The 144,179-nt window shown below is 49.1% G+C and overlaps 1 protein-coding gene across 2 annotated transcripts; it reads right to left on the bottom strand.

Annotated features, from left to right (window-relative positions):
• Positions 1–50,152: 50,152 nt before the first annotated feature.
• On the bottom strand, positions 50,153–134,932 carry PHF2 (PHD finger protein 2). Of its 2 annotated transcripts, none has more exons than XM_087822538.1 (22): positions 134,808–134,932; positions 90,589–90,674; positions 85,240–85,354; positions 78,957–79,117; positions 76,316–76,457; positions 73,577–73,763; positions 72,438–72,600; positions 71,403–71,490; positions 70,873–70,979; positions 69,329–69,420; positions 67,869–67,958; positions 66,602–66,970; positions 65,333–65,452; positions 64,717–64,835; positions 62,911–63,089; positions 62,713–62,783; positions 61,721–61,884; positions 56,163–56,437; positions 54,591–54,686; positions 54,032–54,141; positions 52,856–53,255; positions 50,153–50,815 (listed from the first exon to the last, which is right to left on the bottom strand). In XM_087822538.1, the coding sequence occupies exons 1-22, from the start codon at positions 134,903–134,905 to the stop codon at positions 50,628–50,630; spliced, it is 3,420 nt and encodes a 1,139-aa protein (XP_087678664.1). In that variant the 5' UTR covers positions 134,906–134,932; the 3' UTR covers positions 50,153–50,627. The 2 variants fall into 2 exon arrangements, with proteins under 2 accessions (XP_087678664.1, XP_087678663.1); XM_087822537.1 differs by lacking the exon at positions 50,153–50,815 and adding an exon at positions 50,855–52,091.
• Positions 134,933–144,179: the final 9,247 nt, after the last annotated feature.

Raw genomic sequence — 144,179 nt, 5'->3', positions numbered from 1 at the left:
CAGGTGTGGGAAAAACAAGATCTGGCCCACATGCTCAAGGTGGCAAGTGACCTGATGCCTTGCAAGAATTGTGGAAAACACTTCTCTGCTTTCATTGCTCTTGGAGAACATAACCATCCAATTCCCCTGCCAATCCCAGGCTTTGGGATTTGACAGTCCTCACCTGTGTCCTGACCCCACTCCTCAGCAGAGGTGCATCCCTGGGCACCTTCCTTGACCTCCCTGGGCTGCAGTGTGCCACCTGGGACATGATTCTGCAGCATGGGGATTTGAAGGCAACTGGACAGTGCCTGGCAGGCCCTGCATTAAGAGGAGATTCTAATCAAGGATCTGATGATGCAGAACCATGTTTATATTTCATGCTGCCCTGTGGTGTGCTTGTCTCTTTGCTGTTTGCTTTGACACATTTCCATTATGACTCATCTGACTTTAGATTAAGATTTAGAGGTTCATAACAGAGTGGTTATGTGTACTATTGAGCCCTCTTTGTTTGAACCCTGGCTGATACAGATGCCCACACTGTAAATGGCTCCAGAGAAACAGACTCTTAAGGATGAACTCTCTGCATTGGCTCTCAGTCTCTGAAGTTGCTAGATTTAAAGGCACTGATAACCCTGCTTTTAGTGCTAAAGAAGATAAAGGAAGTCCATGTCAAGATGTAGGCAACAGGTTACTTAGATGATTGTTATTGGGCATTTGTAATCAAATACCTACAGAAGGCAAGTGTTTCAGCAGCCAAATATTTGCTACTTTAGAAATTTTTAGTTAAAATAAGGAGTATAATACCATTGAGTGGTTGCTCCTAAGTGAGCTGAAGAAAGTGGAGAAATTAGAGGATGTGTTCAGGGCTTCAAATCCCAGCTCAAACGCTGCATTAATGACCCAAAATTTTCTACATCTGCCCTGAAACACACCAGAGCTCCACAGCTGTGGTCTCTTGGTTCAAACTCTGGCTCCACCACATATCAGCAGAATGGCCTTGAGCAAATCACTTGGCATCCCTGGGCTTCAGGTGTCTCCTGTGCAAATGAGAATATGTGTAATGTCAGCCTCAAATGGTCACCAATGAGTACAAAAAGTATGTCCCACACAAATAACAAAATAAAAAAATAGGTAAATTGAATCAAAATTATAAACTCTTTTGCATCTAAAGACACTATCAAGAAAGTGAAAAGACAACCAACAAAAATGGGGGAAAATATTTGCAAATCATATATCTAGTAAGGGTCTAGTATCCATAATAATCAAAGAACTCTTACAACTCAACAACAAAAGAGCAAACAACCCAATTTAAAAATGGGCATGGACACAGGAGAAAATGCTCAACATCGCTAATCATCAGAGAGATGCAAATTAAAACCACAATGAGGTATCACTTCACACCTGTCAGAATGGCTCCATCAACAAATCAACAAATGACATGTGCTGGTGAGGGTGTGGAGAAAGGGGAGCCTGGTGCACTGCTGGCGGAAATGCAGACTGGTGCAGCCACTGTGGAAAAACAGTATGGAGGTTCCTCAAAAATTTAAAAATGGAGCTGCTGTTCGACCCAGTGACTCCACTCCTAGGAATGTATCCTAAGAATCCTGAAACACTAATCAGAAAGAATATATGCAGCCCTATGTTCCTAGCAGCACAGTTTACAATAGCTAAGATCTGGAAACAGCCCAAGTGCCCATCAGTAGATGAGTGGATAAAAAGCTGTGGGACATTCACACCATGGAATACTACGCAGCTGTAAAGAAGAAGAATCTCGTACCCTTTGGGACAGTATGGATGGACCTGGAGAAAATTATGCTAAGTGAAATAAGCCAGGCAGAGAAAGACAAACATCACATGATCTCGCCTATATGTGGAATCTAAAGAACTTAATAAACAGATGAACAGACTAGAGTCAATGACATGGAGGCATGGATCAGACTGATGAATGTTAGAGGGATGGAGGAGGGGGGTGGGTGGAGGGGGAGAGAGTAACCAAAGAATTTATGTGCATCTATGCACAACCCAAGGACACAGACAATGGTGGGGAGAGGGACTGGGGAAGGGGATGGGACAGGGTGGAATGGGTCATTGGGGAGAAAAAGGGACATCTGTAATATTTTAAACAAAAATAAAATTTTTTAAAAATGGGCAAAAGGCTTGAATAGATGTGTCTCTGAGGAAGACATTCAAATGGCCAACAAGCACATGAAAAGATAATATTATTAATCATATGAAGAATGCAAATCAAAACCACAATGAGATACTACTGCACACCCACCTGTGTGGCCAGATTTGAAAAAAAGAAACAGAAAATACAAGTGTTGGTAAGGATGTAGATAAATTAGAACTCTTGCATTGTTGGGTGGAATGTAAAATGATGTAGTCAATGTGGAAAACAGTTTGGTGTTTCCTCAATAAATTAAACACATGACCCAGCAATTTCACTCCTGGGCATGTAATCCCCCAAATTGAAAAGAGGTGTTAACTAAAACTTGTAGACAAATATTTATAGCATCATTTTTCTTGAAAGCCAAAAAGTGGAAACAACCCAAATGTACATCAGCAGATGACTGGATCAGCAAAGTGTGGTCTGTCTATACACTGCAATATTATTCAGCCATAAAAAGGACTGAAGCATAGAAATGACACATGCTGCCCAGCCGGGTGTGGCTCAGCGGTTGATCGTCAACCTAGGATCCAGGAGATCAGGGTTCGATTCCCGGTCAGGGAACATGCCCGGGTTGCGGGCTGCAGCCGATTGATGACTCTCTCATCATTGAGGTTTCTATCTCTCTCCCTCCCTCTCCTTTCCTCTCTCTGAAATCAATAAAAGATATATTTAAAAAAAGAAAAAAAAGAAATGACACATGCTACAATGTAGATAAACCTCAAAAACACTATGCTGAGTAAAAGAAGCCAGACATGAAATCCCACATATTGTAGGATTCCATTTATGTAAAATGTCCAGAAAAGGCAAAGAGGCTGACTAGTAGTTGCCAGAGCTGAGGGAAGGGGGGACTGTGGGAGCCACAATTTAATGGGTACTGGGTTTCTTTTGGGGGTGATGAAAATATTCTAGAACTTGGTAGTTGTGATGGTTGCACAACATTGTGAATGTACTAAATGTCACCAATGGTAAACTTTATGTTATGTGTACTTTACCACAAACTAAAAATGAAATAAAAAATTTTAAAGGCTTTTCCTCAGCCACCCTCCCTACCCCAAATTAGGTGACCTTTGTGACAACACCTACCCTACTCCAGCCAAAGAGGAAGGAAAGCCTGAACCCACCCCACCTCTGCGACTTCAGGGGGAACTGATCAGGAAAGTGACCTTCCGTTGTCCACTTCAGTGGAAGCAGAAAGCAGTGATTCCATGCTCTCAGCAGGGTGGTTTAGGTAGGGTTGAGCGGCTGCTCACCTTCCACCCCTCAGCCAGCAGAAGCAGGTGGTGCTCAGGTTCTCCTTCCAGGTCCAACAGCAAGCTGAGCCTCAGTCACCTCCAGGAGACTGAACAGAGCGATATAAGTCAGAACTAATAAATGCTTTCCTTCCTACTCCCTGTAACCAGTGGGCCTAGCAGGGAGCTGATCCTACAGCCCTACTCACAGATGATGAGGTGGCTTGTATCAGCAGGGCCAAAGAGGGAGCTGAACATACACGCCCACCTGGCCCTGTGCTACACCTGATAGGGAGGCGCCCTTATTAGGAGAAGAAGAGGAGGAGGAGGGGGAGAAGAAATAAAATCCAGAGTTTTATGATATAACATCAAAAATGTCCATGATACAATAAAAATCAGCTTGTCACATGAATGAGAAAAGACAATCAACATACATCAGCACTGAGATAAGTCAGATGTTGAAATTTCCTGATGAGGTGAATAGTGAGGCCAGCATTGCCCGGATACCAAAACCGGACAAAGACGCCACAAAAAAAGAAATCACAAACCAGTATCTCTCATAAACTCAGGTGCAAAAATCCCCAAGAAAATATGAACAAAATGAATCCAATAGTCTAAAAAAATTATACACCAAACCAGGTAGGATTTATTCCAGAAGTGCAAGGCTAGTTCAATGTCTTGAGATCGATCAGGATAATCTACGGTACCAACAAGTTAAAGGAGAAAAATCATATAGTCATATGAATCGATGCAAAAAGCATTTGACAAATTCCAAAACCCATTCAAGATAAAAACATTAGCAAACTAAGTAGGATCAGAAGAACTCCCTCAACTTTATAGTGTCTACAAAATTCCTACAGCTAACATCACACTTACTGGGGAAGGACTCAGTGCTTCTCCTCTGTATGTCCACTCTCACCACTCTTATTCCTCATAGGAATGGATGTTCTAGCCACTGCAGCAAGGCAGGTGGAAGGTGAGGAAAACACAGATTACAAAGGAAGAAATTTAACTGCCTCTATTTACAGATGAAATGATTGTCTATGTAGAAAGTCCAAAGGAATCTACTAAAAAACAACAAACTCCTAGAGTTCAACAAGGTTACAAATATACAACAATTAATCGCATGTCTATATATTAATAATAGAGATGTAAAAATTGAAATTCCAAACAATACTATTTACACTCTCTCCAAAGAAAATAAAATACTTAGGTATAAATATAACAGCATATATAGGATCTGAAATGCTGACAATTACAAAACCATTGTATGAAAAAAATCAAAGAAAACCTAAATAAATACCATGTTTATGAACTGCAAGACTCAATATAACGTGGTAAAGAAGTCAGTTCTCCTCAAATTGATTTACAGGTTCAATGCAACTCCTACCCCAGTCCAAGAGGGTTTTTGTTAGCCTTATATAAGCTCATTCTAAATTCTATATGGGAAAGCATGGGCCAGAGTAGCTAAAACAATTTTGACAAAAAATGGATGAAGAGGGAGGAGTGACTCTCATGATATTAAGGCTTCCTCTGTAGCCACAGCAAAAAAGACAGTGTGGTGCTGGTGGGAAAGAAACACCAAGATCAATGGGACAGAACAGAGAACCCAGAAGACCCACCAAGCACAGCCAACTGGTTTTCAACAAAGGTGCAGAAGCAGTTCAAGGGAGGAAGGACAGACAGCCTTTCAACAAATGGTGGTGGAGCAATAGGACATTCATAGACAAAATGATGAACCTTGATCTAAACCTCACAACTTACAAAAAATTAATTCCAATGATCACTGACTTAAATATAAAATGTAAAAGAAACAAGAAACACTTTTAAAAAGATAGAAAATCTTTAGGATTTAGTACTAGGCAAAGAATACTTAGGCTTGACAACAAAAAAGACTCATGAAAGCTACATTGATATATTGGACCCCATCAGATTAAAATATTTTGCTCTGTGTAAGAGTCAATTAAGAGAATGAAAAGACAAAGGCTGGAAGAAAATATTTACAAACTACATGTCCAAAAAAGGACTACTATCTAGAATATATAAAGAGCTCTCAAAACTCAATAAAAAATTCCCAACAAACTAATTATAAAATGGGCAAAATCTACAAACAGACATTTCACTGAAGAAACTGACTGGCAAATAAGCACATACAAAGATATTTGACATCTTTAGCCATTAGGGAAAAGCAAAATAAAATAATTGGCTACATCAGCACCAAATGCAGAGAGGCTGTGGAGAAACTGGATCTCTCACACATTCCTGGTAGGGATGTGAAATGGTACAGTTTCTCTGCAAAATACTTTGACAGTTCTTTTTAACCTAGAAATGGAATTACCAGGAGATCCAGCAATTGCATTCTTGTGCCCTTATCTCAGAGAAATGGCAATAACATTCACACAAAAACTGGTACATGAATGTCCATATTGGCTTTAATTGTAATAGCTAAAAGCTGGAAATGGCCCAGATATTCTTTGATGAATGTATGGATAAACTGTGGTACATCTCTACCACTGAATATTACTTATTAGTAAAAAGAAATGAATGGCTGATGTACACAAAACCGTGATGAACCTCCAGGGAATTATGCTGAGTGGGGAGAAAAGCTGATCACAAAAGGTTCCATACTGTATGATTCCATTTAAGTAGCATTTTTGAAATGAGAGAAGTATTGAAATGAAGAGACCAGTTGCTAGGCTCAGGGGCCGGCGAAGGAGGGAAGAAGATGGGTGAGGCTGTGAGTGTTTCACATTCCTGTGGTGATGGATGTTCTGTGGACCATACTCACATTATTATCCCGGCTGTGAAACTGTGCTACAGTTTTGCAAGATATTACCACTGGGGGAAAGGGGGAAAGGACACACAGGACTTCCTTGTGTTGTCTCTCATAATTGCTTGTGAACCTACAATTATCTCAAAGTAAAAATTTAATTTAAAATATCCAACAATATAGCAATATGATGCTTCTCCCTGGCCAATCCGTTCCAGGTCCTTCCCTCAGCCTGGAGCCTGGGCTCCACTCTTGTGCTGGTGGTCTTGCTCCCTGCAGGTCTGCTCTGCTCTTGCTCCAGTGGTTCAGCTGCAGCCTGAAAACGGTCTTCAGTCTCCAGTGGAAAGGGGAAGAGTGCTCCCAGAGCCAGGGGTAGCTGACATGTAACCGTAGTCTCTGCTCCTGGTCCCTGATTGGTTCCTCTTCATCCAAATGATGACTGCAAGTCTTTACAGTTTGACTGGTCAAACTGGCACTGTCCTGATTGGTCAGCTTAACCTCACTCTGATTGGCCAGTGATGACAGGGATATAGTGTGCAGCTTGATGGGATGGGGAGAGCCTCAGTCCTACTGGTTGAGTAGGATTCCAGGAGCTCCTTTCTAAGGGCTGGCTCAGATGGCAGGACACAGTGCAGGCAGGCAGGCAGTTCAGGCAGGCTTTTCCCTGAAGTGCAGTTTGCACGAAAAGCCCTTGTATAGAAATGGCTGCTATGTTCTGTGTGTTGTTTTTATTGTTGTTTTTGTTTTATTTTAGTCCAGTTAGCCACCAGGAGCCCTTCTTAGTCGGTGTCTTCTTTCTCAGGGTCCACAGAAAGATAACAGTGCACCATGAGGAAGGGGACCAGAGGAGATAATATACAGTGAAACCAGAGAGCAACAGAGACCACAATTCAAAAAGCAAGCCCCTGACAAGCCCAGCTCCCTGTCACAGAGCAGGGTTTCCATCTTTGCTGGTAGCCTCCTCCATGGTCCCAGTCCTGAGCCCTAAGGCCCAGAGACAACAACAGGCATAGACGCTTCTGGTCCTGTTCTTGTTGGAGCCTAAACCGTCTTCCTGGATGCTCCTTGATTTTCCATCAGAAGGAGTATGCAAGGCTGTGGCTGAGAGGTAGGCCTGGGCAGGGGGAGAGTGACAATCACACACTGTGTTCTGGCCTCTGTCCCGTTCCGGTCTGTTGGGTGTAGTCAGGAGGTTCCTGGTTGTGATTGTATCCAGTTTCAAGGCTGCTGCAACTAAGCCTGGCTGGATTCTATCCTTAGACTCCCCAGTAAGCCTCATTGGGAGGGACACAGAGTGAAACTCCAAAATGACCACCCAGCACTGTCCCAGAGGCTGGCAGAGGCACTGGGGGGGGGGGGGAGTGGTGGGGGTAGGGGCAGTATCTGATTTATGACTGGAAGGCACATGAAAACCGCTAATTTCCAGGTTCACAGAGCAGGGGCAGTGTTGACTCCTCTCCCAGCAGTTCCCCAAGATCCAGAAGCAACTTGGTCATAGGCAGCCAGAGTTGGTCGGGCCACTTGAGGGCCAACAGCCAGGGCAACTGAGGCCTCAGAAAGGAGCCAGAGAAAGCCAGATCTGGTAATCACAACAACTGGTCCACTGGCCCACAAGAATTGATGCAGTGGCCTTAATGCGGTCACAAGCAGTAGGATGGTGGGAACATGGCACTCCCCAAACTTCTGGGACCACAGCCTTTGTTTTCTCTCTTCGGAAGACATTTATAAGGAAAAGCAATTCCTTGGGAAACATGAAGAAAGAACGGTAATACCACTAATAATGATCACTTCTGTATCCCAGACTCTGTCCTGCTCCTGTTATATATACCATGATGCCCTCCAGGCTTGCTATAATGTGTTTGGCACATAGTATGTGCTTAATATCTAAGAGTTTCATCTCCTTTCCTCATGGTGATGGTTTTCTCAGAAGAACTTCACAAGCCCTGGCTCAGAGTCACTAGTTCTGTGATTATCTCTTAGGAGGATGTTGCCAGCATAGGGCAGGCAGAACAGTGTCCCAAAGCACAGAGTGGGACCACTGAACACTTTTCTGTCTGGTAGCTGGGTAGCCCCATCAAGAAGCTGGTACCAGTGCAAAGAATGCAACTTCTGTTTTAAAATATGGCTGCATACTCTCTGACACTCCCACATCAAGAGGTGGGCCTGTGCCCCTCTTTGAGTCTGGGTGGTCAGTGGTTGCTTTGACCAAGGAAAAGGGGAAGTGACACTGTGTGACTTCTGAGACTGGGCCACAGAAGCCAGTGCTGATTCATCTTGATTGTTGGAATGCTCATCCTTGGGGACCTGGCCTGCCATGTAAGAAGTCCCATTATTCTGAGGCCACCATGCCGGGAGGAAACCCAAGCCATGAATGAGCTCTCCAGTTGACAGTCTCCACTGGGCCTGGGCCCTAGGCATCCAAGCACTGTTGACAGAGCAAAAATGCCCTCTTTAAGTGGACCCTCCTGCCCCAGCTATTACAGCTTCTAGCCATTTGATTCACATAAAACCTTTTGAATCTTCTTAGCTGAAGCACTAGGCACTGCAAAAGAGAGATGCACTATCTCTACTGTGCCCTTTTGAATTTCTGACACACAGAAACTGTGAGAATCATAAAACTGTTGTTGATTTAAACCACAAAGTTTTGGGGTGTTTTTCTATATGGCAATAGATAATCAGAATATAGGATCATTGGGCATTGGGTTCTGGGTCCAAGGTTTAACTCTGCCATGAGTAAGATATGTGAATCTCTTAGTTTTATTTCCCTACACACTAAAGAATCTAAGTTGGTCATAAAACAGATACAAATATAAGGCCCATGCCCCTTCCCCAGCCCTTTATGGGCACACATTAGAAATCGTTAGAGTACAGCATTGCTACCCACACTCATCCTCTGTATCCTCAAGGCAGCCCTTTGGAAAACACAGAAATCACTTGGACTTGCCCAGTGGGTAGCCATAACACTCATCCCCAGAGTTTCTATAGTGACCAAATGCACTTAGAATACTTCCTGAGCCTGGTACATAGGTGCTCTGTAGAGAGGGTCCCATTCTGTCTCACTGTTGAACTGGAACATCCCACCTCATGTTCTCTAGTCCTCAGACTGGGATTACACCATTGCCTCCCTTGGTTCTCAGGCCTCACACTCAAACTAAATTATACCAATTGCTTTCTTGGGTTTACAGCTTACAAAGGGTAGATTATGGGACTTCTCAGCCTCCATAATCACATAAACCAATTCCTCATATTCTCCCCCCACCCTGAACTGGAATTTAAAAAAAAAAAATTCATTAGAGGGGTTCAACACCAGATCTGAGCAGGGAGAACAAAAAATCAGTGAACTTGAAGATAGGGCAATTGAAACTATTGTTTCTGATAAACCAGAAGAAAATTCACTAACAAAAATGAACAGAGCCTAAAGGAGCTATGGGACATCATCAAGTAGACCAATATATGCATTGTGGGTATCCCAGTGTTTTGTGGGAAGACTTAAAGACATCCACAATGAAGCATTTAAATTAAACTGTCAAAAGCTAAAGGCAAAGAGAAAATTTGGAAATTTGCTGGAAGGCAGCAAGAGAGAAGTAACTTGTCATGTACAGGGATTTAAAATAAAATTATCAACTGATTGCTCATAAGAAAACTTGGAGGCCAGAAGATAGTGGGATAATATATTTTAAATACTGAATGAAAGAAAATTGTCAGCTGAGGTTTCCATATTCAGCAAAATTGTCCTTCCTAATGAGAAAGAAATTAAGACATTCTCAGGTAAACAAAAGCCGAAGGAGTTTGTTGCCTCTAGGCTAGCTCTTCAAGAAATTTTAAAAGGAGCCCTCCAGGTTGAAGTGCAAAGCAATAAATCAAAGCCATATAAACAAAGATCTCTGGTAAAGGAAAATACAAGAAAATATATAAATGTCAGTATTATTTTACTTTTAGTTTGCCACTAGACTTTTAATTTTCTAGAAGATTTAAAACAAAAATACATAAAATTATGAATCTGTGCTATTGGGCACACAATGTGTAAATAAAGATGTAATTTGTGGAATCAATAACATAAAAGGGGTGACAAAGTTGTACAGAAGCAGAGATTTATATACTATGGAAGTTAAGTTTGGTATCAATTAAAATTATATTGTTATAAATTTAGGATGTTAAGTGTAAAGTTCATAGTAACCACAAAGACAATATGTGTAGAATATGCACAGAAGGAAATAATAAGGAATTAAAATGTTTCACTTTAAAAAAATCAACTAAACCCAAAGAAGGCACTAATGAGAGCATGAAGATAAAAAGCTATAAGACAGACAGAAAACAAGTAGAAAAATGGCAAAAGTAAGTCCTTTCTTAAACAAGTAATCACTTTAAATGTAAGTATATTAAACTCTCCAACCATGGGCAAATTGACAATACATTTTTAAAAACATGATCCAACTATATATTGTCTATAAGAGACTCACCTTAGACCTAAAGACACAAATATGTCAAAATTAGAATGAAAGTATATTCCATGCAAATGATAAACAAAAGAGTTGGGTTAGCTATACTAATATAAAAATAGACTAAGTTAAAAACTGTTACAAGGGACAAGGACATTGTATATTGATGAAATGGTCAATTCATCAAGAATATATAACAATTGCCCTGGCCAGTGTGGCTCAATGGTTAGAGTATTGGCCCTCACACCAAAGGATTGTGGGTTTGAGTCCTGGCCAAGGGCACGTACTTGGGTTGCAGGTTTGATTCCTGGCCCCGGTCAGGGTAGAGCCAGGAGGTAACCAATCGATGTGTCTTTCTCATATTAGTGTTTCTCTCTCTCTCTCTTTCTCCCTCCCTCCCTTTCACTCTCTCTAAAAACTCAATGGAAAAAATATCTTCAGGTGAGGATTAACCAAAAAACCCCACACACAAAAAAATATATATTCTATAACAATTATAAATAGATGCACCAAATGACAGCCCCTTCCCCCAAATATGAAGCAAACATTGACAGACTAAAGGGAAAAGTAAACAGTTTGACAATAATAGTTGGAGACTTCAATACCCAACTTTCAATAATGAATAAAACAATAAAGCAAATCAATAAGGAAACAGAGAACTTGAACAACATTAAAAACCCATTTGAACTAAAAGACATACATAGAACACTTCACCCAACAACAGCGGAATATATTTCTTCTCAAGTACTCATGGAACATTCTCCAGGATAGAGCATTTTTTAGGCCACAAGACAAGTCTTAATACATTTAAAAAGATTGACATCATACAAAGTTTCTTTTCCAACACAAGAAATGAAACTAGAAATCAATATTACAAAAGAAAAACCGGAAAATTCACAAATATGTGAAAAATAAACAACACTCCTAAATCAATCAATGCATCAAGTAAAAAATACCTAGGAAGTTGAGAAAACATCTTGAGATAAACAAAAACAAAAAAACAACATACCAAAACTTATGGGACAGAGAGAAAGCAGTCTTAAGAGGAAAGTTTATAGTAGTAAACACATACATTAAAAAAACCCCTCAAATTAATAACCTAATTGTATACCTTAAGAACTAGAAAAAAAAGCACAAATTAAACCCAAATGCTAACAATAGCTATAGAAAAACAATAGATAAAAATTAATGAAACCAAATGTTGGCCCTTTGAAAAGACCAACAATATTGACAAACTTTTAGCTAGACTGACAAAGAAAATAAGAGTAAAGATGCAAATTATAAATTCAGAAAGAACACTATGAACAATCACATATGAGTGATTAAATAAAAGTGAGGACATAACTACAGATTTTTAAAAATATGTTTTTATTGATTTTTGGAGAGAGAGGAAGGGAAAGGGAGAGAGAGAGAGAGAAACATGAGCCCACAATCTGGGCATGTGCCCTGATCTGGGAATTGAACTATTGGCCTCTTGGTTCATAGGTCAATGCTTAACCACTGAGACACACTGGCCAGGCCATAACTACAGATTTTACAGAAATAAAAAAGATTATGAAAGAACACTATGAACAATCACATATGAGTTAGTAGTCATAACTAACCATTGCATGAGCTTCCTCCCATTGTAACTAATTCTCCCATGTCATGAATGGGGGGTGGGGCTTGCCCCCTGTTATGAACGAAGAACCCCTGGCTCACAGAGGCACTGGATTTGCCCCAGGTCTCATGGTTATGATACATAGAAGAGTCTACAGTGGAATCCAGGTCTGCTTGAATATTTCCTCCCAATTTCTAGGAATACAAAGGTTTAGGCTTCATCTGGCCAGAGGCAGAAGAAATGCTGTCTTTGGAAGCAGAAGTTTAGTTCCAGTCTTTGCCCCTGGACAACTGTATATCTTGGTCCAGTAATGCCATCTCTTTGAGCCTTGTTTTCCTTGCCAGGAAAAGGAGTATCCAGATCCCTGCCTCCCAGGGGGTTGAGATCTGCTCCAGACGAGTGCTTGAGTTTTCATGATGTACAGCCTACATGACTGTCTGGGGGGCAGTTTTGGTGGCTGGCCTGATTTCTTCTGTGTGCTTGAGGTGGATACCCTGAAAAAGGTGTGTTCTCTTAGTCTGATTTTTTTTTTTTTTTTTCCCAGAAATGTTAAGATGAACGTCTAATGAAGTAGGATCCTCAAAGTGGAGTGAACACCCGCAAAGGTGTGGAACTTGAAGCTGAACAAGCAGCCACTTGGTGGCAGTGTACAAAGGTGATTTCTCTTCTGGAGAGGAGTAAGACTTAACTATTCTTTGAAGACCTTAGGAAGCCTGAAGACTTTTGAGGAAAGGAGCAGAGAAGCAGGAGAGCTTGATTTCCCTCCGAGAAGCCACATGAGAAAATCCTGTGAGCAAATGTAGGCACTGGCTTTGGGCCAGCCACATCCTCCCTGCACTAGCTGTGTGACTGTGATCAGGTTACCTCCCCTCTCTGAGCTTCACTGGCTTCTTACTCCAGGTCCCTACCACCTTATTCTGAGCCCTTTGGATAAAATCCTCCCAGTCTGGCAGACAGAAGCAGAGTAGATGGCCCTGAGTGTGGTCAGACTTTCATGTGGGGCAGCTCCCACTCACTGATAATGTCATTCCTTGAATGCAGGGGTTTGTTAGCAAATGCATTATGAACGCCTACCATACCTAAGCTTGATGCCTCGTGTTGGATACAAAGGTCCCTAGTGGGCAGCAGAGCCTCATACAGCAGGTGGCTGAGTCTTAGAGCCTCTCCTTGGGGCAGGAGTTCACAGTAATGGCGAGACTCAGAGACAGAGACCTTGAGAGGTCTCTGGGGACAGCAACTGCTAATGCCAGAGTGGTTTCATGAGTGAGTGAATGCACAAGGGCAAACTGAGGCAAAGTGGAGAGGCCCTGCCCCCAAACAAAGCTGCCACTCAGCCCATCCACTGGCTGCCATGTAGGATTTTGGGCCTCATGTGGCTGGAGCCCCTAATTTTTTCTAGAAAACCAAAGATCCAGATTCTTGTGTGCAATACCTCTAGCAGTCAGGATCGTCTAAGTTCTGCTATAGTAGAAGCAGCCCCAGCTCACAGTGGCTGGAAATAGCAAAGATTACTGATTGTTCATTCATACTCTGTGTCCCACATAGTCTGTAGGAGCCCCTCGTCACTGGTGTCATTTACTGTGATTTATGTCCTATGTGACTCATGGGGAGGACTTATGGGAACTGGCCTGATTCAATGTCAGCTGATTCAATCCCAGATGCCTCCATGCCAAGGAAAGAGATCTGGAGGGCCTCCCCGTCACAGTCGAATGCTCAGTACCGAAGGGACATGGCACCTCTGTTCATCTCAATGGTCAGAGCTGTGCACAAGGCCCACGTGGCCCCATGAAATCCTAGGTGTGAGCTAACCATGGCCTTGAGAGGAAATACATCCACACAGCCAGCCACCCCACCTCCTGATTAGTGAATGCTGGGAACTGATGTTAAACCACTTTCATCAGTGTGCGGGCCACACAGAAACTGTCTGCTGGTAGGATGTGGCCCAGGTGCCAGGGTCCTGGCCTAGGACTATGAGCTGGATAGCAAGAAATGCTGGAGACCAGATGTGACAGAAACAAGCTAGCTTGTGTGCGGGGACTGGCAACGCCATCACCCACACTGCCCACCCCTTCCTGGAGGTGGTGCCTCTGCTGAAGCCTCAGCCCCCTTGCTTGGCCCCTGTGTGCTCTCTGCCACCTCATTTCTGCCCTTTGGCCTTTGTGTCTACAATGTCTCATTGCTGCTGTTCCCCCACCCAACCTGCAGCCCCCAGGAATCTCTGGGCCCATCCCAAGTCTAGGCCCACAAGATAGGTACTCAGATTATCTTAGAAGAAACAAACAAGTGAAGACACTGGACTCCCACTTTTCAGATAAAAATGATTTCAGCCATCACTGCTGCCCAGTTGCGTGTCAGGCACGGCAGCAGGCACTGGCCTAATGAACAGTGGCAGGTGCGGGGAGCTTCCTGTATAGCAAAGACTTCTCTCACTCAGCTCCCGTGGCAGCCTCTGAGGCTGGCACTCAGGAGTCATTGCCCTGTCTACAGAAACGGAGGCATGGGAGAGTCTGAAGCTTGCCTATGTCCACCCTGGGGGCCGTGTCCCTCCCAGCTCCAGGCTCAGAATTCCACCTGGGTATCAGACTCCCTCATCTCCTCTTGAGAGCGCCTGATGCCCTGGGTTCCTACAGGAAGAACCTTGCTCCTGGAAGTCAGGCTGGTCAAGAGAGGGTGTCTACCCAGCTTGGCCCCTTGCTGTCCCTATCAATTTCCCTAATGGCCACCATGCCCTGGATACCTGTTGGAGGACACATTTGCCTCATGCTGGGGAGAGCCAGCATCCCCTTCTGTGGATGAGAAACCAAGGCCACATGGACAGGAGACGTGGTTTGTCTGGGTCACAGCTCCCAGGGGAGACCTTTGAGTAGGGCCAGTGCACCAGAGAGGACAACTGATTTAGCAAGGAGGGGACAAGTATCTGTTAGTTTTTTTTTAATTGTGGTAAAATATACAAAACATAAAATTGATCATTTTAACCATTTTTCAGTGTACAGCTCAGTGGCATTAAGTACATTCACATTGTGTGTAACCATCACCACCATCCATCTCCAGAGTTCTTTTCATCTCACAAAACTGAAACCACACCCATTAAACACTAACTGCCCACCTCCTCCCCCAGCCCCTGGTACCCACCACTCCACCCTCTGCCTCTCTCAGTAACTACTCCAGGGACCTCACGTAAGTGGAACCATACAGTATTTGTCCTTTGTGACTGGCTTACTTCATTTAGCATCATGTCCTCAAGGTTCATCCATGCTGTAGGCTGTGTCAGAATTGCCTTTGCAAAGGCTGAGTTATGTTCCATTGTATGAATTTACCACATTTTGTTTATCCATTCATCCATCGACGGACACGTGGGCTGCGTTCCCATTTTAGCTATTGCGAGTAATGCTGCTGTGAACATGGGTGTACAGATATCTCTTCAAGTCCCTGCTTTCAATTCTTTGGATATATATCAGAAATAAAACTTTAGGCCATATGGTAATTCTACTTTGAAATTTTTGAGGAAGAGAGAGATATATGTTTTAAAATGACATTTTCAGTAACTTATGTCGATTGGAGGAAAGTGGAGTAAGGACAGTCAAGAAAAAAAGAAAACCAAAAATTACTGTTTTCAGCACCGCAGAAGAACCCTACTATTAACACATGTGTGTGGTTCCAGCCTGAGGTGTGAACATGCTTCCTCCCCACCCCTCAGGTTCGTGTTCCTGCCCACTGTCCTGCTCCCAAGTTAGGCACCCCAGACTCGGCTGGACTCTGGGATGGATCCGCCCCATGAGCGGACATTGGGAAGAGCACTCCCTGGCTGCAAGGTGCCAAACCAGGCCCCCGCTAGGCAGAGGCCAGAGCCCACTGGCATGCCCGCAGGCCCAGGCCCCAGGGCCCAGCAGCTTTCTCCTCCCCCTTCACCGCCCCCTCAGTGAGGCGCCAGGCCCGGTGCCTCACAGGTGCTGGGGGGCCCAGCAGCTCGGCCTCCCAGTGGCTCCAGAGTCATCTAGAGAATGTATTTGAGCTTCGTGTGGAGTTGAGTTTCTTTTGGCAAACACTGGAGACTGACAAAAATACTCACGTCAAAACATTTCTGGGGCAAAATTTATGAAAGCATTTGAATTTGGCCTGGGCATTTTTTTCCTTTTTCCCTCTCCCCCTCCCCTTTGTCCCGAGTGGGAGGCAGGGGGAAGAGATAGAGTCCAGATGTTGGTGGGAATTACTTTCTCTCTCCCTCCCCCAAGCCCCTCTGGCCAGAGGGACGTCGGAATCAATGGCCGCTGTGTGTCCACCAAGCACAGAGGCCATTCGCCGAGCCCAGGGCTCTCCCGTGTGAGCACCGAGGAAGTGCCCCGGCCTGGAGTTTGCCCCCTAACCTCAGGGTCTGGGGTAATTGTCTGCAGAGGCAGCCTGGGGCTGGGCGGGCCATAATGATTTAGGCAGGATCTATTTCACTTCAAGCCTTTTCTACTCCGAAGAGGCCTAATCGAAAGTAATCTGAAAATTAGAGAAAATAAAAACCATGCCCACCGTTACATAAATACCCATTTCCTTGCATCGGCTGCTCGAAATCACCTCATTCCAGAGCAATGTGATGTTTCCCTGATGGCAAGGCCGAGCCCTGGGGGCCTTTTGATCCACACCGCTGGCCCACTGCTCCCTGACAGGACTGGAGCAGAAGGTGGGGGACCCAGAGCAAAGAGTGGGAGCAGCAGGGGGAGAAGAGCACTGCCACAGGGCTGGCCTTGGCACTAACTAGGCGAGAACTTGCACACCTTGAATGTGCCCTGGTGGTGGGTAGGGAGGGACAGCTGGGTCTGAGATGGCCTCATGGGACTTTCGTTTACTCTTTAGCTCCATTTCCTTTTCCTGACACAACAGGCCATCATGGCAACTCCAGGTGACCTCTCCATCACACCCTTTCCCTCTCCTCCCTAGTCGCTCCTTTCAGCCTCCAGACACTCCCAGCTCAGTCCCACCCCAGGGCCTTTGCATTGCTGTTCCTGCTGCCAGGAGAGCCCTTGCCCAGGTCTGCACTCATCTTAGGTCTTCTTACCACTGCCACCTCAGACGGAAAGTCACTTTCTCAGAGGGGCCTTCTCTGATTCTCCTTGTCATAGAACCCCCTCCTCGCCACACCTTCACTTCAGCTCACCCAAGCCTGGCAGGTCTTTACTGGTTCTTGTCTCTTGGGCCCCATCCTGTAGCTCCAGGAAACAAGGTTACATCCAGCTTGGTCACCTTGACTCAATAAGCATTTGTTGACAGAGTGAAGTTTTTATGCAACAAGGAAGTTCAGTGGTTTACAAAAGAGGAAGCTATGGAGCCAGGAAGGAAACCAGGTCGAATTCTGCCTGCACCACCCTCGTGCCTCCTCATGGGCCAGGGGTAGCAGTGTCGTGAGAAAGTTTAGGGATGGGTAATGGGGGGAAGGTGGCTGGGTAAAGCTCCCAGGCCACTGTTTAGCACAGTAAAAGGTGGTGTTCAGCATGGCTGCAAATCCTCGGGAGTTCCATCAAGAGGTAGAGTCTCCACTTGGATGTTCTGGGCCTATGATGAAAAAAGCTTCCGGATGGTCCTGAAAATCCCCTGCCATTAGAGCCTCCAAGTCAGGCTCCACTTAGAATGTATGGACACCCTCCGTAGGCCAAGCCAAATGCCGGTAGCAGATATGTGCCAGAGATCCAGATTCTGTATCCTCAAAAGACTGACTGTCTCTGTTTCCTGCCTGTGTGAGCCACTCTATCCAGCCTGGGACCCTTTGGCGAGCCTCTGCCTTTACCAAGAACATGGGACTTGCTGGGATGAAGTGCCCTTGGGAGCAGTCCCTAACCAGCTGCTGACAGGAGCGGTGAGTAGAGGCCTCGGCTCACTCAGGCCGGGAAACCAAGGTTTAAGTCCTACACAGGTGCCTCCAAGGGTGGCCGGCCCTGTAATATTCGCTTCACCTAGCTCCTTCCTTCCAAGCCTCACTTCCTGCCGCTACCCCTCAGCATGTCCTGGGGCTCCTCCCAAACACACTGCTGCATTTGAGCTCTTGTCCTGGGTCTGCTTATGGGAGAGCCAGCCTCTCTGGACTCCTCATTGGAGCAAGGGACAACTGTTGATGGTGACAGATGATGGGACCTTCACTGAAAGGTGAAGGACAGGGACTGCCACAGCCACTCTCCTCCATGTGGCCGGGCGATCAGCTATTTGTCTTCAGCATTTTCTCTCAGCAACATTTATAACAAGAATGGGGTGAATGAGACTCCCCATGGTGTGGTCAAGGCTGCTCTGCAAGCTTCATGGGCCCCAGGCTGCAGAGACCCCAGGGGCTCCAACCCCCAGGGCCTCCAGGCAGGCCAGTCTCTGCATGCAGAGTGGAGGTGAGCTCCCACACCTCAGACGGGGTGCTGCTGGAACAATGCACACTGCTGGCGGTGTCCATGGCTTTCAGGCTATGTCCAGGGCTGACTGACCTGGGGGCAGCACCTTGGCTAAAGAGTACAGAGCGCATTCTGGATCCATAACTGTGCCAATCACTCATGTCCAACAGAGGAGTTAAGAGTTTCTCAGACATTGCTATATTTAACACACCACCCATCTGCGGGTTCCAGAACACCCCCCGAGTTTGTACAGTCGAGGACACTGAAACACAAAGAGGTCCAGTGGCTGTCGGGAGCTAACAACTGGCTGAGTGTGCTTGCATGAAGCTCGGTGCTGGCAGCTTCTTTTCTGCCCCACAAGGACCTGTCTCTGCACCACCATCCCCTGCTGCCTGACCAGTCCAGACCCCTGGTGACACAGTGTGAGGCCGTCCTCATGGTGGGTGCTCAGCTGGATGGAAGGAGATGCCCGGGAGGCGGGAGGCCTCATCACAGGCGTGTGTGCAGGGAGAGGCAAAAGCTTCCAGTTTTGGGTGGAGGCTGGACCAGGCGGCCGTCAAGCCCCTGAGCCCAGGGTCCCTGGGCCTGTGTGCCACATGGGGGATGGAACTGGTTCAGAGGCCCCTGCCTGGGCCACTCAGTCACCAGCCCCACTGCTGTCATACCCAGGCTTTCGTGTTGGCCCCACCAGGAGCACATTGTCGCCCAGGAACATATCCACCATCTCCCACCTGGCCAGCCCCTGGCGGCCTGTGTGGTGCTATGCTCCTCCCTGTTAGCTCTCCCCGCCAGCCCACGGCCCCTAAGGACTCACCATCAGCTCAGAGTGATGCTCAGCACTGGGCTTGGGACCAGCAGATGCTGGGGAAGTGCCAAGTGAATGAATGAATGAAATGAAGGAGGACATGGCATGGGCTGCACACACCCTCCTCTGGGTCTTGGCCTCCAGCTCTTCATGGCATGTAGGGGACATGAACGCATGGCTCCTGGGAGGCCATTCAGCCCATGCACACTTGCCCTGCTCTGCCCGTTTTCATGTGCTCAGTGGTCCCTGTGCCTGCCTGTGATGGACGCCAACTCACCCATGCTTCCCCACATCCATCCTATAGTCACTCACGTGTGATCTCGGGAAAATGATGCCTGTGTTCAGTTCCAAGCGTGGGATCTGTGGCAGGGTGTCATGGGCTCCGGGACACTGAGTGTGGCGCCTGCGCCAGTCGCTGCCCTGGGCCTAGAGATGAATGAGGCTTTGTCCAGAGGTTCCTGGTGGTGCTGCCTCTGCTCCTCCAGGCCAGGGACCGCTCAGCAGCAGAGAATAGCCCCTGAGGGTCCCACAGAAGTCCCAAGCCCTCTCCCTGGACCTCGCTGGGCTGAGTTACATGGTTTGGAATCCACCTCCGGAACGCTCTATCTACTGTGTCTGGGGGTGTGGGCTAAAATGTCCATGTCAACACCCTGCCCCAAGCCAGTGCTCCCCAGAATGGCATGGACCCCAACCCAGAGCCAAGGCACAGTCCAGTCTGGTGAGGGCAGGGGGTATACACACCCCCCTCTGAGGATCCAGAAGCTTGTGAAGCCAGAGAAAATGACCCTGCTGGGAGCTTTGGGAAGGCTCCTGTCACTTGTCCAGTAGCACCAAATAGGAAGGCCCAGGTAAAAGCCTCCTAGGAGAGGGGTCAGGTATGCTGAGCAGGCTGGGGGTATCATAGTAAAGGCTGGCCCATGTGGCAGGAGGAGCAGGTCCATCTGGGTGGACCAACAGGAGTGGGGGTGGAGGATGGGCACCACTGGGGAGCCAGGAGGGACAGGGGCTGCTGCTCATACCTGACTGGGGAGTCTGGGAAGGCTCCCCAGGACTAGACCTCAAGGATCAGAGCTAAACAGGAGAGACAGTGAACCCGAAAGCCAGAAGCCCCAGGAAGCTGGGAGCTCTGTTTCCCCACAGAGAAAACCCTGACAGAAGCCCCACCTCTCTGTCTGGAATGAGGGCCCAACCAGCATGTTTTAGTAGTCCCTTGGAGCTTTGGGGGGTGGGTGCTGCGGGGCAGGCAGGGGCTCCCAGGGGCAATGTGTGTTTACCCGCAGTAGTCGGGGAGGGAGGGCCATGTGAAGGCTCCCCAAGCAGGGCTGGTGTTCTGTTGCAATTACCCCTAAGCCTGGTGTTTACACGGGGGTTTTACAGAGAATTCAAAGCATATCTTCCTGTTGCTTTGGCAGTGAAGGCATATCAAGTGAGTGTTCAAAAGGGCCGAACCACGTTTGCAAAAATAAAAACCAAATGGCTGAGTAATTTCCACCAGAGAAGGACTTACTCTTGCAATTGCACGGTCTATTTAGCATGTTTTCATAAAACCTTTAACGAATCAGCCCTGAACCCTGAGCCAGGCCCACCCCACCTGTCAGGCTTGCATTTCCTGATGTGTCCAGGTATGGTTACTGGGGAGACTGGATGCAATGTTCTGTCCTGCGCTGAGCAGAAGTCCCGTGTCCTTCAGGACAGCCCTGGGGAGGTGAGGAGTCCCCTGTGCACAGCAGCCGTGATGCCATGCTAGCCGCCGATGGAGGTCTCCCCAGAAGAAATCCCCAGGGAGCAAGGGACAAAACAACAGGTCAGCTCTGTGACACCATGGGAATACCAAAGGACGCACAGAGACTCAGTTCAGTCTGGGAATCAGGGAAAGCTTCCTGGAGAAGCAAGTGCCTAAACCAGAGACTGGAAGGAAAAAGTAGAGGTGGACAGAGCAGGGTGAAGGAAGGCCTGTGGGAGAGTGCCCTGCAAGAAGCCGCACGTGGTCTGAGGAGATTCTGTGGGTTGAAAGTAGCTGCCCAAAGGAGACAAGGGGAACAATTCTTTCACATGGAACATTCCATTCCAGAAGCCAATGGGGAGCCATTCAGCCAAGCAGAGCCATTGGTGGGTATTAAAGGGGCAGGACTTCAACCTCAGATGAAGTGGAGACATGGAAGATGTTTTTAAGTCAACCTTATTGATTTCCATACTATAACACACACCCATTTTTCATGTAGAGCTGGATGCATTTTGAACCTCACCTAAGGGGAGCATCTCCATCACCCTGGAAAGATCCCTCCTGCCCCTTGGTCCCCACCCCACCCACACTGGCCTCAGGCAGCCAAGCCTCTGGGCACTGTTAGGCTGGCTTTGCCTGCTGGAGAACTACACACACCGCGTACTGAAGATGTTGGGTTTCCATTCAGGAGAGTGGCTTTGAGATCCTTGCCTGGGACTGCGTGTGTCCTGCTTCACTCCTCTTATTGCTGAGAGGGATTCCATGGTGTGGGTGCACCAGAGTTCACGTGCTCATTCACCTGGTGCAAGATACTTGAAGCTTTTCCAGGTTCAGAAAATCATACCTAAAGCTACTGTGGCCAGGTCTGTGGCCATAAGCTTTCATTGCTCCTGGACAAGTACTAAGACTAGGAACCTTGGTTGGGTGCTATGTAACTGTGTTTGGCTTAATAAGAAAGTACCGAAACATGTGACCCAGGAGGCCCAATTTATTTTCTTTTTTATTTTACAATTACAATTTACAATCATATTATTTGGTATCAAATGGCATAATGGTTACATTGCAAAGTGGTCCCCCTGATACTTCAAGTAACCACCTGACACCATATATAGTAATTACAATATTATTGACTATATTCCTTGTGCTGTACTTTACGTCCCTATGACTATTTTGTGACTACCAATTTGTACTTCTTAATTCATTCACCTTTTGCACCCAGACCTCCAAGTCCCCTCCCCTGTGTATTGATGAGCCTCTTTCTATTTTGTTTGCTCATTTATTTTGCTCTTTAGATTCCACATATAAGTGAAATCATATGGTATTTGTCTTTCTCTGACTGACTTATTTTACTTAGCATAATACCCTCTAGGTGCATCCATGCTGTGGCAAATGGTAAGTATTCATTTTTTATGACCGAGTAATATTCCATGATATATATGTACCCCAGCTTTTTCATTCACTCATCTATTGATGGGCACTTGGGTTGCTTCCACTTTTGGGGGATTGTAAATAATGCTGTAATGGATATAGGAGTACATATACTCTTTCAAATTAATGTTTTGGGTTTCTTCAGATATATACCCAGAAGTGGAATTGCTGGGTCATAAGGCAGTTTAATTTTTAAGTTTTTAAGGAACCTCCATACTGTTTTTCATAGTGGCTGCGCCAGTCTGCATTCCCACTAGTACACTAGGGTCCCCTTTTCTCCACACCCTCGCCAGCACTTCTTGTTTGTTGATTTATTGATGGAGTGATTCTAACAGATGTGAAATATCTCATTGTGGTTTTAATTTGCATTTCTCTGATGATTAATGATGTTGAGCATCTTTTCATGTCTATTGGCCATCTATATGCCCTCTTTGGAGAAGTGTCTATTCAGGTCTTCTGCCCATTTTTAAATTGGAGTGTTTGGGTTTTTTTGGTGTTGAGTAAGAAGAGTCATTTATACATTTTAGATAGTAACCCCATATCAGACTTATCATTGGCAAATATCTTCTTCCATTCAGTAGGTTGTCTTTTCATTGTATTGATGGTTTTCTTTGCTGTGCAAAAACTTTTTAGTTTGATATAGTCCCATTTGTTTATTTTTCCTTTTGTTTTCCTTGCCCAAGGAAATATATTAGAAAAAAATATTGCTAAGAGAAATGTCTGAGATTTTACCCCTATATTTTCTTCTAAGAGATTTATGGTTTCTGGTCTTATATTAAAGTCTTTAATACATTTTGAGTTTATTCTTGTATAAGGTGTAAGAAGGTGGTATAGTTTCTTTTTTGTTTGTTTTTTGTTTTTTTTTGCATGTATCTGTCCAATTTTTCCAATGCTATTTATTGAATAGAATGTCTTTACGCCATTGTATGCTTTTGCCTTCTTTGTCATATGTTAACTGACCATATAGTGTGGGTTTATTTCTGGTCTCTCTGTTGTGTTCCATTGATCTATGTGTCTGTTTTTATGGTAGTACAATGCGGTTTTCCTTACTTTGGCCTTGTAGTACAGTTTGATATCAGGTGGCATAATACCCCCAACTTTGTTCTTCTTTCTCAAGGTTGCTATGGCTATTCAGGGTTTTTTTTGTGGTTCAGTATAAATTTTAGGATTATTTGTTCTAGTTCTGTGAAATACACCATTGATATATTGATAGAAATTGCTGTGAATCTACAGATTGCTATGGCTGGAATGGTCATTTTAATTATGTTAATTTTTACCACCCATGAGCATGGTATATGCTTCCCTTTATTTGTGTCTTCTTCAGTTTCTTTCTTCAGTGTCTTGTAATTTTTCAAGTATAGATCTTATACTTCCTTGGTTAAATTTATTTCTAGATATTTTATTTTTTGAATGCAATTATAAATGAGATTATTTTCTTATATATCCTTTCTGATAGTTTATTATTGGTTTATAAAAATGCAAACAATTTCTGAATATTTATTTTGTGTCCTGCTACTTTACTGAATTCATTTATCAGTTCTAGTAGTTTTTGTGGAATCTTTAGGACTTTCTATATATAGTGTCATGTCATCTTCAAATAACAGTTTTATTTCTTCCTTTCCAATTTCAATGCCTTTTGTCTCTTCTTCTTGTCTGATTGTTGAGGCTAACTCTTCCAGTACTGTGTTGAATAAGACTGTTGAACATCCCTGTCTTGTTCCTGATCTTAAGGAAACCACTTTTGATTTTTCGCTGTTGAGTATGATGTTAGCTGTGTATTTGTCACACATGGCCTTTGTTATATTGAGGTATGTTCCCTCTATTCCCACTTTCTTGAGACGTTGATTTGATCACATAATTTTTATCCTTCATTTTGTTTATGTGGTGTTATCACGTTTGTTGATTTACAAACATTGTAACAACACTGTATCCCTGGAATAAATCATACTTGATCATGCTGTGTTATTTTTTTAATGTTTTGCTGAATTTTCTTTGCTAATATTTTGTTGAAGATTTAAGCATCTATGTTCATCATGGATATAGGCCTATAATTTTCTTTCTTTGTAGTATTTTTTATCTAGTTTTGGAATTAGGATAATGCTGTCCTTGTAAAATCAGCTTAGGAGTCTTCCCTCCTCTTTAATTTTGTGGAATAGTTTGTGATAGGATAAGCATTAGCTCTTCTTTGAACTTTTGATAAAATTCACCTGTGAAGCTATCTAGTCAGGACTTTTATTTGCTGGGAGTTTGTTATTATTGCTTTAATTTCATTAGTTGTAATTGGTCTGTTCAGATTTTCTGTTTCTTTTTTATTAAGTCTTGGAAGATTGCATATTTCCAAAAATTTATTGATTTCCCCCAGATTGTCCAATTTATTGGGATATAGTTTTTATATTTTCTTTTAAAAAAATTTATCTTTATTGTTGAAAGTATTACAGATATCCCCTTTTTCCCCCCTCTCTCCACCCTGCACCCCACCCCCTGGCCTTCACCACACTATTGTCTGTGTCCATGGGCTATGCATATATGCATATAAGTTGTTAGGTTAATCTCTCCCCACCCACCCACTAACTCGTGCCTTCCCTCTGAGATTCATGGTCTGTTCCATGCTTCTATGTCTCTGGATCTATTTTCTTCATTGGTTTATTTTGTTCATTAGATTTCACATATGAGTAAGATCATATGAAACTTATCTTTCTCTAACTGGTTTATTTCACTTAGCATAATATTCTCCAGGTCCCACCATGCTGTCTCAAAGGATAAGGTATCTTTTTTTCCCCCTTTTTTTGCATTGTATTCCATGGTGTAAATGTCCGAGAAGATGCTTGATATAATTTCAATCTTCTTAAACTTGTAGAGACTTGTGTTGTGTGGTAATATGTGGTCTATCTTTGAGAATGTCCCCTGTGCACTTGAACAGAATGCATATTCTGCAGCTTTGGGGTGAAATGTTCTGTAAATGTCAATTAAGTCCATCTGATCTAGTGTTATTTAGAATCACTGTTTCCTTGTTGATTTTTTGTCTGGAAGATCTATCCAGTAAGGTCAGTGGGGTGTTAAAGTCCCTTACTACGACTGTGACTGTATTGCTGTCAATTTCTCCTTTAAAATCATCCAGAAGATTTTTTTGTTGTTTGTTTTTGTTTTTGCTTTTTTTGCCTATGTGAGTCTTTTGTTCTGAGGTGGGTCTCTTGTAGACAGCATATATTTGGGTCATGTTTTCTTATCAATTCAACTATCCTATGTCTTTTGATTGGAGCATTTAATCCATTTACATTTAAGGTAATTATTGATAGGTACTTATCTATTGCCAATTTAATTCTTTATGCCTATGTTTCTATATATCTATTTCCACTTCTTATTACAGCAGTCCCTTTAACATTTCTTGCAATGCTGGTTTGGTTGTGATAAATTCCTTTAGCCCCCCACCTTTTTTTTTTTTTTTTTCTTTTGGTCTGGGAAGCTTGCTATTTCACCATCTATTTTGAATGATAGCCTTGCTGGATAGAGTAGTCTTGGTTTCAGATCCTTGTTTTGCATTACCTTGAATACTTCATGTCATTCCCTTCTGGCCTGTAGAGCGTCTGGTAAGAAATCAGCTGACAGCCTTATGGGAGCTCCTTTGTAGATAACAGCTTGCTTTTCTCTTCCTGCCTTTAAGATTCTGTATGTGTCTTGGATTATTGGCATTTTAATTATGATGTGTCTGGGCATGGTCTTCTTTGGATTCTTCTTGCTTGGGACTCTCTGTGCCTCCTGAATTTGTGTGATTTTTTTCCTTCACCAGGTTAGGGAGCTTTTCTGACATTATTTCATCAAACAGGTTCTCTAACCATTGCTTACTTTCATCATCTTTTGGCACTCCTATGATGTGAATATTGTTATGTTTCCTGTTGTCTCACAACTCCCATAAACCGTCCTCCTGTTTTTTAATTGTTTTTTGTTTTTCAGTCTCTGGTTGAGTGATTTTTTCTATCCTGTCTTATAATTCACTGATCCAATTCTCAGCTTCCCGTAATCTGCAGTTTATTCCTTCCAATGTTTTTTTATTTTTATTTCTACTATGTCATTCTTACTTTCCTTCATAGTTTCCAATTCTTTTCTCATACTGTTGAGCATCCTTATGATCAGTATTCTAAACTCTATAACCGATAGACTGCTTATCTCCATTTCATTTATTTCTTCTTCTGGAGAATTATTTTGTTCTTTCATTTGGGACTTGTTTTTTGGGTTTTGTTTTGTGTTTTTTTTGTCTCCTCATTTTGGCTGGCTATTTGGATTTGTTTCTTTGTGTTAGGTAGATCTGCTAGGACTCCCTGTCTTTTGGATGGTCTCTGGTGCAGGCCAATGTCAGAGGCTGTTTGTTAGTGGCCTTGTGAACCCTGTTTGAAGCTTTCTGTACTCCACAGCTTGTGGTTCCCTCTGCTGGGGCTGGATGTGTTTGGACAAGACCCAGATGCTCACCAAGGTCTGCTTTTCCAAGCCTGGGTCCAGAAGCAAATCAGGCAAAGACTGAAAGGACTCAGAGGCTGGTTCTTATTCAATTTTTTAATGAGCCTCAGGCTGTAGACACTCCACCAGGTGGGGCAGCTGATTGCTCTCAGTCTCTTAATGAGTCTCAGGCTGTAGAAACTCCACAGGGTGGGGCCAGAGGTTTTCCAGCGGGGTGGGCAATTGCTTCCCCCCAAGGCAAAAAGTGCTTGGAAGGTAAATGTCTGCCTGAGAAACATGCCCTCTGCCCTTTGGGGGAATGACTCTGCACCAGGGTCCAGATGGATGTCCTCTGAGATCTATTTCCCCAGCCAGCCCTTCTGGAGTCTCCTCACACTGCTCTAGTCCACTCCGCCTTCCCTCTGCCAGAGCCCAAGTTGAGTGGCTGCACATAACACTTTGTGTGTTGGCCCTTTAAGAAGTACATGCATTTCCAGCCACCTCTCCCTGGCAGACAGAAACCTGGCTTCTTTTCACAGCCAAATATTATGTGGGTACCTTTCTCAGTTCTGGTGCTCTGGGCTGAGAAGCCCAGCTTGGGGTTTAGACCCCAGAGTTCTCAGTGGGAACCTCCCACAGCTGAGATATTCCTCCAGACCTTCGGCTACTGCATTTGGGTGCCCAGCCAGCCCTCTCTCACCTCCGCACCTCCTACCAGTCTCTATGCAGTCTCCACTTTAGGTCCTTGGTTATGAGGGTGCTCCCCAGCTAGTCTTCTGTTGCAGTTGATTATTCAGGGTGGTTTTCCTATATTTTAGTTGTAATTCCAGTTTGGTCCTTTAGAGAGTGTCAGTATAGCTTCCATTCAATATACTGCCACCTTGGAGTCTCCTGGTTTTCTTTTTTTAGCAGCACAGGGTCCTAAGGCAGGTCAGCAAACATTCAGACTTCAAGGAAGATGGTGGGTGTATTCCCAAATTATTTCCCTGTCCTTGCCCAGCTGAGTCCCTCTTAAGCAGGCTGGTGGGGTCTACCAGAAGCCAGGAGTTTCTATCAGCCCTCCCATGAGAGGGAAGCACCAGCCCGGTTCCCAGGGATGTGGGGAACATGTCCCTGCCCCAAAGCCAGCTGCTGCCGCCCCCTGAGACTGCTGCCTCCTCCTTATTCCATTGTAATTGGCTGTAGAATCTCTTGTAATACCTCCTGTTTCATTCTTGATATGGGTAATTTGGGTTTTCTCTCTGTTTACTTCAGTCTTAATAATCAACTTTACTGATTTTTTGTTAATTTTCTGTATTATTTTCCTCTTTTCAATGTCATAGATTTCTGCTCTTTATTATTTTCTTCAGATTCTTTTGGTTATATTTTGCTCTTCTCTTTCTAATTTCTTGAGGTATAGATGTAAAAATTATTATTTTGAGAACTTTTCTGATTCTTAATATAAACATTTAATGCTATACATTTCCCACTCAGTATGGCTTTCACTGTATCCCACAAATTTTGATATGGCATGTTTTTTTGTTTTTTGTTTTTGTTTCTTGTGGGGTTTTTTGTTGTTAATACTCACTAGAGGGTTTTTTTTCTATTGATTTTTAGAGTAGAAAGAAGAAAGTGAGGAGAGGAGGAGAAAGAGATCAGTGTGAGAGAGAAACATTGGTTGCCTTGCGCACAACATGCCACCACCGGTCCGGGAATATAACCTGCAACCCAAGTACATGCGTTTCACCAGGAACCAAACTAGCAACCCTTTGGTGTGTGGGCCAATACTCTAACCACTAAGCAACACTGGCCAGGGCTTGAAATGCCATGTTTTGATATTTATCTAGTTCTATTTATTATTATATTTTCTCAGAGACTTCTTTTCTATCCCATAGATTATTTAGAAATGTGTTTATTGTTTCCCTAGCATTTGAAGATTTGTCTTTACCCTATTGATTTCTAAGGTAAGTCAATTATGGTCAGACACATTCTATGTACGATTTTAATTATTTTAAATTTGTTAGGATTTGTTTTATGGCCCAGAATATAGCCTATCTTGGTAAATGCCCCATGGCTGTTTGAAAAGAATGTTTATTCTGCTGTTGTCTGGTGGAGCATTCTGTGTTCTCTCAGTTGCTAAAAGTAAGGTGTTGAAGTCCCAATCATAACTGTGGCTTTTTCTGTTTCTCCTTTCAGCTCTATCAGTTTTTGCTTTATGGACTTGGAGGAGTTGTTGTTTAGTACTTAAACATTTAGGATTAGGATTGCTATATCTTCTTGGTGAACTGATGCTTCTATCATTATGTAATCTCTTTCCTTTTCTCTAGAAATTTTTTTTGCACTAAATTCTGCTTTATGTGATATTAACATAGTCACTTCTTTTAAAAAGTAATTCCTGAAATGTATATATCTTTTTCCATTCTTTGACTTTCAAGCTATGTCATTATGTTTGCAGTGAATTTCTTGATGACAGCCTTTAATTGGAATATTTTTAAATCCACCAATCTCTGTCTTCTTATTCATGTATTTATATAATTTACATTTAAAATAATTATTGAGATTTTAGGGCTTACACCTGCAATTTTATTATTATTTTCTGTTTGTCCCTTTTGTGTCTATCCTCCTGTTTCTTTTTTCTTGCTTTTTTGTGGATCACCTGAACATTTTTGAGGTTCCACTTAGATTTCTTATAATTTTATAACTAGATATAATAATTTTAAATTTAAATATAAATAAAGTCTCTCACTTTGAGTGGTTGCTCTAGGTGTCATCATACACCAACATTACTTTTTACAGCTGAGTGTATAGTTGTTTTACCAGTTTGTGTAATGGGTAGCGTAAACTGATGGTCACTGGCACCAATTCAACGCCAACAGGAATCCCCAACTTAGGGTGTGGTGAAAATGAAACTTTATTCATTGCAAAAATATCTCAATTGTAATATAACATAGTTGTAAAGACAGCACAGCTGTGGAAGAGTTCAATTTTGATACAGCACAGCTGTGAAAACAGCACAGCTGTGAGGCAGCCCTGGGGCTAGACCCCTCTGGCTAAACAGCTCTGCTCTGCTCCATGCCATTCTGCTTTGTGCTGCATTGGTCTGCTCTGCTGAGACATCTTCAGTGTTTCAGCTCAGCCAGGAAGATGCAGGCTTAGGTTTTCAGTGCAAAGGGAATTGTGCTCCCCAAGCCAGGGAACTGGCTTATATGGACAGCTGTCTTCACCCTTTGTCCCTGATTGGTCTGTCCTCATACAAATGAGGACTCCAAATCCTCACAGTTTAATTGGTCCAAAAGGCACTGCCCTGGTTGGTCAGAATAGAGCTCCTTTAATTGGCTGAAGCTGCACAGCTCCAATTGGATGGGGAAAGCCTTAGCCCAGTTGATTGAAATAGGATTGCAGGAACTCCTTTATAAAGGCTCAGATGGCAGGACACAGTGCAGGCAGGTAGTTCAGCGCAGAGGCAAGCAATTTAGTGCCAAGGCAGCTAGTCCAACACAGGCTTCTGCATGAAGTGCAGTTTCCATGAGTGGCTCCTGTGCAGAAATGGCTGCTAGGCTCTGTTTTTAAAAATTTGAGGCCAGTTAGCCACCAGGAGCTCTTCTTAGTAGGTGTCTTTTTTTCTCAGGGTTCACAGTAGAAACTTTACTTCCATCTAGATATTTTTTACCCTCCCAACTTTTAAAGTATAATTTTATTAATTATTTTATCTACATATGTTGAGCATTACATTTGTTTCAACTACAAAATATGATTAGAGAAACTCAAGATAAAGAGATTACTTCTGTTTTACCTCTATATTTACCTATCCTGTTTGCTTTTATTTTTACTTATTGCTTCCTCTTTTTTTTTTCATCTATTCTGTTGTTCTTGCCTTTCTTCTGTTGTCATTTTATTTATGCTGGAGAGCTTCCTTTAGCTATTTTTAAGATTAGGTGTGCTAGAAACAAGTTATTTTAGTGTTCAATTGTCTGAAAGTATGTTTATTTCCCCTTTAGTTATGAATGGTAGTTTTGCTGAATATAGGATGTGAGGTTGACAGTTTTTTTCTTTCCTCACTTAAAAATCATTCTACTACTTCCTTGTAAATACAACAGTTTCAGATGAAGAATCTGCTGTCACTTGAATTGGTGTTTTTTTGTAGATGAAGTGCCATTTGTCTTTGAATTTTTTATTAAAAGATTTTTTTCGTTGTCTTTATCTGATTTTTATTTTGATGTGTCATGGTTCCTGTGGATTTCTTTGGGTTTATTTTACTTGGAATTTGCTTAGCTTCTTGAATTGGTAGGTTCACATCTTTCATGTGGCTTGCTTTTTTATCATTTATCAGAAATTTACTAAAAACAAAGCATTTTTATTTTGATGACTTTCAATATGTCAATTTTTAAGTTTGTTTTGTTCTATTTTTTTTTAATCTTCACCCAGATATATTTTTCCATTGCTTTTCAGAGAGAGTGGAAGGAGGAGAGAGAGAGAGAGACATCGATGTGAGAGAGAGACATTGATTGGTTGCCTCACACCTGCACCCCACCCAGGACTGAGGGTTGAGCCTGCAACCAAGGTACATGCCCTCGGCTGGAATTGAACCCCCAACCCTTCAGTCTGTGGGCTGACACTCTAACCACTGAGCAATACTGGTTAGGATAGTTTTGGGGGGTTTTGTGTATTCTAAGAAATATTTGCCTACACAATTTCATGAAATTTTCTCCTATTTCCCCCCTCAGAAGATGTATAGTTTTAGCTTTTAAGTTAAGGTCTCTGATCCCTTTAACCTTAAGTTTTGTTTATGAATGAAGTAAAAGCCAAGGCTCTTTTTTTCCCTAGCCAGATATCTAATTTTCCCAGCACCATTTGTTGAAAAGATTTTTCTTTCCATATTGAATTACCTTGGTACCTTTGTTGAAAATCAGTTGAACATATACATGTGGATTCATTTCTGGACATTCCACTCAGTTCCATGTTTCTGTATCTACTACATTGTTTTGTTTTTTAGCTTATTAACTTTGTGTCAAATCTTGAAACCAACCAATGTAGGTCCAACTTTGTTCTTCTTTTTATAATATTGTTTGTCTTGGTTGTTCTAGGTCCTTTTCATTTCCATGTCAATTTCTACCAAAAAGCTTGCTAAGATTGGAATTACAATAAATGTATAATTTTAGTTGGGGAATATTGACATCTCAATATCAATCCTCTCAATCAGTAAACACTGTTTATCTCTCCATTTATTTAAGTATTTAATTTCTCTCAGAAATTTTTATAGTTTTTAGTGTATAATTCTTGCAAATAGTTTTGTTGAATTTACCTGTTTCATATTTTTATGCTATTTTGCAAAGTATTGCTTTATAATTTCACTTTTCAGTTATTCATTGCTAGAATATAGAAACACAATTGATTTTTTAATACTGATCCTGTATCCTGTGACCTTGATAAACTGGCCTTTGCCAATATGTCCAGTCTTACCATTTTTCCCTACTACTACTCTTCTTTGGTCACTATACATAAAACTCATATGTGCTCTGGATCTTTGCTCAAATCAGTTCCAGTATCTTTTAAAATCTTTAGAAGTTGTTATGTGCCCAATAATGCCATTTGTGAATGTCGTCTTATTTATAGGCCTTTTGTTTCTCTTTCTTTACGGCACTGGCTAAGTATACTATTGTATTGAAGTGCTAAGAGTGGGTATCCTTACCTCAATTCTGTTCTTGAGGTAAAATACCCAGTTTTCTCACTATAAATAGATGCTTTTGATGAGATATCAGATTGAATATATTACCTTCTATATCCAGTTTCTTGAAAGTTTTTGTTTTAAATATGTGCTCAATTTTATCAAGTGATTGGTTCATTTATTTATTTTTAGTGTATTGAAATTGTCATACGCTGTCCTTCTTTGCTTAATATGGTGAATTACATTGATTGATTGATTTGAGAATGTTAAACCAACCTTGCCTTTCTGAGCTAAACCCCACTTAAACATGATCTTTCTTTATATTGCTGGATTTGATTGTCAATTTTTTTATGGAGAATCTTATGTTTTTATTCATAAGAAATAAAGATTTACAGTTTTATTTGTAATTTCTTTATAATATCTCTAGTTTTCATATCAAGGTTATGCTGGCCTCATAAAATGAGATAAGAAACATTGTCTCATCCTGTATTTTCTGAAAGAGCTTATATATTACATCTTTATAAAATGTTGGCCAGAATTAACCAGTAAAGCAAACTGGTCCTGGAATTTTTGTGTGTGGGGAAAGGTTTTTTCATTATGAATTTTTAAAAATGCTTTGTTAATACAGAAAGAGGGCTAATCAGATTTCTTATTTCTTCTTGCATCAGTTTGGTTATTTATGTCTTTCAAAGAATTTGTACATATTATCAAAGTGGTAACACCTATTTGCATAAAATTGATCATAATATTTTTGTTAGTCTTTTAATGTCAGCAGGATCTATAGTAATGACCACTCTTCTATTTGTGATATTGGGAATTTGTATCATCTCCATTTTTTTCTTAGTCTGTCTAGATAGAGGTTTATCAATGTTATTGATCTTTTCAAAGGACCAATTTTTGTGTTCATTGATTTTCTCTATTGTTTCCCTACTTCATTGATTTTTTATGTGACTTTTTAAATTAAAATTAATTTTTTAAAATATATCTTTTTTGATTTTAAAGAGAGGAAGGGAGAGGGAGAGAGAGTTGAAACATCAATGATGAGAGAACCGTCATTGTTTGGCTGCCTCCTGCATGCCCCCAACTGGGGATTGAGCCCGCAATCCCGGCATGTGCCCTGACCCGGAATCGAACCTCGATCTGGATCCTAGGTCGATGCTCAACCACTGAGCCATGCCCAGCTGGGCTAAAATTAAAGTAATTAAAATTATATAAAATTAAGAATTCAGAACTCAGTCACACTAGCCACATTTCAAATGTTAATTGCATTATATGAACATTACCATCTTTGCAAATGATTCTGTTAGATGTCTTTGTTCTTGGAGGTCGGAGGTCTTTTTCTCAGTTGGTCCCATTTCTCTTAGCTAGCCATTTTCTCTAAGCTTCAAAGGAGGGCCAAGAGGCTCTCAACTCCATCCTGTCCTCTTGAAGACCCTGGTCTTGGATCCAGCTCGGAAATTATGGCTGCCTGCCTCCCTTCTTCCTGGTCCCTCTGCTTCCTTTCAGTCTGGGCTGCTTTTTCCCCACCTCTGCTTCCAGAGGGAGAGTTCACCACAGCTATTTTCCCCTGCACCACCTGCTCAAATCGAAATGCTCCTGTTACCTCGAGTCCCATGAGATGTCCCAGTAGGACATAATTTGTCTCCCCCACAATCCTGATCCATGGTTTTATTGATTTTTTCTTTTTTATTGAATTTGTTGAGGTTACATTGGTCAATAAAATTATATAGGTTTCAAGAGTACAATTACATAATACATCATCTGCATATTGCACTGTGTGCTCACAATCCAAAGTTTAGTCTCCTTCCATCACCATTTATCCCTCATTTACTCTCTTCCACCCTCCCCCACACCCCTTCCCTTTGGCAACCACCGTACTGTTCTCTGTGTCCAGGAAGGTTTTTTGTTTTTTTGTTTGCTTAATCCCTTCAACTGTTTCACCCAGCCCGCCAGCCCCATCCCCTCTGACAGCTATCAGTCTGTCCTCTGTATCTATGAGTCTGTTTCTATTTTGTTTGTTTATTTTGTACATTAGATTCTACATGTAAATGAAATCATATGGTATTTGTCTTTCTCTGACTGGCTTATTTCATTTAGCATAATATACCATCTAGGTCTATCCATGCTGTCTTGAAATGTAAGATTTACTTACTTACAGATGAGTAATCTTCCATTGTATAAATGCACCACAGCTTTTTTATCCACTCCTCTCCTGATGGGTCCTTCCACTTCCAAATCTGGGCTATTGTAAATAGCGCTGCAATGAACATAGGGGTGCATATATTCTTTTGAATCAGTATTTCAGGTTTTCTCAGATATATTCCCAAAAGTGGAATTGTTGGGTCATAAGGCAGTTCCATTTTTAATTTTTTGAGGAAACTATATAATGTTTTCCATAGTGGCTGCACCAGTCTGCATTTCCACCAACAGTGCATAAGGGATCCCTTTTCTCTGCATTTTTACTCCCACTTGTCATTTGTGGATTTATTAATGACAGCCATTCTGACAGGTGTTAGGTGATGTCTCATTGTGGTTTTAATTTGCATTTCTCTGATGATTAGTAATGTTTCGAATCTTTTCATATCTATTGGCCATCTGTATGACCTTTTTGGAGAAGTATTTATTCAGGTCCTTTGCTCATTTTTTAACTGGATTTTTTTTTTTTTGGTGTTGAGTTGTATAAGTTCTTTATAGATTTTGGATATTAACCCCTTATCAGCTGTTTCATTGGTGATTATGTTCTCTCATTCAGTGGGTTGTCTTTTCATTTTTTTGATAGTTTGCTGTGCAAGAAATTTTTAGTTTGATGTAGTCCCATTTGTTTATTTTTTCTTTTGTTTCCCTTGCCTGAGGAGACACATCAGAAAAAAATATTGCTCTGAGAAATGCCTAAGATTTTATGGCCTATTTTCTCCTAGGGTTTTTATGTTTCAAGTTTACATTTAAGTGTTTAATCCATTTTGAGTTTATTCTTGTGTATGGTGTAAGGATGTGGTCTAGTTTTATATTTTTGCATGTATCTGTCCAATTTTCCCAACACCATTCCTTTTTTAAAAAAATATGTTTTTATTGATTTTAGAGAGAGAGTAAGGGAGAGGGAGAGAGAGATAGAAACATCAATGAGAGAAAAACATTGATTGGTTGCCTCCTGCACCCTCCCCACTGAGGATCGAGCCTGCAACCTGTGCATGTGCCATGACTGGGAACCAAATGGTGACCTCTTGGTGCATGAGATGATACTCAATTCACTGAGCCACGCTGGCTGGGCCCAACACCATTTATTAATTAGACTGTCTTCACACCATTGTATGTTCTTGCCACCTTTGTCAAATACTAATTGACCATAAAAGAGTGGGTTTATTTCTGGGCTCTCTATTCTGTTCCATTGATCTATATGTCTGTTTTTATGCCAGTTCCATGCTGTTTTGATTACTGTGGCCTTGTAGTATAGTTTGATATCAAGTACCATGATTCCTCCAACTTTATTCTGCTTTCTCAAAATTACTTTCACTATTCGAGGTCTTTTGTAGTTCCATATAAATTTTTGGCATATTTGTTCTAGTTCCTTGAAATATGCCATTGGTATTTTATAAGAATTGCATGGAATCTATAGATTGCTTTGGGTAGTATGGACATTTTAATGATGTTAATGCTTCCTATTCATGAACACATTGTATGCCTCCATTTGTTTGTATCTTCCTCAATTTCCTCTTCAGTATCCTATAATTTTCCGAGTATAGGTCTTTTGCCACCTTGGTTAAATGTACTCTTAGGTACCTTATTTTTTTAATGCAATTGTAAATGGAATTGTTTTATTAGTTTTCTATTTCTAATAGTTCATTATTGATGTATAAAAATGCCACAAATTTCTGCCTTGGCCATTCTGCCTGTGGCTTAGTTGGTTGAGCGTCATCCTGTGCACCGAAAGGTTATCAGTTTGTTTCCCAGTCAGGGCATATGACCAGTTTGTGGATTTGATCACAAGTCAGGGTATGTGTGGAAGGCAACCCATTGATAGTTCTCTCACACATTTTAGAGAGAGAGATGTGTATGTGTGTGTGTGTGTCTCTCTCTCCCTTCCTTGCTATCTAAAATCAATAAAAACATATTTTTTAAAATGCCACTGATTTCTGAATATTAATTTTGTATCCTGCTACTTTGCGGCATTAATTTATCAGTTCTAGTAGTTTTATGGTGGAATCTTCAGGGTTTTTAATATAAAGTAACATGTCATCTGAAAATAATGACAGTTTTACTTCTTCCTTTCCAATTTGGATGCCTTTTATTTCTTTTTCTTGTCTGATTGCTGTGGCTAGAACTTACAATACTGCGTTGAATCAGAGTGATGAAAGTGGACATCCCCTGTCTTGTTCCTGATCTTAAGGGAAACTCTTTTGGTTTTTGCCCATTGAGTTTGATGTTGGCTGAGTGTTTGTCATATATGGCCTTTATTATGTTGAGATATGAAGACTCTATTCCCACTTTGCTAAGAATTTTATTATATAATGGGTGCTAGATTTTATCAATTGCTTTTTCTGCATCTATTGATATGACTATGTGATTTTTATCCTTCATTTTGTTTATGTGGTGTATTATGTTTATTGATTTGTGAATATTGTACCAACCTTTGCATCCCCAGAATAAATCCCACTTGATCATGGTATATGATCTCAATGTATTGCTGGATCTGCTATTACTAATATTTTGTTGAGGAATTTTGTATCTATGCTCATCAGGGATAGTGGCTTATAATTTTCTTTCTATGTAGTGTCTTTATCTGGTTTTGGAATTAAGATAATGCTGGTATTGTAAAATGAGCTTGGGAGTCTTCCCTTCTCTTGAATTTTTTGGAAGAGCTTGAGAAGGATAGGTGCTCATTCTTCTCTGCATGTTTGTTAAAATTCACCTGTGAAGCCATCTGGTCCAGGACTTTTGTTTGCTGGGAGTTTTTTTTTAATTACTGCTTTGATTTCATTAGTTGCACTCAGTCTATTCAGATTTTCTGGCCCTGGCTGGCATGGCTCAGTGAGTGGAGCATCAGCCCATGCACCAAAGGGTTGTGAGTTCGATTCCCAGCTAAGAGCACTTACCTGAGTTGTGGTTCATTCCCTGCCCCTGGTTGGGGCGCATGCAGGAGGTGACCAGTTGATGTGTTTCTCTCACATTGATGTTTCTCTCTCTCTCCCCCCACCCTCCCTACCTCCTTCCACTCTCTCTGAAAAGCAATGGGGGGAAAATCCTCAGGTGAGGCTTAAGAACAACAACAATATACATATACATATACATATACATATACATATACATATACATATACATATACATATACATATACATATACATATACACATTTCTGATTCTTCCTGATTCCATTTTGGGAGGTTGTATGTTTATAAGAATTTATCTATTTCTTCCAGGTTGTCCTATTTGTTGTCCTAAAGTTGTTCATAATATTTTCTTATAATTCTTTGTATTTCTCTGGTGTCACTTCTGACTTCTCTTTCATTTCTGATGTTACTTATTTGGGTCCTCGCTCTGTTTCTTGATGAGTCTGGCTAAAAGTTCATCAATCTTGCTTATCTTTTCAAAGAACCAACTCTTGGTTTCATTGATATTTTGTATTGTTGTTGTTTTTAGTTTCTATGACATTTATTTCCACTCTAATCTTTATTATTTCCTTCCTTCTACTTACTTTGGGCTTTGTTTGTTGTTCTTTTTTTAGTTCTTTTAGGTGTGAGGTTAGATTGTTTATTTGAGATATTTCTTGTTTCTTGAGGTAGGCCTGTAATGCTATCAATTTCTCTCTTAAAACCACTTTCACTGCATCCCTTAGACTTGTGGTTGTTGTGTGTGTTTTTTCACTTGTCTGAAAGTAACTTCTGATTTTTTTCCTTGGTCTCATTGTTGATCCATTCATTGTTCAGTAGTGTGTCATTTAGCCTTCATGTGTTCGTCTTTCTTTCAGGTGTTTGTTTTTTTCTTATGATTTTTAGTTTCATACCATTCTGGTCAGAGAAAATGCTTGAATTTAAGACTTGTTTGTGTCCTAACATGTGGCCTATCCTAGAGAATGTTCCATATGCACTTGAAAAGAATGTATATTCTGCTTTGGGGTGAAATGCTCTGTAAATACCAATTAAATCCATCTGATCTATTACATTGTTTAAGGCTGCTGTTTCCTTTTTGATTTTTTGTCTGGAAGATTAATTCATTGATGTCACTGGGGTGTTAAAACCTCATATTATGACTATAGTACTATCAATCTCTCCCTTTAGGTCAACCAAGATTTTAATTATATATTTAAGTGTTCTTACATTGGGTGCATATATGTTTACAAGGGTTACATCCTCTTGTTGGATTGATCTCCTTAGTATTATATAGTGTCCTTCTCTGTCTCTTGTTATGACCTTCATTTTGAAATCTATTTTGTCTGATATAAGTATTGTTACTTCAGCTTGATTTGTTCCATTTACATGGAATGTCTTCTATCCTGTGTGTATATTTTGCTCTAAGGTGAGTCTCTTCTAGACAGTGTATATATGGGTCCTTTTTTCTTGTCCATTCAACTACCCTATGTCTTTTGATTGGTGCATTTAATCTGTTTACATTTTAAGAAATTATTGATAGGTATTTGTTTATTCCCATTTTACTCTTTATACCTATGTTCCTCTCTCTCTCTCTCTCTCTCTCTCTCTCTCTCTCTCCCCCCCTCCCTCCTTCCTTCCCTCCCTGCCCCCCTTTCTTTTAGTTAAACAATACCCTTTTACATTTCTTGTAATACTGGTTTGGTAGTAATGAATTCCTTTAACTTTTTTTTTTTTTTGTCTGGGAAACTCTTTATTTGCCCTTTAATTTTAAGTAATAGCCTTGCTGGTAGAGTAACATTGGTTGTAGGTCCTTACTTTTAATCACTTATAATATTTCATGCCAGTCCCTTCTTGCCTGAAATGTTTCTGTTGAGAAATCAGCCGACAGCCTATGGGAGCTCTTTTGTAGGTAACTGTCTCTGGCTGCTGTTAAGATTCTCTGTCTTTAACCTTTGCCATTTTAATTATGATGTGTCTTGATGTGAGCCTCTTTGGGTTCATCTTTTTTGGGACCCTCTGTGTTTCCCGGACTTCTATGTCTTTTTTCTTCACCAGGTTAGGGAATTTTCAACCATTATGTCCCTAACTGTTTTTTGATCCTTTGGTCTCTGTCTTCGCCATTTGATAGCCTTATGATGCAGAAGTTGTTATGCTTGATGTTGTCCCAGAGGTCCCTTAGGCTCTCCTCAGTTTTAAAAATTATTTTTTTTCTTTTTGCTGTTCTACTTGGGTGTTTTCTGTTGTTCTCTAAATTGCTGATTTGATCCTCTGCTTCATCTAACTTGCTGTTGATTCCTTCTAGTGTATTCTTTCTTGTTGTTGTTGTTAACCCTCACCTGAGGATATTTTTTCCCATTGATTTTTAAAGAGAGTAGAAGGGAGGGGGATGGGAAGAGAGAGAAAGAGAAACATCAATGTGAAAGAGACACATCAATTGATTGCCTCTTGTATGTGCTCCAACTGGGGCCGGGGATTCAACCTGCAACCCAGGTACATGCCCTTGACCTGGAATCAAATGTCACCCTTCGGTGTGTGGGCCAATACTCTAACCACTGAGCCATGCCAGCCATGGCATTCCTTTTAGTGTACTCTTCATTTCAGATATTGTATTCTTTATTTCTGTCTGGTTCTTTTTTGTTGTTTATTTTTATGTCCCTTTTATGTTTACTCCCTCTTTATTTAAGTTCTCACTGAAATCAATCATTCTTTCTGTAAGGTTCTTGAGCATCTTTATAACCATTGTTTTGAACTTTGCATCTGGTATCTTGGTTGCTTCTATTTCATTTCATTCTTTTTCTGGGGATTTCTCTAGCTCTTTCATTTGGGACATGTTTCTTTCTTTGCCCCATTTTGTCTGCATTTTTGTGTATTAGGTAGATCTGCTATGACTCCCAAACTTGTTATAATGGTTTTATGTTGTAAGTGTCTTGTGGGACTCAGTTGCACAATCTTCCAGATCACTTGAGCTGGGGGCTCCAAGAATGTCTCTTGTGTAGGCTATGTGTGCCCTCTTGTTGTACTTGGGCCTTGAATGCTGTTGGCCTGTTCATGGGTAGGTTTAACCCTCAGGATGGCTGACTATAAAGATAGACCTCGCCCTAGCTGGTCTGACTTAGTGGTTAGAGCATCAACTCTCAGACTGAAGGTTATCAGGTTTTATTCTGGCCAAGGGCACATATCTCAGTTGCAGGCTCAGTCCCAAGCCCCGGTCTGGGCATGTGCAGGAGGCAACCAATTGATGTGTGTCTCTCATATCAATGTCTCTCTCTCCCTTCCACTCTCTCTGAAAAGCAATGGAAAAAATATCTTCTGAGGATTAAAAAAAAAAAGGGGATAGACCTCAATCACAGTGTATAAACTGCTGTGCAGGGCCGCCCTCCAAGGCACCTCCCTTTGGGTGTACCGCTTGTGTCTCTAGTTAGGTCAGACTTTGGTGTGGTCTGAAGTCCTCCATTAGTTGTTGGTTCTGAGTCCATGTGGGCAGGGTTCTGGTATAGGTTGATGTCAGACACTGCCTGTAACCAGCCTTGGGCTACCTGCGTGGATCAACCATGCAATATGCTGTTTGTGGCTGCCTCTACTGGGCCTGGTGTACGTGGGAGGGGCCATGGTGTGTACAAGGGTTGGCTTCCTCCAGCTGTGAACCGGGGTGGAATAGTAAAAGCTCCAAGGCACCCTGAGGTTGCCTGGTCTTTCTTTAGAGCCTTCTATGTAGAGTGGGTTCAGGCTGACCACAACCCACAGACCCTTTCACAAGGGTGGTGTGACTGGTGTCAGAAGGATGGGGCTAGTGGGTCTCCTGCTTGGGGGCAGCATGGCTAGACACTCAACAGGTAAGTGGCCCTTACTCCAGAGCCATACCACTCAGTCTCTGCCTGAACCTCTCACCCTAGCTCCCCCAGAAGGAGTATACTACAGGTTTAGTTTGGTGCAGCCAGTGGCCCCTCTGTAGGAGAAAGCTCAGCAGGGCAGGGCCTTTGGGCATTGCAGGAACACCTCAAATAATTCTCCTGTTGGGGCATGGTGTAAGCTGAGCTCACACAGGAGATAAGAATGCTGAGCCATGGTTTTAGATGGGCCATTGAGGACACCCATGTCACTTGTGTCACTTGGTCTCAGTCACCCACTGGTATGCATTCCCATTTCTGTTGGGCCTGGTTTGTGGCCTAAGCCCCAGAGCCAAGGCACAGAGAAACCTTCTTGTCAGACCCCACAGAGCCTCGGAGGCTCCAGCTCTCTGAGGCCAGCCAAGTTTGGGGTGAGGCAGAGTGTCTGGGAGGGTATAAGCTCCCTATCAGTTGGTGTATGGGACTGAGGTCTGAAGGCACTCACCTGGAATGGCTTAAGGCTGTGTCAGGGGCCTTGTACCCTGCCATCAAGGCTTCTAGATGCCTCAGGCCTGCAGGAATGGGTTACTCCAACCCACCACAGAGGAAGTGGTCAGCCCCCATCTTGGCTGGCTTAGCCTTGCCCCTGACCCCTTGCCCATCAGCCCTTGCCATGAATCAACAGACTCACAAGAGGAAGCAGTGATAACGTCAGGACCCAGAAGGGCTCTCGGATGCTAGTCTGTCCTGATCCACCCTGCAGGGCAAGGATCAACACAGCCCCCACTCATTACCCCACCTTTGCAGCCCAGGGAGCCCAGGCTCTGCCCCACACATACCATGTATCCTCTATGTGGAACCCCCTTCTTCTCCCTGCTTTGGGGACACCATCTCTTCTCAAAGTTCCACTTGTGCTTTCCCGTCTCCTTCCTGTTTCCTTCCCCCTCAGGGGTCCCTCATCTTTCAGTGCACCCTGCTTTCCCACCATCCACCAGGTGCCCTTGCCTGCCCAGAGCTGGGGCTCCTCATGGCTCCAGGGCCCAGTGTAGGGTCCCACAGACACTATCCTGAGGAGTAAAATGGGCCAGGATGAGCCTGTTAGACCACTCCTGCTGGGGCTGCAGGAGTTGGGGCACAAGAGGCTGGAGGGTCCGGAATATGAGGATCCCATAGGCAGTTAGTGAGGAGTCACAAAAGGTGGCTGAGCTTCAGAGTTACCAGAGGAAAGGTGTTTGGGCTAAATTTGGGGACCGTGAGGAAGAAAATCAGAGTGACAGAGCTAGGGCAAGGTTGGTATAGGAGGTTCCTGGGAAGAGTGGTTGTGGTAGCGGGTGCCAGAGAGGGAGGGTTGGGGGTGCCAACAGGTCCCTGAGATTTGACAAAGCCAGACCAACCCAGTCTAGGCTCGTGGGGTTAGGGCAGCAGAGAAGGATGCCCAAGGCCTAAGGAGCCCAGGAGTGAAGGTTAGAGCCGCAGAGTGGATGTGGCTGTGCGGCACCCCACGGGAGGGCCCAGAGTTTTGGGGGTCCCGGGAAACTGTGTGGTAGAGACGGGGGAGCTAAGTCCAGAGAATGTCTGTGCTTGTGGAGGGAGGGAGGGAGGGAGGGAGGGAGGGAGGGAGGGAGGGAGGGAGGGAGGGAGGGAGGGAGGGAGGGTTGGACAGATGAGGAGGCTGCTCTCCTGCCTGAGCAGAGACTGTAGCTGGAGCACGAGGCCCTTCCACTTGCCTGCAGAATTCTTCAGAGGCCCTTCCACTTGCCTGCAGAATTCTTCAGAGAGCGAGTGCAGCCCTCCATTCCGGGAGCACACGGAGGAGTCTGCAGATGCAAACGGATCCTAAAATCACAGTCAAAACACAATATAGGGCTGAGTCTAGAACAGGAAAAAAGAAAGGGAGAGAGGGAGGGAGGGAGGGAGGGAGGGAGGGAGGGAGGAAGGAAGGAAGGAAGGAAGGAAGGAAGGAAGGAAGGAAGGAAGGAAGGAAGGAAGGAAGGAAGGAAGGAAGGAAGGGGAAAGAAGAAGGAAGGAAGGAGGAAGGAGGGAGGGAAGGAGGAAAGGAGGGAAGGAAGGAGGAAGGAGGAAGGAAGGAGGAAGGAAGAAGAAGGATCCTCCGAAAGTGTCCTTATTCACGTCTGCCACGAGCCCAGGATGCCTCCTTCTCAAGGAGCCCCCATCCCACGGAGCTCCTAGACACCCCGGAGGAGCAGAGTGAAGATGCTGATAAACTTCTCTAGAGCTTAAAACACAGCCACCAGGAGAAACCCCCCATCTGTCTGTGTGACCCTGGCCACGGGCACCTGGGTGGATGACAAACTTGGGCCCTAGCTCTCAGCTACGAATTACAACACATTTCAGGGATTAGAGTTAGGTGCTTTAAAAAGTAACAAATAAGGAAGTAGACTGTTTCCCCCCAGATTTACAGGTGAAATAAATGACTTTCTGAGCAAAGATACTGATCCTAATACACAATGTGCGGATGCACCTGTGAGCAGGCACTGGTTTGTCCCTGAATGGAAGATGACTGTCCCCGTGTTGCAGCTCACAGGGGCGGTGTACCTATCAGATGAGGGTGCAGAGCAGCGAGACCCCTGAGGGCAGCCATAGGCAAAGTCAGGTATTTTCGTAAATTCTGAGGAAAAGGTCTTATTTGTACACATGTACACAGGAGGTATCACTGATTCCAGACAACTTTCTAGAACAGCATTCTAGAACAAATCCTCTCTCTTCGGGGTAAAAGGACATCAAGGCAGCCTTCCCACTTATAAAATCCACCCAGTTGCATGGAAATGATAAGCTGTAGCGCTGGCCTGCTGGGCACATGGTGGGAGCGTTGTGTGGCTCTGCCAGGCCCTGACCCACTCCACGGGGCAGCCCAGAGAGCATGCCAGCCAGTGTGAGTTGCTCAGCACCTGACCCACTCCACCGGACAGCTGGAGAAAGCATGCCAGCAGGTGGGAGATGCTCCGGCTTGGCCCATGCCAGGCATGTGGACCCTGTTCTCACGATCACTGGGAGGCCAGGGTGATGGCTCCATTTTACCAGAAAAAAACTGATGCCCAAAAGTTGAGCCAGGAACCCTCTCTGTCCTTCCTACAAGAGCCGGTACATCCGCTGTTTGGTAAGTGCTGTTTGTGGGAGGCGAGGAGGAATTGCAATCTTGAAATAACACTGGCTGGGCCAGCAGGAGGACAATTAATTACGAGGAATCCTCTTTGAGCCAGCGAGGGCCTGGCCAGGCCGGGTGTTTACATGCACGCTCGTCTGTTTGGGGCCTGCAAATCCGTGTCAGATGTTAATGGAACAGCATCATTTTTCTGCCGAGGTGGCATCCCCAGGGATGTTTGGATGAGGCTGCCGGCAGGACTCAGCCTGGGAAAGGCGGGCTGGCGGCTAAGGAGAGAGGCCATTTGTCAGGCCGCCCGACAGCCTGGCCTGGACTCCCCTCCTGCCATCAGTCCTCTTGAGACTGGCTGCCCCACCCAGCATCCCTCTGTCCACTGGGTTGTGGGGACACAAAACTGAGTTTTGAAAAGTAAGGATTCTCTTCTAAATATGAACATTGGAAGTGGGTAAATGTTTTATTGAGCATCGATACAACCAAACATGCCAAGGGGAGCAGCCTCACACCCCTGCCCCTTGGGGTACGGCACACCTTTGGAGACCTCTCAGGCCAGGCCAGGCTGCCTAAGGCCCGACTGAGTCCTGCTGGACCCACCCCCAGTGGGGGAGGGAGTCCTCTGCCGGCCATGGTGGAGAGGATGTGGGCCAGGTTGAGCCCCCTTAGCTCCAGTTGCCCCCTCCCCTTAATGCCTCTCTTTTTCACCTAGAAGGCAGGCAGGAGAAGAAGCCCAGAAAGAAGTGGCCTGCCAGAGATCACACACCGAAGCCCTTAGGGCAGGCTGGGGAAGAGCGGGAGTGCCCCAGCAGAGGGCCTAATAGGAATGCAGGCCTGCAGGGAGGAGTCCGCCCTGCAGCACCTCTGTGTGGGGTTGCAGCCACTGCCTACCAGCTCTGCAGATGAGGAAACGGGTCACGCAGCCAACCTGGGCAGGAGCCAGCCAAGAGCTCTTTGAGCCAGCAAATGCAGCCACTCACATCAGGGGATACAGCCTGAGCACGTGCCCAGAACACAGAATGCCCTCAGGAAGTGTGGCCACACTGGCAGCACAGTCACTGCACAAACTCGTGAAATTCAGCACTGCTGTCTAGTGCCTTTGACATGACTCGCATGCACCATTATTACTGGGAGTTACTGTTAAAGAGACTTGCTCATAGGGCTGGGAACACAGCCTAGATTTTTACATCAGCAGCGTCTTTTTTAAATTCTTGATGAGGAGCCCTCTTGATTCTCCTACACCCTGTTCAGACTCTCAGTATTGTGGACAAAGAGGGGAGACCTCCCTGCAAATGTGTCCTGCACAAAACCTGCCTCAGTGTCCACATCTCCAAGAGGTCTCCTTGCTCAGGGCTGTGCACAGAGGTGGGTGCGCAGGGCCCAGAGGGGGAGGAATGGAGAGAGATGGTTGGCTGGAAAGAGGGAGACCCCTGTGATAAAGGGGAGTGCCTGGTGCAGGGGTGCTGCCCTTTAGAAAAGCTTCACCTGCCACAGCGTGGCCTGGCCTGCTGCCCTGTCTCACCTCACCACCTCCTGCCCTGAGCACAGCGCCTCATTCCAGTTGCCTCCTCAAAGACAGACACTTCACTTGGCCCCACCTCAGGGCCTTTGCACAGCGGCTCACTTTTCTTTGCTCAGGCACAGCTCCTCCTCTTGGGGCCCTGGGGAGCTGCCCATCTGGCCACTTTCTATGGGAAGGTCTCCCTGGGGGTCTGTCTCATAAGCCCAAGGGCCCTGGAGCTGGCCTACTTGACCTTGAACCCCAGCTCCACAAGCTGTTAGGCTCTGTGCCTCAGTATCCCTATGGTAAGATAAAGACCACCGTAGGCCTTTCCTCAGAGTGCGCTAACGTGCCTGATGCTAACACAGATCCTGGCACACCTGACACTTAAAGCTTTCAGGACGAAGCTGATCTGATTGTTACTATCTGCTTGCCAGCACTTGCTGCCGGCACCCTCCTCCCTCCAGCCTGCCCCACACCAGGCGCTGAGCGACCCGGAGCTCCGCTCCTGCGGTCCCAGGCCTGCTCGTTCCCGGCCCTCCCCTGCCCTCTACTGGTCAATCTCAGTATTGCCCCAGGGGCCCAGCAGGACCCTTTCCTGCAGGTTCTGGGACTGGCTCTGTTCAGAGAGCAGTCCATGCAAAACAGGCCAAGCTGCCTGCAGTGCTGAGCTCCCCACCCACGCAGAGACCATGGGGATATGCTGATGGGGCACAGGGCAAGGGGGAGAGGGGGCCCCCAGTGAAGGGAGCCCTTGTCCTCCCTCCCCCCCAGTAGGCTGCTCCCCAAAAGAAGCACTGCACCTCCTCGCTAGCATGCTGGGCCTCCCCAGGGCCCACCACTGCCCCCGTGTGTATGCCCTTGGTCCTCACTGTGCTGGCTGTGGCCTCACCTTGTACCATCTTAGCACCCTGAGTCCTGACTGCCTGCCTCAGGGCCTTTGCTCACATTGGCTGAAGACACTTTCATCTCCCATGGGTGGCTCCTGGGACATCTCAGACACACACACCCCTCCCACACACACACTTGGGATTTTAGAGGACACCATATGTCCTACTGTCCAAGGGAGCAGGAGATGGTGGGGGTCCCAGAGCTGGCAAGGCCTGGGCTCCTTGTGAGGTGCAGGGCAGCAGGTGTCCTCCTGGGCAAAGTGGGCTTGCTGTCGGCTTTGATGAAGACTGGGAGATTCTCAATGGCCCAGCACACACTAGCTACTCAGAAAATGACTCTGGAATCCAACTGAACTTTGGAAAGCTGAGTTAAGGGCCATGTGTTTCTTTATGCAATGTTCAGTCACAGGCTGTGGCTGCACGTGCATCCCTGTCAGAGCCTGCGCATCTCTGAGGCCTAACACGCAAGTCTTCATGTTTTCTCTGCAAAGTTCTCTGCTGGTCAGGCAGCTCTTCTCGCAGAGGGAACTCCAGGACCCCAACCACTGGCATCCTGCGGCCCCTGGGGCAACTCAACAAGATAGTGGTGCTCCAGTCTCACACCAGTCACCTGCCGCCAGGGGCTGCAAAATGATGACGTGCAGATGGCCAGGAGACACATGAGAAAATGCTCGCTAATCATCAGAGAGACGCAAATTAAAACAACAATGAGGTGTCACCTCACACCTGTCAGAATGGCTCCATCAACAAACCAACAAACGACATGTGCTGGAGGGGATGTGGAGAAAAGGGAGCCCTGGTGCACTGCTGGTGGGAATGCAGACTGGGGCAGCCACTACGGAAAACAGTGTGGAGGGTCCTCAAAAAATTAAAAATGGAGCTGCCTTTTGACCCAGTGATCCCACCTCTAGGAATATATCCTAAGAATCCTGAAACACCAATCAGAAAGAGTATATGCTCCCCTATGTTCCTAGCAGTGCAGTTTACAATAGCTAAACTCTGGAAACAGCCCCAGTGCCCATCAGTAGCTGAGTGGATAAAAAGCTGTGGGACATTCACACCATGGAGTACTACGCAGCCGTAAAGAAGGAGGATCTTGTGCCCTTTGGGACAGTATGGATGGACCTGGGGAGTATTATGCTAAGAGAAATAAGCCAGGCAGAGAAAGACAAACATCACATGATCTCACTTATATGTGGAGTCTAAAGAACAAAATAAACTGATGAACAGAAATGATTCAGTGACATGGAAGCAGGGATCAAACTGACGAATGTCAGAGGGACGGGGGAGGGGGTGGGGGGAGGGGGAGAGAGGAACCAAAGAACTTATATGCATCTATGCACAACCAAGGACACGGACCATGGTGGGGACAGGGACTGGGGAGGTGTGGTATGGGTCACTGGGGAGAAAAAGGGACACCTGTAATATTTTGAACAAGAATAAAAATAAATTTAAAATAAATTTTTTAAAAATGATGGCGAAGAGACCCTGCCGCGCTCGCCCCTGCACCCGAGGGCCTGGCACTGTCAGGGCACCTGTGGGCCGGGCTGGTGAGCAGCCTGGGGAGGAGAGGTCTCAGCTCTGAGGCCTCAGGGCCTGCTGCCCTGTGTCGGTCAGCGTGCTGTGGTCCTGCTGTGCTGGGGACGCAGCTTTGGGTTTGGTCCTGAGACCCTGAGAGTGGACTGCGCCCATGATGGGTCCAGGTGCCTGGAGAGGGCTCCAGAGGGGCTTCTCCTGGCATCGCAGGGAAGCCCGTGGTGAAGGCCCAGGTGAAGGACTGGCCTGAACTGAACTCCCTGGGGAGCCTTGGTGGCTGGGCTTGCCAGGCCCCTCCAGCTGGCCCCCAGCCTGCCCTTTGAGTGGGACACTATCAAGGAGGAAGGAGTTGGAGCTGTTACTCACCCGTGGGCCATGCCCGGGCACATTCAGCCCCTCCCCTCCCAGTTCACAGTCATGGGGCCCTCAGCCTCGAACTGATAGACCTGGGCCCCTCACTGCCCCTTCCACAGACACACCCAGAGATATGAGTCTCAGGTTTTTGCGCAGATACACCCAAACACCTTGCAAATGGGGCCACAGTGAGGTCCCAAGGCAGGGCCAGGCCACACAGGGCCAAGGTTGCGTGGGCGCAGACCAGAACAGGGCCTGGAACAGGGGGGACTGTGGGCAGCCTCTGGGAGCCCTTCCCTGGGCTCCAGGCCTCCAGCTCCTTTACAGCCTCTGGAGGTCAATACCAACAGCCAAGGAACCCAAGGAGCACAGCTAGGCCTCCAAGACCCGGCTCAGGGGCCAACCAGCCTGGCATGGTGGGGGGTCCAGAGCTGGGCCTGCAGGGGCTACAGAGAGCAGCCACAGGCCAGGCCTGGTCCCCTCGTATCTGTGAGGTGAGGGTGTCGGGAGCCACAAGGCAGAGTCTGGCTGGATCTGAGTAGCGATGGGAAGGCTGCCCGGACAGGTTGAATGCCTGGCCTGGGGATGTGAAGAGGCCATACCTCTTGCGGGGTCCAGTGGGATGGACTCGAGCTGTGGGCACGTGGGGAGAACATCCTGTGCCCAGACCCAGTGGTGCCCGAGGTGGCCAGCAGCCAGGCAACCCGTGCTCTGCCGCAGCAGCCCCTCCAGCCAGCTGGTTCTCCTTGACGCCCGATCCTTGATGATCAGTGTGCCTGCCCCACGTCCGTGGGGGGGAGTGAATTCTGCCTCTGTTCATTTGCTGTGAATGTCAGATTTAGACTGAAACCCTGTATGGCTCCTGAGTGCCTCCAAGGGTTGGCCCCGTGCACATTGGACTCAGCTAAGTTGTCCACCTGTGAACCGTAAGGTTTTATTTAGCTTTCGAGGATGCTTGGGGCCAGGGCTGGTGAAGTTGGCATCTCAAAGGCTGCCTGCCCTGGGGGTCTCTTCTGCCCATCCCTGCAGGCCGGCCTGGAGTGCAGGGCAGTGTGTGCCCTATAGGCAATCCAAGGAATTCTGAGGGGAATAGTGGCAGCCCTGGTGTGGACAGGGGCCTGGCCTGACTGCCCACCCTCACACCCAGCCCGTGGGGTGCACAAGACCTCACCCCCAGACCACAGCACCCCCCACCCCACTGAGGACCCCTACCACCCTCACTGCCAGGATGGGCGTCGGTGAATGAGGCAGAAATGACACAGACATGGTTCTGTACAAAACCTGAAATATCTTTACTCTTTTAAAACTTTGATTTAAGTTGCCTTAGACCTCATGGACTCGATACAAGAGTAATATGAATTGGGAAATAAAACACTTTAATAGCCACGATAAACTTTGTTAGAAATGTACATGTTGCCAAAATAATAATAAAATTAAAAAATAAGAGAGAGAGAGAACAGTTTGATGGCTGGGTTAGATTATATAAATGTTCAACAATGACAGGCAAGGAAACCTTCAAAACGCTGGGTTGGAATAGTCGGGTCCATGAGCGCCGCCTGCCCAGTCTCCAGGCCCGGCGGCCGCGCCCGACAGGCTGAGCCGGGGCCGAGGCCTGCACGAAGCTGCCTCTCTGCATGAACAGAACACCCAGGGATGGGCATATAAACAAAGCTCATAAGAAATGTACAAATATAAAAAGCTACAAACATTAATAAATTACAGCATCACAAAACACAGAACACTTCACAAGGTGCTAGTAAAATAACTGTACCCCACCCCTTCATCAACAAGAAGGAAAGAAAGCTGGTATTCAAGTTGAAGACTCATCTTCAAACAGGTCTGAAAGAGATCTTTTGTGTACTGTTTGCTTCTGTAAAGACAGATATAAGGCTGCACAGACATCACTTGTTTTTCAGGCAATACCTTAGTCCCTAAAAGAAAAAAAATAACTGTAACAATAAAAAAAAAAAAGAAAGAAAAAGGAAAAGCATTGGAAACCCAACTGTTCATCAGACTCGGCAAAAAACTCGTATAAATGTTAATGAAGGACTCTACAAAGAAATTCCTAAAGATACTTTTACTCTTATAAAAAAGAAGTTTTTTAAAAAGCTATTTACACGCTACATTCTATGAAAAATATGCTTCAGGAAATACATCTAAAATTAAAATACAGGATTGCCTGAGAAACAAATCCAGCCCCTCCGTGACCATGGGTGGACTCTCGGTCCAGGAGCCACCCATGCACTCGACACCAAGTGACAGGTGACAAGACAGGAGTGCCAGGCCCCCCACATCCTCGGGCCACCCAGCCACCATCCACCTCGCCAGGCCTGGGGCAGGGAGCCTTGGCTAACAAGTGCTTTTGGGAGTATAGCCAGTGGGGCTGGACAGGACCCACCCATGTGGCTTTGCCTGGGCCCCCTGTACCCCACATCAGGGCTGGGGATCCCACGGTGGCTCCCCTGCCCACAAACACACTGACCCTGCTGCCGGCCCCAGTCGTTCCTAGAAATGCCCTGGGCATTCAGAGGGCGACACCCACCATCTGGCCTGCCACATGCCGGCCAGGGAGGCTTGGAGGCCCCCCTCTCCTGGCCAGAATGAATGCTCTCTGGACATGTCGGAGAATCACGTGGGAAGAGATGGGGGGCACAGAAACACCCTGCTTTCTCCTCCTCTTCCTCTCTAGTGTTCTTTGCCTTTTTTTAAGCCTCTGGAGGCTACCAGCCTGTGGCTGGCTCAGACGCTGGGCCTGATGAATGGTTGGCTCACTCCTCCTTCCTTGAAGGACTCATGCTCCCAGCAGAGCTGCAGATGCCCTGCAATCACAACCACGCTCGGGGGTGCCTAGAGGCTTCCTGAAACTGGAATGGTCCTCAGACTGGCAGGGCCGAGTTTCAGGAGCTGGTCACTCTAAGCAACTGGAAAAAGGACATCTGTCCGCATTGGTGAGCTCCGCCTGCTAAAGCAACGGGCGCTTGCTCGTGTGTGGGGAGTGGTGGCTGGGAGGAGGCCAGGCCCTCCCGGGGCGAGGCAGCATGGCCACCCTCCTGGGGGCGGATGCTGTAGCGGGGCTCCGGGGTCCTGAGCGGAGCAGAGGATCCTGGCTTTCCACACTTTAAAGGAGCAGTTTTCCATTCCGATGAATTTTCAAAATTTTCCCAAGCCTCTGCTTGGCGGTGGCCATGCCCTTTTTTGTACGTTTTCCTAGGGGTAGAAGAGGGGACACAAAAAGGAAGATAGATGTGTGAGAGGGTGAGAGGAGCAGCATGGGGGTGAGGAGCCTGCATACCCCCCCTTAACACTCCCATCAGCTGTAAAATGGGCCTGTGACACCCAAGCCTGGGGGCTCCGTGCCCTCTAAAATCACAAATCTTCGACAAAGTTCCCAGCTCAGAGGTTACACTGACAAGGGGGCGGTGATGAAGGGGTGGGGCTGAAGCCAGTGTGGGACAGGGCAGGACAATGGCAATGTGATGGTGTGAGGCCCCTGCCCCATCTCCTGGCAGCAGGGCCACCTGGAGCCACATTAGCCGCATCCACAACTGGCTGCGTCTCATGGCCAGGATGAAGGACACTGATGGGAGCACAAGTCCTCTGAGGAAGAAGTGAGCCAACCACTCACCAGGCCAGGAGGCTGGGGGCCAGGGGGCCAGGGGGCCAGGGGACTGACAGTGGAGATGCTGAACAGCCGTGCCACCCCCAATTCACACAGAGGGTCCCGGGTCAGTCACCATAGCCCCTCCCAGAGAACCCTGCAAACCATTTACCACACCCTGACTCCAAGTGGGGTCTGAGGACCACACCACACAGGTAACCAGACACCCCTGGTGTGTGATGCTGCCCCTCGACCTTGAAAGAGACCATTTCCCTCACAGACACAAGTGGCTACGGTGGGACAAAGGGAACCTGTGGTCATCTACGGAGACAGTCTGCAAGTCTAGGCTGCTTAGGGCTGGCAGGTACGGTACCTTTGGCAGCGGTGTTGTTGGGGGACGATGCGGAGGGCCGCCTCTGTGTAAGGAAGACCCCAGGGGCCATGGGCTGAGAGGCACGGCCTGCCTGGGCCCCAGTGAAGGCACCGGCCACGGTGTATTCATGGTCGGCCAGGCTGCTGCTGTGCGCCTCGGGCGGGATCTCGGGCGAGCTGCCCTCCTGCGAGGCCTGGCTGCTGGCGGTGCTGGTGGAGGCGGTGCTGGTGGAGGCAGGGGTGGTGGAGGCCGAGGTGGTGGAAGCCGAGGTGGTGCTGGCCGAGGTGGTGGAGGCCGAGGTGGTGCTGGCAGAGGTGGTACTGGCAGAGGTGGAGGTGGAGGTGGTGTTGGGAGTCAGCTTCCTCTTGGAGTTCTTTTTCTTCCTGCTTTTCTGCTCCTCCTTTGAACAAAGCATGTGGGCAAGTGAGCCGGCAGGGCCAGTCAGGCCTCAGGTGCCGGGCAGTCAGGGCTGAGAGCAGCCCTCACAACCTTGGACCAGGGGAGGCAGGTCCCTGTGCACAAGGCCTCTCCAGTGGAGCTGAGCTGCCAGTGCCCTGGGAGCAGAAAGCGCCAGGCCAGTGCCTGAGCCCCTCAGAGTAGGACCAGGGCCCGAAGAGGGACACCACACTTGTCCCCGTGCAGGGGGATGTCCCGCATACAGGACCGAGCAGGATGCAGCACTAGCACCCAGCCCCCAACCTCCCTCACCCTACTCTGAGCTGCCTTGGGACTCTTGGTTCTAGAATATTCACTTTGGTCCTATTAACTTCCTCTGGTGCCCAGATGGGGTCGGGCTTGGTCTGGCTGGCACCTGAGAGTCCAAGACCCTCTCTTCTGGGGGACCTGGGACCAGGAGGAGCTGGAGTGGCAAAGGAAGTGCACGTGAGATGGAGCAGCCATTTCCAGCTCCATGAAGACGAGGAAAATGCCGGATTGCCAGGGACTAGGGAGGGCCCCCCAGAGGAGCCGCTGCCCCCACACCTCGGACAGCTATCTTCACCATCAAGACAGAGTTAGTGTCAGGGGCCCAGGCAACCAGTTCCCCACTTCCCCACCCCCACTTTAAGGGCTTGGGGGTCTGGAAGAATAGGGGTCACAATACTCAAATTCCTCTAAGCCTGTGCTAGCCCCTGGTCTGGGTGGTTTCCACATCAGGTAAGAGGGCCCGCTCCTCACCTGCTGGGATAGCTTGGCTGCCGCGGCTGCCAGCCCGGTCTCGATGGAGGCCACTCTGGTCCCTTCTCGAACGGGCCTGTCCTGCCTCGGCACCGACGGACCAACCCTCGCTTTGGGAAAGAATATCAGCCTGCCTCAGTTGGCCACCTGCCACTGTGGGCATCCCTGGACCCACCCCAATCTGTCCCTGAGTCCCAGGGGCACCCACAAGTTGGGGAGGGTCAGTGAGAGGTCCAACAGAGTAGGGGATCCCAACTAGCAAGACTGTAGTGGGCAGGAGAGGTTCACATGGAAAGTGGACAAGGCCCCCATCCTACTGGCTGCCACAACGAGGGCCAGGTGCAAAGATGACCCTCCCAGGGCTGCTCACTGAGGAGAAACTAGGAAAAGAGCTGGCCCACCTCAGGGGCACCACACCAGCCCACTGGTAGGAACACCTGGGCTCCAGGTCCCAGGAAGGAAGCAGGCCAGTGACACCCCACCTGAGCCCTGCATAGAGCCAATGTGCCCATGGTTGTCCTGTGAGGTGTGGACAGAGCCCCTCCCGCCCCAGCATTACCTGTTGGGCTGTAGGGAGCATCGTCTGAGGCTTTCCTCTTCTTGGACCGGGACTTGAAGACTGGGCTGTCCTCGTCAGACTCCAGAGAGGGGTACACTAGAGAGGCAAGGGGGAGAAAGGGCTGAGCCGCTGGAACGGCTGAGGGGCATGGGTGCTGCAGACCTGGTCACTGAGCATCAGGCATCGAGTGCCCCAGAAACTGTCCATCCCAGGCCCCCTTTAGGTTCAGAGAAGGGCAGCAATTGGGCAGCCAAGAGGCCCCATCCAGCCCCCTGGGGGGGGCCTTAACAACCTCGCCCACCCCAGCCTGACTGCGGCACCCACTCTTTGTTCGCCCAGTTCTGAGAATCTCTAGCTCTCTGCTTCTACCAGAAAAGAACACATTAAATGTGCATGGAGCTGGGTGGCTCTGAACATCCCCAGACACACCTCAGGGAGTCTCTGGAGGAGGCAGCCTCAAACTAGCTCTAGGTGACTTGCCACCCCTACCTCCCACACTATAGGTTGTGATTCTTGACCAAAAGGAATTGTGGCACCTGAGCGCCCAGGACCTACTCCATGCCAAGAACATGGAGCTCTGTCCACTGTCCATCAGACCAGGGCAGACCCCACAGCGAGGCATGAATGTGCCTACCAGGTTGGGCAGGGCCAGCCTCACTGCCAGAGGGCTGTCTGGGGAAAGGGGCATGGACACATGGCCCTTGGACCATCAGGACTGTGCTGAAGGCAGGCCCTACAGCATGGGGGCAGTGCACTCCTAACCCTAGAGAATGGTAGGCCAAGGGGACTGAGATCTCCCTAAGCAGCTCCTTGCTTCCAAGTCCCCTCCCATGAGGCTGACAGTTGGATCTTCTAGAGCCTGGAAGGGCCATACTCCCAGGAGGAGACTGCACCCATGGCCCAGCCAACTCGCTGCGCACCTCAGACGCAGGCCACAGAGTCACTCTGAGTCTGTTCCCTCTACACGCAGACAGATAGGGAAGACGCAGCCTCAATGCATTTACTAGTGTGAAATAGTGCAGTGCATGGAGAACAGTCGGCCAGGCCCTCAGAAGGTAAAACAAGCTATAACCTTCGACCCAGCAATGCCCCTCCCATGTACCTGGGGACACTGCAGCATAGGCCACACAAAGCCCTGCACACCAGTGTCACAGCAGCACTGCCCACAGTCACCAGAGGTGGACACCCCCAAGTGTCACAGGTAGATGAAGAGATACACAATGTGGTGTGTCCACATTGTGCAATGTTCAGCCATGAAGTGATGCGCTGTCACGTGGGTGAACCCTGAAGAGCTCATGAAGAAGCCAGACATGAAGGAGCGAGCATTGTTGGACACCATGAACAAGACACGCCCAAGATATCTGGGTGACAGCCGTCACCAGGGGCTTGGGGAGCGGTTTCCTCTAGGGATGGTGACATTCTCAAACTGGCTGTAGTGATGGTGATGCACCCTCTAAATATACTAAACACCACTGAGCTGCACACTTTGAAAGGGTGACATTTATGGTCTGTGAATTCTCTCATAAAGAAGGGCCAGCTCCGCTGTCAGAGCTCTCCCCGCGCGGTGCTCACCATAGTCCGAGTCCTTGAAGCAGGCGTCCAGGTGGTCCTGCTCCTCCTCATAGTCATCCAGGTCCACGCTGTTCTTGGCCACTCTCTTCAGCAGCCGCTTACCTGCGCCCTTGCTGCCAGCCCCGTTCTTCCGGGCGCCATGGGCCGCCAGCGAGCTGCCCTTGGCCTGGCCAGTGCCCCACGCGGTCTGCAGGCACGAGTCGGAGGCCTGCAGGTTGGCCATGGATAGCATTCCCTGAATGGCTTCCTGCGTGCTAGGGGAGGCTGGGGGCTGGCTGGAGGCAAAGAGAGACAGGCACTCAGGCCGACCCACAGCCCATGGCCACACAGCCTCTGTCCCAGTGATCAGTAGAGCATGTGCGAAGCATGGTGGTGGCTGATGACCTCTCCGTGGAAATGGCCAACCACTCCCCATTCCCTACCCTCTGCTCCCACCACCCTATTCAAAAAGGAAGGCTGGAGGCCTCTAGATAGAGGGTCCTGGAGAGGGAACACAGGGAGGGGAGATGGAGGGAAGAGAGAAAAAGGGACAGAAGGAGATGGTTGGCAGACTGAGGCCACAAGCCAACAGACCTCCTTCACTCCAGCTGGCTCTGTGTGTCCAATGTGCCCCCATGCTGCAATCCCACCATGGACCCCTGCCCTCAGACACCTCTCATGTGCTCTTCCCACAGCACCTTTGAGGGCACCCTTCCGTCCGGTACCCTGACATGGTGGTGCCACAACACTCTTGCCCATGGCCTATGCTCTGCCCAGGTGACACTAAAGTTCTCTCCATGACCTGCAATCACATCTGCACTCAAGTCTACACTTGATCCTATACACACATCTAACCTATACCCACACCCACACCTGCAACCATATCTATACCTGGACCTACCCCACACCCATACCTGCAACCACATCTACACCTGGACCTACACTAATACCAGCAACCATATCTACACCTGGACCTATACCCACACCTGCATTCACACCCTCACCTGCACCTACACCATCGGTACCTGCATCTACACCCCCACCCCCACCCCCACCCACATCTGCTTCTCCACCTCCACCTGTATCTACACCCCACCCACACCTGTATCTACACCCCTACCTGCACCTGTACTCCCACTCCCACCTGCACCTGCACCCACACCTGCATCTGCTTCTCTACCCCTACCAGTATCTATACCCCACCCACACCTGTATCTACACCCCCACCTGCACCTACATCTACTCCCACACACACACCTGCACCTGCATCTACATTCACACCCACACCTGTCTGCATCTGCACCTCCACCTACATGTCACCTGACAGCCATAGCCACACTCAGCTCAGTCAGAGTTTAGTCCCTCTTAGCCCCAGAGATGCACAGGCTGAAATGAGGCAACTTCTGGATGCCACATTCCCCTCACTGACCCCACCCTGCTGCCCTCCAGGTCTGGGCAGTGTTGTCCCCCAGCACCAGCCTATGTTTTCCTGGCCGTGTCCTTGTTCCCTGCCCCATGCTTGAGCCTCTGCTGCTTCCCCTTGCTGCTCTGGCTCCCCCTCTCCAGAAGGACCTGCTCTGGCTTCTGAAACACCCAGTGCAGCCAGCACCACTGCCCAACACCTTGTTATGTGCTGTCCTGGTTCTGAGGGGCAGGCGAGTGGCACCTTTCCACAGAGCCAGGTCCAAAGAGCTCTGAACAGCCGGCCCCTCCAGGCTGAGTCCTAGGTTCCTCCAGCAGTTTCCCTCCCCTCCTTGTCACTGCGGACCCTCCCATAGGGTCCTGCCCAGCCTCCTCGAGTGTCGGGGAGCTTCTCTGCTCCATGCCCTTCCCCTGCCCCACAGCCCATCCATGTCCCAGCCCACATCTCTCACAGCCAGTACCCCTAGGGATTCCATGCACCAGAATCCCTGGGTATCTTATAAATGCTAATACCCAAGCCCTGCCCAGAGAGTCTGGTCTGGCCTGGGCTCCGGGTACCCCTGCAGCCAGGACAAAGTGCCCTGCACTGTTTACCCTCCACATCCCCAAAAAGCATAGCTCCCAGCCAGGCAGCTCCCAGGGGGCCCACCCCAGTAGGGTGTCTCCCTTCAGGGCACCAACTGGGACAGAATTGACTGACCCAGCCTGTGGGGGCCCAACCACACCTGTCACTGCATCAGGGCCTGATAGAGGAGGGTGACTCTCTCTCTGCTCCCTGGAGTCCTGGGAGGCAGGGCCGGGAGCCTGGCATGGGGTTGGGAGAACCACAGCCCCTCCTCCTGTCACAGACCCAGGAGTCCCATGAGAAGGCAGCAAGAGTCCCACCCTATGTGTCTGATGCCCACTCCATGTGCCCCCCTAGGGGACGAACCTGCCCGGAGGGGTGCTGTGACCCCGACGCAGCGCTGGTCCACGAGGCCTCCCTAATGGTTCTGCACCATCCTCTCTTACACTGCCTCTCCCCGCCCCACCTCCACTTCCAAGAAGCATCTGAAGTACATTCGGTAAGACAGTTAGAACGAGAAGGGGTCAGGAGTACCTGCTCAGAAACAAGAAGTTCCCAAGACTAAAGCTGGAGTGGGGTGGAGAGATGGAGCTGCCACAAAGGGCATAGACACAGGACAGTCCCTGAAGCCCCGGAGCCACCTAGGCAAGTGTGGACAGAAGCCATCCTGCGAGAGGTACTGCCGGACTCCAGGCTGAGCTGAGGGAGGAGGCGATGGGCAGCCCTCCCCCAATACCACTTTTCCCGCCCCACCCAAGATGTACTGGACCAAAGTGTTTTAGGGTTTCACTGGAACTGAACAGGATTATGTTCCTAAGCCGCAAACAATGGGAAAATCAAGCAGAGTCAGACCACCCTGGGTCTTCTAGAACCCCCAGCTGGCCCCTCTTGTCTGCCCAGTGCCCATGGCCCCAGTACTGGCCCCACAGCACCATGACCTGCCTTGCCCATAGAGCACGAGCAAAGGGCTGCCCAGACCCTACTGGGGGCATGCAGCATTTGGGTGTCTGCTATGCCATTGTCACTGACGCTCTCTGAAGCAGGGACAGTCCCCTGACCCAGTGCGGGGGCTAGCAAGCCCATAGCTGGCCCTCTACCCTCTGCACCAGGCTCTTGTGGAGGGAGGGCACAGTATGGCCACCACTGAAGGTCTAGGCCCCTTACTCAGCCTCAGACCATACAGACCCCAGGCTTCCAAAAAGGATGGGAAGGTGGAGGCCAGGACACCCACCTTGAGGGTTCCCTAGAAGCCAGCTGCCTGCCCGTACCAGATGGAGCCTGAGGTCAAGCTCAGCTGCAACCCAAGAGGGGGGCCATGGAGCCCAGGGCTACCGCCAGTCCTCAGCAGGGGCAGATCAAGGAGCAAAGTCTAACCAGTGCACATGGAAAGTAATACCTTAATCCTCCAATTATCATATCAAAATCCTCCCCGTTCCCCCCAGCAATAAACACTAAGCAAACCATCCACAAGAAATTAACATATTTTCCTCCGTTTTCTTCAGCTATTTTTTTCCAAATGGTGAATACTTAAAACAGAGCAAATGGACCATCAAACACTGACCTACGCTCCAAATGGGAGACTCCAGAGAGGAACTTGTGGTGGGCTGGGGGGCGGCCCAGCAGGCACATGTGCAGTGCGGGGGGGGGGGGGGGGGGTGAGGCACACGTGTGCACGTCTGCAGAGCACTGCACCTCCTGGAGGGGGCCTGCCCAGCCGGTCAAGAGCCCCAGCCAAGGCACCTGAGATCCCAGCTCCACAGGCGTCCTGGGCACCTCATCCTGGGGGACCCTCCCTGGGCCTTGTAAGAGCCCCGGGCATCTAGGGCTCCTCTCCAGGGTCTGAGTGTCAACAAGGTACTGAGGTGCTGGCTAGCCACAGTTCCACTCAGAAAAAGGCACCCCAAAGGGGAATGGAGCCTACATTGGGCACTGGTGCCCTCCAGGAAAGGGGCTCACAGCCAGACATCTCCTGGCAAAGGTCCTGGGCATCCCTGCAGTGAGGGCCTAGGTTTCACACCCACAGACACCACTTCAAGCTGACAGGGAACTTGCTCCCACTCCCATGAGAGGACATAACACTGCACACAAATAGTAACTTATGAACGAAAATACAGCCATTTGATTAGCAGGAGTCCCTTTCAATCAAGCCCCAATCTGCCTCCCGAGAGCCCCTCTGTCTAAGGTGGGCCTGGTGTGTGTCCTCCATGGACTTACACAGCCCCAGAACCTCAGTCCTAGAAACACAGACTCAGAGGCAGAGGGGGCTGTGTGGAGGGCAGATCTGGGGGACAGAGAGGGCATCGTGCAGGCCACATAGCTGCTACATTCCTCAGGCCAAGTCACTCTAGCCTGGATGTCTACCCCCATGGTCAACCTTCCTGGCCCCTATGTTCGGGTTCTGCTATCAGGCAGATGGAGATTCTGGTCCTCCCTCTGCTGCTTCCCAGCACTGTGGCCTTGAGCGAGTTGTCTGAGCCTCAGTTTCCCCATCTATGCTGCAGCAATCTGCTGCTATCTTGAGTACTAGAAGGGGAGACACCTCCCACGGTGGCTAAGGTCCGAGTGGGAGGCTGTAGGGGGCATAGGCCACAACACCTCAGTTCTCCGTCTGCGGTACGTGTAGAAATTCCATGTGGGGAAAAAGTTGGCTGAAAATGCTTAAAAACAGTTTAACTGGGACTGAGAGAGAAACAAGCCCTAGCCCTTCATCCAATGAAAAGCCCAGATTAATCCATTTCTCTTGAGTCAGAGGACTGGGGCACGTCAGGCCTGGGCAGAAAGGGCCACCTGGCCTAAGATAAGTGGACACACACCCTGGACCATCTGCTCATCTGCCCAGAATCTCAGGGCCTCCAGGACAGAACAGCATCCACACCCACATGAGTGGTCTCCTGACCAGCTGTACAAGCCGCATATCCGGTCTCAAGGACAGTCTGCCCCCCCTTGGTGCCAACCCAGCCCCTCAGGGTGCAGTTCTCACTCCCCTGTGCTCTGAGGCCACTGTCTCCTGTGCCTTGGGGTGAGGTCTCTGCATAGAAGGCAGCCTTGGGGTCTCAGAGAGGTTCACCAAATGCCCTTGACTTGGACGCAAGGTACATGCCATGAAAATTTTCTTACATTATTTTTATGGCATTTCAAGACAGAGATGGCTGGAAGTCCCAATCTGGAGTAGACCTGACACCTGGCAGGTCCCTGGCCTGGCACTGCTTCCCCACAGGGACCCTGAGGTACAGCAGTCTCTGATTTCTCCTGCCACAGTCCCTACCTGCAATCACTCCTCAGTCACTTCCCTGCCCAGGCACCTGGAACTATGGAGGGGAAGAGCCTCCATCCTTGGAGCTCTGTGCCCTTGATCAGGACTTCCACAGACATGCAGGACCCTCATGGCCAGCAAATACACACCTCCGTGACTGCCCAGTACCACCTCTGCCAGGTAGGGGTCCTGCTCTGGCTACCTGGCCCCTGGAGAGTGGGACCCTGAGATGTGAGCCCCTGCATGCACAATGCCATGGCCAACAGAGCCCTACCCCAAATACCCGCATGGCTCAAGTGGAAGCACCCACACCCCTGGCCACTGCTGGGCCAGGCCTACCTGTTGGGATTGTAGTCAAGTGCGCCCACCTCCTCGCTGGCCTGCAGCAGGTCCAGGATGCCCGCAGCTGAGCCCCCGCCATCCTTCTTCACTTTGGCGTTGCGGGTGGGCTTGGTGTCTGTGTCGATTTGAAGGGAGCCTTCGTCAGAGGAGTCATCACTCGGCTGTGGGGATAGGGAGCCAGTCAGAACAGAGCTGAGGGGAGGGACATGGCTACCATTCCCCTTGAGAAGAAAAATAAGTTTTTAAAAACTAAAATAAAAAACATAAGAAAGCAAAAATTGAAATTTTAAGATCCCAACCTGTGATAAGCATGTGGGACTGGCTGGCCAGACACGCCCTGGTGTGGGTACTAGAGCTCTCCACTGGGGTGGTGAAGCCCCGCCCACAAAGGACTGAGTGCCACCATGCCCAGTGCTGTTTTCCAGAGGAACCATGGTCCCCAGGACCTTAAGTGAGAGCCTCAATATTGAATACAGGTACAAAGGAGCCAGCATGTTCAGAAGAGTGGGTGGGAAAATGAGCCCACACCCAAGGGCCCCAGTTAACAGCCTCTGGCAGGAGGCTCTGAGGGGACACCCCAGTGCTCCCTAGGCAGCATGTGACCCTCATGGAGTCCACCAGTCTCACTGAGACAGCTATCACACTGTGGTGGGATGAAGCCTGACCAGTTATCTAACCTAATCCCCCAGCAGGTCCACCCCTCCTTCCCCTGCACCAGATCCTCAGCATCAAGGAGATGCAGCATCTTCATGGCAGGTCTGGCTGGGCACTCCCGAGGCCCCAGCACTCCCATAGACCTGCAGACCCCCCACACCCCGCACCTTCTTTCATCCCTCCTGTGCAAGGCCCTGGCCTCACATCCCCACCCCGGAGCCCAGCTCTGCCTCCCCACAAAAACTCCAAGAAAAGGGTGGCCCGTGAAGACGCCCCTTTGCATTCCAAGCAGAAAGCATACAGGCCACATCCTTGGGGCCTCCAAAAAAGCTCACCTTGTAGAGTGCAGAGTCCAGCTTTGGCTTCGTAACGGGTGTGGGCAGTGGCTCTTTCTTGTCTAGTAAGACTGAGACAAAGCAGACAGGAGTTGGTGGTGACTTTGGGAAGATGGCTCTGGCCATGCCTGATACCCACCCTCTCCAGGATGGCCCCACAGGGCTGGGTCTGCCCCTCCATGTGTCCCCCCAACTCACAGGACAGGTCCCTCTTTGGGGCATTTTTCTTCCTCCTGATGGGAAACTCGTCAATCTTGAGCTCCCCATCATCGGACACGTATTCGTACTCGTCCCGAACAGGCTGTGGCTTGTCCTCCTTGAAGTTCTGCAAGGCCCCAAACACCCCCGGGCTCGGCTGCGGCTTGAGGGCCTTGGAGCTGGGACAGAAGTAGGCTGGTCAGTGGGGGTCCACATGGCCTGGCCAGTGCCCCCAGCACCCTGCCACAGACTTCAGAGGATCGGCAGTCAGGACGAACGCTTCCCAATCCCGCGGCTTCCTCCCAGACGCCACAGGCACAGGCCAGGACAGTGCACAGCCCCCTGAGGCAGGGCCTGGCCCTCCCACTGACACACGGCCTCCCCTCGAGCTGTTCCAGGGTGTGCCCCACACTGCCCCACCCTGGCTGCTGGACCAGCATGGCCTTGCTTCAGCCTGTTCCACAAGCTCCCCACTGGCTCGGGCCTGGGCATGTGCTCAGCAGTGGGGACAGCAGGCTGGAGCAGAGAGGTCTGCAATTCCCAAGGGTACAGCTCCAGTTCCCAACAGCAGAAACACAGAGGCTGCCCATTGGCGAGCCTGCTAGGCGTGGGAATGAGCCAGGTAACACCACACACACACACACACACACACACACACACACACACACACAAAACCATGTACATAACAGGCATGATGTGGTTATAGAGTCACGTCCACCTTTCTCCCCTCCATTTCTAAACTACACAACACAGTGGGTCAGAGAGTTAATGCCATTTAAAAGGTCTTGGGACCCCAGGATAACCCAGGACATGCTCAGAAGTCAGGGCAATAGGGCCCCACAGACCAAACCCACCCCACCTGCTCACTGAGCGGCCTCAGCACATTGCCATGAGTTCTTGGGAATAATGGGCCTGCCTACAGGCTCTGCCTGGTCACCAGATGCTGGCTGCCCCCTTTCTCCACACCTGGAAGTGGCCTTCTCCTCCCATCTCGCAGATGAGGAACCAGGCCCACTGCAGAAAAGTGGCCCCATTCCCACTGGGATGTATCTGCTTCCTGGCTTCAGGGCACCCAACCTGGACTTCTGACTCTGCTAGCAACTTGTAGGACCACAGCGGGTGAGAGATTTCTCAGCTGGCGCGAGGCTGCTTCCCATACACCTCGCATTGTTCCACAGTCTGGAAACCAGACATGCTCGCACACACCCCCTCACAGGCTAGGCACTCCAATGTCTCAGCCAGTTCTATCTCCCCTTGGAAGCCCTCCTAGCTCCCTCGGGCACATAAGAACCCACGGCCCCTGTCACAGTCATGATTTTAGGTGGATTTGAGAGTACCGCTTTCACGCTGGCCCCTCCCCACTGACCTCCAAGGACAGGGCCCTGACCCCCACTATATCCTGTGTCATCCCAGGAGAGTCACTCGACTAACATCCACCCAATCACACTCTCCCCTCCCTGCCAACACACACTGTCGCCCCTCTCCCCATCCACACAAGCTATTGGCTTGGGAGGCAGAAGAGAGATCTGCCCAGTGTGGCCCCAACAAGGTATTTCCAGTGTTGTCAGCCAGCTCAGGAAAAGAACTTCATCTGGCAGCCCTCCAGGTGTATGTGTGTGTGATGTGTGTGGAAGCGTGTGCGGGGTATGTACATGTGTTTGATGTGGGGGGGGATGTGTGTGTGATGTGTGTGGAGGGGTGTGCAGTGTGTGTGCATGTGCATGATGTGTGGGGGAGATGGGAGGTGCGGCGTGTGTGTCTGTGATCCAAGTGGGAACAGCCCCTCCTGCCGAGAGCATCACATACCCCAGAAGCTTCCTGTTGGAGAAGGAAAATGAGAATTTGGTGTCCTTGCTTCCAGACGTAGGAGGCTTCTCCAACTTCTGCTCTTCCTCCATCTTCAGTAGGGAGTCAGGTTTGCTGTTCTGAAAAGCAAACCAGGGACCGTCCTTAAGTCCCACACAGGATGTCAGAAAGTAGAAGCAGCGGGACCAGTCAGCCTCCTCCCTCTGAACACGTCAACAGGGGACACCGCGGCCTACAGGACCTGCCCTGGGAGTGTGAGCTCAGAGAGGGGCAGGGTGAAGGAGGGCAACGCCATCAGTCAGCTCAGAGGGCAGCAAGCTCAGCCTCTTAGGCCAGGTTGCTCCTGTAACACCACCATGGGAGGTGATCCCTCCAAGGCCATGTACATACCCACACCTTCACAGCTCTGCCTACTGGGGACAGGTGGACACACTCCTTACAAGAACACTCATACACAGCTGCACAGGTGTGTACCTCTGCTCACAACACCCAGCCCACACATGCCCCACACAACACCTTTCATGAACACTGCACTCCCTGAAAGTAGACTCCCTACCCGCATGCACACGCAAACACACAGGTGCACACACATGCATACCACACACGCACATCTCACCTTGTACTTCCACTTGGCCTCTGACTTGCTCTTAGTTTGCTCTCGGATTTCCAGCCTCTCCACATCGTTCTGTGTGCTGATCGCCTCCTTGTTGGGCACACTTAGGACACTCTTCGTGGCCTAGAAAACAGGAGCCATGATCCAGTGGTGGACATGGGAGGGCAGCAGAGCAACCTCAGGCTACAGGATAAAACAAGAACCACAGAGCCCCTCTCTCCTCCTAGCCCACATGCAGCAGCTCATCCACCCATCCACTATCCACCCCCCCACCCCACCCATCCACCCATTCTCTGTCCCCTACCCACCCATCCATCCACCCATTCTCCGTCTACCTACTCACCCACCCATCCACCATCTACCCACTTACCCATCCATCCACCCATTCTCCACCCACCCACCATCCATCTACCCATTCTCCATCCATCCATTCTCCATCTACCTACTCACCCATCTGCCCACCAATCCATTTACCATCCACCCAGCTATCCACCTATCCATTCACCCATCCATCCACTATCCACCCATCCACCCACCCACCCAATGATCCACCTACCCATCCATCCACCCACCTATCCACCTACCCACCCATCCATTTATCAACCATCCATCCATCCACCTACCTACCCACCCATTCACCCTACTTCTAGCCTCCCTTCCTCCCTCCCTTCTTCCTTACATCCATCTGTTCATTCATTCATTTATTTACTCTCTTTGCCTTGAGGAAGGGAAAACCATGTGGCCCACTGCAGCCCTGCAACACTGGCCCTGGTGGTCACCAACCTTCTGGAAGGTTAACAGCCTCCCACTAGCAGCAAATCACTAATGAGACCTGGACTCAGAAGCTTATAGTCCCCGAAGCCCATACTTAAGACCCTCTGATTACCCTATTGGGTCCTCAGGGACAGTCCTGTCTCTCTCACTGCCCACAGGGGCTCAGGCCCCCATTGCCAGTCTTCCTCCTGCCTCCCCACTGCCCTCTACTCCATGCCTCACCTACCTTCAGATCTCAGCCAATGCCTGGGCCCCAGGGAAGACAAAGCTAGCTCATTCCCCAGGTGACCCTCCACGATCCCACCCTGTCCCAGCACAGACTCTGCTGCCTTCATCATGGTCTCTCCCAGCTGCCCACCACACTAAGCTTGGGGCAGAGCCCATCTGAACTGGGTCTCAGGCACAAGAACATGGCAGCCGCAGCTCTACCCCATAGGTCTGGCCCCCAGAAGTGTCTGCAGGCTAACTGACTACAGGTGGGGAGGGCAGGTCACTCACCTTGCCCTTCTTGGGCGGCTCGATCTTGGTCAGTGCCTCCTTGGTGTGGGCCTCCAAGAGGTCCAGGTTGGGGATGGTGGGTGAGGCTGACCCCCTACACTTCTTTCCTTTCTTTTTGCCCCCATCCTTGAGCTTCAGCGATTTGGGGGGCTTCGGGGGCTTGGGGGGCTTTGGGGGCTTGGGGATTTTGGATGGCTTGGGCATCTTCATGGTTTTGGAAGTCTTTTTTTTGGACACTTTCTCCAGGAAGGAACGAGGAGGGCTGGCCTCAATGGGGGATGGGGGCTCCTCCTTCTCTCGGTCCCCAAAACAGACCTCATTCGAGGAGATGGCAGAAGTCACTTCCGGTCTGGCAGCCTTGGAGGCATTCTGAGAAAGGAGAGGAAAAGGTAACCAACCACCTCTTGTCAGAAGGGGATCATGGCTCAGCTGCGAGAAACACTCAAGCAGAAAAGGAGCATCTGTCTACATCACCGTGTGACACGCTCACACCCATTTGCACCACTGTGTGACACACTCACACCCATCTACACCACTATGACACACATCCATCTACACCACCATGTGACACATTCACATTCATCTACACCATGTGACACCCATCTACACCAGTGTGACACTCACATCCATCTACACCACTATGACACACATCCATCTACACCATGTGACACACTCACATTCATCTACACCATGTGACACATACCTATCTACACCAGTGTGACACACTCACACCCATCTACACCACTATGACACACATCTATCTACACCACCATGTGACACACTCACATTCATCTACACCGTGTGACACATACCCATCTACACCAGTGTGACACACTCACATCCATCTACACCACTGTCTGAGACACATCCATCTATACCACTGTGTGACACACGCACATCCATCTACACCATCGTGTGACATATTTGCATGTCTACACCCTCTGTGTGACATGCACACACACCTGTCTACACCACCCATGTGCCATGGCCACATTCATACACCAGCAGCCACTTGACCCCTCTACGTCCTTGGTGGGGAGTGCTGGCTGAGCTGGAATCATCATCACTCACCCCACAGGGAGCTGCAGAGGAGCCTCCATTCCACCTCTCACTCCCTAAACTCCCACAGGGGACTCCACAGGGGCCTAGGAATTGAGCCCACATCTTGCAGGTGACCCACATGGCCATTCCTGGCAGGCAGCTCTAAAGAGGGCCAGAGGAAAGAGGCCTCCCATGACCAGCGTCAGTGGGCCCGTGCTCAGCCTACCTCACTGAGCCGGATCTCTTTGGCGAGGTCTTTGATGAGCTGCGAGGGTTTGAAGTGCTCTGGGAGCTCGTCTTCATGCTCCGCCAAAGCCTGCAGGACAGCCATGCACAGGGCAACGGGTCAGCCACCGAGTCCAGATAAGGATGCCCACCTCCACTCCCCCTCCCACCTACAGGGGCCCAAGCATGCCCAGCCTCTGGGATTCCTGACCAACCCTCTCTGTCCCTCCAGGCCCTGCCCTGCCTACTGACCCAGGACCCACCACTACCCAGACAGGCACAGGGCAGGGGCTGCCATGGGCGTGGAATGGCTGCATGGGGTCCTGCAGAAATCAGCCCACTCCAGTGAGACACTGCCCCAACAAGAAAGCTCTGCCATGACCCCACTCTATAGATGGAGAAACTGAGTCCCAGAGAGGACGAGGTACCCAAAGCCACCACCAGCTATGAAGTGAATGTGGGCTGTCTGTTCTTCCTGAGCACAAGGCTGCTCCTCCTGGCCACCTGGCTGGGGTGAAGTGGGAGGGACACTCTGCACTGCTCACTCCAAGCCTTAAGGCCAGTAGAGATGTGGCCACAGGACAGCATTGGGAGGACACTGGCCCACCCACCAACCAGGCCAGCCCGTGAGAGAGGCAGGAAGCACACAGGTGTTCCCCTCCTGGCCCCTACCCCCAAAGCCTCCTGCAGGGCCTGCTCAGACAGTGCTGGCTCTCCTGACTGGGAGAGGGGACACTGCCACAGAGAGTGCCCAAGGATGAGTGGCACCCACCCCTCTCTCTGTACCAACAATCTAGGCAAAATGCCAAGAGAAGTCTGAAGGGGCTCCTCTGGGGCCTCCATTGGAAAAACAGTTGCTGTATGGGTGCTAGTGAAGCGTTAACACTCAGCTGCAGGAGCTATAGGACAGTGATACTGTGGGGGACATGAGGGGGCAAAGGATAGTGCTACTGTTGGGGACAGGGGGCACAGGACAGTGGTACTAGGGGAATGGGGGGGACACAGGATGTGTTACTGTGGGGAAGGTGAGGGGCACAGGATGTGTTACTGTGGGGACACGGGGGGGGGGGCACAGGACAGCGGAACTGTGGGGGGCCTTGGGTGGCTCAGCAAAGCCAGGAAGGGTAAGAGGGAGTCCCTGCTCCCCTGTCCAGAGCTCCACACTTAGTCACTGGCAGCAGCTGCTCTGAGTCCTCCTGCTCTGTGACCTCAGGGTTCACTCAGCACTGTCTCCACCACCAGCCGTCCTCATACCGCATCTCCAGCCTACCTGGCCCCACCTTTAGGCTAGGCTCCAGGATGAAGGGCTCACTCTTGTTTCCACACCCCTACCCAGCTGTCTGCCCTGCTGCTGGCTCCCTCCTGCTCTTCATACACTGGTTCCCAGGATGGGAAGGAGGAGCCCTGGGTGGCTCGCCCCTGCCACCCTCCCCCACCAGGGCCATGCCTGGCACTCCCTACCTGCTTTTTCGTCCATGATCTGAAAGCACCATTGAGAATTTTAGCTCCTTGAACTAAGTGAGGGGGCAGCTGCTTCCCGGATTTGTGAGAACCTGGGGAGAGATGGAGAGGTGTGCTCAGGTGGGAGCCTGCCTGCCCTCACCTGCTGCCCACAGGCAACTTCACACCCAGGGTGGGGTGGAGGGTGGAAATGGGGAGACCACTCAGGGCTGGACCTTCCAGAGGCCCCCGCCCATGGCCACCTGCCCAACTGCCAACGGTTCCTCTTAGAACCTGGGGGACACTGTCCAGGCCGCCCTTTAGGGCAGAGCTGGCCTCCCACCATCCCTACTCCAGGCCTCTCACACAGCTGGCCTGGTTCCCCCCTCCCCCTGGTTTTCCGCCCACCTGAGCAAGGGGTCAGAGCTGTACCCAAACCAAGTATCCCTAGGTGCTTTCTGATTCCCACCATCACATCATCCCCTGCACAGCTGAGGGACACCAGGGAGTGGGGTCTGGATCCCATTGGGCCCATCTCAAAGATGCCCTTGGGGGCCAGGGCCAGCCCCATAGAAAAGGGACAGAGCACTTGCCACTCCTGCAGGAGAGCTGACACCACTAGTGACTGTTTGCCTGGCAGGAGGCAGCTCTCTGGGTCCTATTGGCCCCAAACAGCTGTGCTGTCACCATTCACAGAGGAGGGCCTGAGGCAGAGGCTGGCCGGCTGGCCACAAGTCCTCCTAGACAGTCAGTCAGTGTGGGGCATGGCTCCACCCACACTCCCCACCCCACCTCCACTGAGCCCCCAGGGCAGGGCACTCCCTCTGCCAGGGTATATAAAGCTCCCAATTTGGGGCTCAATGACAAATTTCACTGAAACCTGGCCAGCCCAGATTAAGAACCATTTTCAGCTTTCTCTTCTCAAACTAAAGCCAAAGTCCTGAGGGTCCCAACAGGTGGGCTCCACTCTACTCAAAAGAGCAGCTTCCAGACAGGCACCGCTGAGAAAAGAGCACCTGGAAGCAAAGCTCCTCAGGTCGCTCAGAAGCTGTGGAAAGCCTGTGGACCTGAGAGAGGGTGCCAGAGTGATGCCCAGGGAGTGGCCAGCAGGGCCTGGGACTGAGGGCACCATGTCCTCGGAGGTGAGGGACCCAGTGGAGCGCCCCTCAAGGGCCCCTCATGGGACCTTGACGTGCACACCCAGCCCCACACAGCGGGAATGCCTCAGAGGTCCCTCAGCTGGTGGTGCAGGGCCAATCAGACCCCAGGCCTCTGCATGTCCCAACTGAACACTGTCAACATCCACATGATGCCACGGACATCAAGCAGAACGCAGGACATGGCCCTACAGGCAAGAGTCCAGTCTGGACTCTTTTCGGCATAAATCCATGGAAACCAGGCCAGGGAGCTGAGGGAATGTGGACACCCTCCTGAAGGCAGTGCTCAGCCAGCCCCAGGGTCTGGCTGCCCTGCTGCATGAGGGCAAACCTGTCCTCCTCCTGGAGTCCCTGAGCTCCACAGACAAACAAATGGCCCAAAGCTGTAGGCCAGACATAGGGACGTACCTCTGAAGGCCTCCAACAGGTGCTTTCCCATGTACCAGCAGGCAGTTTCAAAGTTGGGGAACTGAGTCAGGCTGCCCAGTTTCAACCTTCTTTCCACTTCATATGCTCTGGAAGCCACAGCAAAGAATTGTTCAGGCACTGAGTCCTGAGCAGGTGACACTAAAGAACGGTGGGCCCATGCCACAACTGTGGCCAGACACAGCCACACTGAGGCCATGCCCACTCAGCTTCCCTGCTAGGCACTCGTGGTGAAGTGAACCAGGGATCACTTTGGGACAAGTGTCTGAGGGTGAGTCCCACTGGCCGTGGCTTCCAGACCTCTGGGTCAGTGCCTAAGGAGAAGGCAGCTCGGCCTTTCAGTTCATTCAAACCCACCACGGGCCATGGAGGGTGTCTAGATACTAGGCACCTCAAGGGCCCATCTTTTCCTTCCTCCCACGATCATGGAGGCCCAGCCACTCAGGGGAGGTGGCATCACACTGATGTTGGGGACCCTGCCTGGTGGAGCCCGGGGGCAGGTGTGGCCCTACCTCATCTGCATCTCCACACTCAGGCTGTGGAGGAAATGTCCCGCGAAGGCCAGGCAGTCCACGGGCGTGAGTGTGGCATAAATCCAGCCTGGGGGAGACAGATGTGGCTAGCCCTTCACGGCGTTCTCACGCCAGGCTTGCAGTGGCTGCCTGGCTAGTCTCTGGCCAGCATGGGCTCAGGGCCCCTGCCCACCTGATACCCCTGGAAGGAGCTCTGGCCTGGCCTCGTGTACTGAGTGGATGGGCCCTCCAGGAAGGAGACTGTCTGAGCTGGCCCAGTCTGTTCAATCCAGCCCTGAACAGTACAGATGGGGAAACTCAGGCCGGGAAGCTGAGGGGACGTGCTCAGACCACCCAGGGTCAGGTTGCCTGTCATCCCTGATCTCCACATGCAGGGGCAGGAGACGACGCAGGGCTACCACGCCTCCTTAAAGAGCTGGGGTCATCCCTACAACATCCTCAGAAACGGAGCCTGGGCCATGCTGGGGGATACAACTGATTGTGGGGAACCAGAGGTAGGGGTGGACCTAGATCAAGAAAGACTCAGAGGCAGATAAGTCAATAGAAATATGAGGCCTCTTAAGAAAATCTGAGCATCAGTCGGCTATTTGGTGAAACTAAGGGCTTGTTAACTATTCATTGTTAAGATATGATGACAGTATTGTAATCATGTTATTTTTAAAAGGAAGCCTCTCTGAGATGGGGAAATGGTTACAGGTGAAGCAATGTGACACCTATAAAAGATGTTCATTTGTTCACGCCCTGCTTCCTCCTGCTATGTTTGAAATGTCAAGATCAGCAAACACCCATCTCAAACGGCATGGCCGGGCTCTTGGGAGCCCATGGAACCCCGTGTCCCCAGCCCAGCTTCTGTAAGCATAGCCAGGATGGAGGCTGCTGGGGCTCTTGGCTTGAGGTGACCCCAGAGGTGACTGCACAACAGGCCTGCCCCAGGACAAGGCAGCAGACAGCCAGGAAGTGCCCTCCCAGGGAAGACCCCAGTGGTGGTGACGTGGCATGAAACAAGGCACTCACCTGAGGGGATGAAGAGCGTCTGGCCCTGCTTGAGGGTGCACTTGTAGCATTTGTCTACCTGGTCGGCAAAGAACATCTCGCTGTGGTTGGAGGCCGACTGCCAGCGCTCGTACAGGGAGATGTTGGCCGAAGCTGGCTTGATGAGATAGAAGATCTTCTCCCCCTGCCAACGAGAGGCCATTGACAGAGCTTGCAGTGCAGTGGGGACAGAGCCTGCCACACCCCAGGGATGCTGGGGGCACAGGCAGAGCCCTCCATGTCTTGGAGATGCTAGGGTCCTGGAGCTCGGTCCTGGCTCAAACACCATCCTGCCTAGGCCACCGTTCCCCAAACACTGGGGCCACACATATTTTACAGATTGGAAGTCAACATGTTCAGAAGGTTCTAAGCACAGGAACCCCAACATGGCTGGGGCACCCTCACCCTCCCACATACAACTCTGCAGCAGTAGGAACACAGTGTGTGCCAAGGGGAAACAAAGCTGTGATCCTGTTTCCTGAATTAGAGGAAAGCTTTACTTTAGAGAGAGGCTTGTGTCCTGCTGGAGATGGAAGGAGGCCCCACTGCTGGGCCCTGGCCGACCCCACCAGGAGACATGGAGCCCCTTACTCTCAGCAAACAGACTGAGGGACACGCAGTTTGGGACTTGCTCGTTGGGAGAGACTCAGAGTAGCTGAACCCAAAGTTCTGGGTCTCGTTTATTGTTTGTTTTCACACCTTCCTTTCCCCCCAGCTTCTCTATCTGCCCCCAGCCCAGACCCCAGCCCTTCCTGCTGCTCAGATGCACCTGAAGGCCACCTCCATCCCTTGGCTCACTCCTTTGGGGGTGGCAGTGGGGCAAGCTAAGTTCCCTTGTCCCCTCTTTCAGGAATTCTTTCCAGCACTACTCTCCCTTCCCTGGATAAGAGCGGCTGCTGAGCACTCAGTCCACCCCACGGGGCTGCCTCCAATGGCCTCATGAGTCTCAGTCTTTAGAAAAAGGCAACACATGCCTGCTGCCCCCCACACCTCCAGGGGTGGATGCATCTTGTCCCGCATCCTTCCCAGTGTTGGCCACAATTAAGGCTCGAGAAGACTGCAGACCTTCTTGAAGACCCACAGTGACCTGGTCAAAGACGGGGTGGGCCCCCAAAGCTCACCTTGAGCACGTGGTACCAGGCGGAGGCGCCGCCGGAGTCGATGTGGAAGTCGGTGTAGCTGTCCTTCACACAGATCAGGCAGTACTTAGTCACCTTGGGCTTGGCCAGCAACGCATCATCAGGCCAGTAATTTTCTACCCAGGACAGTTTCTTCACAATATCAGGCGGCTCCACGAAGTTGGACATTCTGGGGGCAGGGATAGGAAGAGGGTCAGCAATGGTGGGAAAGTGTCGCCACATTTGTTATGCCCTAGGTAGGCAGGGAAAGGTGCTCTGAGATGCCTGTCCACACACATCTCACTTTGGGCTATATGGCATCGTTCCCATCTTACAGATATGCAAACTGAGGCTCACAGAAGGCAGAACAAGCCTCGCCAGTAGGTGTGGCTGTGGAAAATGTCTAACACTGGTCTCCCCACTGGGGAGAAGGCCTGAGGACCATCCGCCCTGGAGACAGCCTCTTCAGGGAGACCCAGAAAGGGAGTTTTCCTGGGCTGGTCCATGCTGTGTTGGTGTGATGGGCTGAGAGTATCATTCTTCATGCACAGCCTAGGTGCCTCCTGGCACTGCCTGAAGAAAAGTCACTGATCTCTAGTGCTGACAATGGGTGCCGAGAACCCTCTGCCACACTGGTCTCTGTCAGACCAGCCAGCTTACTTCCAGGGAATGTGCAAAAAGGTGAAGGCCGCCTTTGCTTCAATTAAATGTCCCTTCTGGATAAAATGCACAATACTGCATTAGGAACACCCAGCTCAGAAGCACCTGCTCAGTGACACTTCAGCTGCCCCAAGGGCCATCTCTGTTTTCTTGGTGCCTCGGGCAGGAGGGAATCTGTACAACTCTGCACTGAGGGCCATGCCACCCATACAAGCCTATCACAAATCAGAGGTCAGGCCACCTTGAGCTCAGTGGCCTCAGTCACTGGCCCTCCTCTTTAAATCTCTGGCTTCTTCCAAACTAGAATGCCTCTCCATCCAACATGAGAGCCATCTTTGCCCATCTGTGCCCATATCCGCCTCCCAGACCCTCCACAGTCTAGGCATAGCACTGCCACAGGAGAGGGCCCTGCCCCACCAGCTTGGGGCACTCATAACCCTCCATACACCACACACAGCAGTGGGACCACTGTCCCCTCCCCACGTGGCTCCAAATGTCCTTCTTTCCTTGCTTGTTGGTTCCTCAGGTACAAAGCCTGCTGCCAATGCCAGAGGCTCTTTGAAGCCTTTTGGAGACTCTCAGAGAGAAGGGAAGGTAACACAAGACCCCTGTGGATGCCTTGAATGCAGCCCCAGACAGCCCACGGAGTTAGGCCCTGCCTTTTAGCTCCAGAAGACATCTTCAAGGACAGACTGCACCGATGAAGCAGAGACCATACCTCCTCCCTCTCGGATGGTATAGAACATGATCTCAGGGCATTTGATGGCTCTGGCACCAAGACCATGAACAGCCTGGTTTGAAGTGTTCATGTCCCCCCCTGCCCCACTGTCCTTGGACAGGGCCAGAGGAAACCAGAAGCACCCATATATTTTTCTGCCAGCAAAGTAATGGCAGTGAGAGTCCCAAGGGGAAACCCCAGGCCTAGCTCCATCACCTAAACCATCCCAGTGTCACTCTGTGAAGATCCCTCTGGCCAGGGAGGCCAATCAAGTTGATGGCAACATGAGTGTGTTCTTTGGTACCACTCATCAAAACTCAGCCTTGGAGAATATCTTCTTGTACACACACAGATAAGAGGCTGTTTCCTCCAGATACCATAACCCTCATTCCCCTTTTTGCCTTTGCTGTCAGGAAGCTCAAATAAAACCCATCATCCAATTACATTATTTTATTATGGCTCCTGGTAGTGCTGTATTCTATTTCTCAATATGGTTTTTGATAACTCTTTTTTTTCCTACCTGTCTTTTTTCACCTGGTCTATTTTGTTATCTTGTGTGCTTTCTAGAATTAGTAAGGTGAAAATAATCCAAAGACAAAATTGTTCTTAAATTAAACCATCATCGACTCACACCTTTTGGGGAGACAGTGCACTGGATCTTTCCCAAGGCCAGCTGGAGAGCAGTGGGTATTTGGAAAAGGGGGCAAGAGGGGCACCGCTGTAGGTGGGCACAGGTAAGCAGATGGTCCTGAGAAAACAGCGTCATAAAGACATGGGGGAGAGCCAGAGTCTGACCAACCTCTAATAACAGAATCCTGGAACTAGGTGGGCCCAGACAGCCATGACACCTTGTGTCGGGACCTCGTCCTGAGAACAACAGCCAGTAGGTCAGGGCCCCAACACGGGGGTGGGGAGGATGACAGTGGGGTGGCTAAGGCGGGAGGCTCGAGCAGCTGCTACGGCATGATCGCACTGTGCTAAAGACGCACACTGAAGTGTGTGTAGGCACAAGAGCAAGTGTGTAATGGCATGTGTGCACGTGTCCGTGGGGCACGGGCAGGTGGGAGTGTGTACGCTTGTGTGTGAGCGGGGGTCAGTGCTGGTGTCTCAGTGAGTGTGCGTGTGATGTGTGTGTTTGAGTGCGTCGCGCATGAGAAAGTACTGTTGCCAATGGTTCTCTCCAGAGGAGGGGTTGGCGTCTTATTCTTTATTTTCTGTTTGAATTGTTCACAATGAATAACTTTCATACTTTAGCAGAGAAACACAAAATAACGCTGTGTGTGGAATTTTATACACTCCGAGACCTGCCCCGCGCGTGCCTCCCTGGAGCGAAGGGCCCAGCCGCACCCCGCGCACCCGCTCACCTGGTGTCAGAGAACTCCAGGCTGGTGAGGCTGAGGACCCGCCTGCGGCTGGTGCTGTAGTAATAGTCCACAAACTCCTTCAGCTTCATCTTGCAGTCCTTCTGCTTGGTGACGTCGGTCACATCCACGCTCCGCTCTGGGCCTGGGGAGGCAGTGGAGGAGGGTGGGTGCCCCAGGGGAGAATGGCCTGGCCTCCGTGAAGCTGGGCCAGGGCAAGCAGACGGGGGAGGCTACTGAGGGGAGGGCTGCACGCCAAGGCTCTGGTCTCTGCTGCCCAAACCCTCCAACTGTCAGAAGGACTCCATGATACAGTGGGGCCTGCCTCAGCTAAGGTGGCCAGATCAGCAACTAGAAGTACAGGACTCCAAGTAAATTTGTACTTGAAATAAGTAATGAAGATGTTTACCGTGTATGTCCCAAATAATGCATGGCACACACTTATACTTTAAAAATTTAAAAAATCAAGCAACTTCTGCATTTCTAGGGTACCAACTCATTATTCTGAAAACTGAGAAGTAGAAGGAAAACATTTATGCTGCTTCCTACAGTTGATGAGGGAAAGTGCAGGTAAATATCGTTGATGATGAAAAGAAAGTTCAGCACAACCAAGTGACCACTGACGAAATTCTTCGGATAAGACTCACAATGAATAGAGGGAGAAAGGACAGGATTAGCCAATTCTTTCTCCCAACAGCCCTCCACAGCTGCCCAGACCTCAGGCTGATAGGCTGACAGAAGGCTCTGTGGACAGATGGCGCTGGGCTGCTGGATCACTGCCTAGAAGTGGGTGGCCAGGTACCCCCCGGCCTCCAGCTGACTGAAGCACCCCAGTGGGAAGGATCCTGCCGACAACCTGAACACAGACCTGAGCAAGCTTCTCACCATGTGTGCGGGAGTCACTGGGGACAGAGGAACATGCTACATGATACCACAGGGATGCCATCAGCCAGATCCCCAGTATAGGATTTTCCTCAATTCTAATGTGGGAGATTCTCCAGGACCAACAATCCCATTTCTCCAACATACCAGGGGATGGGGAAGGGAGGGGCTGTTCCAAAAGAAAAGAGACTTGAAGGGATATAAAAACCCAGTGCAGTGTGTGGTCTTGTCTAGGTTCTCATTCAAACAGCCAAACGTAAAAGGGTGTTTTTGAGGCAACTGGGGAGAATTTCTGTGGGCCTTAAGATGATATGAAGGAATTATCATTTGTGTTATAGAGTGCAAGAATAGAATTGTGATTACATTTTTAAAAAATATGGTCTGTTAGAACTGTGTACTGGAGTTGTCATGAGTGACATGATGGATGTACCAGAGTTTTGCTTTAAAATACTCGGGGAAGGGGGAAGTGGAAGAGACAAAAAAACAGCCAAAAGCTGGTGGTTTTTGTGGTCAGTACTGGGCAAGTGGGGGCTCACTGTTGACTCCTCTTGTTTTGTGTGTGTGAAAAGTTTTATAATAAAACAAGAGGGGAAAGAAAGGCATTTACAATAAAAGTCTCTAAGACTGCCTTCCCTTGTGGCATAGTGGTGGTGCAGGGGGCAGGGCCTAGGCAGACCCAAACCTGGGGCCTGGAAGACAGAGCCATGGGCAGGATGACACTAGCTCATATGTAGGGAGAGTCTAGAAAAAAATGTGGCTCTTGGGAGGAATCCACTAGATGTTGGCTATTCTTCTGGGTGCTCTTATAGTCCCGGACAGTCATTACCAGACTGGAAAGTGATTCCCTCTCCCTCCCTGCCACAAGTAGGCCAGTCCCTGGGGACCCAGCTCCAGAGAGGAGTGTGGTTTCTGGTTCTCGTACAGATGATTTCATTTAGGTCCCGTGCCCACCACCACTGCAGGCTTTGCAGATGTAGAGGGTCAAGCTTCAGGCAATGGAACAACTCCTCTGTAGTCCCAGCATGTGGCCAGCACTGGCCTGTGCATTTGCCATTTCAGGGAATCTTTGCTTTTCCCCTCACTGGCCACTCAGGCGTCCCCATGAACATACCAAGCCCTGGCAACCATGCGAGTCTCAAACCCAGGACAGTGTGGCCGCCAACCCTGCTAGGGTCAATGCCAGGTGTGTGCGCCTCTCCATGCCAGCTGCCTCATGGATGACGCCTCAGCACACATGGGCACTTCCCTCCACACAGAAGTGTCCTGTCTGAGGGTGTCTACAGTGCTGGGAACTGCCAGGGGACACAAGACGGAGCTGCTGACAGCATCAGCTAGGACCCAGGGGAGCCCAGGAGAGAGGTGGCCCTGGGTCATGGGCAGGTTCATCCTGGGGCAAATGAGCTGGGTCAGCCCCCAGGAGAAGCTGAGGGGGACAAAACGCAAGCCCAGGGGAAGGGCCCTGACCCGGCAGAGCCCTCCTAACATGACTGTCACTAGAGCCCAACAGTAATGGAATTGGCAGCCAGCAAAATCAAGGGGTCTCCAAGACAGACCCCGCTTTATAGCTGGAATAACTGAGAGGGGGAGGAGTCAGGGTCACATGCCAGTTAGGTGGATGTGTGGTCTAATACCAAGAGTGCCCACAACAGAGAACAGAGACCCTGAGTCACACTCAACTCACATGGCACAGGGAAACAACCAGGGCTCCAGACCAGCAGGCCCAGATGCCCACGGCCATATGAATGGGGTGGGGGGCACTTACCCACGTAGTTCTCAACATCGCTGACATAGAAGGTGGGGGCTGGGACCGCCAGGCCCAGCCCATCTTTCTTGGGGACAAGAATGGGCTCCGTGAAGCCATGCTCCTCCATGTAGCCCAGTGTGAGCTGGCTGCCTGGCACACGGGCCACTATGTCTTCCGCACTGTGGGGAAATGCAGGTCAGAAGTCACATCAGCACAGGTCCCAGCCTCTATGCACCATGACAGGCCTGGAGAGGGCCTCAGGGCTTGAGACATGGAGCCCGAGCTCCTGCCACCCATCTCCCAAGGCTCCAAGTGGAGAACTCCCCACAGCCCCATGCCCCGGAGTCACAGGGCAGCCACGGCAGAGTCCTATGCACTCCTCACATATGGAAACCTCAAGGACCAGGAGGCCTGGCTAGGGGTGAGGTGAGTGGTGAGTGGGGGATGGGGATACAACCATCCCTCCTACCAAGGCTGAGATCCTCACCATCTCCCTTGTTCTCCTAGCCCCACCCTAAGCCCCTTAATGGGTGAGTAGACCTTGCACAGGATGGGTTTGGAGTCAGGATACAGCAGATGGAGACAAAGCCCTTCTCAATGATAAATTGACACACAGATTCCACACGTTCCCTATCAAAATACCAGCTGACATCTTTGCAGAAACTGACAAGCTGAACTTAGAATGCTGAAGGAAAATGCAAGGTACCCAGATGACCGAAATAGTCTTAAAAATGAACAACAAAACTGCAAGACACTTCTTAATTTCAAAATTCACTACGAAGCTACAGTAATCAAGACTGTGTGGTATGGGCATACGAAGAGTCCAGAAATAAACCTAAATATATATGGTCAACTGCTTTTCATTAAGAGTGCCAAGACAATTCAATGGAGAAAGAACAGTCATTTCAGTAACTGGTGCATGGGAGAAATGGATATCCACATTCAAAAGAATGAAATATACAAAAATTAACTCAAAATGACCTAAATATAAAAGCTAAAACTATAAAACTTTTAGAAGAAAATACAGGCATAAATCTTCATGACCTTGAATTTAGCACTGGTTTCTTAGATTAGACACCAAAAGCACAAACAAAAGAAAAAACAGATACATTATACTTTATCAAAATTATAAATTTTTGCGGTTCAAATGAGCACTATCAATAAAGTGGAAAGACAATCCACAGGATGAAAGAAAGTATTTGATAAGCGATGAGTATCCAGAATATGTAAAGGACTCTTACAACTCAGCAATAAAAGGACAATCCAATTAATGGGAAGGGGTTAAAATAACAGGGAACCAGACTTCTGGTTTCAAATCTCACATGTAAAGACCTTGGAAGTTGTCACTCCTATCCTCACAACAAGAAAAAAAGTTGAAGACTTAGATTCATCAGGTAATTGGGATTATAGGGAAAAGAGCCACCCCAAAATCTGGAGAGACAGGCATATACAGAAAATCACAGCCAAGACAACCTTACCTGAAGTAGAAGCTGCTGGAGGTAGTAACTGGTAGAAAAAAATACTTAAATGGTAATTTTTGACAAAGTATGGAACTTGAGTGTGGACTAGCTTAACAGTTAAAAACTTGTGGGGGCTCAGTCTCAAAGGAGACCCATACTTTCATGGATTTTACCTTCAAGAACTCTACCAGGTTCTCATAATAAAGACCTGCTCCTATTTCAGGCAGGGGGAGAGGAAAAGTAACTATGTTTAAATACACTCAGAGTGTTCATAACAAAGTTTACCTCCAAGAGAACTTGCTTTACCAGATCCTTATCTGACAGAGGAAGGGCAAGTAGCCAACTGTAGCCCCACAGCCTTCCTGTCTCCGGTAAGGAGAGAAAAAGAAAAGGCCAAGAAATACTTCTCAAGGTGACAGACCAGAGCCTCAAGCCCACTAAAACACTGAACTTTAATCATTAAATTATAGAACACATCCCCTCTCCCAAACCTTATCACCGTATAACAGTATAATAACAATTAAGTATAGTTGAGAGAGCTGCAAGACACTGGCTATTTAAGAAGGATTTCTTAGGGAAACCTGAAGAGAACAAAACGGGGAGAAAAACAAGGAAACTAGAAGAAAGTGATGCCTCTGGCACCCACAGCTACAGCAAACACTAACAGCCCAGCTCCTAGTCAGGCCAACGTAAAACCTCACACTAAATGCCTAATTACCTCAATTCCTATTACCTAGCTTTCAACAAACTATTACAGGGCATGGTAAATGCAAGAAAACCCATAGTCTGAAGAGACAAATCAAGAATCAGAACACGACTCAGGTAAAGCACAGAATTTGGAATTATCAAATAGGAAATTTAAAATAATTATTAATATGTTAAGCACACTAACAGAAAATGTGGACAACATGCAAGAACAGATGGGTAATGTAAACAGAGAGATGGAAACTCTAAGAATCAAAAGGAAATGCTAGAAGTAAAAAAAAAAAAAAACTAACAGAAATGAAAGAAGCATTCATCAGTAGACTGGACACAGCTGAGGAAAAAATCAGTAAGCTTGAAGTACGCCAACAAAAACTTCTCAACCTGAAAGGCAAAGAGATAAAAGAATAAAAAGGGAGGATACAGTATATCCAAGACATGTTGAATAATTACAAATAGAGTAATGTATGCACATGGGCATACCAGAAGGGAAAGGGAGGGAGGGAGGGACGGAGGGAGGGAGGGAGGGAGGGAGGGAGAGGGGAATGTTTGAAGTAATAATAATGGCTGAAAATTTTCCAAAATTAATGATAGACATGTAAGCACAGATCCAGAAAGCTCAGGCAGCACCACCAAGCAACATAAACACCAAAAAAACAAAATATCTTAAAAAAATAAAACTTCACTTACGCATGTTATATTCAAACTGCAGAAAATAAAAGAAAAAGACACTATCTTGAAGGAAGCCAGATGAGAGAGATCAACTCCTGGCATGACAGAGTGAAGAGCTCTACTGACCTGCACCCCAGTGAAATGGGTGAAAATTATTTTAAAAGCTATTCAAGCCTCTGGAATTGGTCCTAAGAGCAAACAGCAAAAGAAGAAACATTTATGCAAGAAAAAAATCTATGAAAGCTTGGTAAAAGAATGGTAAGATTATGTGATATTTGGCCCAAAAACACGCCTTCCCTATACTTTTCCAGCTCAGTGAGGAGCAGGCTCCACTCCAGAGGCTGCAGCCAAGGACAGAGGAATGCTGAATGAAAACGTCCCTCAAGGTCCCAGGTGGAGGGCTTTCTTCCTGGAGGAGCAGGATGTCAATCTTTCTTATCCTCCCCCGTCTGTCTATTGCTGAGGCTAAGTCCTGAGCAAGGTCTGCTAAAAGGTAGGGGCTCCCTTCTTCCACCTAGCCCACACTCATGGAACTGAGGCTCTGCCCTGAGTGTGGCACCCTGAGAAAACTGGGGCTCTGATCACCCTTGCCTGGCCACTTCTCAGCATTCTGCTGGAGGTCCTGGCCAAAGCAAATAGGCAAGAAAAATAATAAAAGTAACCAAGATTGGAAAAGGAAGAAGTAAAACTATTCAAAGATGATTATGATCTTGTGTATAAAAAAACACAAGGAATCCACTAAAATAATTAGAATAAACTAGTTCATCAAGATTGCAGGATATAAGCTCCATAGATAAACATCAACTGTATTTCAGTACAGTAGCAATGAACAATCTGAAAATAAAATTAAGAAAAAACATTTACAAGAGTATTAAAAAGAATAAATTACTTAGGAATAAATTTAACAAAGGAAGTGGAAAATTATACTCTGAAAACTATAAAACATTATTGAAAGAAGTTTAAAAGATCTCAATAAATGGAAACATATCTCATATTCACGGGGTCAGAGACCTAACATTGTTAAGACGGCAATACTGTGAATCTACTTATCTATGGATTCAGCACAATCCATACCGGAGTCTCAGGTGACCTCTTTGTAGAAACTGACAAACTGATCCTAAATTTCATGTGGCATTGCAAGAGACCCAAAATGACCAAAACAATCTTGAAAAAACCAAAACAGAATTAGAGGACTCACACTTCTCAGTTTCAAAACTTACTGCAGAGCTACAGAGCTACATCAATCAAGGCAGTGGAAGACTGGACTAAGGATAAACAGATCAGTGGGACAGAATGACGTGTCCATAAATGAGTGCACAGATCTACGGCTGAGAGATTTTCAACAAGGGTGCCAAGGCCATTTAATAGTGAAAGAATTGTTCTCTTCAACAAGTGGTGCAGGGACAAAACAGACAGCTGCAAGCAAACGAGAAAAAAGAAGTTAGATCCTCACCTCACACTATGTGCAAAAATTAACTAAAAATCAAAGGCCAAACTGTAAGACCTAAAGCTATAAAATTCTTAATAGAAAACATGGGGATAAATCCTCATGATCTTGGATTTGGCAAAGGATTTTTAGATATAACAATAAAAGCATAAACAACAACAAAAAAAGATAGATAAAATAGACTTCATCAAAATTACAAAAAGTTTGTGTCTCAAACGACACCAACAAGAAAAATGAAGTCAACCCATAAAATGGGATAAAGTATTCAGAAATCATATGTCTGATAAGGGACTTGTATATAAAGCATATAAAAACTCCTAGAGCTCAACAACAAAAAGACAAAAATAATTTAAATGGGCAAAGGATCTGAATTGACATTTCTCCAAAGAAGATATACAAATAACCAAAAAAGCAAATGAAAAGATGCTCAATATCACCAGCGATTAGGGAAACACAAATCAAAACCACAGTGAGAGAACACTTCACACCTGCAAGGGTGATTAGAATAAAAAAGTCAGATATCAAGTGCTGGTGAGGCCCTGGCTGGTGTGGCTCAGCTGGCTGGAGCGGCGTCCTGTACACCTGGAGGCGGGGAACTCGATTCCCGGGCAGGGCACATGCTCAGGTGTGGGTTCGGTCCCCCGTGGTCGGGGCTCATAAGGGAGGCAACCTATTGATGTTTCTCTCCCATGGATGTTTATTTCTCTCTCTCTCTCCCCATTCCTCTCCTTTCCTCCCTCTCTCAAATCAATAAAAAAACACGCCCTCAGGTGAGGATTAAAGAACATTTCCTAGAAAGTGCTGCTAAGGACATGGCAAAACTGGAGCCTCCATATGCTGCCGGTAGGAATGAGAAGTGGTGCAACATTTTGGAAAACAGCCTGGAAGTTCCTCAAATAATTAAATATAGAGTTACTCCTAGAATATGAAAACATATGTCCACACAAAAACTTGTACAAGAATGGTTATAACAGAATTATTCACAGTACCTCCAAATCAGAAATAACCCAAATGTCTGTCAACTGATTAACAAATAAACACAATGTTGTGAGCCCACACACTGGAATATTATTCTGCCATGAAAAAGGAATGAAGTGCTAGTGCATGCTATGACATGGGTGAACCCTGAGGACATTATGCTGAGTGAAAGAAGCCAGACACGACGGCCACATATGTATGACTCCATTTAGAAGAAATGTCCACTGCAGGCAAACCCAGAGGCAGGATGCAGATTAGTGGTTGCTTAGGTCTGGGGACAGGGGGAGCAGGGATGGGAGTGATAAAGTTACAGGTTTCTTCTGGGTGATAAAATGTCTAAAATTGATTAACGGTGGTGCACGTATCTGTGACTATACCAAAGACAACTGAACTGTACCCTTTAAATGGCTGATTTGTATGGTATATGAATTTTATCTCAATAAAGATAGAAAAACAGAAAAGAAAAGAAAATGAGCCAGAGGGGGAAAACTGCCTTGTCTATAGAGAACCAAGGATAAGAGTTACACGGGATTCTCATTAGAAACCACACATGAAAAAGAGACTGGGGTGACAGAAAGTGGAATTGTCTGATGACAGCACCATCGCTGAGCGTGGAGGGCTGAGAAGTGGCTCAGAGCAGGTCCCATGTCACCACGCCCCTTTCTTACCAGAAGCCATTCGCACAGCCCTAATCCTGCCCTCTGCCCTCAGGCAGGACAAGGGTGTGGGCAATAGGGAGGGTTAGAAGAACACTAGGGACACCAGGGATACCCATTGACCCTGACCTGGGGGCCAGGACGCACGTCTGGAGAATGGTCTTAGGCTGGACGCTGGCCCCACTCCTCTCCCTTAAGAAGGCCCCATGGGAAGGATACAGCCGGTGGGGACGTGGGTCTCTTGCCTCCCACACCCAGAGGTTCTGAGAAAAGGGGGGTCAACCCCCTGCCAGGGACTGGAGTTTCAGGGAACTATGCTCTGAGTCCCTTTGGGGGTGCACATTGGGCCTAGAAGTGAGCGAGCGGCAGGGGGACATGCTGCCCACCTGGGGAAGGTCCGACTCCGCAACTCCTTGATGAAGAGCTGGCTGCCGTTCTGCACAGGTTTCACATCGGGCGTCTGTCCTGGGCCATGTTTGTGCCAGGTCCGCTTCTTCTTCACTGCAGGGGACACGGGCTGGGTCAGCACCCGCGCAGGCCCCCTCCTTGCATTCCCCTCCCCATGCCTCCAGACACCAGCCAGGAAGGTGGCCAAGGAGTCAAGAATGCAGCCAGACTCAACCGTCCTCAGGCAAAGTCCTTGGGGTCCCTGGGCCCGGCGCACCCAGCCTTCCACACCCACCATTACCCGGCGCCATCACATGATCAGGAGCCCTCACCATCCTCGGCCTCTGGTTAGACCCCCAATCCCACGCCCATCTCATACCTCCCAACTCTGTGGCTCAGTCAATGGCACCAGAAGCTGGGGTCTCCCAGGACCCCTCCCTACTCAGCACCCAGTCTGCTAAGAACTCCTTAGAGGAATCTCCTGCGGTCCCACCAAGGTCGGCCTTCAGGACACCTCCCCACGAACTTGTCTTCAAATAGCACAGACCCTGTCACCACGCTGCTGAGACCATCCTGTCTCAGCAGCCCACAGCTCACATACAGAAACAAGCTGACCACCTCTGCCCTACCCAGTCCTGGGCTGTACCCACCTCATACCCTTCTGCATAGCCACCCTGTCCACGGCACCCTGCCCACCCTCTCAGGCAGCCCTGTCCTCAGGCATGCTCCCAGGGCATTGGTACACACACTTTGGACTTTTTACATGTGAACATGTGCATACATACCCGCTGGACTGTGACACAATTGCACACATACATGTGCACTCACACACATATATGCACATACATGCACACACACCCTACTGGACTGTGAGCCCCCAGGGAGGGAAGTGATTGCCCTGGTTCAGGGCAGCCACAGGTAACTCGGTGAGCAAGGAGGACCTGCTCCTTAGAACTGCTGAGGGGGTCTGAAGGAGGTTGCCCTCCACAGAAATGAGACCGGATATGAGGGACTGATGGCAGGGCCTTCAGGGTGGCTGTCCTTCCCAGATGAGGGTGGGGAGGGAGCTGCAGGGGTGAGCCCTGGGACTCCTGCGCTTCTGAGGTTGTGGGCACGAAGGCAGCTGATGACAGCCCAGTGACGGTGCCTGTCCGAGGACTTCCCTAAAGCAGAAAGGGAACAGCGCGGGTGGCTGGTGGCTGAGCTGGCCTCCATTCCAAATCACCAACCCTTCCCTATCTCCATCAGTCAAGCTGGAGTGATACTATGTCATGCCTGTCTCCATGGCCAAGGTGCGAGTGGATGGTATGGAAACCTGGCAGGATGCAGGCTATGACTTCCAGAGGCAGCACCAGGCCCAGGCATAGATGGGAGATCCAAAGGCTCAGAGTCACCTGCCCAAATCTTTCTTGCCCCACCATGTTGGTGCTGTGTGACCTTGGGCAAGTTAGTGGGCATCTCTGTGTCTTATCTTTAATAGAGAGACACTAATCCTAGCCTCCTGGGCTCCTTCTGAGATGTAATAAGGGAATGGTACTTGGCACCATGCGTGCTCTGGGAAGCTCTGCAGGGCACAAGCTTAGGCCCCTTTCTCACAGCTGCTTGGTCCACAGGCAAACTCAGCACCTATTCTAGACCCACAGGCTCTTCCCCATGTGCCCCATTGTGCCCCTCTGTCCAGAGCCTCTGGGATGGGGGATGAACCTCAGAAAAGAAGGGCTCAGTCCCTACCCCTGCCCATTGATGCCCACCAGAACTAGGCAGTGTCAGGGTCAGGGATAAATCCCCACCACCCTTTAGTTACCCCATCTCAGTCTTTTCTCCCCAGAAGTTTGTAAGCACACACCAAGCAGCTCAGCTCTGCACAGGGGTCACCAAAATGACCCAGGACGATGGCCTTGGGTCATCTCAGCTTCCTAAAGAGCCCAGGGAGCTGGGATAGGGTGCCCATGGCAATGGCAAAGGCAAAGCCCTGGGGTGGGGACACCACCCCAATCACAACCTGGGTCACTCTGATTCTGAAAATAGCCTAAACATCATTGTCTTTTCAACTGGGCCTGTAGTTGCATCAGGAAGTGACCCAGGGACATCCAGTGTGTACAAGGCTTTAGAGTTGACAAGGCACTCTCCCCTCAAAGGGCCTGAGGGGAGGCAGGAGGAGCGGAGTGGAACTTGGCGCACCTGGCCTCCTGAACCCAGGCTGTCCACACAAATGGGGGGGCACTGCCTGCCCCAAGTAGAAGGTGAGCCTGGCTCTAAGGGGGCTCCCACCTATGAGAGGTCCAGTGCATTCAGGGATCTGCGGTGGGATGAGAAGGGAAGCCCAGGGCACACTGGCACCCACGACACTGCAGAGAACAGAGGCTGACTGATGAGACAGGTAATCCTAGTGCTGCATGGGTCAGGCAGGGGGGTGGGGGCGGGTGCAGGCAGGAGAAAGAAGGTGCTGAGGAGGGGACTCCATGTGAATCCCTCTAGGCTGCAGGGTGGGGGTGTTCCCATGCTCCCTAGCCACTGTCTTCCCAGCAGGGCCTGAGGGTGCCTGAGCTGTCGCCTGCATCTGTCCCTCCCTCCGCAGGCAGCGTGGTCCCAGGGAAGCCTCACTTCTAAGGAACAGATTGAGGCTTGAGCCATGCCAGGGTTTTCCCTAGGAGGGTATGCAGAGGCACAAGGATGCACACTACCGGGCACTGAGTGCCCCGCCCCGAGAGGCCACATGAGAAAACTGAGTCTTGGAAGGGGCATGGGGCCAAGTCACAGGGTACAGTGGACAGAGGAGAAATAAGCAGCACCTCCACGTGCCCCCAGGAGCTGGGCCTGAGAAGCAGGTGCTGACCGGCAGTCCTGGACCATCTGGCATTCTAGATCCTCTCTCACGACTGAGCAGCTCCACCACCTCATGGAGAGACTGCCCTGCCTGATGCTATGGCTGGAGCAGGGGGGCTGGGACAACAGCCACAGACAGAGCTGCGAGGCCCGATCTGATCTCTGCAGGGCTCCCCCTGCAGCCCTGGCCAGAGGGCTCCTTCCCTCCCCAGGGCCCGTGACATCCTGAGCCCAGAGGCTGAGAGTACTCCTGCCTATGGCACCCCAAGATCTCTGACAATGCACACCCTAAAGAGAGTTGCCCAGTGGGACACCTGGAGTGTGGGGGCAACACCTCCATCGCCGGGTGTGACACCGAGGCCAGCTCAGGGAGGGTCAAAGTGAGAAGTTAGTGAGTAAAGTAACCTCATCAGCAGTCACAGAGCTAAAGAGAGACAACACTGGGATCAGAGCCACTTTGAGGGTATGCCACCTGCTTTCCATGAGCCTTCATGTCAACTGTCAATGGGGATTCCTTGCCGAGTTCCCATTGGGACCACTAGGCCCTGCACCAAATCTATGTCAACAGGGAAAACCTGTGGGCTTCCCCTCCTCACCTTGCCATGCCCGCTACAAAGCCCACTTAGGGAAGGGAAAGAGGCACAGCCCACGGGTTTGGGGGCTTCCCTGGAAACACAGTGACATAAAGGGGCCTCCTGTCCCCAAGGGGCCTTGCTGTAAAAGGTGTGACTGAGTTGATTTGGCAAAAACCCAACTGGTGTGTCACAGACAGGCTCCAGACAGAGCACAGACTCAGTTCAAATAAAAAGTGATAGCCAATCTGGAATGCACACTGGTGGAAAGTACTAAAACCTGTGCCTTTGTTCTTGATGCCAAATGGCCAACAATAACATCAGACAGGGAAAGCACATATTCATGCACATACATATACACGTACACTTATGCACATGCGTGCAAATACTCACGCACACACATGCTCCCACACATGCACACAGAGAGAACATGCACACACATATATACATAACCTCCACACACACACACACACACACATACATATGCACAACCAGGGAAGGGCTGCTGGGTCCCACTGGGCTGCTGTCCCACAGGCCCTGGGAAGCTGTCTGTAAGTACCAGGAAAAGGTGCCTGCATTTGACTTTAAGTGGCCATAACAGGCAGCTGGGGACCACCCAGCCTCTGCCCAAACCCAGGAGCACAGGAACAGGGGCTGGGTGAGGCAGGCACACATACCTCAAAGGTAGGCAAGCTGTCATCATCAAGGAAGGGTGCTTCTGGGGACACTCAGGGACACTGGAGAAACTGCACTGTGTGTGCACACCAATGCCCACCTCGCACCCTGCTGTAGCCCAATCCCAGCCTCAATTCATGCAATAGCACCCCCCAGAACCACACAGAAGTGTGGCCCCACCCTCCCTGAGCCCCCTAAGACTGTGCCTCCCCAGGACACTGGTGTGTGTGGGGGGGGTGGAGGAGTCAAGAGGGGTCTCTGATCCAGCCCTGCTTTGTCCCTGGCCATGCCCCAGGGTCATGTGGTATACCTCCCCACCCCCACAACAAGTCCCCACCCTGTTCATCTTTCCCAGGCCCTGAGCCTTCCCAGTGGCTCAAGAGGTGCCAGAAATGCCACCAGTTAACCCATGGGGAGGTAGTCACCTCCTGTATCTGCTGAAAAGCAGTGACGAGACAGTCAATGTGGTAATTAGAGCAACACCAGTGCTGCCAAGTCCCCAGGGTACAAGTGTAGGTTAGAAACTGCAAACTTGCTGCCACCAGCCAAGGCCAGTGTCCAGCCTCCACCTTCTTTGAGCAGCCCTGACCCAGGCTGGAAAGCAGAAGCCACATTAACACCCTCATGCCATCTGCCTTGTTCCCAGGCTGGCCCCTTCTGTGGTCTCTGCAGACCATAGCACCTCATCCCCTTTGAGTTCAGCCTTGCAATTTGTCTTTCAGCCATGACATGGGCACCCCTGGAGCCACCTTGGATGAGCCTAAACCTTTGGGGAGCCCCCAGAGTAACTGCCACACCCCCAAGAGACCAGAGGAAGGTGGGGATAAAACCCTTGGGATTGGCAAACAGCAGGCAGTTTGGGAAAGGAAATCGACTGATTCCCTGAGGGGTGGAGAAGGGAGGAAGAGCAGATCCCCATGATGCAAATTTCAAGACCCCAGCAAGGCAGAAGTCAGCTGGGCAGGGGTGGGCTGAGCAACCCCTTGGATAGCCCTGCAGCACATCCCCGTCTCAGGCCAGCTTGGCCCCTGCAGGTGCTGGAGTTTGCAGCCCCTGCTAAGGCCTTTGAGAGCCAAAAGAGTCTCTGCACAGTGGCTATGAGTGCGGGAGCCGATCAGGAGGGGCTGCAATGGGTCTGGCAAGGCCATAGGGGTGGTAAAGGAGGCCAGAGATGGTCCCCAAGCACGAGGGTGTGACCACCCAGAGAGTTTTACCCCAGCAACCCAGGTCAGGAGTCCATCAGAGCCGAGCTGCAGCGCGTGGTGCTGTACTTACGAGTGGACTTCCCGTGGGTTTTCTCGCAGTTGGGGCAGTGGTATATGTCGATGTCTGGGGCCTCCTCCTCTTCTACTCCAACACAGCTGAAACGCAGGGAAAAGGTATCACTGGCGGTCAACAATTCCACGACCACTTCCTGCAAAGATTCCCGCAGCTCTTGCTCACCGCTTGGGAGGGTCCGGGCAGTGTGCACGCAGATGGGCAGAGTGTGTGCGGGGACACTGGCCCACGGGGACAAGTCAGGCAACGAGGAGGGGGAAAGGAGGGGTAAGGAAGGCCTTGCCAATGCATGACCAGGAGAGGAGACAGAGCGGGTGGTCCAGCAGGCCTGCCTCCATGAAAGCTGTCACTGCCCTGTCACCACGGAGCTCAGGGAGGCTAAGGGGGTCACTTCACTAGGGGCAGCTCGGAGCCATGGTCAGGGTCCCTTTGGACCCCAAGAGGGACTGCATAAATCTCCCCGGGAGCAGCAGCATGGTGCTGAGACAACTAGATATCAAAAGAATAAAGCTGAACTCCTATCTTATACCATATACAAAAATTAATTGAAAACAGGTTAACAACCTACATATAAGAGCTAAAACTGTAACACTCTTAGAAGAAAAGAGAGATAAATCTCCACAGCCTTGGATTTGGTCATGGATTTCTAGATACACCAAAAGCTCAAGCAACAACAGAAAAATAAATTAGATGTCATTAAAAACTTTTGTGGCCTGGCCAGAAGTGGCTCAGCGGTTGAGCTGCAGCCTATGATCCAGGAGCTTGAGGTTCGAATCCTGGTCAGGGCACATGCCCAGGTTGCAGGCTCGATCCCCAGCAGGGGGCGTGCAGGAGGCAGCCGATCAATGACTCTCTCATCATTGATGTTTCTCTCTCTCTCTCTCTCTCTCCCCCTCTCCCTTCCTCTCTCTGAAACCAAAGATATATTTTAAAAAAACAAAACAAAAAACTTTTGTGCATTTAAGTACACTATCAAGAAAGTGAAAAGACAACCTACAAAACAGAAGAAAATATTTTTAGGTCATACACCTTGATAAGGGCCTAGCATTCAGAACAGGATGGTTAAAATTTTTAAAAGAAGGAAAAAACCCAGAAACTAACAAGCACTGGCAAGGATATAGAGAAGTTATAACCCTCTTACCTGGCTGGTACAAATGTAAAATGGTGTGGTTTCTATGGAAACAGTATGGCGATTCTTCAAAAAGTTAAAGATAGGATTACCCTATGACCTAGCAATTCCACTTCTATCTATACACCCAAAAGAACTGAGACAGGCATCAAATCCTTTTATACAAACGTCACAGCAGCATTAGTCACCGTAGCCAAAAGATGGAAGCACCCCAAATGTCCATCAGCTGACAAATGGGTAAAGAAATTGTGGTGTATCTATACAACGGAGTAGTATTCAGCCATAAAAAGGAATGAAGGGCTGACACATGCTACAACATGGATGAACCTCAAAAAAGTTATGCTGAGTGAAAGAAGCCAGACATAAAAGGCCACATATTATATGATCCCAATTATATAAAATGCCCATATTAGACAGAGGATGGCTGGTGGTACTGGGAGTAGGGGGTAGAGGGGAAAGGGAAGTGACTGTTTAGTGGGCATGGGGTCTCCTTTAAGATGAAATGTTTTAGAACTAGATGGAGGAGATGGTTGCACAACACTCTGAAATGTTCAGAAATATTCACTAAATGGTTGATTTTATGCTATTTCTTTTTTATTTCAGGAAAAGGACCACTCGCTCTGTGTCTGGCAGCAGCAAGAGCCCTGCAATAACGGGGATGATTGTTACTAGCCCTACTGTGCAATGAGGAAACTGAGGCAATAGAGGTGGATGTCTCCTCACTGTCCAATGGGACAGTCCTCCCTCACCACAGGCAGCTGCCCAGCACTCAACAGATAAGGCGCACTGCAGGCCACCAAGGCCACAATCCTGCGGTTCTGGGAAGAGACCTGCAGCCCAGAAGGTCCTTGACACCTGTTTTTGAAAACAGTAAGTCCACTTTTCATCTCAGAACATAAACTGAAATAAAGTGTAAGGAGTATGAAGAATCGACTGAGAAGCAGGACGTAAGGAGAGGTTTGCTCTCACCATGCAGGTAACTTTCTAAACAAACGTATGAGAAATGGGAAAGGAAATCATCAGTGTTTGCTGATGGACTGAAAGTGCTCCAAATCATGAAAACAAACTTTCAAGGGAAAAGTATAAAAAACACTGACAGCAAATACAGCCAAGTATTGGAAGGGCCTCTCCCCACAGGAGACCAGGGCAAGGCCAGAATAGAACAGGCACCCTGCTGCTGTGGGAAACAGATACCCTCGCCATCCCATGAGAGGCACACTAAAATCACAACACCTTATGGCTTTCACCTGACAAACTGATCACAACCAAACACATCACACTGGTGACACCATGTTGGTGAAGGCACAGTGAGGATGGCAACCACAGCCAGAACACTGCTGGTCTGTCTCCACAGCACCACCCTGGGCCGGCCAGCCTCTGTTTGCTCATCCATCAAGTGGCCTCATGATATGAGTGATCACACTGGGATGGAGATGCTTCACATGCAGTGAGATCCCATAGCCCACACCCACCAGGAGCCATGGGCCAGAGCAAGAGGCAGAGCAGAGCCCTGCGCACCTAGTTAGGATGGGCTGGGTCCAGAAACTGGACAGAGAATTCCACACCCCTGTACACACCCCAGGTCCACACTCTATGTCCATACCTTGAATTTACATCCCACATCCACACCCTGTGTCCACATCCTGAGTCCACATTTTAGGTCTCCACCCTGAGTCCACACCCCACCTTCACATCCTAGGTCCACAACCCAGGCCACACCCTAAGTCCACACCCTCCATCCACATCTGAAGTCCACATCCCACGTCCACAGCCCAGGTCCATAACCCATGTCCACACCCCACGTCCACACCCCACCTCCATAGCCCATGCCCACAACCCACCTCTACATCCCAGATCCACACCCCAAGTCTACACGCTGCATCCACACCCTAGGTCCACATATCAAGTTCACACGCGGCAGTAGCTCCAGGTGTCTCCTCACTGGCAGTTCCTAGAGCAGACAGACACTCAGGATAGCCCACCTCCCTGATGAGTCTCCATCCCTGCAGGGGCCATACATACCCATGGTTATCATGTAGCGTTTTATGCCCAAGCCACAAAAGGCCTGGGGACCTACAAGGAGGGTCTACCACCAGGTCTCTATGTGCCACCCCAACCCAAAGGCCACATGGAGGTTGAGTTCCAGGTCAATCAAAAGGAAGGATATCAACATCCCTTAAAATACAACCCCCCAGTGGGCGATCCTCAGCCCTTGTTACCAGGACAGGATCCCCAAGCACTGCTGCTGGTCCCACATGTCCCTGAAGCCCTATTGTACTCTGGCAGGTGGAGGGGACCATCACACATGACAGGTGGGAAACTGAGGTCCAGGGGTCATGACTGTGTGCATGCCAACACCCCACCCCCTGGGGCTCCTTCTTCACCCACCATCCACTGAGGGTACAAGTCTCGCCTGGGTGGAATGGTAGCCCAGGATTGAAAGGAAAATTAAGAGGCAGGGATGGTAGGTCTTCTGTTCTGCCCCAAACACCTCGGAGCTACCCCTCACCTGAAAGAGACACCCAGGGTCTGAGCCATAGGCAGGGGCCAAGGCTGCAGCCAGGGCTGCCCACCAGGGGGTAACGACAGGCAGGCCGGCCCCCGCCTCTAATGGGGATACAGCAACACCCCCAGGGCTGGCCTCTCAGCCCCAGCTGCCTGTGCCTGCACCCTGACAAGGGTCACCTGGTGTGCTAACGCCCTGGAACTAGCTCACTGGCTATACTGTGTGCAGAGGGGACAGCCCTAGCTCCTGCCCAGGGCATTTTGAGGGTCCAGGGACCCCACTGTTCAGTGTGAGCTCCTGTGCAGTGAGGGCTGGACCTTGTTGTGGTCAGCTCCATTCTCGCTGGGCAGGCATTCACTGAAACTGCTCATTTATGTTATTATCCCAAAGTGAAGCCCTTCTGAGCTGCCCTTAAGAAACTATTTAGAAAATTATCCCAAAACACGAGAGGAGAACAACAGTGACCCAAAGTCAGAAGCATTTCCCTGCACTGAGCCAGGAGCACACACTGCCGTTGTGGAGACTGTCCTCGGGCCCCCGCCCTCGGTGCGTGTGACCAAGGCTGTCCACATGCACTAAATACAGCAGCCAAGTGCTGAAAGAGCATCAGTTTGAAGAAAATGTCAAGCCTGCACACGCCCATGGGCAGATGTCCACACTACGCCCCCTGCAGGAACCCTGGCGAGGGCCACCTGCGCCCAAGTGGCTGGATCTCATTGATGTGGAGGTCTCCTCCCGGATGGAAGGCCTGCTCGAACCCGTGTCTGCAGCAAGTGGCCGAGGCCTTGCCTGCCCCAGGGTGTGCCCCAGGGACTGTGTGGACAAAAGTTTGGTGAGGTCCTGGATGTTCGGAGGAGGAGGATGGTCCTCACAGCACCGGGCCCCAGACTCAGGACTCGGGAAGGAAGGTGCGCACCACCTCCCGGGAAGCAGGCATTAGGGCCCGCCCCATGCTTAGGCCCAAGCAGGGCTTACAAGTTACCTGCTGAAGGTCCAGGTACATGGGGAGGATGAGGGGCGCCAGCTGGATAAGCCAGGCCCTGCTACACCTGTGTCCCTGAGATCTCCACCTCTGTACAAGGCTGTCCAGAGCCAAGACGGGCCACACAGGGATGCAGCCCAGGTGCTTGCGAGAGGCCGAGGGCTAGGAGCCAGGTGGGCACAACTGTGGGGACAGGGAGGCCAGGAAGAGGGTGAGAAAGAGGGCACCGAGCCGGGCAGTTAGCTCAGGGCAGAGTGGAGAAGCCAAGGAGCTGGGAGGGGTGTTTCAGGGCCACAGAGGGGATGGGAGAGGACAAAAGCCCCCCAGGTATCAGTTTGAAACAGAACAGCTACCACTTCAATGGCTCTGACACCTCAGCAGAGACACAGCCAGATACCTGCAGCGGCCTCATGGGCTGCAGGCCTCCCGGGAGTACAGGAGCTTCAGGAGCCAAATCCAGGCCATCTAGCCTCAGCGTCCCTGGTGGAAAGGCCATGGCCACTCTGGGTGGTGGGCAGCAGATGAGGCCACAGGTCACGGGGGCCACCTAAGACATCTCCTTGGGTCTTTGCTGACCCTGTACTCCCTTTCCGCTGCCGAGAACCCAGGTCGCCAGCACCCAGGGCCCTAGGAGACAGACTGAAATGAACAAGTGATATTCCCATCAACATGCGAACCTCCCAAGGGCCTGGCGATGGTGCTGCCTGTGTGATAATCACGGGAAAGGCTGGGATGGGACCAAGGATGGAGCCAGGCCTCATGCAGTGAAGGAGAAGTGAGGACCACCAGCTGGCCCAAAGACACGTGTGGGGAGTGGTACACTATAACCTAAGCAGGGGGAGACACTCAAGTGCACCTTGGGCCCAGGGGACGAGGCCCCACACACCACGGAGAGTGGGACATGAGACAATGGCTGGGACCCACAGCTCTGTGTGGGTGGCCACGAAATGGGGAAGCAATCGAGAACATTAAAGCATCCTGTCACCATGTACGCACCATAGGACACACAATGCACAGTGCTCTGTGTGGCCAGGATTCTGCTAAACTAATTGCAAAATAAGAAGAATAAAGCAGATTTCACATACTGACCTGGAAAGAAATTCCCAGTATATTGTGAGGTGAAAAGCCCAGGCTATAGGAGAATGTGTACAGTACTATCCCTTTAGATGGAAAACCCAAACCAGAGATGTGGTTTGTCGTGTGTGCATAAGTGTGGACCTGCATCCGCCTGTGTGCTCTTGTCAGTGAGCTCACTCAGTGGACCCTGCTGAGGGGGCCCAGTGGCGAGAACAGGGGAGGGAGGAGACTGAGTTTTTAGGGGCTCACAGCCCTGTGAGGCCTGAGATGGGTTTGATCTTAGCCACTGATGACCCTGGAACCTGGCACTGAGTCAACCTCAAATAAGGTTATAAAGCTAACTTAGTGCCCAGAGCCCAGGAAATATAGAGATAACAGAAATCTCAAAAGTAGAGGTGGGATGGGGAAGGGAAATGAGCTACCAACGAAAATGGCCAAGAAAAAGAAACTGAAAGGGGCAGAACTCAAGCCGCTCACAAGGCCACAGGAGTGCAGGGGAACTGTGTGCTGAGCAGCCTGGGTCTGCCCCTCGATGAGACCCTCATGGCACCAAGGACAGAGGCAAGAGAGGAAGGCTTCTCACAGGAATCCCTACTCTGCCCTCCTGCAGGGAGCTGTGAAGGGATTTTAGGACAGAAGCTCCTCCAGGGCACAGGCTCCCAGGGTCTGGCCTGGTCACCCTACACCACACTGTTTAGCGTTTGCAAATCAAGGGTAAAATTATGTCCTGATTCCACAATTAGATTATACAACGTGTTTTTTCCTAATGTTGTCAAGGGTGTTTATTTGATGTAACCTAAAACTTCTATAACCCTGTTCTGACACATTTTATAATTAAAGGAGGAGCCTCAACAAAAGGAAGTGGCCCCTTCCAATCCCAGAGTAGACAGGCAGAGCCTCCCTTCACGTGGCTGGCCCTGCAGCACTGGGGGGAGGCACCCAGGAGATCAGTGGTGGCACAGCTGATCTGTCAGTAATGGCCATGATACGGATGGGCTGCACAGACCGGGGGCTCATCCTGCTCTTGGAGGGACTAAAGTGGGAAGGAGCCTCCCGGAATATAGTCATGTGGGCCAAGAGCTTTAGAAAGGTTTTTATCCTACAGGTCAGTAATTCTACAAACCTATTCTAAGGCAAAAAGTAGAAATGCACACAAGGTTTGTGTGCAAGGTGGATCATCCTAAGATTTCTTAAAATAGCAAAAATTAGGAGAAGCAAACACCTCCAGCCAGGAGGTCAGGTCTCCAGGGCATGCTGCGCTCACATGGTGGATTGACTATTATGCAGCCATTAAATCTCAGGTTGCACACATTTTTGAATTTAGACATTTAAGATCTATAGACACTAAAACTACAGCCCTGGCATAGAGCAACACCCAGAAGGGCTCTGTGCTGGTGCTAGACGATGACATGCTCATTTTCTCTTTATACTTTTCTGTATTTTGCTAAGTCACCAAATAGGCAGTGTATTCCCTTTGAAATAGGCAGCTTCAGTTTGAAGGTTGGAAAGGTCCCCGAGTGCCCCTTCCCAGTTCACTTCCTTCTTTTGTCTTTCCTGGGTGCTGGCACTCTATGAAGAAGCCTTCTGAGCTGGACCTCTGATGCAGCCAGGCCCTCAGAGGACAAGTCACAAAAAATGGGCAGAAAACGGAAAAGAGGAAACATCCAGGAGAGCCTGGCCGACCTGGGGGAATATGTGCAAGGGGTGATGGGGTACCTGCCACAGCCCTGGGACAGCAGGTGACACTGTCCAAAGAGGAGGGGGCTTACTCCCTCCTGGAGGGTGGCCAGCCTGGGGAATCAGTGCAGCAGGGTCACATAGATCATCTGGCTTCTACCTGGCCCTCATGGAGGCCCAGCTACAGAATGATGACAGGGCTTTGGGGGCCCAGATGAGGTCCATCTGCTGAGTTCAAGATGCAGACTCATGGGAAAAAACAGTGTGATTATTGTCAGAGGTCACTAGGCTTTGGGGTAACTATTAAACAACCATAGATAACCGAGACTATGGGGAGGAACTAGGTGCTTAGAAGAGATGAACACAGGCTCTGAAATGCAAAGGACAATTGTCCTCCCAGCCCTTGCCGGTGAGACAGGTAAGCTCAAGATGGGTTGTATGTACAATACCCAGCACCATATCTGGCACACAGCAGGGGCCTTTGAAGAAAGTTTACTGCTCATCACATCCATCACCATCACATCATCATCATCATCACCACCACCATCAACTTCACAGCATCACCACCACCACCACCATCACCATGACCATCACCATGACCACCACCATGACCACCACCACCACCATCACCACCACCATCACTACCACCATCACCATCACTGTCATTAATACCCATCACCAGTTCACTTCCTTCTTCTATCTTTCATCAGCACCATCCTCCTCCTCCTCATCATCACCATCATTACGATCACATTATCATCAGCACCATCACCATCACCATCACCATCATCCCATTACCATCATATCATCACCACCACCATCACATCATCACAATCACTATCAATCCCATCATCATCATCATCATCATCATCATCATCATCATCTTTTGTCTGCTGGGCTGATGGACCACGACAGATGCTATCATTCCTGGCAGCTAGTGGCTGAGAAAGAACAAAACTCCAGATGGAATCACAGAACCTGTATGAGAAGAATATCAAATCCATTCACACCACTCCTCTAGGCCTCTGAGGTGAGTGGGCCCCTGCTGAGGCCCTTCCATCTCCAAAGAGATGATGGAGGGGCTGGCAGCCTCTGATCAGCTGAGCCCTGCCCCACCTCACCCAAAGTTTTTCCTCCCTGGCCGGGACACTGTTTTTGTGCTTCTCTACACTTCTCTTCAGCAGGATGGAGCATCCAGGAGAAACGAAAGCCATAGGGGGACAGAAGCCAGGGTGGGGGTGGGGGATGGAAGCCACAGGTAGGCTGGCTGGAGGGGAGCCTGCACCATCCTCCAAGTCATCCCTGGGAATGCCGCTCATGAGAATATGGAGAAAGCCCAGTCCTAGGGTGAGGATAGCAGGGCCCAGAAAGCCTATGTTTCTTTAACGTCTCAGTTTACCACAATTCACAAGAGAAACACATGCATCCACACCTACAATAGAAGCACAGGTTCCTGGAAGTACCCTTGTGGGGCACGTGGAGTTTGCTCCTCTCTCCTAGTTCAATAGTTTGAACAAGGCAGGTCATGACTCTATAAACTGATGTTGCTCACTCTAGTGGAAGGAGGTAGAGGTAAAGGTCCCTGACATCCATGTGCCTCTCCTGCCAGCTGCCCTGAGGCAGGTGACTCTCATCTCTAGTCCCGGTCCTTCATCTGGAAAGGGTCACCAAAAGTGGTGTGAGGGACAATGTATGGATTAACTGGACAAGAGAGAGGCAGGGCAGGGGGAGCCAGCATAGGTCCGAGGGAAGGGTCCTAAGTCCTGAGTCAGGCGCAGTGCAGCCCTGAGATGTCTACAAGTGGTTGTCTCTAGGGCACAGACAGAACCCAAGCCCTTCCCTCGCACAGATGAGGGACTCAGGCAGAGGCAGGCAGGTGACAGTTCTCTGTCTGCTCAATGTCACTGTCACCTGAAAGGGCTCTCCCCACCCAATTCCTATTTTTAAAATTTTAAATTTAAGAAATGTTGACGGATTAGTACAATGGACACCTGTGTTTGTTTCTCTCATTCTCCAATGGTTGGCGATTTGCCTCATTTGCTTTATATCACTGACCCCCTAATTCATCAGCTTGAAGTCTCCCCAAAACAGCGCCATGTGCACCATAACCACAGCACCAGAGTTATCCTAATGTAGGTGTCTACACATTCACATTTCCCCAGTTGTCCCACCAGCATTCTCTGCAGCTGTCATGAACCCAGTATCCTGTGGGGTACCACAGCCAGGTCTCTGGGATTCTTAAAGGGGACGGGCTTTTTGTCTTTGGCAGTGTTGCCTTTTGAGGTGTCCTGGTCAGTGGTCCCTAGAGAGACACATTCTGGACTGTCCAGCATTCCTGCACAACCTCACTAGAGCTGTGTTTCCGGTGTGGGTACCCCGTGAGTGGTGCTGGTGTGGATCACAGACACAGGTCAGCCTGTTCCTCCCAGGCACAAAGACTGGAGTCTCTTGGCCAAGGCAAGTCCCCTGTTAGCTGATGAAGAAGGGACTCTGTGAGGGGTCACTCTGCTTCCCTACAACTTTTGACCTATGGCCTCAACATCAAGAGATGATTCAGCAGGAATCAGTTATTGCCCTGGGAGGTTTCCATTTAGCAATATGTCCTGGCAACTAGACTGTCTTGGCAATAGGTGCAGGCTGGAGCACAGAGCTGCTGGGAAGGTTGTGAGTCAGGCCCATTTCTAAACACAGCCAGGACCAGGAGCTGCTGCTGCAGGGTCTGTTTTAGGCTGTGCCCCGTCAACCCTCGACATCTGGGGCTAAAACTTCCTTTTTAGGGGGACACAGAACCCCTTCCAGAAAAGCGGCAATATGTGGAGCCCAAGACTCACTTCTCGTTAGCATCCTCAGTCCTTGGCCACAATCGGTGCTGAGGTGCCAGCTTTGCCTCGTTATCTAGGAATTCACTACTCAGCTACAATTCTGAATTATTATTTGCTACAGGAAAACCCAAGCATGACTAGTAGAAACCACAGACTAAGCCAAGCCCCCCATTCATGGGGCGCAAGTCAGTTATCTTTGGAGCCCGTTACTCAGTTCTAAGGGAACTGTTCTTCCTGCGTGGTCTCCAAAGTCCTGGAGGTTCTAAAGCTCTGTGATGGAGAAACCTAAGGGCACCGCCCCGTCCCAGAGGAATCATGGAAGTCTTTGATTTCCCACTGGCACACTCAGTCTGGTGGAGAATGCAATAGAGCTGACACCCCACCTGTGAGCAAACAAGAGCAGGACGGACCAGCCTGGCCGGTGTGGCTCAGTGGTTGAGCATTGACCAAGAGGTTGAGCATGCACCAAGAGGTCACAGGTTCGATTACCAGCCAAGGCACATGCCCAGGTTGAGGGCTCAGTCCTCAGCAAGGGGCATGCAGGAGGCAGCTGCTTAATGTTGATGTTTCTCTCTCATCGATGTTTCTATCTCTCTCTCTTCCTCTCCCTTCCTCTCTCTCTCAAATCAATTTTTAAAAATGTATTTAAAAAAAAGGAACAGGAGGGACCAGAGTGGAGAAAGCACACCAGGGGGCCCAAGTTGCTCACGCGGACGTAGCTGAAACAATGCATTCCTAAGGGCTGCCTTCTTAAAATCTTACTCCTAGAGCATTTAAAAGTACAAAACCCATCTGCAGGTTAGTTAAGTGTTCGTTGGAGAGAAGTAAGAAGGTGCACAGTCTCGTGGCTCTAATTAACCAAGGCCACATCATGGTTGGCTGTGGACGCTGAGGAGACCTCGCTTTTCCTTCCTGCACCCCACGGAGACACAGCCCAGGGGGACAACACCCCGTGGCCCTGCCAAGGCGCTCTGTTGCCAGCCTCACAGATGCAATAATCCCAACAATGAACAGCGGCACCAGAAGTAAAAAATACCAAGTGCCCAAATCAATGACTGCTTTCCGTGGAGTCTTATATGCCTCTGGGAGACCCTGTCTGACTGTGAAAGGCACAGTAAACAGCAGGGAGACTCTTTCACAGGAGAAAACATAATGAAACTGCCTGACCACGATTTAAATCGTGACTTTAAGTATACAGCTTACAGTAAAGGACATAAATGGTTTTTCAACATATGGAAAGCGGTGCAACACCATTTGTAAGACGCTCACCTATCGGCTGGCACAGAACGAGGAGGCTGGAGAGCATGTGGTGTGCTGACACTGCACACACACGCACTCCCACGTGCCCTGGCCTGTGGCCCTCTCCCCAGAATGCAAGGGAAACTGGCACAGGTGTGCACAGGACACTTGCTGAAGCAGCAACCGGGGTCCATCCACGGGAGACCTGGGCAAACGCATGGAATGCATTTGCAACAAGTACAAACCCCACACCTGCTGCTCTGGAACAATCTCCAGGATGTACTGTTTAGCAAAGAGCATGCGTTGCAGAAGTGCACGCTCACTTTTTGTTGGGCACTGAAGGAAATGCATACACATTCTCCTCTGTGATCAGAATGTTCTGGAAACACTCAGAAACCAGACCCCAGTAGCCACCTCTGGAGAAGCCTGGTCGTCAGAGTGGAGGGAACAGACTTGTCACTGAAGACAAATTTTTTTGACTGTTGAATTTTTTTCCTGTATGTACATATTGCTATCTACCTTCAAAAATTTTAAAGAACAATTAAAGGACAATTTTAATCCTAATAAACTGATTTGATTCAAAGCAGAGCTATTTGCATTTTTAAAAGTATACACAAATAGAGTTTTAAGACAATACTCTTCTGATTCTCAAAAATAAATCTGTATAGCATGCAAATCAAAATCAAGCATTTATGGTAAGAGCTCAGAACTTTCTGAGAGTGCCTGAAGTAGGCAGAATTTAAGGGTCTTGCAGCATCAGAAATGAAAGGACTCTCAGCAAAACTCCATCCTGTCCAGCACTGTCGTTTGTGAGATAAGAATACTAAGGCCAAGTGTGGACAGGAAGGCCTGCCCATCATACTTTCATTCCTTCAGTAAGTCATGCTTCGTGCTGCTCTGGGACAGCGGGACGCGAGAGGCCTGATGCGTAGAGAGGGCTTTCCCCGGTGCCACTCTAAGGAAATGTGGAAATGGAAACAGTAGAAGCCCCAGTGGTCACAGGTCTCCACACAGCTGGGCCCTCAAAGACCCACCATGTTTCCACACTCAGAGACCTGGGGGTCATCTAGAACAAGCCACCAAGTGGGCCTGCATGTGCAGTGCTTGGCCCACAGGGAGGGAGTGGGCAGGTGTGAGGGGTCAGAGGTGCAGCCCCTGCTCAGCTTAGTGAGAATGGGAGATAGGAGATGGCTGCTGAGGACTGCACAGGCCATGGGGGCGCATTGTGGATGTGCACTGAGCACTGTCAGGTCTCATTTTTCAAAAAAACCCTGAAATGCACATCTTTAGGTGAAATCTCCTGATTTTAATATATTGCAGCTAATGGAACTATTTTTTGAAAACCCTGTATGGATCAACGTCATAGGCTCAGCAGATGGCTGTGGTCTGGTGTGCCCAGCCAGTGGGCAGTTTGCAACCTCAGCCCCTCCCCACAGTCAGCATGTCCCCTCTTGCTCTGGGAAGCGGAATCCACCCAAGGCCCTCCTCCACAGCCCAGCATCAGGGTGGTGAGAGATCCCACCACCAGCCTCTGGGTCCCCCGGTGTTGCCTCTGTGACCAGGCCTCAGTGGTGATGTCTAGGGCAGCAGCCCATCCACCCCTGTCAACACAGGGTCTGCACACACCCTGACTGAGAGGCAGTCCTGCAGCCCAGGGACCACACCTTTGCTAAGAGACTCCAGGACTGGGGCCGCTCTGAGTTATCCAGTGCAGGCCCAATAGCACACTGGCATGCAGTCACAGGACACTGAGGTGCCAGGCTCCCTTGGACAGTATCAGAATGACCAGGAAGGAGAAGGCCAGCCTGGGCACTGCCCTCTGGACCTCCCTCAGCCTCCTTGTCCATAAACTACAGCAAGAAAACCTGCCCTGTAGCCTCCCTGGGCCAGGGAAGACTAAAAAACTCACAAGCCAAAGCCCAGCATTAGGGGAGCTAGTAGGTCAGTATCTACCTAATAGATCATCATGCAGCCAAGAGCTGTACTGACAAGGGCACATTCCTGGGATGCTGTGGGAAACAGCACACTGAGCCATCCCAACATCCACACAGAGAAGAGGCAAACGTGCAGAGGCTCCAGGTGAGCATCTCTGGATGGTAGCATATAAGGGGGACAGTTGTCTTGTCTTTAAAATAGTTTTTTGCAACAAAAAATAGGCCTATGAAAAGACAAAAAAATACAGTCTGGAGAGACACAAAAGCATGAGATATGCTCTCTCAGCTGTGGCAGAAATGATGGAATTGTGCCAGGAATTAAAATAACTATGATTAGGGGACAGCAAAATGGCAGCAGAGTAGGTCAAGTTACACTCACTCCTCCCAGAACCACATCAGAGGAGCGACTAAAGAACGGAACAATCAACCTGAATAACTATCTGAAGACAAGCTGAACAGAGAAGTCTTATACTAAGGAGTCACGGAGGAAGCCACACTGACACACGCAGAAAGGGCAGAGCGGAGAACAGCGTGGGCCCCGCCCCCACGAGCAGTGGGTGAGAATCCAAAGGGATATCTTGGCTGAGAAGGTTCCCCCTGGAGGAGCGAGGGGCCGCAGCCCCAGGCCAAGCTCCCCAGCCCAGAGTACTAGAGCTCAGAAGAGGAGCCCACACAATATCTGGCTTTGAAAATTCGCAGGGATTCCACCAGCCCCGGTTAGAAGGGGTCAACTCTCTTGAAGGGCCAGTGCAAAGAATCTCAGGCACAGCACTCACCATGGGCTCTGACGGAGCCACAGCAGCTGGCGGCTCGGCGTGGACCAGAGTCATGAAGGGAAAAACTGAGTGGTGTGGCTGCAGGAAGAGGACTGGAATGATAGTAGCAAGCACCCCTGCGACAGGTCCCTCTCCCACACTGCCCACAGAAACCATGTTCCCTGAACCTAGCTTTCCCCTCCACACATCAGCCTGGGGAGTGGCAACAGCCCTTCCCTGCTGTCTCCTGGAGGCTCCGCCTTTCTTTGGCAGACTCCAGCCTGTGCCCATGGTGTGAAGCTTACTGAGGGGCTCTCGAGGAGGCCCATGCAGGCTTGAACAGTGCCAGAATCACACAGGAAGAGACTGAGCTGTGAGGCTGGAGAGGAGGACCATACCCCCCCAACACACGCCTGTGCACCCGAGTGGTGCCTCTGCTATTGTGTGGAGCCTTCCATCCACATGGCCAAATCTTGGTCTATTTTAGCCTAGTGAACTTTGCTGGCCTCCCTGAGACCTCACCCCACCACAAAGGACCATGGAGTTGGGTGTCACTGGCCTTGGTGTGCCCTGAGACTTTTGCTGAGTGGCCTCAGACCCAGCATTGGCACAGAGTTTGAATCTGTACCAACCTGGTGAACACCACTCGCCCCTACCTGGTGACTTGCTGAGAACCAAATCCATGCAACTTGCTGTACAGCCAGAGGCTCCTCCAGTGTCTGAGTCTAACAGGAAACTGGCAGGCGGAGGTGGATCTTGGACCTGGGGGTGCCTTTTGCCAACCTGCCCCCAGGCTTGAAGCTGGTATACAGCCTGGCCACTCCCACCTGCACCCAGACCCAGCAGAGGCAGCCACAAACAGCAGATCACATGGTAGTTCCAGACAGGTAGCCTAAGGCCACTTACAGGCAGCATCTGACATTGACCTGTACCAGAGTCCCTCGAAAGAGTCCCCAGAACCAATACACCCAGTAGCAGGCTTCAGACCACACCAAAGTATGACCCAGTTAGCTCCAAAAGCAGCCCACCCAAAGGGAGATTCCGACAGGCAGCACACCCTGCTGGGCGAATTCCACTTTTTGGGGTCAGCCTCCACATAGCTGCTTGTACAATGTGATCGGAATCAATCCCAATAGTCAGCCAGCCCAAATGTCAGCAAGTGAATGACAGTTACCAACACGGAAATTCCCATAAGACTGTCAGCTTATTTCTCAACAGAAACATTTCAGGCCAGAAGGGACTGGCATGGAATATTCAAAGTGATAAAAAGCAAGGACCTACAACCAAGACACTTCTCCCAGGCAAGGCTATCATTTAAAACTGAATGAAAAATAAAAAGCTTCACAGACATGAAAAAGCTAAAAGTTATCAACAACGAAACCAGTATTACAAAAAATATTACAGAAACTTTTACAAAGAATAAAACTAAAAGTGGTTCCCTTAAGATCAAGAACAAGATGGGGTGTCCACTCTTAGTACTTTTGTTCAACATAGGAGTGGGAGTCCTAGACACAGTAATCAAAAAAGAAGAAGAAATAAAAGGTATCCAGGTTGGAAAGGAAAAGGTAAAACTGGCATTAGTTGCAGATGACATGATACTGTATACAGAGAACTCTAAAGATTCCACCAAAAAACTAGAAGAAGTGATAAGGGAACTTAGTAAAGTAGCAGGATACAAAATATGCAGAAATCAGTTGCACTTTTATACACCAATAATAAATCATCAGAAAGAGAAGCTAAGAAAACTATAACATTTACAATTGCATCAAAAAGATACCTAGGAATAAATTTAACCAAGGAGGTAAAACACCTGAACTCAGAAAATTATAAGGCAATGAAGAAAGAAATCAAAGAAGATACTAATAAATGGAAGGACAAACCGTGCGCATGGGTAGGAAGAATTAACATCATTTAAATGTCCACACTACCCAAAGCAATCCATGGATTCAACACAATTCCTATCAAAATACCAATGTAGTTTTTCATAGAACTAGAACAAGTAATCCAAAAATGTGCATGGAAACATAAAAAATCCTGAATAGTGACCGAAATCTTGAAAAAAGAGAACAAGATAGGAGGTATCACACTATCTGATATTCGACTACAGTACAAGGCTACAGTAATCAAACCAGCATGGTACTGCCATAAAAACAGACATACAGACCAATAAACCAGAAGAGAGAGCCCAGAAGTAAGCCCACACCTCTATGGTCAATTAATGTATGACAAAGAAGCAAGGATATACGTGGGGTAAAAACAGTCTATTCAATAAATGGTGTTAGGAAAACGGGACAGATACATGAAAATAAATGAAACTAAACCACCTTCTTACATCATACACAAGAATAAACTCAAAATGTATTAAAGACTTAAATGTAATATCTGAAACCATAAAACTCCTAGAAGAAAGCAGACAGTTAAATCTCTGGCATTTCTCTTAGCAATATTTTTTCTGACATATCTCCTTGGATAAGGAAAACAAAAGAAAAAAATAAATAAACAAGTGGGACTACATCCAACTAAAAAGTTTTTGCTCAGCAAGAGAAACCATTAATAAAACAAAAAGACAACCTATTGAATCGGAGAACATATTTGCCAATGATACATCTCATAAAGGTTACTATCCCAAATTTATAAAGAACTCATACAACTCAACACCAAAAAAACCCAAACAATCCAATTAAAAAATGGGCAGAGGACCTGAATAGACACTTCTCCAAAGAGGACATACAGATGGCCAATAGATATATGAAAAGTGCTCAATATCACTAATCATCAGAGATGCAAATCTAAACCACAATGAGATACCACCTCACACCTGTCAGAATGGCTCCATCAATAATCAACAAACAACTAGTGCCGGCGAGGGTGTGGAGAAAGGGAACAGCTCTGGTACACTGGTGGGGGAATGCAGGTTGGTGCAGCCACTGTGGACAGCAGTATGGACGTTGCTCAAAAAATTAAAAATGGAGCTGCCTTATGACCCAGCAAATCCACTTCTGGTGTATATCTGAAGAAACCCATTAACTCGAAATAATATATGCACCCCTATGTTCATTGCAGCATTATTTATAATAGCCAAGATATGGCTATTATCAATCCAAGTGTCCATCAACAGACAAGTGGATTAAAAAGTAGTGGCAGGTATATTTATACAATTGAATATTACTCAGCCGTTAAAAAAAAGAAATCTTACCATTTGCAACAGCATGGATGGACCTAGAGGGTACTATGCTAAATGAGATAAGCCAGAGAGAGAAAGACAAGATATCATTTATATGTGGAACCTAAGAACAAAATAAGCAAACAAAATATAAACAGACTTATAGATATAGAGAGCAGACTGATGAAGGCCAGAAGGGAGGGGTGTTGTGGAACAGGCTAAAAAAAAGATGATCGGATTAAAAAGTACTAATTGGTAGTTACAAAATAGGCATGGGGATGTAACGTAAAGCATAGGGAATATAGTTAACAATACTGTAATAACTATGGTGCCTGGTGGGCACTTGAATTATTGGAGGGAATGCTTTATAACTTATATGAATGTCTACCCACTGTGCTGTACACCTGAAACTAACGCAAAAAAGTATGGAATGCAAACTAATCAAAAAATAAAAGTAACAAAATAAAATAACTGATTAATATGATAAGGGCTTTAATGAAAAAAGTGGACAACATGTAAGACTAGATGGGCAACGTAACACAGAGATGGAACCTAAGGAAAAAATAAAAGGAAATACCAGAAATCAAAAACACTATAAAAGAAATATGCCTTTGGTGGCTTCGTCATTAGACTGAACAAAGCCAAGAAAGAATCAGTGAGCTCGAAGATAGGTCAATGGAAACTTCAAATATTAAGAGCAAAGAGAAAAAAGAAAAAAAACAAAACAGAGTAACCAAGGACTGTGGGACAACTACAAAAGGTGTAACATATAGGAATACCACAAGGAGAAGACCAAAAAAAACCCAGAGGATATATTTGAAGTAATAAATTGCTGAGAATTTTCCAAAATTAATGGCAGACGCCAAACCACAGACCCAGAGACTCAGAGAACACTAAGCAGGATAAAAAACAAACAAACAAAAAACAACAGCAAAAAAAACCGGCACCTAAGCATATAATATTCAAACAGAAAATTAATGACAAAGAGAAAATCCTGAAACAAAAGCCAGAGTGAGGATAAGAATTACATTAGACTTCTCTTTAGAAAGCATACACACGGAGTAGAACGAAACACTTACAGGCTTGAAAGAAAAACCATCAACCTAGAATCGTATATCCTGAAAAACTACCCCCTAAACAATTGAGGAGAAATGAAGACTTTATCAGACAAAGAGAAACTGAGGAGATTTTTCACCAGTAGGCCTGTTTTGCAAGAAATGTTGAAAGAATGTCTTCAGAGAGAAGGAAAAGAGCACACGTCAGAAACTACAACCCACATAAAAAAGAAAGAACGTTAGAGAAGGCATAAGTTAGGAGACATAAAGTCTCTTCTTTTCCTCTTCTTAAGTAATCTAACAGATAATAATTTGTTCAAAAATAGTAATAGCAACAATGTACTTGGTGATTGTAGTTTATGGATGAGGGAAATGAACTATGGCAATGTCACAGGAGGTGGGAGGGGACGTCTGGGGTGCTCCGTTACAAGGGACTTGTACTGCCCATAAGTGGTAACAGTGTATTAAGCAGTAACAGTGTATTGGAAAGTGGACTAGGCTCAGTTGTGTGTGTGTGTGTGTGTGTGTGTGTGTGTGTGTACATATATATAAACTTCAATGGCAACCACCAAAAGTTTTAAAAGAAGAATAACTGATATACTGAAAGTGGAGGAAAAAAATGAAATCATAAAATGCTCGATGAAAACCAGAGAGCAGAAAGAGTGAAAGACAAAAACAAAAAAAAAAACATGGGCAATAAATAGAAAACAAAAACTAATACTGTTCCTATTAATCCAACATTATCAATAGTTTCTTTAATGTCAATGTTATACAAATTAAAAGAGACAGTAAGACTGGGGGAAAAAGAAGAACCAACTATACATTGTCTATAGAAACCCACTTTAAATATAAAAACACATAGAGATTAAAAGTAAAGGGACAGTGTAGGGGTAGAGGGAATATGGAAACTCCCTCTGATTTCTACTCAATTTTGCTGTGAACCTAAAACTACTCTAAAAATAAAGACATTACAACCCTTAATGTGTCTGTGCCTAAAACAGAGCATCAAAATACAGGAGGTAAAAACTTATAGACCACAAGGAGAAATAGATGAATCCACTGTCATACTGAAAATTTCCACATCCTCTATCAATAACTGACAGACAAAGAAGACAAAAAAAATCAGTAAGGACATAGTTGAACTGAACAATATCATCAATCAACCCGATCTACTTGGCATAAGAGAGTTAGTATTTCATCCAACAAAAGCAGAATAAACATTCTTCTCAAGTTCACACAGAACATTGACCAAGAGAGATCACATTCTGGGCAATAAATCACACCTTAACAAATTTTAAAATATTAAAATCATACAAACGATGTTCTCATATCACAATGGAATTATACTAGAAATCATATAGAAAGATCTCAGGATAACTCCAAAATACTTAGAGATTAAACAACTCACTTCTAAATAACACAAACACAAAGTCTGAGGAGAAATTTTTAAGTATTTCTAACTAAATGAAAATGAAACACAACTTAAGAAAATTTGTGGACTGCAGCCAAAGCAATGCTTAGAGGGAAATTTATAGCTACAAAAGGAGATCTAAAATCAATAAACTCAACTTCCACCAGAGGAAACTAGAAAAATAAAAGAAAATTAAATCCAAAGTAAGCAGAAGGAAAGAAATAAAAATTAGAGCAGAAATAAATAAAAGTGAAAACAGCAAATAGAGAAAAGTCAATGAAAGCAAAAGATGACTCTTTGAAAAGACTAATCGATAAGCCTCTAGCCAGGTTAATAAGGAAAAAGAGAATAGACACAAATTACTAATGTCAGAAATGAAAGAGATCCCATGGACATTAAAGGGACAATAAAGAGATATTATTAGCAATTATATGCCCACAAATTTGATAACCTGGATTAAATGAGCCAATTCCTTGAAAGATTCAATCTATCAAAACTCACACAAGGAGAAATAAAGAATCTGATTAGGCCTCTACGTACTAAGGAAACTGAATCAAATATTAATAGCCTTCCAAAACAGAAAGCAGAAGGCTTAAATCGGTTCTGTGATGAATTCCGCCATAGATTTAAGGATGATATTATACCAATTCTCTACAATCTCCTCCAGAAATTAGAAGCAGAGGAGATACTTCCTAACTCATTCTATAGGCACAGCATTACCTTAATACCCAAGACAGACAAGGACAGAGGAGGAAAAACCAGACAGACAGGAAGACCAGACAGGCAAAGACAAAAGGAAAAACTACAGACCCATATCCCTCATGAACATAGATGTAAAAATCTCTCATTCAAAACTTTCACAAATCAAATTCAATACTGCATAAAAAGAACTATACATCATGACCAAGAAGATTTTATTCCAGGTATGCAAGGCTGGTTCAACATTCGAAAACTAATTAATGTAAATCACCGCATACACAGGCTAAAGAAAAAATCATATGCACGTATCAATAGATGCAGAAAAAGTATTTGACAAAACCCAATATTCCTTCATGATAAAAATTCACAGCAAACCAGAAATAGAGGGGAACTTCCTCTACTTGATAAAAAAAACACAAACAAACAAAAAACAAGTACAAAAACCTACAGTTAACATATACTTAGTATGAGAAACTAGGTGTTTTTCCTGTAAGATCAGGAACAAGGCAAGGATATTCACTATCACTATTCCTATTCCACATGGTACAGGAAGTCCTAGCTCATAAAATAAGACAAGAAAGGGAAATAAAAGATGTGTAGATTGGAAAGGAAGAAATAAAACTGTCTCTGTTTGCATATGACATAATCATCTATGTAGAAAATCCCAAGCAATCAACCAAAGACCTCCTGGAACTAAAGGTGATTATAACAAGGTTGTGGAATACAAGGTTTATATACAAAAGCAAATTACTATCCTATATATCAGCAATGAACAATTGGAATTTGAAATTAAATACACAATAACTTACATTAGCACCCCCAAAAATGAAATACTTAGGTATAAATCTAACAAAGTATGGAGAGATAGTTTATACTCATAGACAGAAAGAGTCAATATTGTCAAGATATCTGTTCTTCCCAACTTGAGTTCTAGAGTCAATGACATTCCAGTCAAATCTCAGCAAGTTATTTGGTGGATACTGACAAATTGATTCTAAAGTTTACATGGAAAAGCAAAAGGTCCAGAACAGCCAATTCAATGTTGAAGAACAAAACTGGAGGACTGACATTACCTGACTTGAAGACTTACTACAAAACTACAGTAATCAAGACATACAGTACTGTGGTATTGGCAAAAGAACAGAGATAGAGATAAATGGAACAGAATAGAGAGCCCGGAAATGAAGCCACATAAATATGGTTAACTGATCTTTGATAAAAAAGCAAAGGCAATACAGTGGAGAAAGATAATCATTTCAACAAAAGGTACAGGAACAACTGGACACCTACATGCAAAAAAAAAAAAAAAAAGGATCATAAACCTAAATGTAAAATGCAAAACTATAAATATCTCAGAAGATAACATATAAGAAACCCTAGATGACTTTGGTTTGGTTATGACTTTTTAGATACAATAACAAAAGCATGATTCTGAAAGAAAAAAAAATTGATAAAACTGGACTTCATCAAAATTAAAAACTTCTCTGCAAAAGACATTTTTAAGAGAATAAAAGATAAGCCACATATAAAACTTTTGCAAAACATATATGTGATAAATGACTAGCATCCAAAAATACACAAAGAACTCATAAAAACTCAATAAGAAAACTAACAACCCAATTATAAAATGGGCCAAAGACCTAGCAGACACCTCCCCAAAGATATGCAGATATCAAATAAACATGAAAATATGTTTCACATCTTATATCATCAGGAAAATGCAAATTAAAACAACAGTGAGGTGCCATATGCATCTAATAGAATGGCAAAAAACCTGGAACACTGGCACCACCAAATGCTGGTGCGCGTGTGGAACAACAGGAGCTCTCATACACTGCTGGTGCGAATGCAGGATGGTACAGCCACTTTGGAAGAGAGTTGGTAGCATCTTACAAACTAAATGTACTCTTAACACATGATCCAGAAATTGCACTTCTTGGTATTTGCTCAAATGAGTTGAAAACTTATGGTTGACTACACAAAGACCTGCTACACATGGATGTCTACAGCAGCTTTATTCACAATTGCCAAAATGTGGAAGCCACCAAGCTGTCCTTCAGTGGGCGAATGGATAAAATGTGGTACATCCAGACAATGAAATATTACTCAGCGCTAAAAAGAAATGAGCTATCAAGATTTGAAAATACATGAAAGTACCTGAAATGCATATGACTAACTGAAAAACTGTCAGCCTGAAAAGGCTACATGCTATATGAGTTTAACTATATGACATTCTGGAAAAGCCGGACAGAAACTGTGTTGTCAGAAAAAGCTCGGTGGTTGCCAGGGGTTAGGTGGAGGGATCATCTAAGATTTTTAGGCAATGAAACTATTCCGTATGATATAATGATAGAAGGAAGCATGTCATTACTCATTTGTCCAAACCCACGGAGTGCACAACACAGAGAATGACCCTAATGTAAACTATGGACTTCAGTTAATAATAATGTATGAATATTAGCTCATGAACTGTAACAAATGTACTCACTAATGCAAGATGTTAATAGTAGGGGAGGCTGGGCGACGGTGAATGAAGGAGTATGTGGGAACTCTGCACTTTCCACTCAATCTTTCTGTAAATCTAAAACTACTCTAAAAATTAAGTCCATTTTTTTAATCAGAGAGGAAAAGCTCCATGTGAGTCTGCACACTTACTAACTGAAAGATCCTAGAGAAACATGCGGAGTCATCTGGTGAGAATGCTGGAGAAAAGCTGCCAAAATGGGAAAACATTATGAACAAAGCACTAAAAAGACGTATAGAAATATCTGTCTCAGACAACATTTAAAACAAGTAAAACATGAGCAAGCAAATGGACAAGGGCTAGGACATAAGAAATGCTGACGTACTGGGTAATGAGATCCTGAAGCGTGCTGCTATTTCACTTTAGAATACTAAATGTACAGAGCTGTCAGCTCTCTAAGCTCACAAGCGAGGTCTCCTGCTTCCCTGCCTCCCACCAAGCCCGCTCCTCTCCTAGTCCTTGACACCAGAAGCAGAGGTCAGGTTCCAGGCTAGGAGGTGCTCAGCCCCTGGCAAGTGCAGGCTTCTGCCCCCCAATACATCCCCCCGCACTCCTACTCAGCCCTGGCCCACCAGTCCACTGCTTGGTCTGGAGCGCCATCTGCTTTCGCCAACCCCTCAGGGTCTCCTTATCTCAGGGTTCCCCCTTGGTCCTCCCAATGCTCCCGCATCTGCTCCTGGTCTGGGCCAGGGTGATCCCCTGACTCAGCAGAAATGCCCCTTGGCCAGCAGGCATCTGGGACAGCCACAGATAGGCCTGGCCTCTTCTGGGGAAACCGGAGGTGGCTGCCAGCTGCCTCCAGGTGCTGACTAATGAATGTGTGGTATCAAGGTGAGTTTTAAGGTAAGTGCACTATGCCAGGTCCCTACACAACCACATGGGGATGCTAGCGGGGCCGCATTTGAGCAGCACCCAGGAGCTCTCAGAGAAGGATGAGGCCCCCTTCCACAGGCAGGTGTGCCCGTAAGGGGCACTACTGGTCATAGGTGCAGGGGTACCAGTGGGCCCAGGTGGTCCTGGCCTTACAGGCTGGTAGGGGCCTGGGGTGCACCCAGCATGTCCAGACCCAGGCTGAGGTTACCACTTGAGTGTGCAGATAACGGAGCATCCTGGACCCCATGGGGTGAATGTTCAAGCAGTGGGCGCAGACATGTACCAGCTGCACAGGACCCTGAAGCTGAGGTGAGGGCTGGGCTTGGAGGGGGTTGGGGGAGGGGTCCGTGACCCAGCTGTGTGGGTAGCAGGAGTCCAGCACCAGCAGTATTTTTGAGGAGCCCACAGCACCTCAAAACACAACCACAGGACAGACTGTGTCCACCACCTGAGAATGATCTGTGCTCTGTGGCTGGAAGTGCCAGCTCTAGCCAGGAGCCACTGTCCCTTCCCAGACCTGGCTGTTCCCACCAAGAACTGATGGGCCCAGGGGAGGGGAGCAAGTATTTAGGTCGGGCCTTGTCCTACCTGTGCACTGAGAACCAGGGCACCAATACTGCGCCTGTGAGGTTCCCACACAAGCACCATCATCTGGGCCAGCTGCCTCTGCAGCTAGGGCCCCCAGGATGGGAGGCTGCAGATCTGAGGGTCCTTTTCCACTTTTTGGCTTCCTTCCCACAGCTGTGCCCCAATTGGTCCAGGTGACTCAGGGGCCTCTTAGCTCTGTGTCATTCCCTCCCTGCTGGAGAGACTCCTAGGGAGGGCCCCAGCCCCAGGCTCTGGGAGAACCAGAAGGTTCCATCTTCCCATGGCCTTGCCAGCCTGTCATAACCTGGGGCCACACCTGAGAGCCCTGGGGGACAATGTTGCCATGAGTGAGCCACACAACCAGGTCCTTTGACCAAATAACCTCACTGCAGGGACTCTGCCGACAGGGAGTCCAAAGAACAGAAAGGTTGGCTCTGGGGATTTCTGATTCACCCGGTGCCCCATAAAGGGAGGCCTGAGTCAGGATGCCACCAACTTAGGGACTGACGGGTACCACGCCCTGGGAAACGTGAGGCTGTGGGGAAATGTGGAAAACCTTTAGTACATCAGGACATGCCTCCAGCTGGGTGAACATGGCAGGTGCACCTGAATGCTATGGAGTAGAAGCAGGGCCGCAGACCACAGAAGGGCTGTGGGTGGACGTGTGCTGGGCCTCATATCCCCTGACCACGATGCAGGTGGCTTTACTGATCAACCCCACTTTTCACAGTCCCATACTACTCATCGTGGTACCAAATCCTTGAATGCCTTTAGGGTACTGTCCCAGAAGCTCCGATGCCCCGAGAAACGATGCTGTGGGGCAGGTACGTGGGAGCTGTGCTTGGGCAGACTTGGGTCAGGACGGTGGCCCTCTCCCGAGTCACGAATTTCCAAACACAAGATAATCTACTCTGAGCAAAAGTAGGGCTAAACCTCCAAGCACATCGCATAATAGTGATTTAATAGAGGAAATAAATTTGTTTTAAATAATTGCAGAAAAAATATTCCAAAATGTGGAACAAACACTAGAAAAAACGATCAGACAAATCTGGAAAACCAGAACTTCTAGAAATCAAAAAATTACATTAAAAACTAAAACTCCACCAACAGTTTAAGCAATACTTGTGTAGTATTTCCATCAAGATCAGAGAATTGGTGACCTGGAATCACCCAGAATGTAAGGGGGGGGATGGGAAGGTGGGAAAGCAGAGTTAATGGCCATGAAAGAGCAGCAGGAAGTCCAACACAAGTGAAAACAGCTCCAGGAGGTGAGGAGAGCAGTGGCCAAGAGCTATGTGGAGTTGAGGAAAGGCCTGGCTCAGCTCCAGAAGCACAGGCCGGGCAGGATGAGTGTTACCACCACCTTATCACTACAGGCCGGGACCAGGGCCCTGTTCCCATTCTCCATGACACTCCTGCCATCACTGCCCCATGTTTCCCGGGGGGAGGGGGCAGCCTCACTACCTGGAAACCACTGGGAACAACACCCCTTCCTCCTCCAAGAACAGCACATGGGCCTGGCACACCACCTCTCGAGAACCTTCCTGGAGTGGCCATTAGGTGCCGGGGCTGATGTGCCTCCAGCATTGATCGTGCCAGGGCCAAGGAGGACCTCCAGGCAACAGCGTGAGTAGCCAGGGTGCCAGCCCCCCTGTCAAATGCTGAGTAATACGAAACACTGACTCTAAGTATACAGTCAGCTCCTTTCTCCTGTTTTCTTCACCAAATAAAGACAGTATGGGGGAGGGGGAGGATTGGCCCGCGTGTGCTGTGCTTTCCCAGCCAGAGCCTGTCTATAAACTCAGCACTACTCTGCTATGATATTATTTTCCTCTCTCAGGACTGAGCTATTTTACAATAATTTTTTTTTTTTTTTACTTTAGAATGAACTATTTTACAAAGTGAGGCTACTTACAACTTCCCTCTGACAGCAGAGCAGTCCCTTCCCTGGGCAGCATGTACATGGACAGCCAAACCCAGTAAGGCTGTGCTTGGGGCCAGGCACTGGCCAGTGTGCACGGTTTCAGCAAAGTTCTAGAAACACTTGAATGCAGCTACACAGTTACTGCAAGAGGGTTACTTCTCTGAGGTCACAGTTCGAGTTCTCTCATAAATTCCCGAACACACAAGTCACTGCTCCTCTAACGCAGCAGATGAGCGCTCCTATCAGGTCCAGCTCCCCATGGAGCCGAGTCCCCACTGGTCAGGGGCTGGGTACAGGCTTCCCTAAGTCTCTCACCATCTTCTCCAAAGGCGCACCCCTGGCAGTGGGGCAGAGGGCTGAGGCCTGCCCACCCCAGTCTGCAGCTTCCTGCCATAGCATTGGGACTGATGGGGGCCAGGATGAGACCACAGAGAGGCCATTGGCCTGGGCCTCAGTCCTCCTGGCAATTTACAAAGTGGGCCTGTCATTTTTACCTTACATGTGATGAAGGCAGAGACTGAGTGGCCACTGGGATCTGAGGTTGCAGGAAGGCTGGGCAGCCTCACATTAACAGAGCAGTAGGTCTGGGGTGGCTGGGGCTCCCACAGTCTGAAGAGATTTCAGACTACGAGAATCACAGGTAAAGCTCTAGAAAACTCAACCCTGCCCCTCCCAGTGCAGCTGCTTTCCTTTCAGGAGAAAGCGTGTGCCACCAATGGCCTTGAGGGCTCACGAGGGCCTCCCCAAATTCTCCTCCAAATGCTGAACACAGGCTGCTACACACATTACATGTATCATTCACACACCACAAATACATACACACCACATACACCACACACCACACACATTACACATCTCACTCACACACACACTACAAATACATGCACACCACATATACCACATCACACACATTACACATACTGCTCACATACCACACACACAATACATACACCACACCACACCTATGCACACACATGTACCACACACACATACACACACACACACTGTAGGGTTCTCTCCCACAGAAAGAAGTTTGGACCGAGCTCAGGGGCACAGGACTTCCCAACAGCCAGATTCCCCCCTGAGAAGTGCTGGGACCCTGGAAATCCCACCTTTGTGTCATTTTAATCATCTTATTGACAAAGATACGAGGATAGTCTACACCAAGGGTGATCAGAGTTAACAAATAAAAATATCAGATACCCAGTTAAGTTTGAATTTCAGGTAGACAGAAATTCAAATTATTTTTATCTGGTACCGCGATGGGCATATCTAAGCCCTCTTCCAGCTCTGACTCCCCCATGTGTGAGATGAGGGATGAGCACCCTGTCCCAGCTATGACATCACATGCTTTAGGCCAATCCAGGGAAGCTGAAATGCAGGGATGGTCAGCGAGTGTCCTCAAGGTTAGCAGGTCCCCCACAGCTGTTCACTGGCACTGGCTCCCATTTCAAAATATAGACACCCTTCACTTAGTTTTTTTAAATCGCTGCTTCCAACCTCAGGCACCCCACCTCCTTGCACAATCTCCATCACCACCAACTTGGAATTTGTTAGAAACCCCTCCTTGGTCCACCGGGGTCCTACTTCTTGACTTGCTGGAGGGGCTGACCTGGGGTCATGGGGGGCTGGTGGCATCATAGTGTGGTGGTGCCATCCTGCTCTGGTATGTGCACTTCCACTCTCAGGCCAGGCCAGTGCCACCTGATCCCTGCCCGCCCTGCCACTGGCAGGTGAACATGCTAAACACAAGAACTAACCCTGAGCACAGTCCCAGGCCCTTGAGTGCCCTGGAACCACCCTCAGGAGCCTCTGCAGGGTGTATGAGGGCAGGTGTCTGAGGGGGCCCCCACCTCCCACAGAGGGATGGCTAGCAGACCCCACCCCTGGGGCCCATGACAACAAGGGTGTCCAAAGGGAGGGCTCACTGAGGCCTGTGTTAAAAGGGAAGAAAGGCTGCAGAAAAACTGGAGTAAATGAAATCACTCATGAAGAACATGCACAATAAAAGCCATTTTCAAGGGCAAACTTGTGGAAAGATTGGGGCTTGGGTCAGATTGGGGCGAGGCAGTACCAATGGGACAAAGTGGATCCAGCCTCTCAGGGAAACGCTCTCCTGAGTCCCCCTGGAGGTGTTCAAGTTCCCTGCATGAGGACTGCTGTGCCGGACTCTCTTACTGGGGTCCTGATGGCTAGTCCATCCAAATGTGCTCCCAGGGCACACGCCCCTGGGGGAATCCTCTTGAGAAGGACTGTACTTCCCAAGGCTTGGGGCCAACAGGACGCCTGCTGGGCTCTGGCTCTGGACCACAGCCTGGGGCAGAGAGACCCAGCCACCTGGGCCAGCTCCAGAGGTGCTGTTCTCAGGGACAGGAATGACCTGAGCACTGAGAACAACCACTTGGAAGCCAAGACCCTTGCCCGCTGTGGAACTGCCCCACCCTGGAAGGCCCTCCCCAACCCATCTCCCCGACCAGCAGGACCCTCTCCCAGCCTCAGGGCCAGCCTCCTGGGCCTTCCCACAGTCTGCAGGGCAGTGGGCCCTTCCAGGAGGTGCCAGGACACCAAGACCCTCATCCAGCAGGCGAGGTGATGGCTGCGAGGGCTGGGACAGGTGGGCACTGCTACTTCTAGCGCCCCTCCCCATAGCCTTTCCAGTGGGACAGGGGTCAAGTCTCAAGGTTCTGGAGACAAGGAGTTTGGCAGCCGCCCCACAAACATGGGGTCACATTCAGGGGAATCATGTCACCATGGACACAACTGATTTCACCTGTCAGGATAGGCAGGAGCCGGGTGAGTCAGGCTTTCCTCTCTACTCTTAGTGGCATCTGGACTTCTCCTGGACCCCAAGGCTGGTGGTCACCACGGGAAGCAGGCCTCCCGCCCAAGTGGATGAGCAGCTGGGAGCTGCAGGAAGAGGAAGTAGAGCGCCCAGTGAGCTGAGCTGGGAGGTACCAAAACTAAGAGGGGGTGCCAGCAGATGCTAACTGCAACTGCCCCCTTTGTTCCAGGCACGGGGTCCTGATAGAAACAAGGGAACCTCTGTGACACAGTTGCCCACTGGGACAGTCACTCACCTGACCTTAGGCTTCAAGTGCCCTATAGCTATCTCAGTGAAGAACCCAGACCCAGAGAACAGGAGAGGAGGAGCCCTGCTAAACGGGCAGGTCAGGAACGCGGAGCCAGGGGGCAGCTTGCCCAAGAGGTCGGACGGTTGGTAAATGAGCACCTGGGAAAATGCGCGGTCCTACTGGCCATCGTGGGCATGACCACTCAAACAGAGATGAGCCACCAAATCCGAAACACTCCAGCAGGACCCGTCCTGTGAGATGGCCGTAAAACCAAGTTAATACAACGCTCGGTGAAACAAAGAAACTGGTCAACTTCAGGACCCTGACCTCCTGTTTGATGGAAACCCCTATAGGAACCCCAGGTCCGCCAAGAATAAGGGACCTTTGTGGGGAGGGGAAATGGGGGTAGGGACAAACTTTCAGCTGCCAGGCACGTAAGGTCAGAGGATCTGGTGGACAGCATGGGGACCAGAGTTCATAATGCTACACTATATACAGAGCACTTAAAGTCTGCCATGACAATATGAGTTCAGCATCCCCATAAAAAAAAAAAGGGTGAGCAAGTGAGCTGATGAATCTGGTGGTGGGAATCCTTCCACAATGTACAAAGACATCAAATCATCACACTTTACATACGTTACAATTTCATTTGCCAATTATACTTCAATAAAGCTGAAAAATAAAACTAAATCTTGTAAATTATGTAAGAAAAATTTTAAAAAAAAGGGCCTCTTTGGACAAGCACATATGTGGTGCAGACCAGCCACGTGGCCACGCACAGAGTGAAGCACCTGTGCCCGGCGGTGCACCTGCAGCCACGTGCATCCTCGTGCAGCGCAAAGTGTGTCTGGCACACTCAGGAAGGGCGTATGCACAGACAGACACCATGTTCCCAGGGCATTCCAGAATGGGTACTGTGAAAATGAATGGTCACATTATGAATGTGCTCAGAAAATATTCTGCGACACAAAATTCTAAATTTCCCAAGGCTTCCGTAATATCTTCAGAATTCTTTACTGTCACTCCTAAAGTAGCTCCAGTTGGAAGTGGCTCCCCATATTTTGGCCTTAGGTTGCTCTACTCTCCACCTCCAGGTGGAGCATCTGTAAATAATAATTTAGTATCTGTAAGTATCGAATATATATGAACAATCATTTGGTATCTGCAAGTAACGGTTTAAAGGCCCCTGCAGGACTCCCATTTGCAGAGCAGTTTTAACATCTCAGCCTGGAACTAACCTACACTGGTCCATGCCCTCAGCCTGTCTGGTGAGGCTGATGTCTGCTCAGCTCTCTCCAAGGGCCCCCACTGGGGTTCCCTCGGCCTTGCAAACCACACATCCTGCAGCAAGAGGCCCCACATGCTCTCCCCTTGTGTGGAGAGCAGTAAATTGGAGTTTAGTGGCCGATCTGCAGGTCTGCAGCAGGGAAATGTCAGGACACACCAGAGGGAGCTTGACTCAGGAGCTGTGGTGTCCTCCAAAGCTGGCTGTGCACCTGGGTCCCCACTTAGGGTACAACTGTTGGGAGTGAGAGTAGCTGTGGCAGGATGGCTCTGCTGCCCTGGGAAATGGGCATGGGGCCTCGCTGTTCCTCCTAGTGCAATGGTGGCTCCATCCAGAACCCATCACCCTGAGGCCTACTGCCTGGGGTGGTCCTCAAGGAGGGGAGGGGGCTTTGACTGGACAGGGCCCTGGGGCTTAAAACTACACCTGTACAGGGACCCTCAGGGCAGCTCTGGCCATGGATGTTGATGGGCCCCTTCTCAGCAGACAGGCTGCAGGCCAGGCTAATGTGCATTACTGGAGGTCACATCAGAAGGGGGTGCCAGAAGGGCAAAGACACCCCCATACCAGCCTTTAGAGCAAGGAGTCCTGAAGTGGACATCCCCTTCCTGCCCCTGGTGGCTGTGAGTGGGAGATGCTCAAGCCATAGTATCTATAAAACCCACAGTCACAAACCTGTGAGTGGGAAGCTGGACAGGATGACCTCTATACTCTGACAATATTATTTTTTATTATAAAAGTAATTTTATTCTCCTGGAAAACAAGATGGAAAGTAAAGTATAAAAGCTATAGGAAAAAATACTCTTAGCCCTTTTAACATGTTGGCATCTTTTCTTCCAGGCTGTTTTCTGTTTCAACTACTTAACACCAACTATCATATTATATAATGTTGACTCTTGCTTTTTTCCCATTCAGTGTCATAACAAACATTTTCACATATCACTAAAACCTGGTTGTAACCATCATTGTTGATAACTGCATAATTTTCTATTGTGTGCGTATATCATAATTTATTTAATCATGTCCTCAACTCTATCATCTAAGAGTCCAGAATCCTTGATATAGTAAATAAATGTTCAAATGTCTCTTTCTATGTTTTTAAACGTTTTCCACTGGATTTTTAACAGATATTCCAGATAGAGAAATAGTTGCTTTAAGCATCAGAAGCAGGTTTTGGAGCACCTGTTCCAGCAGTTTGTAGGGAAATCAGTTGTATCCAGATGTACAACAAATGCCTCTTTCTAGAAGCCCCGGGAATTACAGTCCTCCACCTGGATTAACAATCCCAAGACTCACAAAGTTGCTGGAAAAACAAATTTGACCTGAGAGCAAATGCAGTCCAGGTCATATAAACAGAAATACTGACTCTAGACCAAGGGAGGTGAGGCCTCTGTCCATAGGTTCCACCACACCCCTGAGAGTATCAACCTGGTGGGTGCTTAGAGTGGGACCTGGGGGCCAGCTCTATTCTGCGACCCTCCAGGGGGCAGCCCTAGAAAGAAAGGTTGGCAGGCTCTCCACTGCAACAGCATCTGGAGGAGGGAGGGACTGGTGCTCTCCAAGGTCCTGTACTACTGGACCATTTTATGATCTGTTCTTTGACTCCCCCGCCCCAAAAGGACAAGAAAAGGAAAGATTAGGATATGGAAACCTCAATGGGCTCTGGCTGGTTCTTGCCCTAGACCCCCAGAGGCCACAACTGCAGGGTGTGGGACCTGGAGCAGGAACAGCACTGTGGCCCCCTGGGTTGAGTGCCTTCTGCTGGGTCCCCAACTCCAAGGGCACCGGGGCCATGAAGCTAGGATGGCACAAGCTGGGCCTCCAGGGACACTTCAACAGCAGCCAGCACAGGCCAAGGGGCAGTGAGTGTGGTGAAAGGACATGGGCCATGCCAGATCACCTCCAACCTAGCAGCATGCCTGTGGCTCCTGAGCTGCTCGGAGCACCTGTGTTCCCATCCCTGTTTCGGGACCCCACTGGCTCACAGAGCCCCCTGAGGACAGGATGAGGTGCACACACAGACCTCACGCATGGGAAGCACCAGGTCCTCCATCCATCCGAGAGACACTCACTGACAGACACTGGAGACACAGAAGCCTCATCCATAAGTTCCAACCTGAAGATGGGACACTTCTCAAAGGGCCTGGACAAATGCTCTTGCTGAGCAGAGGGTAAGAAGGACAGATGGCCAAGTGTCGCTGGGTGACTTCACCAAGAGCCCTCCTTCACTACCTAGGTGCATGCCTTCACACTGACAGGCCAGTGCCAGGAGTGACTATACCTCCCAGGAGCGGGCATGCAGCCATGTCCTCCTGCATCCACTGGGACAGACTGGCAGTCTCTGCACAGGGATTCCTCAGGAGCTTAAGAACAGACCAAATCCTGGAATACCAGAGTGTCTGGAGGGACGTGAGAGCCAGGAAACAACCTGGCCGGCTCTGCGGCCCCTTAGGTCTCCAGCGACCGGGTCGAAGGGAACTGGTGATAGGCTGGCTCCTGACCCATAGTTTCAATGGGGGAGCAGGCCTTGGAACCTCTGAGAGCTGGCCAGGCCCCAGCATGACACAGAGGCCCCATGGAGAACAAAAACAGGCCAGCAGAGAAGGAGGCCCAGCAGAATGACAGGCAGGCTTGTACTCCAACAGGTATCAGGGCACCTCCTCCTTTCCCTGGAACCACAAGTCCAGCTGGCCGCAGCCCCTTGCTGCACATGGGCAGCCAACCCACACACTGAGGGTCCAGTCCTTCTGTAGGGACACCTCAGGGTCCACAAAGAGCACCAGGCTGAAAGAGGACACTGGTGTGCAGCCTCTGTTTCCTGTTTGTGAAAGAGGGGCTTGGACTAAGTGCTCCCAGGGACATCCCACTAGCACATCCTGTTCCAACAGTGCAACTGGAGGGCAGGGGCCAGAGTGGACAGCGTAACACATGATCCTGGATTAGTGGGTGGAGGCCAGAGTGGTCCCACATCCTGCCAGCAGAAGCCCTAGCCTCAGTGTCCACACAGCCAGGCTGAGAAACCCTGATCTAACTATACATTAGTGCCCCTGATGCCAGTTTGATGCCAGTTTCAGTTATTAAAGTTATTTCTCAAACTGAACCCAAATCTGCCTGCCTCCTTCTCCAAACTTTAATCTAGCACTAGGTTCCTTCATAGCCTGAGGCAGGGATAGCTGCTGAGGGCCAGCAGGAGCAAAACCGCGTGGTGCTCTGTTCCCACCAATGCCCACTTCTACTCCAGGGGAACACGGCATCCACAGAGAGGAAAGGAAAACCACGTGCCCTGGAGAGCTGAAGAGAACATGCGGGCGTGGGGCTGGCGTTCGGAGTTGGGCCCCAGGAGAGTGGCATCACAACTGCCTGCTCCAGGGTCTCTCGCTCTCTCCCCACCCCACCCCAGATGGCCAGAGGGACTTCTGAACTGAATCCCCTTGGTCACCGCCAGAGCTGCCTACAGGGCCCCACAGAGATTTTAGAGAGTTGGGGGGCAGGGGGCCGTGGGAGTCAGGGGGAACCACACAGCACACATTGGACAGATCTGGGCTGAGAACAGAGGCATTTCTTCCTGTCCTTTGAAGCAGGTGCCAGGTAAAAGGTTCTTGAAGCCCTAGTCCTGCACCAGTTGCAGCTCAGAGAAGGGGGAGATGTGGCTCAGACCCTAGACACGTGGTCGTGCACTGCCTCACCTAGGGCCAGGACTGAAACACAAGTGCCTGATGTCTGCGCAGTAGGCAGGTGGAAGGGATCCTGAAAGGCAGGGGCCCAGGTGAAGCCCATGGCAGTGCCAGGACCAGGCAGCGCCAGCTATACAAACCCCAGGCTGGGATCACAGGGTCACCATGATGACATGGACCCTCGTAACCTTGAGGCTAAACAGCAGGTGATACGTCCACCCTCCAGCAACATGGGTGGAAGTCAGGGCAGGAGCAACATGTGGTTGACTCTGACTTTCCCAAGGGGCAGGCAAGGTGGAGTGCCAGACACTCCGCTGTTGGCCTTCCATCCCAGGCCCCCTGCTGCCCCTCCCCCAGGATTCCCAGCTGGCGTCTGGTCTCTCTTCATCCTGCCCCTTCATACAGGGCACACAGCACTCTGAGAGAACTTGGTAAATTAGAGAATGTCCCACTCCTGTCTGGATGCTGCATTGAGGATAAAAGAAGAACTCCCACTCCTGGCCCAGGTGCATCCCCACCACTTCTGCCCTCCTGCACAATGTACTCTGAGTCACCCGTGGCCATCACCCTGCTGCCTCAGCCATGAGGGTGCCCAGCACTGCCTGTGAGGCTGGCCGCTGGCATGTGCCACCCAGTGGTGCAGGGACCCAGTATCTTCCTCGGTGCTGTGACCAGATGCTGAGACTGGAGCCCTGAACCCCAAGGTAGGCTGGACAGACTGATGGGCTCCCTCACTTGGCAGGCAAGTGCCAACCCCACGACTCCCACTGCAACCTGTGAGCAATGCCCTGGCCTTTTAAGACTGGGGATTCCCGGCTGCTTTGGCCTCGAATGTGAGCACAGTCTGCAACCACAACAGGAACCGCACAAAACCGTCACAGCTGTTCACTGTGGCTGCAGCAGAGAGTGGGGCAGGGAGGCTCCCCAGGTCCAGGCAAAGCCCCACAGACCACTTGTCAGCAGTGACCTAGGCCAGCTGCTGGGCCTCTCCCAGGCAGATGCTCCTCAGCAGAGCCAGGTGCAGTGCCCTTGGGAGCCGATGAGAGAAGAGGAGGAGATGACAGTTAGAAAGTGTCTGGTGCTGGGTGCAAACGAGCGGCAGGAAACACCCCTCCTCTTTTTTATGAGCTGCAACTCCACAACAGCTGGGCAGACTAGCCAGCGCTGTTAGAAATGGAAAGAGACTCCACAGCACCAATGGCAACTAATCCTCCAAGTTTCACAAATGTAGGCCAAAGGAAGTTTAGGGAGAACCCAGCTCCTGTCCAACATGCCCCTCTATGTTACCTCAAGTGGTACCACAGGGTCCCTCTCCCCACAGGGTCTGGGAAGTTCTTAGGAAGCCCCACCTGCCCCTCCTCAGCCTTGCTCACCTGGGAGGCAGACTGGATCCGCCTCAGTTTCTAGAATTTGTCATGATGCCAAGTGTCACACTGCACCAGAACCTCAGGCCTCAGTCTCTCTTGCACGAAAATGGGGCCTGAACCCCCAAATCTGTGTCATCTCTCCAGCCAAAGGCAGCCCAGGAGATGAGGCCTAGGTAGGGAAGGGCCCCTTGCCCTGCTGGGACACACTCAGGTTCCACTTTCTCACTACCCTTCCTGCTCAGCCCAGTTTCTTGGTGATTTGCACCCACACTCTGACTTAACAGGGTTTCTAAGGGGAAAGCAAAACAAGAGGTGAAGCTGCAACATTACACGATCTTCAAGTACCAGAGCTCACACAGCCAGGCTATGGGCTACCCATAGGTTGCTCTGGGATTGCGGGTTGCAGGCAGGGTCAGGGACCCAAGCTGAGACTGGCTGCCCCAGGGGTCAGTGTTGATGGGCTCAGACCTCTCCAAGGCCCACCCAGATGCTCACACTGTCCCATGTGCCCAGCCCATGGTGTGCTGGGTGTAGGAAAAAATGAGGTTCACTCTGCACCTCTGTGTGAAGCAAAAAATAGCACCCCACTTGGAGGACTCAGCCTGGGGTATACACAGCCAGAGGCTGCCCAAAGCTTTCTTGGGGACACAGCTCACCCCAGGGAGCAGTGCTGACCCATTCTGCAGGTTAGGGCCCCTGGGACCAGCCTGCCTTCTGGGGTCTCTGGCACCCCGCCATCCTTCTCCTCAATGAAAAGGCACTGGTGGGGAGCTCTTGAATAGACACACCACTGCCATCCCAGCCCATCATGCTGTCCTGTTGACCTCCACAGCTGATCTCTCCAGCCATGTGCAGCACACCCAGACGTGGTCCCTGACCCACCCCATCATGGCTTTCTCAACGGTCAGGGTGAAAGAAACAGGGACCCATAAATAATACAAGGAGTCCCCACATGTGGAGGGAAAATGCCTAACCCAGGATATGACAGAGGCAAGGCTCAACAAACACATATGGTTAAAAGGGAAAGCAGCACCCCTCCCCAGGCATGTAGACACACTCTGGTCGCGGGGCCTCCGCAGGCGTTCAGCTGAGCATGTGCACACCCCAACACGTGCACGAACACCTGCACCCTGAACGTGTCTGCTTCGGGAAATTCAGTCACCACACGTTAAAAGGTGATGTTTTTTAAAAGGGTAAAAGTACCAGCAATAAACAATCCAAAAAGGAAATTACAAAAATGATCCCATTTATAATTGCATCCAAAGGAACAGAATATCTAGGAATAAACTTAACCAAGGTATGAAAGGCTCATACAATAAAAGCTATAAAACGTTGCTAAGAAAAATCAAAGACCTAAATCTAAATAAATGGAAAGACATCTCGCGCTCATGGATCAGAAGGCATAATATTGTTAAGATGTCAATACTACCCCAAATGGTCTACACTGCAATCCCTTTCAAAATTCAACAGCCTTTTCTGCAGAAGTGGAGAGCAATTCTCAAAGTTATAGGGAATTGCAAGAAGCTCCGAAAAGCCAAAACAATATTTTTAAAAAAGAACAAAGTTGGAGGTCTCACATTTCCTGATTTCAAAACTTACAAAGCTACAGTAATTAAAACAGTGTACTACTGGCATAAGTAGAGACAGACAGATCAATGGAATGGAAGAGTCCAGAGCTCATGTATATGGTCAAATGATTTTCAACAAGGTCACCAAGATTTCAATAGGGAAAGATAATTTTTTTCAACAAATGGTGCCAGGGCAACTAGATACCCACATTCAACTAAATGAAGTTGAATTCATACCTCAAATCATGTACAAAAATTAACTAAAAATAAATTTAAAAACTAAATATAAGAGCTAAAACTATAAAACTCTTAAAAAAAAGCAAAGGGGTAAATCTTCATGACCTTGGGTTTAGCAATGGATTCTTAGGTATTAAACCAAAAGCATAAACAACGGAAGAAAAATTTAAATTAAAAACTTTTATGCATCCACGGACATTATCACAAAAGTGAAGAAAGAACCCACAAATGGGAAAATATTTGCAAATTGTGTTTCTGATAAGGTTTTAGTGTCCAGAATATATAAAGAGCACTTACAATTCAAAAATAAAAAGACAACCCAATTTACAAATGGGCAAAGTGTGTCAATAAGCATTTCTCCAAAGAACATATACAAATGGACAAGCAGCACCGGAAAAATGCTGACCATCATCAGCCATCAGGGAAATGCGAGCGAAAGCACACTGAGGTCCCACCTCACACCCACTAGGGTGGCTGCGATTTTAAAAATGGGGAACACCTAGTGCTGGTGAGGATGGGGAGGGATCAGCTCGCTCCTACACTGGTAGTGAGAATGTAAAACAGTGCAGCTGCTGTGGAAAAGTCTGTTGGTTTCTCAAAAAGGTAAACATAGAATAACCATATGACCCAACAATTCCTAAAAGAATTGAAAACAGGTCTTCAAACAAATATTTGTACAAGGATGTTCACAGCAGCACTACTGACGACAGCCACAGGTGGAAAAAGCCCAAGTGTCCATCAACAGGTGAATGGACACACAAACTGTAGTCCACCCATACATGCAACACCATCCCGCCACAAAAACCAGTGACGTCCTGAAACATGCTACAACATGGATGAACCTAAAAAGCATCATGCTAAATGAAAGAAACTAGACAGAAAAGGTTTCACATTGTATGATTCCATTTATATGAAGTATCCAGAATAGGTAAACCCATAGGGACACAAAACAGATGGACGGTTGTCCAGGGCTATGGGGAAGTGGAGGGAAAGCTGTGATTTAATGGGTTTGGGGTTTTCTTTGGGGTGATAAAAATGTTTGGGAACTAGACAGAGGTGATGGTTGCACAGCATTTTGAACGCACTAACTGCCATAAACTGTGTACTTTAAAATGGATAATTTCATGGTATGTGAATTTCACCCCAAATTTTTTAAAAAAACAAAAGGCTGGTTTCTCCACTTGCCTGGACAAATGCCACGGAGACCTTTAGTTTTTATGTGCTGAGGTCCACGCCAGACATCAATCGGAATTCTATGCTTTTCCATGGATGACCCACCACTTTGAGGGGAAGTGAACAGGCACTAAATTCTTTTTTTTTTTTTTTTTTCTCACTCAAGGATATGTTTTTTATTTTTTTATTTTATTTTATTTTATTTTATTTTATTTTATTTTATTTTATTTTTTACTGATGAGAGAGAGAGAGGAAGGGAGAGAGAGAAGAAGAGAGAAACATATATGGGTTGCCTCTCCTACGAGCCCTGACTAGGGATTGAACCCGCAACCTAGGTACGTGCCCTGACTGGGAATGGAACCCACCACCTTCTGCAACCTTTTGGTGCACAAGACAATGCTCCAACCAACTGAGCCACCTGGCCAGGGCCAGACACTAAACTCTTAAAACACAGGGCCAAGCCATTCCAAAGTGTGTGGTTAGGGTTGCCCACCAAGCCAGGAAGCTGAGAACCAAGGCACGCATTACAGGGGAATGACAGAGGAGCAAGAGGAGCAGAGGTGCAAAGATGGAGACAACTCTAAGCAAGAGGCTGGTGGGACCCGGGCACACCAGAGACACAGAGGGCGCTACAGAGAGCCTGGCATCCTCACCTGGCGAAAGATGCCACCTTCCTGCTGTAAAGAGGTTTCCATACACATAGCATTTGTGAAACCATGTACATGAATGGGGTTGTCAGTAGCTGGTGTTTGTTCAGGTCAGAATAACTTAAGCCAGATGCAATCCCTGCCCCTGTACCTCGGCAGAAGTGTCCATCTCCAGAGGGCAAGGAGGCAGGACTCCCCCTCTCTGCTACAAGTGGGAGGACAAGGTGGCCCTCCTGGACTACCACCCAGGTCACTGTGGGGACCAATAAGAGGACGACTGTGAGCAAACCCTGAGGCCATAAAGGCCAACCCCAGTGTGTGCTTTTATCACGTTGGTCATTTAGAAGCCAACTGACCACTCTGCTTTCCCCACAGCCAGAATTTAGGAGTTAGATTCTTCCAGCACATTCAATGTGAAACATTATTTTCTGCCTGATACTCCCAACAGCAAATCTCCACATTCTTTGAGAATAAGGCCTTGCCCTGTGACCAGGTGCCACTAGCATAGAGGTGAGGGGGTGGCCCCAGAGGACAGGGTGCCAGGGGTGGCAGGGTCCATACCAAGACCCCCAAGCCTTTGCCCAAATTCAGGCCATCAGCAGCCACACCTGAGACCAATTGGATCCAAACAAATGTGGATGCATGGAAAAGGCTCACACCAAGCATGTTTCCAGCCCAATATTTTCAACAAAAGCAAACATTCTGCCAGTTACAATGAGCCCAACTCCAAGTGACTCCCTTGGAGACACCTCACTTGGAAAGGGTCGGCGGACAGGGGCCTCTGCTCTGCCCTCTAGAAGCTGGCATCCCCCACCTCTTCCAGAACTTCTTAAATTCACACAGTAAGAATTCCTCGTTTTAAAGTGATGGTTATCTCTAAACACGTCAAACAGGCCACACTCCATCTTCCCCTGGTATTTAGGAATCTCAGGTTCTAGGATTTAACTGTCAGATCTAATCACCCAGATTGCAACACTGAAGCTTGACCCCTGGTGAGCCCTCCCTTCCGTCCAAGCACACACATGCTCCGCTGGCCAACAGAGCTGGCCATGAGCCCCACTGCGTCGCCAGGAGCCCATGAGAGCCAAGGACCTCTAGATGTGGCTCTGCCCCAAGAATCTTACCGCTGGGTGGGGTGGGGACATGGCGAAAGCCCACAAAGGCGACAAGTCCTGGAGGCGATGGGCACAGAGACAGGGCCCTGGCAGGGAAGGCAGGCAGAGCCCAGACAGCCTGAAGAACACACAGGGATTGGGGGGGGGGGGTTTGCGCCAGAACCTGACCCCTTCTCACCACCCCACTTCCTCCCACCCCCATCCTACCCTGTACCTCTCACCTGGACAGTGGCTCCTGCCCCTGCCCTTGTCACCAACTGTCCCCATAGCAACCAAAAGGACCCTGCCATGTCCTTAGTCCCCTCCCACCACTCCTTTGCTCAGAGCCTCTGACATGGCTCCTGCCTCCTGGTCCCACTGCAGGCTGTTCCTGATGTCGTCCCTTTGCTCTCACCCCACTCCCGCCCCCACAATGTTTCTTCGCAACTCTGACAGGGCTCCAGGGTGGCCTGGAACTCCCAATCTACAAGTCTGACTCCCACAGTAGAAACCCCACACAGGCAAGGAATCTATCTTGTTATCCCAGGAACCCACAGCCAGTACGGCACCCTACAGAGAACATGCCCCCCCCCCCATAAATGTTTACCGAGGACTAAATGAAACTTATCTCTGAAGGACTTAAACACAACTTCAGCTTTCAAACTCTTTAAAGTCAATTTTACTTATTTGCCTCCCCGAACCCTTCAAATTCAATAGAACAGGTGACTGAAAGAGGGCCAGGAAGCTTTAGGACGTCAGCTACTTTAACAGAATCATGTCCATTTCCCAGAGACAGATACTCGTCACATCAGGGTGGGGACAAGATGAACACCTGGGTCACTTCATAGAGCAACTAACTGGTCCACAGCGGCTGGACACCTCACCACAGGCCAGAGTGGAGGGCACCTGGGGTCTGGTGGAAGACACAAGAAGCTGTCCAGTGCTTGGCACAGGTGGCTTTGTGGCAACCTAATTGGGGAGGAGGGTCCTCAAGGCCAACGTGGTGCCACACCTCCCTACCAAACACACAGACAAGATAGCTCACAAGGCGACTGGCTGCAAAATCCATTCCTTCCTCATCACAGCCAATTCCCAGGTGAGGCCCAATCAGTGCCAGTGACAGCTGAATGGGCTGACAAGGTGCCCCGACTCAAGAGTGACCAGCCACGGTCAAGAAGGGGTGGCACATGGACTCCTGGCTTCCTGACTAAGCACACTTCTAGCCCAATCCAGCAGAAAGGCCTCCCCAGAGAACATGGGGAGGGGTGCTTGGGGTGCTGAGGGGATCGTACCCTGGGAGCAGGCTCTGTCCCTACAAAAGAGCTGTCCCAACCATGTTCTCGGCTGGTGCGTTCCACTGGCATGAATGTGGGTAACCTCAGAACCCTGTTCCGGTTCCCTCAAAATGTGGTGTGCCGGAGAGATGTGGTAGATCACAGAGGGACAAGACAGGGCCTGTCACTTTAACAGTTATGTTTATTTTTACAGGTACTATCTATGGCAAATGATACTAAAGTTCCACTTCAGGGAATGATACCAAGCTTCCCTCTAAAAAAAATATTCTGGAGAGTAAGGAGACATGAGCGTGAAAGGCACTGTGAGTCCTGGAACAAGAAATGGACAGCAGAGAGAGAAAACTTGGTGAAACAAATCCGCTGACGCCTGTGGTCTGGATGACGTACTGCCCAGTGCTTCTGCCTCAGTTTCCACGCTCGCAGAATGATCTAGTGAGATGTTAACTTCAGGGGAGGTGAAGGATGGGGAAAGGGAAACTGTACTGTTTTTGTAACTCTTGTAAGTCTAAAATTCTCTTAAAATAAAAAGTTACAATGTATTCAAACTTTTATAGAGTGAGTTGAGCTGTTTCATACTAAGTAAACAACAGTACAGATGGTAAGTGGACCTGGAAAGAGCACCGGTCATCCAGGACTATCTAGAGATTGGGAGCCACAGCATCATGTCACACCCCCCCTGCTGCAGAGGAGGAGGGCCTGGCCCCAGGGCTGTGAGGGCCCCTGGTGTGTGGGTGGAGGGGGAGGGAACTACTGCAGGCCCGAGCCCAGGGCTCACTTCTGCAAGTGACCCTTGTTTAGATGTAAAGAAGCTGTGTCCCTCCGCAGAGGGAAGTCCCTTTCAGACCCCAGGGCCACTCCACATAGGTGGACATGAATCTGTGCTGATCAAATGATCTGTGCCTGTGTGGGATCAAATCAAAGACCTCAGATGAGAAAATAGAAATAAGGAGATAAGGCCTCCCCAAAACAGTCCCTTTAAGGTGTCAGGAAGCACCTCTCTCCCAGCCTCTGCCCAGGCCAACAACCTAGCAAATGCAACCAGCCCCTAAGGCCAGCCCCCAGCCCCAATCCCCTGCCTAGCTCAGACCTGGCTTTGCCTTCCCAGGATGAAGGAGAAGGCCCTGGCCAGCCAGACAAAGGTCCTCCCAGGCCCTCACACCTCCCCAAACCTGGGCACCCTGGGAGCTCTGCAGGCCCAGGTGGGCCTAGGGAGGAGGGAGCGGCCCCTTCACTCTCAGGGCACTGAGGGCCACCTTCTCGGCATCTCCGAAACTGAGGCGACCTGAGGGGTCAGATGGCAGCGCTCGCCCTTGGTCTGGCTAAGAACTTTGAGAGGATGCCCGTTGGTGGAGTGCATAGCCCAGTGTCCACACCCCAGGCTCTCATGCTTGGGGGGGGGGATGGGGGGGGTGTCCTGCAGCCCTGGGCTCCCAAGGAAGGCAGCCTGGGAGGCCCAGGAGATTTCAGTGGGCCTGCCCCAGAGTCCCACCCCCTCCTCGCTGGGGTCCCTGTCACAGGGACTCGGGCCTGGCGCTGACCAGTTGAACAGGCCCTGTCGCTCGGGGTGCCTGGCGCCCCACATGCGAACCGGCAGGACCAGACCCCACAGCCACGGGGGTCAGGGGCCAGCCCCCAGCACAGACCCCTCGGCCCAGCCCTGCTCCCCGCGGCCTCGGAGGGCACGGCGCTGGTCAGCCCGCGGTCCGGTCCGCAGAGGCCCAAGCCCACGGAACCTGTTGGAGCGGTCTGGGCGGCGGTGCCACCGCTCCCCCTCCACTCACTTCTGGGTGGGAAGGGACCTCAGCTCTGAAAACCGGGCGCGGGGCCAGGTCACGGCCGCGGGCAAGAGGAGCTTCGCCGCCCCCACCCATCCTCCGGGAGCCCAGGGTTCAAGTCGGAAGGGGCGCCCCGCCTGGAGCAGGGAAGACGGGCGCGGGGCGCGGGCCGGGCGGGCGGCAAAGCCACGACACCCACCGGCGGACCGCCTGTCACCCTCCCGACCGGGGACAGCGGGCCACGGGGCCAGAGCCCGCGGCCGGAGGGGTCCCGCCCGCGAGACGAGGCCCCGAGCCCCGGCCACGCGCGGTGGGCGCGCCGGCCGCCCCCGCCCGGGCCCGCGTCCGCCCAGCCCGCGGGCGCCCGAGCCCGCCGCTCGCGCCTCCCCGGGCCGCCGGGAAAGTTCCTGCAACTTCGCGGGGGAGGCGGCGGCCGGCCTGGGCCTCGGAGCCGGCCTGCGCCCCCGTCAGCCGCCAGGCCGCGGGCGCCCCGGCTCCCGGCCGGCCCGCCGGCCCCCGGGCCCGCTTTGTGCGCGGCGGCGAGGGGCGCCCGCGGCCTGGCCCCCGCCCGGGGCACAAAAGGGCGCGCGGCCGCGGGCGGCGGGCCGGGCCTGCGCGGGGCGCGGGGCGCGGGCCGGGCCGGGCCGGGCCGGGCGGCCGGGCCGCGCTCACCTGCCGTGGAACCAGTCCTTGCAGGCGTCGCACTCGATCATGAAGCGGGTAACGTCGTAGGGCAGCCGGCAGACGCAGTACACCGGCACCGTCGCCATGTTCGCGCCGCCCGCCCGCCCGCCGCCCGCGCTGCGCTCCGGGTCGGGCCGGGCGGGCCGGGCCGGGCGGGGGCCGGGCGGGCCGGGGCCGGGGCCGGGGCCGGGGACGGGCCGGGGGCGCACGACAGCCCGCGCGCACCCGCGGCGCGTCCACACAAAGGGGCGCGCGCAGCCGGGAGCCGCCCGCCGGCCCGGGCGCTGGGCGCGAGTGTGCGCGGGGCGGCGCGGGACACAAAAGGGAAGGGACGCGCGGGGGCGGCGGGCGGGCGGCAGCCGCGGCCCCACCGAAGGGACCCCCGGCCGCCGAGCGGCCTCTACGTCAGCGCCCCGGGTGGCGCCGCCTCCGCCCGCGGCCTGGCGGCCGCTCCCGCGGCGGGAAGGCGGGCCCGGGACCCGCGGGAGGAGACGGGCCGCGACCTGCGGGCAAAGGCGGGTCTGAGGCCCCGACGGGGCGCAGGTGGGCCGGGACCCTCCGGGGGAGGCGGGCTGGGGACCTGCGCAGAGGGCGGCCGGTCCGGCCCGGGGCAGGCGGGCCCGGGAGCCCTGCTCGGGGACGGACGGCGGGCAGCGTGCCCTCCAGGGAAGAGGGGCTCGGAGACCTGCCAGGGCAGGGGGCTGGGGTCTCCAGGGGAGCTGGGGACCCTCCGGGGAGCAGGTGGGCCTGGGCCCGCGGGGGGCGGGGAGGGGAGAGCGGCGCCCAGGGAGACCCCTGCGCGAGAAGGCGGGGGGCACCCTGCCAGGTGTCGGGGTGCGGTGGGGAGGAACACGGGAGCGCCGCAGGGGAGGGCTGAGGGTGCGCCGGGGCCCGGAAGCCTCGGGCGAGTGGGACCCGCGGCTGCCCTTGGCGCTGCGGGGCGGAGGCGGCGGAGCTCGGCTGACTTGGCGCCGACCCCGCGGTGCCCGGGGGCTCCCCCAGCCCTTCCTTCTGCTCCCCTCGTTCCTCTTGTTCGCACGGCCCCTGGACTTCCCTGATGCTCAGCCCCCAAGGGGGCAGAATTCAGGGGCCCAGGAGACTGGCACAGTTCAGCTCGGTAAAAAGAGAGCGATTATCTAAAACGGCGCTGCCCGGGGCACTGGTCAGAGCGCCGGCCTGGGTGGCCGAGGGCTGGGAGGCAGCGGCCTGCCTTCCGTCGGTGACCCAGGGCACCGAGCCGCGCTGGTGGCTGGGCAGGCGGGGCTGCAGAGGTGCTGTGACGCCCTCTGGGCCCCGCCTTTGCCCTGAAGTCGTCCTCCCTCCTCACCTGGCTGGTCTGGGTCTTTGGTGTGTGCAGGTGGGCCGGTCGCTGGCAGGGAGCTTTTCCCAGGGCGCCCCTCGGCAGACCCCTGCCCCTCCCAGCCGCTGCTGCAGCGCACTCGGTGCTGGCCTGGGCTGCAGACTGGAGGAGGGTCCTGTGTGTGCTACCTCCGCTGTCCCACCTTGGCCACTGCAAACTCAGAATTACAGGCCCCAGGCAGGAAGCCTGGTCCAGACCACCTCCCAGCAGCATCCTTGGCAGGCCCTCAGCTGCCACCAGCAGCCTCTAAGGGCCACTTGCTCCACTTACAGGCAGCCCAGTTGAAGTCCTCGCTCCTAACTGAGTCAGAATGTGCCCTCACGTAGCCAGCCAGCCTCCCCTAAGAGGGCACCACCTCAGCAGTGTCAGCTGGGAGGTACCAGCGTGAGGAAGATGAGGGGGAAGGAAGCTGGAGAAGAGGGAAGGCAGCCGGAGATAAGCTGCCTCCCCACCCTTGCGCACCTTGGCGAGCTGCTCAGGATCTGAAGCTAAGGCCTTCTTCCCGAATTCCAGCTGTCACCCTCACCTCCCGAGTCCTTCCTCCTGGAGACAGCCTGTAGGGCTTTGAAAAGGGAGTAACTATTGACCCTTGACACCATGGAGTGAATTAGGGCAGGTACACAGTGCTCAGCCTGCAGGTCAGAGTCTGGGAGGAGGCCCCAGAGCCTGCCTGGGCACTGCTGTGACTCACCCCCCCCCCCCCCCCAGCAGTCCTGAAGCACTCAAACTAGCGGTGTCCACCTCAACGCGCAAGGGGTCCACTGAAGCCAGAAACTTCTGGAGGCTACTGGGTTCCTGTCTTGCTCCCCCATCTCACCAGCAGCTGATCTCCTTCATGAGGCATTTAACTCCTTCGAGCCTCAGTTTTCACTTCTGGAAATGGCACCAATCCTGCCCAGTTCTGACACCTATCCAGATATGTATCTCTTAAGTGGCAGCACTAACACCTCAGGTGTCAGCGCCATCCCGACTGGGTGTCCTCACCCCTGACACTTTCATTTCCTTGTTTACAATAATGATAATAGTTACCCAGCATTTATCAAATGCACTGTGCTTAGTTCTTCCCCAGCCGGACCAGCACTCACCAACTGCTTCTAAAGCTCGCAGAATATCCCGTGGATGGCGGTCACATACTCAGCCCTCACATCGACACCTGAGGTGTTAGTGCTGCCACTTTAGAGATAAGTATCTAGATAGGTGTCAGAGCTGGGAAGGATTGGTGCCATTTCCAGATTGAAAACTGAGGCTCAAAGGAGTTAAATGCCTCATGAAGGAGGCCAGCTGGCTGGTGAGATGGGGGAGCCAGACAGGAACCCAGACTAAATCCAGAGCCAGAGTCTATGCAGCACCCCTTGGCCACCCTCAGGGCACCCTAAGCACACCCAGTAGCCTGGGAGCCTGTAATTCCACCCCTGTCATTCACTGCTGACCTTGGAGAATGGACCTGGATCTGGAAGTGTGAACTGAGGCTTTGCTGTTATTTGGAGCTCTTCCATGGCTGCCTGCTGACTACAGACTCACATAAGCCCAGACATGGGTCCCCAACTCTTCTATTGGGCTTCTTTCTATGACTTCCCTGTTCTCTCCTATCAGAAAGCCTTCCTTTTCTCCTTGTCCACCCTCTGTCTCATTCATTTACTCAAGCAGGTGTTGAGCACCTGCTCTGTGCCCAGCAGTGTTGTAGCTGCTTGGTAGCCCCTTTGGAGCACTGAACAGTCCCAAGTCCTGTGGAGCTGGTTCTTGAGTAAAGGGAGACAGCAACACATATGCAAGTTCTAATGGACTGGGTGCCACAGTGTCCTGGGGAAACAGGCGCGGGGTTGAGGGGGTGGACAGAGGTCACCTGGAAGCAGAGGCCTGGACCAGGCAAGGCTGCACAGAAAAAGGAAGGACAGCAAAGGGGGCTTCCTCAGAGGGGCCCAGAAAGGAAGGGGCTGGTGGCTTGAGGTCCAGGTGTCCTCTCTGGCCATGGGTATACCTGGAACTCTGCTGCCCCGAACTTGGTGGCCTCTGCACATGATCTGCCATTCATTGCTTCAATACCTACCCACCATGTTTGCCCCATTCCCCAGAGAACAGCATCCAGGAGTCTGTGAGCATCAAGACCTCACCACCCTCCTGGCCAGGCTTGGCTCAGTGGTTGAGCATCGACATAGGATCCAGGAGACCACTGTTCGATTCCCAGTCAGGGCATATGCCCAGGTTGCAGGCTCCATCCCCAGTTGGGGGCGTGCAGGAGGCAGCTGATCCATGACAACTCTCTCATCATTGATGTTTCTATCTCTCTCTCCATCTCCCTTCCTCTCTCTGAAATCAATAAAGATATACATTTTTAAAAAATGATCTCACCACCCACCCCAAGTGGCCTGGCCTGTTGCAAGGGTAAGCAATGTGGCCCCCAAGCTGCCCTTCACCCTGGTGCTCCAATGAAACACAACTGTAGCACTGTGCATCCAGCTGTGAGCATCTGAGACCAAGACCTGTTATTTACCTTGTTGCCCAAAGGAAAACAGCATTTTCCAGTACTTGTTTATTTGGTCACTCAACAAATTGCACTGAATGCTAGTGCAGAGATTTTTTAAATTGTGGTAACATACCATAAAATTTACCATTTTAACCCATTTTTAAGCATACTGCTCTGTGGCATTGAGTACATTCACTCTGTTGTGCAGTCATCACTATCATCTAGTTCATCTTCCCAAACGGAAGCTCCTTTTCTTTTAAACACTAATTCCCCATTACCCCCTCTCCCTAGCCCCTGTAAACCATTGACTCTCTATGAATTTGACAACACTGGCTACCTCATATAAGCGGAATCGTACACTGTTTGTACTTTTGTGACTGGCTTATTTCATTTAGCATAATGTCCTCAGGTTCATCCATTCATAGCATATGTCAGAACTTGCTTTTTAAGGCCGAATAATCCTATATTGCATGTATATGTCGTTTGGTTTATCCATTGACTATTGATGGATACTTGGATTGTTTCCACGTTTTGGCTCTAGTGAGTTATTCTATGAGCATGGGTGTACCAATATCTGTTCAAGTCCCTGCTTTCACTTCTTTTGTGTGTATATACACCCCAAAGTGGAATTGCTGAATCATATGGTAGTTCTATTTTTAACTGTCTGAGGAACCACATACTGTTTCTCACAGCAGCTGCACCTTTTTACATTCCCACCAACAGTGCACAAGGGTTCTCATTTCTCCACATCCTCATCAACACTTATTTTCTCATTTTTGGTTTGGTTTGGTTTGTGTGAGTGTGTGGGTTTATTTTTTATTATAGGCATCCTAATGTGTGTGTGAAGTGGTATCTCATTGCAATGTTTTTATTTTGTTTTGTTTACTGGTTCCACAGAAACTCCATGATCATTGTAGTTTTGACTTACATTTCTCAATGATTAGTGATATTAACTTTTCATGGGCTTATTGGCCATCTATGTACCCTCTTTTCTCCCCCCCCCCCATTTCCTTCTAAGAGTTTTATAGTTTCAGTTCTGAAATTTAGGTCTTCGATCCATTTTTAAATAATTTTTCTATATGGTGTGAGGTAAGGATACAGCTTCATTCTCTTGCATGTGGACAGACAGTTTTCCCAGCATCATTTTTCAAAAACACTGCTCTTTCCCCATAGAATGGTGATGACACCCTTGACCATATGGCCAAGTGTTTATTTCTGGGCTCTCTATTGTATTTTATTGGTCTGGATATCTATTTTTATGCCAGTACCACACTTTTGATTATGGTAGTTTTGTAGTAAGTTTTGAAATCAGGAACTATGAGTCCCCTAGCTTTGTTGTTCTTTTTCAAGATTGTTTTGGTTTATACTTCCATATAAATTTGAGGAGTGGCTTCTCTATTTCTGCAAAGGACTATTGGAATTTTGACAGGGATTTCATTGGATCTGGTAGATGGCTTTGGGTAGTATTGACATCTTAAATATTATTTTATGACTCATAAACATGGGATGTCTTTCCATCTGTTGTGTCTTCTTTAATTGCTGTCAGCAATGTTTTGTAGTTTTCAGTGTATAAGTCTTTTGTCTCCTCAGTTAAGTTTATTCCTGGGTATTTTTTTGATGGTATGGTAAATGGAATTGTATTCCTAATTTCCTTTTGGGATTGTAGTGTGTGGAAATAAAACAGATTTTTGTATTTTGATGTAGTACCCTACAACTTTGCTAAACCTGTTTATTCTTTGTGGAATCTTTAGAGTTACTAAATCTTGATGATTTTATGTGATCTAAGACCATGTCATCTATGAACAGAGATAATTTTACTTCTTCCTTTCTAATTTTAATACTTTTTCTTTCTTTTTCTTGCCCAATTGCTCTGGCTAGAACTTCCAATACTATGTTGCTAGAAGTGGAGTATTTTTCTCTTCCTGATTTTAGGGAAAAAGCTATTTTCTTAGTCTTTCACCATTATGACATTTGCTTAGGGTTTTTCACATATGTCCTTTACTATGTTGAAAAGGTTTTTTTCTATTTTTGTTGAGTATTTTTATCATGAAAGGGTGTTGAATTTTTGTCAAATGCTTTTTCTCCATCAATTAAGATGATCATGCTTTCGCCCCTTTCATTCTGTTAATGTAGTGTATTATATTGTTTGATTTTTATTGATTTAAAGGATATTGAATTATCCCTGTATTCCAGGAACCAATTCCATTTGGTCATGGTGTATGATCCTTTTAATATGCTATTGGTTTCCTGGTATTTTGTTGAGGATTTTGCATCAATATTCATAAGGGATATTGTTTTGCAGTTTTCTTATAGAGTCCTCGTCTGGCTTTTGTATTAGGGTAATATAAGCTTCATAGAAAGGGTTAGGATTCCCTCCTCTGCAATTTTTGGGAAGAGTTTAAGAAGGATTGATGTTAACTTTTCTTTATGTGTGTAGTAGAATTCACCAGCAAAGCCATCTGGTCCTGGGCTCTTCTTTGTTTTTTGTTTTTCTAAATATGTTTATTGATTTTTAGAGAGAGGAATGGGGTGGGAGGAGAGAGAGGAGAGAGACAGAAATGAGAGATAAAGACATTGATTGGTTGCCTCCTGTATGTGCCCGAACTGAGGACCAAACCTGCAACCTAGGTATGTGCCCTGACTAGAAATCGAACCCATGACCTTTCAGTGTATGGGATGATGCTCCAACCAACAAAGCCATACCGGCCGGAGTTGTGTGTTTTTTTATTATTATTGCTTCAATTTCCTTAATAGTTATAGGTCTATTGAGGTGTCCTATTTCTTTATGATTCAGTTTTGGTAGGTTGTGTGTTTCTAGGAATTTGTCCATTTCATCTAGGTTAACCAATGTGTAGGTGTATAAGTAGTGCAGGTTTTATAGCAGTGAACAAGGCAGACACATTTTCTACTCCAAGGAGCTCATATGCCAGAACAGAAGACAGCCAATAACTGGGTGGTGGGGAGTGATGTCAGAAAAGAGATACTAGGTCAACGCTGGATGTGTGCTTTTGTAACAGATGAATCTAGCAAATACAAAGGGAATTCTAAGAGTGGGCCCTTCTTGGGGTACTGGGACCAAGCTGGTCTGATCCAGAACTGATTGAAGTAAACAGTGACCCATGGGAACTTTGGAAGCCTTCTGTTTTTTTCCTGATAGGTTTAAAAGTGTGCCCTGTGTTGTTGACCATCTCTAGAATGGCCCTGTGGTGTTTGGAAGCAAAGTTTATAGACAAAATCCCTTCAGCTGGGTGATCATATAATTTACAATCCAAAAGGGTGCTGTTAATAAAATACCAGTACAGGGGCAAACAGGCTTTTCCAGACAAACTGGGACCAGGATGACCCTCCCACAGTTTATACTATGGTCATGTCTGCAGGGATGGACATGCACAAATACCAGGAATGGACATCGTGTGATGTCTGGGTAGGTCTGCCAAGGGTGCCTCCAGCTGTTTGCTTCATGAGCTGCCAAGGCCAAGGCTGTCCTAGGCACCTGCCCTTAAGTGGCTCAAACTCTGCCTGGGTAATTCCCACCCCACCTCCTGGTCATTACTCAGAGACTCCCTGACACCTCCCTCTATCCCTACCCATAGGAAGTTCCTTCTTTTCTCTGCATTTTCCTTCATAGAACTTATTACCATTGCTGCTGCATTTTCATGTATATTTCTTTTCTCTTGTGTGCTTTTCATGTGACTGTTTCCTGCTCGAGTGAAATGCTGCAGCACAGGGAGGTCTCTGTTCTGCTCATGGTTGTCTCTCCAGCAGCTATCACATTGCCAGCCCTAGCAGACCCTCCTGAAGCGGGTTTGGGAGTACCTGGTTAAATACGAGGTGAGGGTGAACCTTCAGTCTGATATCAGCCTCTACTGTTGGAGAAACAGGACCACAGTCCTTGCTTACTACCCAGGCAGTTTCATTCCACTTGGGACTGTTAACATTCAGATCAGCCCAGGTCACTTGCAGTCACCCCTCTGTGTATCAACAAAAAGAAATGTGCAACCAGAGCTAAGTCACACCCAGCTAAGGTGTGGCAGCCTGCCCATGGGTTCAGAGACAACTGGGCAGAGCACAATCAGCACTTACCAGGAGGGCAGCACACAGGGTGTATCAGCTTCCTGGGGCTGCCGTAACAAGGTACCACAGACCAGGTGGTTTAAAACAACAGAAAAGTGTCCTCTGAGGGTTCTGGAGGCCAGAATTCTGAGATCAAGGTGCCAGCAGGGCTGTGCTCCCTCAGGAAGTGCTAGGAAGGGTCTGCTGCAGGCCTCTCTCCAGCTTCCAGCACTTTCTTGGCTTGTGGCAGCACCACTCTAATCTCCACAAAGCTGTTTTTGTCCCTTTGTGTGTATCTGTGTCCACATTTCCCTTTTACAGGGATGCAAGTCCTGTGGATTAGGGCCCATCCCATTCCAGCCTGACTTCAGCCTAATTACACCTGTGACAACCCTATTTAAGGGTCTAAGGGACCGGAGTCAGGACTCCGATGTGAATTTGGGGAGATGCAGTCCAGCACAGGGTGAGGTGCCTACTGCAAAGCTTGCTTTGGCCCTGTCCCCAGGTCTGTGGCCCAGGTCGTGCTAGGGAAGCTAACAGGGCAAGACGGGAAGCCCTGCATCCCACAGCCTGGGCCCATGTGAGGAGAGCAAAGGTGACTCCAGGTAAAGTGGCCTCTGCAAGGTTCACTGTACCAAGTGGGGAGCAAGGAGTAAAGGGGGGCAATAAGCTAGACATTTGCAGAAGAACTGAAGGTAGAGTAAGATCACTGGAAGAGAAAGCCGCTCCCAAGGATGCCCACATCAGGAAAGGACTGGCACCCTCCCCACTGTGTCCTTGGATGAGGGGACAGAGAGTGAATTCTTTCTTAAAATCCGTGTCTTGGGCTGGGTTTTTAGAATCATAAAAGAGCCAGGATATTAGAAGTTCTGTCAATTGAAAAATGGAGAAACTGAAGAGACATAGTAAACATAAGAGGGGAAATGCCAACCTCACTAGCAATGGAAGCTTGTGAAAACCAGAAATCATTTCCCCATCATCCTGGCAGAGGTGGGAGGGTGCGGTCAGTGCTGAGGAACCAAAGGCCCTTCCCCACGCCTCCCACCCTCCTGTATACCTTCTGGCAAAACGCTAACCACCTGCAGGGTGCAGGGCATCCCCTTCCTTGACCAGCTGGAGCCCACTCACAGCCTTCCAAGGGCCACCAGCATGCCCAGCATGCTCACCCCTCACTCTCCCGCTCTCCCCGGCCTGACTCCCACCCCTCTCTGCACAGACCCTGTCCTTGCGGCAGCTGGTCCCATCGGGCCTCCCTGCCAACGGCCCTAGCACCGCCTTTGATTTTTCGCGTCTTGTCTGAGTCATGTGTCCACACGTGTGCTGCCCCATGTGAAGGCCGTGACGGCATGCTCCCTGCGCCTGGGCCCTAGAGCTGGGCTACACGGACCCTCGATGCCGGGAGCGCTGGAATAGAGCCGCGTCCAGCCACGCCGCTGGCAGGCAGGGCAGGTCGGCCCTGGGGCTGCGGGCGCGGCCCAGCGCT

Source organism: Miniopterus natalensis, chromosome 12, assembly GCF_054644295.1.
Source record: "Miniopterus natalensis isolate mMinNat1 chromosome 12, mMinNat1.hap1, whole genome shotgun sequence".
NCBI lineage: Eukaryota > Metazoa > Chordata > Mammalia > Chiroptera > Miniopteridae > Miniopterus > Miniopterus natalensis.
This window is presented reverse-complemented; position numbering and strand designations above follow the sequence as displayed.

Coding starts and splice junctions, on each gene's coding strand:
- PHF2 (XM_087822538.1), bottom strand. CDS start 134,905: ATGGCGACGGTGCCGGTGTACTGCGTCTGCCGGCTGCCCTACGACGTT. Junction 79,118..85,239: donor CGGAGTCGGACCTTCCCCAG/GTGGGCAGCATG, acceptor ATTTCCCCACAG/TGCGGAAGACATAGTGGCCC. Junction 71,491..72,437: donor GACGCTCTTCATCCCCTCAG/GTGAGTGCCTTG, acceptor TGTCTCCCCCAG/GCTGGATTTATGCCACACTC.